The sequence below is a fragment of the Centruroides vittatus genome, unplaced genomic scaffold (assembly GCF_030686945.1).
Source record: "Centruroides vittatus isolate TY-2023 unplaced genomic scaffold, ASM3068694v2 contig_1787, whole genome shotgun sequence".
Taxonomy (NCBI): domain Eukaryota; kingdom Metazoa; phylum Arthropoda; class Arachnida; order Scorpiones; family Buthidae; genus Centruroides; species Centruroides vittatus.
Window position 1 is genome coordinate 1 of NW_027121094.1, and position 106586 is coordinate 106586.

The 106586-nt window shown below is 31.4% G+C and overlaps 2 protein-coding genes and 1 long non-coding RNA gene across 3 annotated transcripts; 2 read left to right on the plus strand and 1 right to left on the minus strand.

The window, feature by feature from the left end:
* The first annotated feature begins 40238 nt into the window (after window positions 1-40238).
* Window positions 40239-42971, plus strand: LOC136969441 (uncharacterized). The gene is made up of 4 exons (XR_010879825.1): window positions 40239-40362; window positions 40514-40560; window positions 41656-41758; window positions 42772-42971. It is a non-coding gene; the product is annotated as an uncharacterized lncRNA (long non-coding RNA).
* A 2950-nt stretch (window positions 42972-45921) lies between these two features.
* snz (snazarus) lies at window positions 45922-99634 on the plus strand. Its single transcript, XM_067263580.1, has 21 exons — window positions 45922-45962; window positions 46815-46991; window positions 47674-47805; window positions 47890-48062; window positions 51497-51683; window positions 55451-55524; window positions 61302-61378; window positions 68775-68983; window positions 75169-75208; window positions 76147-76266; window positions 76759-76906; window positions 76991-77190; window positions 77310-77441; window positions 77550-77702; window positions 78965-79075; window positions 83509-83645; window positions 86329-86397; window positions 87356-87496; window positions 91951-92126; window positions 92472-92572; window positions 99496-99634. Exons 1-21 carry the CDS (start codon window positions 45922-45924, stop codon window positions 99556-99558), a joined length of 2661 nt encoding a protein of 886 aa, XP_067119681.1. The 3' UTR covers window positions 99559-99634.
* Window positions 99635-102646: 3012 nt separating this feature from the next.
* On the minus strand, window positions 102647-106176 carry awd (nucleoside diphosphate kinase). Its single transcript, XM_067263585.1, has 4 exons — window positions 105945-106176; window positions 103857-103958; window positions 103057-103169; window positions 102647-102972 (listed from the first exon to the last, which is right to left on the minus strand). Exons 1-4 carry the CDS (start codon window positions 106119-106121, stop codon window positions 102849-102851), a joined length of 516 nt encoding a protein of 171 aa, XP_067119686.1. The 5' UTR covers window positions 106122-106176; the 3' UTR covers window positions 102647-102848.
* Window positions 106177-106586: the final 410 nt, after the last annotated feature.

The following is a 106586-nucleotide window of genomic DNA, read 5'->3' on the forward strand; positions in this document are numbered from 1 at the left end:
AACAAGGCGTAATTTTCTCGGCTTTTATGAGATTTTATTTTAAAATTAACATTTGTATTATTAATCAAAATAAATAACTAGAATTGTGTGTGATCCATTTTTTATGAGATTTTGTTATAAAAGTTTTATACGAAGGGCAGTCAAAAAGTTCCCGGAATTGTGATCCTGCACTTTAGCGGCACGTGATATGGCCACGAAAACCTAATCACCTTCAAAGTAGGTCCTTCCCGCACAGACACACTTGTTCCATCGATCCTGTTACTGTTGAAAGCAGGCGTGGAATGCTCGCTTTGAATTCTTCCGGAGTTGGACCGTCGTATCCGACACGATCTCCTCCCTGCTTTTGTTTGCAAAACGCATTTGTTTGAGGCCCATTCTGATAGTAGAGAACATTCAAAAGTCACTGGGAGCAAGATTTGGAGAGGGGGATGACAGAAATACTTTTGTCAACGAGGAATTGCTGCGCAACAAGCGATGTGTTGTTGAATTGCGTGAATGGATTCGTGAGAGATACTAACTTCCTGCTCCAACTCAGCGATGGTTATTTTTCGATCATTTTTAATCAGTTCTCGAACTTTTTCAATGTTTTCTTCACTTCCGGATGTTGAAGGTCTCCTGCTGCGTTCGTCATCCTCCAACGTCTGTCTGTTTTTAAACCGGCCAAAAACCAATCGTAAACTGAGGATTTCTTTAGTGCTTATCGCCATAAACTTGCTGCAGGACCGACAGCGTCTCTGCAGCAGTTTCCCCCAATTTGCACATGAACTTGATGTTTGTACGCTGCTCGACTGGGGCATTGCACCGAATAATAAGCAGTCACGCCCAAAAAAGACGCTATTGTAACGAATCACACTGCGAATAGACATGCTGAGCTTCCAGTCACAGCAATGCATAACCTTATCTTATATCGCATTGGAAGTTTGTGTGTTTAATATTGTATGATAAGCATTCGTATTGTTTGGTGGATATTAAAAATAATCGTAGGAATTGAATGGCGAATTGTGTGAAGAAGCGCGAGTAAAGAGCAGGATAAAAAAAATACAAGATAGTTAAATCCTGTATCAATAATACATCTAATGCAAAAGATATATAAAGAATACAATAAATATAAATTAATTATATTAAATAATGTTATTCGGTTATTTATAAATTAAACAGTAGCAACTGTCGTCACATGGACAGAAATTGAAGGAATTCATTGTCTTTAGAAAAGTCTATTTATCATGTCAAAATGTATGTTGCTGATATATTTACATATAAACACGTTATCGATATATATATATATATAATATTAATAGATCCGTCCTGATTCTGAAGTATAACTCATCGAATTGATTCTGAAACACAAGCAATGTGATTACCAATTATCCGATTTATGTAATTTTCTTCTTCAATCTGGCATTTATAACCAGATGCATAACAACGACACGACTATTTCAAAGTTAATATTGATTTTTAAAATGATTTTGCTGTTGGCCAAGTATCTAAAATACGATCGAAATTAATTTACTTTGTGAGAATCAGATTCTATGTCCATCAATTTAATCTCTCATTCGACATTCTAGATCGAAGAGTATTTTTCCTTCATTCTTTTGAATGCAGAGGAAAAAGCGTTTTCAATAAATTAACGAGCAATTATTTATTGTGACATTGTCACAATGCCGGGCTGCAATTTTTAAACGTATTTTTAATTTACTTCATTAAAATATATGCTCTTCACCTCAAATTACTAGTTGCTTGCCCCTGTACGTCATACGAATAGGGAATTTACATACTATAAGGTTACTGACCAGTACAAAATATGATTTAAGTTGTTTTCGAAGGTGCCGAATTTAAATATTTGGTCCACTTTTTGCTGAAATTCGATTCGTTGGAGGTTACCGTTTGATATTCGGATGTGAATGGTACAGTTTCTTAGAGTTAACATTGGAAAATATTACGATATATGAAAAATTTGACGTACATTTTCAATTCCTGTCTACTTCGATGGTCAAGTGACCATTGAATTTGCGCCGTTTCGAACCATCCGAGTATCGCGATAAGCGTGACAATGGTAGGCTGAAATAACCAAACTCTTTATATGCTTTTCGTTTTAGTGTTTGCTGTATTACAGTATTTGATTTATATAACTACAGAGACTATTTTACGTAAGAGTTTATCACACCGAGTGATCAATCTAACACATTCTAAAAATTCTTTATTCTTCCACAGTACACAATTTATAGAATTTTTAAAATGTGTTAGATTGATCACTCGGTATGATAAACTCTTACGTAAGTTAACCTTTGTAATTATAAATCAAATACTATAATATAAAGGATAGAAGAACGATATAACCTTAACGTTTGTTTTTATTTTTTCCCGGGCAACGCCAGGCTTACTTACTAGTAGCTTTATATTTCTAGCCTTTGTATCGATACAAATTCGTAAGTTTTTAATATTACTTTTACTTCTTTTATCTTTATATTTTTCTTTCGTTATGAATCGTGTACATTTTCTTCTGCTTTGACTTTCGGTTTAATTGTTAGAAAGATTACTTTCAACTTTAATTACAAATTAGTCCAAAAATAAAATGTGCGGATATAATATTTAAACTGATACACGTAATCAACTAATATCAAGTTAAAAAGATTTATTAAGTAAAAGTTTATATACACATTTAAGTGTTTTACATAATTATAATTGTGGCTTAGACATATGCTAACTGCGATATTTCCCTTTTCTTTTTATTCGGGTGTCCAGTGTTGACACGCACGTTGCTGGCGAAAATCCATTATTTTTCGGTCAGAATTTTACCAATCGAACATCCTCGGTTGAGATATTTGGAACGACCGAAGACGGTGCTAAGTTGTCGCCGTCGACTTTAATTAACTGAAGTGGAAGAACACGTACTTCGTTAGCAATAACGAAGGACACGTATCATTCCAAGTACCGTCAGCAGGAAAGGGAAGACGCCAAACCGCCACAAAAAGTCACATCCATGAATGAAGTCGAGTCCGGTTCATTAGGTCACAGCCAGGTAAAAGTCCAAATCCGGGTAAAAACAGTCACAATCAGGAGAAAAGTCACATCCGGTGAGAAGACCTCGATGATTTACTTCTTCCAGAAGAAGAAGAGCTTCTTCCACCAAGGCTTCTTCTTACGCTTCTTTAGAATCGATTTACACTCCTCTTCCGGTCCTTCCTCGCGTGCCTGTCTCTGCACCGACCATTCCGGAACATCCGGATACCTCTTTTCCAGGTAGTCGATGACAGACGAGGTGCTTTCATTGGGAGAGATGACAATGACCCGTTTCTTGTCGGGTTGACCGGATTTCTCCTTCGCACCCTCCAGCACTTCTTTCGGTCGCACGCGAATCACTCGAATTGAAGAGGAAGACGATTCCCACGTCGAAGTGCTCTCCTCTGGACTGTCTTCTCCAGAGGTATTCCATTTCTTCAACGCCTTGAAATTTTCCATTCTGCAAGCAAAAAAGAAACCAGCTCTAAATTAAGACAATATTAACAAGTGAAACGAAAATGTAACAATATATATATAGGATAGAAAATTATAGAAAAAGTTCGTTTTAATTCTAATCACAAATGAATATAAAGTTGTAATGGAACCATAAACATCGTCGACAACATTAAAATTATTCATTCAATTATTATGTATAATAATTAAATATCTATGGTTTACAAAAAGTTATGCTATTCTGTTGATTTTCATTAGAACTAATGAAAATATTCTAGAAATTAAGAGAAAACAAAATGACGAATAAACTCATTTATTCTAATTCGTTAATGTTTAGATAAATTATAGCAGTGCGAATGTCATACGGGATATAATGTGTATGCATATGTAACATACACACACAAAATTATGGCGGGAAACGACAGAATTTATTATTCGAGTTTGCTTTAACACTTCGATTCGATTGACGAAAATGAACAATGAAAAGATCAAATGCACTTCCCCAGAATAAGTCAAAGGCTGGATTTTTTACTTTGAAGAAACCGCACAACGATTGTTATCGAAATATTCGTTCTGGGAAAATTATCGCCGCTAATTGTGATTTAGCGCCTAACGATGTTAAAAAATACCTAAATCTAGAAAGATCAGGGACTAAACTTACCGAAAATAATCTCTTTTACTACTGCAAAACTCAGAAAACGCTCGAAACAATCGCATTCGAACAAACAGCAATTCAATTGTCGAAATTCTATTGTTGCGTCGCGACTCAGTTTAATGCTAAAAATTTCGATTTTTTGACAGAATTTCGGGGTTTTCGCGTCTGTCTTTCTATAGAGACAGATCGTTCTTCTTTTTGTCTGTAGTCTTTCACTCATCCTCACAGACGAGGTAGAATCAATTTTGTTAGAGTTAAGATGTTCGAAGACTCTCATAAACTAAGTAGATTTGAGTAGATGAAAACAACTGCTTATATCTCCAAAACAATACCTGTCAGATTAACTGCCGTCAAGCATGCGTATATCAATTGTTTCCAAATTATTACCGTTTATCTTAGATGTACACAAAACACAATAAAGTATGAAACCTTCATTCAATGACTACGTTTTACAGTCGTAATTATTTCAGTACGGAACGTCGTGATATCGGGGACGTCAAGTAACGGTTCCGACGTTAAAAGCTGTAATAGCGGTGTCTAGAATTTTCATTATATGCAGTTTTTCTTTTGGTGTCAATGTCATTTTTAATAAATCAACATTTCGGTTTTCAAACGCGCACTTGGCGGTGCGTTCATTACAAACCATATGCGGAAAATAAGGGAAATGCCGCTTATCGAGTTTTTCACCTACGTCTCGAAATATCTTTATACCGTATTTACGCGGAATGACCGGAACATCAGATATTTTTGTATGGTAAAAGCCGACATGCAGGTTTATGTGAGGTTATACCTCACTTTTCTAGATGGCGCATTAAAAAAACCAACTCGCTGACACCAACCCCTTTTTACTTTACTTAAAATTTATTAAGATATTGTGAGATATAATAACCACACCATTACACTCATGGGAAACCTAATAAACAATTCTCACAAAGAACCTTAACTTGCCGACACTATTTATTTTGATACAAACTAACGTTTTCAATTTATTTCATAGACCATTCTCAAGTTTACTTAACTTTTGGAACAACAGTTACAATATGTACCAAAGTAGAACACCGAAGATTTTAAATTAAAAATTATCATGGAAAAATAACGGAAAAGATCATTTTTCCATGCTAATTTCTCATTGTTACTATCAAATCATATATGATTTGGTAGTAGCAAGAGCACACAAAAGCAAGCATTTAGTTATTACGAGAAGACAGACTTACTACAAAGCTTTAGACGGTTACATTAAGAAATGTCGGAACCCAAGGCCTGGAATGCCAAGGTTATTTGGGTACTCTAAAACCCATAAAGAAGGTAAAGAAATGAGACCGGTAGTAGAGAAATATGTGGCTCTGATTTATGTTCTAGAAAAGCGTTTGCATAAATTGGTCTCTTCCGAATTAGAAAATAGTATATTGGTGGCACAAGATCCTGGAAAGGTGGTTAATGAGACACAAGACTTATCGTTGATGGATGAAGAAGTTGGGACAATAATGGATTTATATCCTTCGATAAAAATAGAGTCTTGCTTTGAAACACTCTTAGAATTTATGCTCAGCGACAACCTCGAATTAGTCAATTACTCTAGCGAGGTAATAGAGCTAGCCAAATTGGTGTGCCACGAGTCTTGCTTTAGTTTTAACAACCGGGTATAAATGCAGAAAAGAGGAATCCGCATGGCGAGTCCAATACAGGGTTATTACGTGAGCTTGTGTTAAGGAAAAAACTGATATTGTGTATTTTAAAAGGTATATGGACGATGTTTTCATATTGTAAATAAATAACCGAAAAATTAGTGAATTCATTTATAAGGAGGATGGAACAATAAAAGTTCGTTAAAAGTTACAGTTTTTTTATTGAACATTAACATTGAATTTAAACAAATTTGGCAACAAGGCGTAATTTTCTCGGCTTTTATGAGATTTTATTTTAAAATTAACATTTGTATTATTAATCAAAATAAATAACTAGAATTGTGTGTGATCCATTTTTTATGAGATTTTGTTATAAAAGTTTTATACGAAGGGCAGTCAAAAAGTTCCCGGAATTGTGATCCTGCACTTTAGCGGCACGTGATATGGCCACGAAAACCTAATCACCTTCAAAGTAGGTCCTTCCCGCACAGACACACTTGTTCCATCGATCCTGTTACTGTTGAAAGCAGGCGTGGAATGCTCGCTTTGAATTCTTCCGGAGTTGGACCGTCGTATCCGACACGATCTCCTCCCTGCTTTTGTTTGCAAAACGCATTTGTTTGAGGCCCATTCTGATAGTAGAGAACATTCAAAAGTCACTGGGAGCAAGATTTGGAGAGGGGGATGACAGAAATACTTTTGTCAACGAGGAATTGCTGCGCAACAAGCGATGTGTTGTTGAATTGCGTGAATGGATTCGTGAGAGATACTAACTTCCTGCTCCAACTCAGCGATGGTTATTTTTCGATCATTTTTAATCAGTTCTCGAACTTTTTCAATGTTTTCTTCACTTCCGGATGTTGAAGGTCTCCTGCTGCGTTCGTCATCCTCCAACGTCTGTCTGTTTTTAAACCGGCCAAAAACCAATCGTAAACTGAGGATTTCTTTAGTGCTTATCGCCATAAACTTGCTGCAGGACCGACAGCGTCTCTGCAGCAGTTTCCCCCAATTTGCACATGAACTTGATGTTTGTACGCTGCTCGACTGGGGCATTGCACCGAATAATAAGCAGTCACGCCCAAAAAAGACGCTATTGTAACGAATCACACTGCGAATAGACATGCTGAGCTTCCAGTCACAGCAATGCATAACCTTATCTTATATCGCATTGGAAGTTTGTGTGTTTAATATTGTATGATAAGCATTCGTATTGTTTGGTGGATATTAAAAATAATCGTAGGAATTGAATGGCGAATTGTGTGAAGAAGCGCGAGTAAAGAGCAGGATAAAAAAAATACAAGATAGTTAAATCCTGTATCAATAATACATCTAATGCAAAAGATATATAAAGAATACAATAAATATAAATTAATTATATTAAATAATGTTATTCGGTTATTTATAAATTAAACAGTAGCAACTGTCGTCACATGGACAGAAATTGAAGGAATTCATTGTCTTTAGAAAAGTCTATTTATCATGTCAAAATGTATGTTGCTGATATATTTACATATAAACACGTTATCGATATATATATATATATAATATTAATAGATCCGTCCTGATTCTGAAGTATAACTCATCGAATTGATTCTGAAACACAAGCAATGTGATTACCAATTATCCGATTTATGTAATTTTCTTCTTCAATCTGGCATTTATAACCAGATGCATAACAACGACACGACTATTTCAAAGTTAATATTGATTTTTAAAATGATTTTGCTGTTGGCCAAGTATCTAAAATACGATCGAAATTAATTTACTTTGTGAGAATCAGATTCTATGTCCATCAATTTAATCTCTCATTCGACATTCTAGATCGAAGAGTATTTTTCCTTCATTCTTTTGAATGCAGAGGAAAAAGCGTTTTCAATAAATTAACGAGCAATTATTTATTGTGACATTGTCACAATGCCGGGCTGCAATTTTTAAACGTATTTTTAATTTACTTCATTAAAATATATGCTCTTCACCTCAAATTACTAGTTGCTTGCCCCTGTACGTCATACGAATAGGGAATTTACATACTATAAGGTTACTGACCAGTACAAAATATGATTTAAGTTGTTTTCGAAGGTGCCGAATTTAAATATTTGGTCCACTTTTTGCTGAAATTCGATTCGTTGGAGGTTACCGTTTGATATTCGGATGTGAATGGTACAGTTTCTTAGAGTTAACATTGGAAAATATTACGATATATGAAAAATTTGACGTACATTTTCAATTCCTGTCTACTTCGATGGTCAAGTGACCATTGAATTTGCGCCGTTTCGAACCATCCGAGTATCGCGATAAGCGTGACAATGGTAGGCTGAAATAACCAAACTCTTTATATGCTTTTCGTTTTAGTGTTTGCTGTATTACAGTATTTGATTTATATAACTACAGAGACTATTTTACGTAAGAGTTTATCACACCGAGTGATCAATCTAACACATTCTAAAAATTCTTTATTCTTCCACAGTACACAATTTATAGAATTTTTAAAATGTGTTAGATTGATCACTCGGTATGATAAACTCTTACGTAAGTTAACCTTTGTAATTATAAATCAAATACTATAATATAAAGGATAGAAGAACGATATAACCTTAACGTTTGTTTTTATTTTTTCCCGGGCAACGCCAGGCTTACTTACTAGTAGCTTTATATTTCTAGCCTTTGTATCGATACAAATTCGTAAGTTTTTAATATTACTTTTACTTCTTTTATCTTTATATTTTTCTTTCGTTATGAATCGTGTACATTTTCTTCTGCTTTGACTTTCGGTTTAATTGTTAGAAAGATTACTTTCAACTTTAATTACAAATTAGTCCAAAAATAAAATGTGCGGATATAATATTTAAACTGATACACGTAATCAACTAATATCAAGTTAAAAAGATTTATTAAGTAAAAGTTTATATACACATTTAAGTGTTTTACATAATTATAATTGTGGCTTAGACATATGCTAACTGCGATATTTCCCTTTTCTTTTTATTCGGGTGTCCAGTGTTGACACGCACGTTGCTGGCGAAAATCCATTATTTTTCGGTCAGAATTTTACCAATCGAACATCCTCGGTTGAGATATTTGGAACGACCGAAGACGGTGCTAAGTTGTCGCCGTCGACTTTAATTAACTGAAGTGGAAGAACACGTACTTCGTTAGCAATAACGAAGGACACGTATCATTCCAAGTACCGTCAGCAGGAAAGGGAAGACGCCAAACCGCCACAAAAAGTCACATCCATGAATGAAGTCGAGTCCGGTTCATTAGGTCACAGCCAGGTAAAAGTCCAAATCCGGGTAAAAACAGTCACAATCAGGAGAAAAGTCACATCCGGTGAGAAGACCTCGATGATTTACTTCTTCCAGAAGAAGAAGAGCTTCTTCCACCAAGGCTTCTTCTTACGCTTCTTTAGAATCGATTTACACTCCTCTTCCGGTCCTTCCTCGCGTGCCTGTCTCTGCACCGACCATTCCGGAACATCCGGATACCTCTTTTCCAGGTAGTCGATGACAGACGAGGTGCTTTCATTGGGAGAGATGACAATGACCCGTTTCTTGTCGGGTTGACCGGATTTCTCCTTCGCACCCTCCAGCACTTCTTTCGGTCGCACGCGAATCACTCGAATTGAAGAGGAAGACGATTCCCACGTCGAAGTGCTCTCCTCTGGACTGTCTTCTCCAGAGGTATTCCATTTCTTCAACGCCTTGAAATTTTCCATTCTGCAAGCAAAAAAGAAACCAGCTCTAAATTAAGACAATATTAACAAGTGAAACGAAAATGTAACAATATATATATAGGATAGAAAATTATAGAAAAAGTTCGTTTTAATTCTAATCACAAATGAATATAAAGTTGTAATGGAACCATAAACATCGTCGACAACATTAAAATTATTCATTCAATTATTATGTATAATAATTAAATATCTATGGTTTACAAAAAGTTATGCTATTCTGTTGATTTTCATTAGAACTAATGAAAATATTCTAGAAATTAAGAGAAAACAAAATGACGAATAAACTCATTTATTCTAATTCGTTAATGTTTAGATAAATTATAGCAGTGCGAATGTCATACGGGATATAATGTGTATGCATATGTAACATACACACACAAAATTATGGCGGGAAACGACAGAATTTATTATTCGAGTTTGCTTTAACACTTCGATTCGATTGACGAAAATGAACAATGAAAAGATCAAATGCACTTCCCCAGAATAAGTCAAAGGCTGGATTTTTTACTTTGAAGAAACCGCACAACGATTGTTATCGAAATATTCGTTCTGGGAAAATTATCGCCGCTAATTGTGATTTAGCGCCTAACGATGTTAAAAAATACCTAAATCTAGAAAGATCAGGGACTAAACTTACCGAAAATAATCTCTTTTACTACTGCAAAACTCAGAAAACGCTCGAAACAATCGCATTCGAACAAACAGCAATTCAATTGTCGAAATTCTATTGTTGCGTCGCGACTCAGTTTAATGCTAAAAATTTCGATTTTTTGACAGAATTTCGGGGTTTTCGCGTCTGTCTTTCTATAGAGACAGATCGTTCTTCTTTTTGTCTGTAGTCTTTCACTCATCCTCACAGACGAGGTAGAATCAATTTTGTTAGAGTTAAGATGTTCGAAGACTCTCATAAACTAAGTAGATTTGAGTAGATGAAAACAACTGCTTATATCTCCAAAACAATACCTGTCAGATTAACTGCCGTCAAGCATGCGTATATCAATTGTTTCCAAATTATTACCGTTTATCTTAGATGTACACAAAACACAATAAAGTATGAAACCTTCATTCAATGACTACGTTTTACAGTCGTAATTATTTCAGTACGGAACGTCGTGATATCGGGGACGTCAAGTAACGGTTCCGACGTTAAAAGCTGTAATAGCGGTGTCTAGAATTTTCATTATATGCAGTTTTTCTTTTGGTGTCAATGTCATTTTTAATAAATCAACATTTCGGTTTTCAAACGCGCACTTGGCGGTGCGTTCATTACAAACCATATGCGGAAAATAAGGGAAATGCCGCTTATCGAGTTTTTCACCTACGTCTCGAAATATCTTTATACCGTATTTACGCGGAATGACCGGAACATCAGATATTTTTGTATGGTAAAAGCCGACATGCAGGTTTATGTGAGGTTATACCTCACTTTTCTAGATGGCGCATTAAAAAAACCAACTCGCTGACACCAACCCCTTTTTACTTTACTTAAAATTTATTAAGATATTGTGAGATATAATAACCACACCATTACACTCATGGGAAACCTAATAAACAATTCTCACAAAGAACCTTAACTTGCCGACACTATTTATTTTGATACAAACTAACGTTTTCAATTTATTTCATAGACCATTCTCAAGTTTACTTAACTTTTGGAACAACAGTTACAATATGTACCAAAGTAGAACACCGAAGATTTTAAATTAAAAATTATCATGGAAAAATAACGGAAAAGATCATTTTTCCATGCTAATTTCTCATTGTTACTATCAAATCATATATGATTTGGTAGTAGCAAGAGCACACAAAAGCAAGCATTTAGTTATTACGAGAAGACAGACTTACTACAAAGCTTTAGACGGTTACATTAAGAAATGTCGGAACCCAAGGCCTGGAATGCCAAGGTTATTTGGGTACTCTAAAACCCATAAAGAAGGTAAAGAAATGAGACCGGTAGTAGAGAAATATGTGGCTCTGATTTATGTTCTAGAAAAGCGTTTGCATAAATTGGTCTCTTCCGAATTAGAAAATAGTATATTGGTGGCACAAGATCCTGGAAAGGTGGTTAATGAGACACAAGACTTATCGTTGATGGATGAAGAAGTTGGGACAATAATGGATTTATATCCTTCGATAAAAATAGAGTCTTGCTTTGAAACACTCTTAGAATTTATGCTCAGCGACAACCTCGAATTAGTCAATTACTCTAGCGAGGTAATAGAGCTAGCCAAATTGGTGTGCCACGAGTCTTGCTTTAGTTTTAACAACCGGGTATAAATGCAGAAAAGAGGAATCCGCATGGCGAGTCCAATACAGGGTTATTACGTGAGCTTGTGTTAAGGAAAAAACTGATATTGTGTATTTTAAAAGGTATATGGACGATGTTTTCATATTGTAAATAAATAACCGAAAAATTAGTGAATTCATTTATAAGGAGGATGGAACAATAAAAGTTCGTTAAAAGTTACAGTTTTTTTATTGAACATTAACATTGAATTTAAACAAATTTGGCAACAAGGCGTAATTTTCTCGGCTTTTATGAGATTTTATTTTAAAATTAACATTTGTATTATTAATCAAAATAAATAACTAGAATTGTGTGTGATCCATTTTTTATGAGATTTTGTTATAAAAGTTTTATACGAAGGGCAGTCAAAAAGTTCCCGGAATTGTGATCCTGCACTTTAGCGGCACGTGATATGGCCACGAAAACCTAATCACCTTCAAAGTAGGTCCTTCCCGCACAGACACACTTGTTCCATCGATCCTGTTACTGTTGAAAGCAGGCGTGGAATGCTCGCTTTGAATTCTTCCGGAGTTGGACCGTCGTATCCGACACGATCTCCTCCCTGCTTTTGTTTGCAAAACGCATTTGTTTGAGGCCCATTCTGATAGTAGAGAACATTCAAAAGTCACTGGGAGCAAGATTTGGAGAGGGGGATGACAGAAATACTTTTGTCAACGAGGAATTGCTGCGCAACAAGCGATGTGTTGTTGAATTGCGTGAATGGATTCGTGAGAGATACTAACTTCCTGCTCCAACTCAGCGATGGTTATTTTTCGATCATTTTTAATCAGTTCTCGAACTTTTTCAATGTTTTCTTCACTTCCGGATGTTGAAGGTCTCCTGCTGCGTTCGTCATCCTCCAACGTCTGTCTGTTTTTAAACCGGCCAAAAACCAATCGTAAACTGAGGATTTCTTTAGTGCTTATCGCCATAAACTTGCTGCAGGACCGACAGCGTCTCTGCAGCAGTTTCCCCCAATTTGCACATGAACTTGATGTTTGTACGCTGCTCGACTGGGGCATTGCACCGAATAATAAGCAGTCACGCCCAAAAAAGACGCTATTGTAACGAATCACACTGCGAATAGACATGCTGAGCTTCCAGTCACAGCAATGCATAACCTTATCTTATATCGCATTGGAAGTTTGTGTGTTTAATATTGTATGATAAGCATTCGTATTGTTTGGTGGATATTAAAAATAATCGTAGGAATTGAATGGCGAATTGTGTGAAGAAGCGCGAGTAAAGAGCAGGATAAAAAAAATACAAGATAGTTAAATCCTGTATCAATAATACATCTAATGCAAAAGATATATAAAGAATACAATAAATATAAATTAATTATATTAAATAATGTTATTCGGTTATTTATAAATTAAACAGTAGCAACTGTCGTCACATGGACAGAAATTGAAGGAATTCATTGTCTTTAGAAAAGTCTATTTATCATGTCAAAATGTATGTTGCTGATATATTTACATATAAACACGTTATCGATATATATATATATATAATATTAATAGATCCGTCCTGATTCTGAAGTATAACTCATCGAATTGATTCTGAAACACAAGCAATGTGATTACCAATTATCCGATTTATGTAATTTTCTTCTTCAATCTGGCATTTATAACCAGATGCATAACAACGACACGACTATTTCAAAGTTAATATTGATTTTTAAAATGATTTTGCTGTTGGCCAAGTATCTAAAATACGATCGAAATTAATTTACTTTGTGAGAATCAGATTCTATGTCCATCAATTTAATCTCTCATTCGACATTCTAGATCGAAGAGTATTTTTCCTTCATTCTTTTGAATGCAGAGGAAAAAGCGTTTTCAATAAATTAACGAGCAATTATTTATTGTGACATTGTCACAATGCCGGGCTGCAATTTTTAAACGTATTTTTAATTTACTTCATTAAAATATATGCTCTTCACCTCAAATTACTAGTTGCTTGCCCCTGTACGTCATACGAATAGGGAATTTACATACTATAAGGTTACTGACCAGTACAAAATATGATTTAAGTTGTTTTCGAAGGTGCCGAATTTAAATATTTGGTCCACTTTTTGCTGAAATTCGATTCGTTGGAGGTTACCGTTTGATATTCGGATGTGAATGGTACAGTTTCTTAGAGTTAACATTGGAAAATATTACGATATATGAAAAATTTGACGTACATTTTCAATTCCTGTCTACTTCGATGGTCAAGTGACCATTGAATTTGCGCCGTTTCGAACCATCCGAGTATCGCGATAAGCGTGACAATGGTAGGCTGAAATAACCAAACTCTTTATATGCTTTTCGTTTTAGTGTTTGCTGTATTACAGTATTTGATTTATATAACTACAGAGACTATTTTACGTAAGAGTTTATCACACCGAGTGATCAATCTAACACATTCTAAAAATTCTTTATTCTTCCACAGTACACAATTTATAGAATTTTTAAAATGTGTTAGATTGATCACTCGGTATGATAAACTCTTACGTAAGTTAACCTTTGTAATTATAAATCAAATACTATAATATAAAGGATAGAAGAACGATATAACCTTAACGTTTGTTTTTATTTTTTCCCGGGCAACGCCAGGCTTACTTACTAGTAGCTTTATATTTCTAGCCTTTGTATCGATACAAATTCGTAAGTTTTTAATATTACTTTTACTTCTTTTATCTTTATATTTTTCTTTCGTTATGAATCGTGTACATTTTCTTCTGCTTTGACTTTCGGTTTAATTGTTAGAAAGATTACTTTCAACTTTAATTACAAATTAGTCCAAAAATAAAATGTGCGGATATAATATTTAAACTGATACACGTAATCAACTAATATCAAGTTAAAAAGATTTATTAAGTAAAAGTTTATATACACATTTAAGTGTTTTACATAATTATAATTGTGGCTTAGACATATGCTAACTGCGATATTTCCCTTTTCTTTTTATTCGGGTGTCCAGTGTTGACACGCACGTTGCTGGCGAAAATCCATTATTTTTCGGTCAGAATTTTACCAATCGAACATCCTCGGTTGAGATATTTGGAACGACCGAAGACGGTGCTAAGTTGTCGCCGTCGACTTTAATTAACTGAAGTGGAAGAACACGTACTTCGTTAGCAATAACGAAGGACACGTATCATTCCAAGTACCGTCAGCAGGAAAGGGAAGACGCCAAACCGCCACAAAAAGTCACATCCATGAATGAAGTCGAGTCCGGTTCATTAGGTCACAGCCAGGTAAAAGTCCAAATCCGGGTAAAAACAGTCACAATCAGGAGAAAAGTCACATCCGGTGAGAAGACCTCGATGATTTACTTCTTCCAGAAGAAGAAGAGCTTCTTCCACCAAGGCTTCTTCTTACGCTTCTTTAGAATCGATTTACACTCCTCTTCCGGTCCTTCCTCGCGTGCCTGTCTCTGCACCGACCATTCCGGAACATCCGGATACCTCTTTTCCAGGTAGTCGATGACAGACGAGGTGCTTTCATTGGGAGAGATGACAATGACCCGTTTCTTGTCGGGTTGACCGGATTTCTCCTTCGCACCCTCCAGCACTTCTTTCGGTCGCACGCGAATCACTCGAATTGAAGAGGAAGACGATTCCCACGTCGAAGTGCTCTCCTCTGGACTGTCTTCTCCAGAGGTATTCCATTTCTTCAACGCCTTGAAATTTTCCATTCTGCAAGCAAAAAAGAAACCAGCTCTAAATTAAGACAATATTAACAAGTGAAACGAAAATGTAACAATATATATATAGGATAGAAAATTATAGAAAAAGTTCGTTTTAATTCTAATCACAAATGAATATAAAGTTGTAATGGAACCATAAACATCGTCGACAACATTAAAATTATTCATTCAATTATTATGTATAATAATTAAATATCTATGGTTTACAAAAAGTTATGCTATTCTGTTGATTTTCATTAGAACTAATGAAAATATTCTAGAAATTAAGAGAAAACAAAATGACGAATAAACTCATTTATTCTAATTCGTTAATGTTTAGATAAATTATAGCAGTGCGAATGTCATACGGGATATAATGTGTATGCATATGTAACATACACACACAAAATTATGGCGGGAAACGACAGAATTTATTATTCGAGTTTGCTTTAACACTTCGATTCGATTGACGAAAATGAACAATGAAAAGATCAAATGCACTTCCCCAGAATAAGTCAAAGGCTGGATTTTTTACTTTGAAGAAACCGCACAACGATTGTTATCGAAATATTCGTTCTGGGAAAATTATCGCCGCTAATTGTGATTTAGCGCCTAACGATGTTAAAAAATACCTAAATCTAGAAAGATCAGGGACTAAACTTACCGAAAATAATCTCTTTTACTACTGCAAAACTCAGAAAACGCTCGAAACAATCGCATTCGAACAAACAGCAATTCAATTGTCGAAATTCTATTGTTGCGTCGCGACTCAGTTTAATGCTAAAAATTTCGATTTTTTGACAGAATTTCGGGGTTTTCGCGTCTGTCTTTCTATAGAGACAGATCGTTCTTCTTTTTGTCTGTAGTCTTTCACTCATCCTCACAGACGAGGTAGAATCAATTTTGTTAGAGTTAAGATGTTCGAAGACTCTCATAAACTAAGTAGATTTGAGTAGATGAAAACAACTGCTTATATCTCCAAAACAATACCTGTCAGATTAACTGCCGTCAAGCATGCGTATATCAATTGTTTCCAAATTATTACCGTTTATCTTAGATGTACACAAAACACAATAAAGTATGAAACCTTCATTCAATGACTACGTTTTACAGTCGTAATTATTTCAGTACGGAACGTCGTGATATCGGGGACGTCAAGTAACGGTTCCGACGTTAAAAGCTGTAATAGCGGTGTCTAGAATTTTCATTATATGCAGTTTTTCTTTTGGTGTCAATGTCATTTTTAATAAATCAACATTTCGGTTTTCAAACGCGCACTTGGCGGTGCGTTCATTACAAACCATATGCGGAAAATAAGGGAAATGCCGCTTATCGAGTTTTTCACCTACGTCTCGAAATATCTTTATACCGTATTTACGCGGAATGACCGGAACATCAGATATTTTTGTATGGTAAAAGCCGACATGCAGGTTTATGTGAGGTTATACCTCACTTTTCTAGATGGCGCATTAAAAAAACCAACTCGCTGACACCAACCCCTTTTTACTTTACTTAAAATTTATTAAGATATTGTGAGATATAATAACCACACCATTACACTCATGGGAAACCTAATAAACAATTCTCACAAAGAACCTTAACTTGCCGACACTATTTATTTTGATACAAACTAACGTTTTCAATTTATTTCATAGACCATTCTCAAGTTTACTTAACTTTTGGAACAACAGTTACAATATGTACCAAAGTAGAACACCGAAGATTTTAAATTAAAAATTATCATGGAAAAATAACGGAAAAGATCATTTTTCCATGCTAATTTCTCATTGTTACTATCAAATCATATATGATTTGGTAGTAGCAAGAGCACACAAAAGCAAGCATTTAGTTATTACGAGAAGACAGACTTACTACAAAGCTTTAGACGGTTACATTAAGAAATGTCGGAACCCAAGGCCTGGAATGCCAAGGTTATTTGGGTACTCTAAAACCCATAAAGAAGGTAAAGAAATGAGACCGGTAGTAGAGAAATATGTGGCTCTGATTTATGTTCTAGAAAAGCGTTTGCATAAATTGGTCTCTTCCGAATTAGAAAATAGTATATTGGTGGCACAAGATCCTGGAAAGGTGGTTAATGAGACACAAGACTTATCGTTGATGGATGAAGAAGTTGGGACAATAATGGATTTATATCCTTCGATAAAAATAGAGTCTTGCTTTGAAACACTCTTAGAATTTATGCTCAGCGACAACCTCGAATTAGTCAATTACTCTAGCGAGGTAATAGAGCTAGCCAAATTGGTGTGCCACGAGTCTTGCTTTAGTTTTAACAACCGGGTATAAATGCAGAAAAGAGGAATCCGCATGGCGAGTCCAATACAGGGTTATTACGTGAGCTTGTGTTAAGGAAAAAACTGATATTGTGTATTTTAAAAGGTATATGGACGATGTTTTCATATTGTAAATAAATAACCGAAAAATTAGTGAATTCATTTATAAGGAGGATGGAACAATAAAAGTTCGTTAAAAGTTACAGTTTTTTTATTGAACATTAACATTGAATTTAAACAAATTTGGCAACAAGGCGTAATTTTCTCGGCTTTTATGAGATTTTATTTTAAAATTAACATTTGTATTATTAATCAAAATAAATAACTAGAATTGTGTGTGATCCATTTTTTATGAGATTTTGTTATAAAAGTTTTATACGAAGGGCAGTCAAAAAGTTCCCGGAATTGTGATCCTGCACTTTAGCGGCACGTGATATGGCCACGAAAACCTAATCACCTTCAAAGTAGGTCCTTCCCGCACAGACACACTTGTTCCATCGATCCTGTTACTGTTGAAAGCAGGCGTGGAATGCTCGCTTTGAATTCTTCCGGAGTTGGACCGTCGTATCCGACACGATCTCCTCCCTGCTTTTGTTTGCAAAACGCATTTGTTTGAGGCCCATTCTGATAGTAGAGAACATTCAAAAGTCACTGGGAGCAAGATTTGGAGAGGGGGATGACAGAAATACTTTTGTCAACGAGGAATTGCTGCGCAACAAGCGATGTGTTGTTGAATTGCGTGAATGGATTCGTGAGAGATACTAACTTCCTGCTCCAACTCAGCGATGGTTATTTTTCGATCATTTTTAATCAGTTCTCGAACTTTTTCAATGTTTTCTTCACTTCCGGATGTTGAAGGTCTCCTGCTGCGTTCGTCATCCTCCAACGTCTGTCTGTTTTTAAACCGGCCAAAAACCAATCGTAAACTGAGGATTTCTTTAGTGCTTATCGCCATAAACTTGCTGCAGGACCGACAGCGTCTCTGCAGCAGTTTCCCCCAATTTGCACATGAACTTGATGTTTGTACGCTGCTCGACTGGGGCATTGCACCGAATAATAAGCAGTCACGCCCAAAAAAGACGCTATTGTAACGAATCACACTGCGAATAGACATGCTGAGCTTCCAGTCACAGCAATGCATAACCTTATCTTATATCGCATTGGAAGTTTGTGTGTTTAATATTGTATGATAAGCATTCGTATTGTTTGGTGGATATTAAAAATAATCGTAGGAATTGAATGGCGAATTGTGTGAAGAAGCGCGAGTAAAGAGCAGGATAAAAAAAATACAAGATAGTTAAATCCTGTATCAATAATACATCTAATGCAAAAGATATATAAAGAATACAATAAATATAAATTAATTATATTAAATAATGTTATTCGGTTATTTATAAATTAAACAGTAGCAACTGTCGTCACATGGACAGAAATTGAAGGAATTCATTGTCTTTAGAAAAGTCTATTTATCATGTCAAAATGTATGTTGCTGATATATTTACATATAAACACGTTATCGATATATATATATATATAATATTAATAGATCCGTCCTGATTCTGAAGTATAACTCATCGAATTGATTCTGAAACACAAGCAATGTGATTACCAATTATCCGATTTATGTAATTTTCTTCTTCAATCTGGCATTTATAACCAGATGCATAACAACGACACGACTATTTCAAAGTTAATATTGATTTTTAAAATGATTTTGCTGTTGGCCAAGTATCTAAAATACGATCGAAATTAATTTACTTTGTGAGAATCAGATTCTATGTCCATCAATTTAATCTCTCATTCGACATTCTAGATCGAAGAGTATTTTTCCTTCATTCTTTTGAATGCAGAGGAAAAAGCGTTTTCAATAAATTAACGAGCAATTATTTATTGTGACATTGTCACAATGCCGGGCTGCAATTTTTAAACGTATTTTTAATTTACTTCATTAAAATATATGCTCTTCACCTCAAATTACTAGTTGCTTGCCCCTGTACGTCATACGAATAGGGAATTTACATACTATAAGGTTACTGACCAGTACAAAATATGATTTAAGTTGTTTTCGAAGGTGCCGAATTTAAATATTTGGTCCACTTTTTGCTGAAATTCGATTCGTTGGAGGTTACCGTTTGATATTCGGATGTGAATGGTACAGTTTCTTAGAGTTAACATTGGAAAATATTACGATATATGAAAAATTTGACGTACATTTTCAATTCCTGTCTACTTCGATGGTCAAGTGACCATTGAATTTGCGCCGTTTCGAACCATCCGAGTATCGCGATAAGCGTGACAATGGTAGGCTGAAATAACCAAACTCTTTATATGCTTTTCGTTTTAGTGTTTGCTGTATTACAGTATTTGATTTATATAACTACAGAGACTATTTTACGTAAGAGTTTATCACACCGAGTGATCAATCTAACACATTCTAAAAATTCTTTATTCTTCCACAGTACACAATTTATAGAATTTTTAAAATGTGTTAGATTGATCACTCGGTATGATAAACTCTTACGTAAGTTAACCTTTGTAATTATAAATCAAATACTATAATATAAAGGATAGAAGAACGATATAACCTTAACGTTTGTTTTTATTTTTTCCCGGGCAACGCCAGGCTTACTTACTAGTAGCTTTATATTTCTAGCCTTTGTATCGATACAAATTCGTAAGTTTTTAATATTACTTTTACTTCTTTTATCTTTATATTTTTCTTTCGTTATGAATCGTGTACATTTTCTTCTGCTTTGACTTTCGGTTTAATTGTTAGAAAGATTACTTTCAACTTTAATTACAAATTAGTCCAAAAATAAAATGTGCGGATATAATATTTAAACTGATACACGTAATCAACTAATATCAAGTTAAAAAGATTTATTAAGTAAAAGTTTATATACACATTTAAGTGTTTTACATAATTATAATTGTGGCTTAGACATATGCTAACTGCGATATTTCCCTTTTCTTTTTATTCGGGTGTCCAGTGTTGACACGCACGTTGCTGGCGAAAATCCATTATTTTTCGGTCAGAATTTTACCAATCGAACATCCTCGGTTGAGATATTTGGAACGACCGAAGACGGTGCTAAGTTGTCGCCGTCGACTTTAATTAACTGAAGTGGAAGAACACGTACTTCGTTAGCAATAACGAAGGACACGTATCATTCCAAGTACCGTCAGCAGGAAAGGGAAGACGCCAAACCGCCACAAAAAGTCACATCCATGAATGAAGTCGAGTCCGGTTCATTAGGTCACAGCCAGGTAAAAGTCCAAATCCGGGTAAAAACAGTCACAATCAGGAGAAAAGTCACATCCGGTGAGAAGACCTCGATGATTTACTTCTTCCAGAAGAAGAAGAGCTTCTTCCACCAAGGCTTCTTCTTACGCTTCTTTAGAATCGATTTACACTCCTCTTCCGGTCCTTCCTCGCGTGCCTGTCTCTGCACCGACCATTCCGGAACATCCGGATACCTCTTTTCCAGGTAGTCGATGACAGACGAGGTGCTTTCATTGGGAGAGATGACAATGACCCGTTTCTTGTCGGGTTGACCGGATTTCTCCTTCGCACCCTCCAGCACTTCTTTCGGTCGCACGCGAATCACTCGAATTGAAGAGGAAGACGATTCCCACGTCGAAGTGCTCTCCTCTGGACTGTCTTCTCCAGAGGTATTCCATTTCTTCAACGCCTTGAAATTTTCCATTCTGCAAGCAAAAAAGAAACCAGCTCTAAATTAAGACAATATTAACAAGTGAAACGAAAATGTAACAATATATATATAGGATAGAAAATTATAGAAAAAGTTCGTTTTAATTCTAATCACAAATGAATATAAAGTTGTAATGGAACCATAAACATCGTCGACAACATTAAAATTATTCATTCAATTATTATGTATAATAATTAAATATCTATGGTTTACAAAAAGTTATGCTATTCTGTTGATTTTCATTAGAACTAATGAAAATATTCTAGAAATTAAGAGAAAACAAAATGACGAATAAACTCATTTATTCTAATTCGTTAATGTTTAGATAAATTATAGCAGTGCGAATGTCATACGGGATATAATGTGTATGCATATGTAACATACACACACAAAATTATGGCGGGAAACGACAGAATTTATTATTCGAGTTTGCTTTAACACTTCGATTCGATTGACGAAAATGAACAATGAAAAGATCAAATGCACTTCCCCAGAATAAGTCAAAGGCTGGATTTTTTACTTTGAAGAAACCGCACAACGATTGTTATCGAAATATTCGTTCTGGGAAAATTATCGCCGCTAATTGTGATTTAGCGCCTAACGATGTTAAAAAATACCTAAATCTAGAAAGATCAGGGACTAAACTTACCGAAAATAATCTCTTTTACTACTGCAAAACTCAGAAAACGCTCGAAACAATCGCATTCGAACAAACAGCAATTCAATTGTCGAAATTCTATTGTTGCGTCGCGACTCAGTTTAATGCTAAAAATTTCGATTTTTTGACAGAATTTCGGGGTTTTCGCGTCTGTCTTTCTATAGAGACAGATCGTTCTTCTTTTTGTCTGTAGTCTTTCACTCATCCTCACAGACGAGGTAGAATCAATTTTGTTAGAGTTAAGATGTTCGAAGACTCTCATAAACTAAGTAGATTTGAGTAGATGAAAACAACTGCTTATATCTCCAAAACAATACCTGTCAGATTAACTGCCGTCAAGCATGCGTATATCAATTGTTTCCAAATTATTACCGTTTATCTTAGATGTACACAAAACACAATAAAGTATGAAACCTTCATTCAATGACTACGTTTTACAGTCGTAATTATTTCAGTACGGAACGTCGTGATATCGGGGACGTCAAGTAACGGTTCCGACGTTAAAAGCTGTAATAGCGGTGTCTAGAATTTTCATTATATGCAGTTTTTCTTTTGGTGTCAATGTCATTTTTAATAAATCAACATTTCGGTTTTCAAACGCGCACTTGGCGGTGCGTTCATTACAAACCATATGCGGAAAATAAGGGAAATGCCGCTTATCGAGTTTTTCACCTACGTCTCGAAATATCTTTATACCGTATTTACGCGGAATGACCGGAACATCAGATATTTTTGTATGGTAAAAGCCGACATGCAGGTTTATGTGAGGTTATACCTCACTTTTCTAGATGGCGCATTAAAAAAACCAACTCGCTGACACCAACCCCTTTTTACTTTACTTAAAATTTATTAAGATATTGTGAGATATAATAACCACACCATTACACTCATGGGAAACCTAATAAACAATTCTCACAAAGAACCTTAACTTGCCGACACTATTTATTTTGATACAAACTAACGTTTTCAATTTATTTCATAGACCATTCTCAAGTTTACTTAACTTTTGGAACAACAGTTACAATATGTACCAAAGTAGAACACCGAAGATTTTAAATTAAAAATTATCATGGAAAAATAACGGAAAAGATCATTTTTCCATGCTAATTTCTCATTGTTACTATCAAATCATATATGATTTGGTAGTAGCAAGAGCACACAAAAGCAAGCATTTAGTTATTACGAGAAGACAGACTTACTACAAAGCTTTAGACGGTTACATTAAGAAATGTCGGAACCCAAGGCCTGGAATGCCAAGGTTATTTGGGTACTCTAAAACCCATAAAGAAGGTAAAGAAATGAGACCGGTAGTAGAGAAATATGTGGCTCTGATTTATGTTCTAGAAAAGCGTTTGCATAAATTGGTCTCTTCCGAATTAGAAAATAGTATATTGGTGGCACAAGATCCTGGAAAGGTGGTTAATGAGACACAAGACTTATCGTTGATGGATGAAGAAGTTGGGACAATAATGGATTTATATCCTTCGATAAAAATAGAGTCTTGCTTTGAAACACTCTTAGAATTTATGCTCAGCGACAACCTCGAATTAGTCAATTACTCTAGCGAGGTAATAGAGCTAGCCAAATTGGTGTGCCACGAGTCTTGCTTTAGTTTTAACAACCGGGTATAAATGCAGAAAAGAGGAATCCGCATGGCGAGTCCAATACAGGGTTATTACGTGAGCTTGTGTTAAGGAAAAAACTGATATTGTGTATTTTAAAAGGTATATGGACGATGTTTTCATATTGTAAATAAATAACCGAAAAATTAGTGAATTCATTTATAAGGAGGATGGAACAATAAAAGTTCGTTAAAAGTTACAGTTTTTTTATTGAACATTAACATTGAATTTAAACAAATTTGGCAACAAGGCGTAATTTTCTCGGCTTTTATGAGATTTTATTTTAAAATTAACATTTGTATTATTAATCAAAATAAATAACTAGAATTGTGTGTGATCCATTTTTTATGAGATTTTGTTATAAAAGTTTTATACGAAGGGCAGTCAAAAAGTTCCCGGAATTGTGATCCTGCACTTTAGCGGCACGTGATATGGCCACGAAAACCTAATCACCTTCAAAGTAGGTCCTTCCCGCACAGACACACTTGTTCCATCGATCCTGTTACTGTTGAAAGCAGGCGTGGAATGCTCGCTTTGAATTCTTCCGGAGTTGGACCGTCGTATCCGACACGATCTCCTCCCTGCTTTTGTTTGCAAAACGCATTTGTTTGAGGCCCATTCTGATAGTAGAGAACATTCAAAAGTCACTGGGAGCAAGATTTGGAGAGGGGGATGACAGAAATACTTTTGTCAACGAGGAATTGCTGCGCAACAAGCGATGTGTTGTTGAATTGCGTGAATGGATTCGTGAGAGATACTAACTTCCTGCTCCAACTCAGCGATGGTTATTTTTCGATCATTTTTAATCAGTTCTCGAACTTTTTCAATGTTTTCTTCACTTCCGGATGTTGAAGGTCTCCTGCTGCGTTCGTCATCCTCCAACGTCTGTCTGTTTTTAAACCGGCCAAAAACCAATCGTAAACTGAGGATTTCTTTAGTGCTTATCGCCATAAACTTGCTGCAGGACCGACAGCGTCTCTGCAGCAGTTTCCCCCAATTTGCACATGAACTTGATGTTTGTACGCTGCTCGACTGGGGCATTGCACCGAATAATAAGCAGTCACGCCCAAAAAAGACGCTATTGTAACGAATCACACTGCGAATAGACATGCTGAGCTTCCAGTCACAGCAATGCATAACCTTATCTTATATCGCATTGGAAGTTTGTGTGTTTAATATTGTATGATAAGCATTCGTATTGTTTGGTGGATATTAAAAATAATCGTAGGAATTGAATGGCGAATTGTGTGAAGAAGCGCGAGTAAAGAGCAGGATAAAAAAAATACAAGATAGTTAAATCCTGTATCAATAATACATCTAATGCAAAAGATATATAAAGAATACAATAAATATAAATTAATTATATTAAATAATGTTATTCGGTTATTTATAAATTAAACAGTAGCAACTGTCGTCACATGGACAGAAATTGAAGGAATTCATTGTCTTTAGAAAAGTCTATTTATCATGTCAAAATGTATGTTGCTGATATATTTACATATAAACACGTTATCGATATATATATATATATAATATTAATAGATCCGTCCTGATTCTGAAGTATAACTCATCGAATTGATTCTGAAACACAAGCAATGTGATTACCAATTATCCGATTTATGTAATTTTCTTCTTCAATCTGGCATTTATAACCAGATGCATAACAACGACACGACTATTTCAAAGTTAATATTGATTTTTAAAATGATTTTGCTGTTGGCCAAGTATCTAAAATACGATCGAAATTAATTTACTTTGTGAGAATCAGATTCTATGTCCATCAATTTAATCTCTCATTCGACATTCTAGATCGAAGAGTATTTTTCCTTCATTCTTTTGAATGCAGAGGAAAAAGCGTTTTCAATAAATTAACGAGCAATTATTTATTGTGACATTGTCACAATGCCGGGCTGCAATTTTTAAACGTATTTTTAATTTACTTCATTAAAATATATGCTCTTCACCTCAAATTACTAGTTGCTTGCCCCTGTACGTCATACGAATAGGGAATTTACATACTATAAGGTTACTGACCAGTACAAAATATGATTTAAGTTGTTTTCGAAGGTGCCGAATTTAAATATTTGGTCCACTTTTTGCTGAAATTCGATTCGTTGGAGGTTACCGTTTGATATTCGGATGTGAATGGTACAGTTTCTTAGAGTTAACATTGGAAAATATTACGATATATGAAAAATTTGACGTACATTTTCAATTCCTGTCTACTTCGATGGTCAAGTGACCATTGAATTTGCGCCGTTTCGAACCATCCGAGTATCGCGATAAGCGTGACAATGGTAGGCTGAAATAACCAAACTCTTTATATGCTTTTCGTTTTAGTGTTTGCTGTATTACAGTATTTGATTTATATAACTACAGAGACTATTTTACGTAAGAGTTTATCACACCGAGTGATCAATCTAACACATTCTAAAAATTCTTTATTCTTCCACAGTACACAATTTATAGAATTTTTAAAATGTGTTAGATTGATCACTCGGTATGATAAACTCTTACGTAAGTTAACCTTTGTAATTATAAATCAAATACTATAATATAAAGGATAGAAGAACGATATAACCTTAACGTTTGTTTTTATTTTTTCCCGGGCAACGCCAGGCTTACTTACTAGTAGCTTTATATTTCTAGCCTTTGTATCGATACAAATTCGTAAGTTTTTAATATTACTTTTACTTCTTTTATCTTTATATTTTTCTTTCGTTATGAATCGTGTACATTTTCTTCTGCTTTGACTTTCGGTTTAATTGTTAGAAAGATTACTTTCAACTTTAATTACAAATTAGTCCAAAAATAAAATGTGCGGATATAATATTTAAACTGATACACGTAATCAACTAATATCAAGTTAAAAAGATTTATTAAGTAAAAGTTTATATACACATTTAAGTGTTTTACATAATTATAATTGTGGCTTAGACATATGCTAACTGCGATATTTCCCTTTTCTTTTTATTCGGGTGTCCAGTGTTGACACGCACGTTGCTGGCGAAAATCCATTATTTTTCGGTCAGAATTTTACCAATCGAACATCCTCGGTTGAGATATTTGGAACGACCGAAGACGGTGCTAAGTTGTCGCCGTCGACTTTAATTAACTGAAGTGGAAGAACACGTACTTCGTTAGCAATAACGAAGGACACGTATCATTCCAAGTACCGTCAGCAGGAAAGGGAAGACGCCAAACCGCCACAAAAAGTCACATCCATGAATGAAGTCGAGTCCGGTTCATTAGGTCACAGCCAGGTAAAAGTCCAAATCCGGGTAAAAACAGTCACAATCAGGAGAAAAGTCACATCCGGTGAGAAGACCTCGATGATTTACTTCTTCCAGAAGAAGAAGAGCTTCTTCCACCAAGGCTTCTTCTTACGCTTCTTTAGAATCGATTTACACTCCTCTTCCGGTCCTTCCTCGCGTGCCTGTCTCTGCACCGACCATTCCGGAACATCCGGATACCTCTTTTCCAGGTAGTCGATGACAGACGAGGTGCTTTCATTGGGAGAGATGACAATGACCCGTTTCTTGTCGGGTTGACCGGATTTCTCCTTCGCACCCTCCAGCACTTCTTTCGGTCGCACGCGAATCACTCGAATTGAAGAGGAAGACGATTCCCACGTCGAAGTGCTCTCCTCTGGACTGTCTTCTCCAGAGGTATTCCATTTCTTCAACGCCTTGAAATTTTCCATTCTGCAAGCAAAAAAGAAACCAGCTCTAAATTAAGACAATATTAACAAGTGAAACGAAAATGTAACAATATATATATAGGATAGAAAATTATAGAAAAAGTTCGTTTTAATTCTAATCACAAATGAATATAAAGTTGTAATGGAACCATAAACATCGTCGACAACATTAAAATTATTCATTCAATTATTATGTATAATAATTAAATATCTATGGTTTACAAAAAGTTATGCTATTCTGTTGATTTTCATTAGAACTAATGAAAATATTCTAGAAATTAAGAGAAAACAAAATGACGAATAAACTCATTTATTCTAATTCGTTAATGTTTAGATAAATTATAGCAGTGCGAATGTCATACGGGATATAATGTGTATGCATATGTAACATACACACACAAAATTATGGCGGGAAACGACAGAATTTATTATTCGAGTTTGCTTTAACACTTCGATTCGATTGACGAAAATGAACAATGAAAAGATCAAATGCACTTCCCCAGAATAAGTCAAAGGCTGGATTTTTTACTTTGAAGAAACCGCACAACGATTGTTATCGAAATATTCGTTCTGGGAAAATTATCGCCGCTAATTGTGATTTAGCGCCTAACGATGTTAAAAAATACCTAAATCTAGAAAGATCAGGGACTAAACTTACCGAAAATAATCTCTTTTACTACTGCAAAACTCAGAAAACGCTCGAAACAATCGCATTCGAACAAACAGCAATTCAATTGTCGAAATTCTATTGTTGCGTCGCGACTCAGTTTAATGCTAAAAATTTCGATTTTTTGACAGAATTTCGGGGTTTTCGCGTCTGTCTTTCTATAGAGACAGATCGTTCTTCTTTTTGTCTGTAGTCTTTCACTCATCCTCACAGACGAGGTAGAATCAATTTTGTTAGAGTTAAGATGTTCGAAGACTCTCATAAACTAAGTAGATTTGAGTAGATGAAAACAACTGCTTATATCTCCAAAACAATACCTGTCAGATTAACTGCCGTCAAGCATGCGTATATCAATTGTTTCCAAATTATTACCGTTTATCTTAGATGTACACAAAACACAATAAAGTATGAAACCTTCATTCAATGACTACGTTTTACAGTCGTAATTATTTCAGTACGGAACGTCGTGATATCGGGGACGTCAAGTAACGGTTCCGACGTTAAAAGCTGTAATAGCGGTGTCTAGAATTTTCATTATATGCAGTTTTTCTTTTGGTGTCAATGTCATTTTTAATAAATCAACATTTCGGTTTTCAAACGCGCACTTGGCGGTGCGTTCATTACAAACCATATGCGGAAAATAAGGGAAATGCCGCTTATCGAGTTTTTCACCTACGTCTCGAAATATCTTTATACCGTATTTACGCGGAATGACCGGAACATCAGATATTTTTGTATGGTAAAAGCCGACATGCAGGTTTATGTGAGGTTATACCTCACTTTTCTAGATGGCGCATTAAAAAAACCAACTCGCTGACACCAACCCCTTTTTACTTTACTTAAAATTTATTAAGATATTGTGAGATATAATAACCACACCATTACACTCATGGGAAACCTAATAAACAATTCTCACAAAGAACCTTAACTTGCCGACACTATTTATTTTGATACAAACTAACGTTTTCAATTTATTTCATAGACCATTCTCAAGTTTACTTAACTTTTGGAACAACAGTTACAATATGTACCAAAGTAGAACACCGAAGATTTTAAATTAAAAATTATCATGGAAAAATAACGGAAAAGATCATTTTTCCATGCTAATTTCTCATTGTTACTATCAAATCATATATGATTTGGTAGTAGCAAGAGCACACAAAAGCAAGCATTTAGTTATTACGAGAAGACAGACTTACTACAAAGCTTTAGACGGTTACATTAAGAAATGTCGGAACCCAAGGCCTGGAATGCCAAGGTTATTTGGGTACTCTAAAACCCATAAAGAAGGTAAAGAAATGAGACCGGTAGTAGAGAAATATGTGGCTCTGATTTATGTTCTAGAAAAGCGTTTGCATAAATTGGTCTCTTCCGAATTAGAAAATAGTATATTGGTGGCACAAGATCCTGGAAAGGTGGTTAATGAGACACAAGACTTATCGTTGATGGATGAAGAAGTTGGGACAATAATGGATTTATATCCTTCGATAAAAATAGAGTCTTGCTTTGAAACACTCTTAGAATTTATGCTCAGCGACAACCTCGAATTAGTCAATTACTCTAGCGAGGTAATAGAGCTAGCCAAATTGGTGTGCCACGAGTCTTGCTTTAGTTTTAACAACCGGGTATAAATGCAGAAAAGAGGAATCCGCATGGCGAGTCCAATACAGGGTTATTACGTGAGCTTGTGTTAAGGAAAAAACTGATATTGTGTATTTTAAAAGGTATATGGACGATGTTTTCATATTGTAAATAAATAACCGAAAAATTAGTGAATTCATTTATAAGGAGGATGGAACAATAAAAGTTCGTTAAAAGTTACAGTTTTTTTATTGAACATTAACATTGAATTTAAACAAATTTGGCAACAAGGCGTAATTTTCTCGGCTTTTATGAGATTTTATTTTAAAATTAACATTTGTATTATTAATCAAAATAAATAACTAGAATTGTGTGTGATCCATTTTTTATGAGATTTTGTTATAAAAGTTTTATACGAAGGGCAGTCAAAAAGTTCCCGGAATTGTGATCCTGCACTTTAGCGGCACGTGATATGGCCACGAAAACCTAATCACCTTCAAAGTAGGTCCTTCCCGCACAGACACACTTGTTCCATCGATCCTGTTACTGTTGAAAGCAGGCGTGGAATGCTCGCTTTGAATTCTTCCGGAGTTGGACCGTCGTATCCGACACGATCTCCTCCCTGCTTTTGTTTGCAAAACGCATTTGTTTGAGGCCCATTCTGATAGTAGAGAACATTCAAAAGTCACTGGGAGCAAGATTTGGAGAGGGGGATGACAGAAATACTTTTGTCAACGAGGAATTGCTGCGCAACAAGCGATGTGTTGTTGAATTGCGTGAATGGATTCGTGAGAGATACTAACTTCCTGCTCCAACTCAGCGATGGTTATTTTTCGATCATTTTTAATCAGTTCTCGAACTTTTTCAATGTTTTCTTCACTTCCGGATGTTGAAGGTCTCCTGCTGCGTTCGTCATCCTCCAACGTCTGTCTGTTTTTAAACCGGCCAAAAACCAATCGTAAACTGAGGATTTCTTTAGTGCTTATCGCCATAAACTTGCTGCAGGACCGACAGCGTCTCTGCAGCAGTTTCCCCCAATTTGCACATGAACTTGATGTTTGTACGCTGCTCGACTGGGGCATTGCACCGAATAATAAGCAGTCACGCCCAAAAAAGACGCTATTGTAACGAATCACACTGCGAATAGACATGCTGAGCTTCCAGTCACAGCAATGCATAACCTTATCTTATATCGCATTGGAAGTTTGTGTGTTTAATATTGTATGATAAGCATTCGTATTGTTTGGTGGATATTAAAAATAATCGTAGGAATTGAATGGCGAATTGTGTGAAGAAGCGCGAGTAAAGAGCAGGATAAAAAAAATACAAGATAGTTAAATCCTGTATCAATAATACATCTAATGCAAAAGATATATAAAGAATACAATAAATATAAATTAATTATATTAAATAATGTTATTCGGTTATTTATAAATTAAACAGTAGCAACTGTCGTCACATGGACAGAAATTGAAGGAATTCATTGTCTTTAGAAAAGTCTATTTATCATGTCAAAATGTATGTTGCTGATATATTTACATATAAACACGTTATCGATATATATATATATATAATATTAATAGATCCGTCCTGATTCTGAAGTATAACTCATCGAATTGATTCTGAAACACAAGCAATGTGATTACCAATTATCCGATTTATGTAATTTTCTTCTTCAATCTGGCATTTATAACCAGATGCATAACAACGACACGACTATTTCAAAGTTAATATTGATTTTTAAAATGATTTTGCTGTTGGCCAAGTATCTAAAATACGATCGAAATTAATTTACTTTGTGAGAATCAGATTCTATGTCCATCAATTTAATCTCTCATTCGACATTCTAGATCGAAGAGTATTTTTCCTTCATTCTTTTGAATGCAGAGGAAAAAGCGTTTTCAATAAATTAACGAGCAATTATTTATTGTGACATTGTCACAATGCCGGGCTGCAATTTTTAAACGTATTTTTAATTTACTTCATTAAAATATATGCTCTTCACCTCAAATTACTAGTTGCTTGCCCCTGTACGTCATACGAATAGGGAATTTACATACTATAAGGTTACTGACCAGTACAAAATATGATTTAAGTTGTTTTCGAAGGTGCCGAATTTAAATATTTGGTCCACTTTTTGCTGAAATTCGATTCGTTGGAGGTTACCGTTTGATATTCGGATGTGAATGGTACAGTTTCTTAGAGTTAACATTGGAAAATATTACGATATATGAAAAATTTGACGTACATTTTCAATTCCTGTCTACTTCGATGGTCAAGTGACCATTGAATTTGCGCCGTTTCGAACCATCCGAGTATCGCGATAAGCGTGACAATGGTAGGCTGAAATAACCAAACTCTTTATATGCTTTTCGTTTTAGTGTTTGCTGTATTACAGTATTTGATTTATATAACTACAGAGACTATTTTACGTAAGAGTTTATCACACCGAGTGATCAATCTAACACATTCTAAAAATTCTTTATTCTTCCACAGTACACAATTTATAGAATTTTTAAAATGTGTTAGATTGATCACTCGGTATGATAAACTCTTACGTAAGTTAACCTTTGTAATTATAAATCAAATACTATAATATAAAGGATAGAAGAACGATATAACCTTAACGTTTGTTTTTATTTTTTCCCGGGCAACGCCAGGCTTACTTACTAGTAGCTTTATATTTCTAGCCTTTGTATCGATACAAATTCGTAAGTTTTTAATATTACTTTTACTTCTTTTATCTTTATATTTTTCTTTCGTTATGAATCGTGTACATTTTCTTCTGCTTTGACTTTCGGTTTAATTGTTAGAAAGATTACTTTCAACTTTAATTACAAATTAGTCCAAAAATAAAATGTGCGGATATAATATTTAAACTGATACACGTAATCAACTAATATCAAGTTAAAAAGATTTATTAAGTAAAAGTTTATATACACATTTAAGTGTTTTACATAATTATAATTGTGGCTTAGACATATGCTAACTGCGATATTTCCCTTTTCTTTTTATTCGGGTGTCCAGTGTTGACACGCACGTTGCTGGCGAAAATCCATTATTTTTCGGTCAGAATTTTACCAATCGAACATCCTCGGTTGAGATATTTGGAACGACCGAAGACGGTGCTAAGTTGTCGCCGTCGACTTTAATTAACTGAAGTGGAAGAACACGTACTTCGTTAGCAATAACGAAGGACACGTATCATTCCAAGTACCGTCAGCAGGAAAGGGAAGACGCCAAACCGCCACAAAAAGTCACATCCATGAATGAAGTCGAGTCCGGTTCATTAGGTCACAGCCAGGTAAAAGTCCAAATCCGGGTAAAAACAGTCACAATCAGGAGAAAAGTCACATCCGGTGAGAAGACCTCGATGATTTACTTCTTCCAGAAGAAGAAGAGCTTCTTCCACCAAGGCTTCTTCTTACGCTTCTTTAGAATCGATTTACACTCCTCTTCCGGTCCTTCCTCGCGTGCCTGTCTCTGCACCGACCATTCCGGAACATCCGGATACCTCTTTTCCAGGTAGTCGATGACAGACGAGGTGCTTTCATTGGGAGAGATGACAATGACCCGTTTCTTGTCGGGTTGACCGGATTTCTCCTTCGCACCCTCCAGCACTTCTTTCGGTCGCACGCGAATCACTCGAATTGAAGAGGAAGACGATTCCCACGTCGAAGTGCTCTCCTCTGGACTGTCTTCTCCAGAGGTATTCCATTTCTTCAACGCCTTGAAATTTTCCATTCTGCAAGCAAAAAAGAAACCAGCTCTAAATTAAGACAATATTAACAAGTGATTATTAAGTAGAATAGAATAAACTCATTTATTCTATTCTATTTAATGTTTAGATAAATTATAGTAGTGCGAATGTCATACGGGATATAATGTGTTGTATGCATATGTAACATACACACACACAAAATTATGGCGGGGAACGACAGAATTTATTATTTGAGTTTTTTTAACACTTCGATTCGATTGACGAAAATGAACAATGAAAAGATCAAATGCACTTCTCCAGAATTTTTTACTTTGAAGAAACCGCACAACGATTGTTATCGAAATATTCGTTCTGGGAAAATTATCGCCGCTAATTGTGATTTAGCGCCTAACGATGTTAAAAAATACCTAAATCTAGAAAGATCAGGGACTAAACTTACCGAAAATAATCTCTTTTACTACTGCAAAACTCAGAAAACGCTCGAAACAATCGCATTCGAACAAACAGCAATTCAATTGTCGAAATTCTATTGTTGCGTCGCGACTCAGTTTAATGCTAAAAATTTCGATTTTTTGACAGAATTTCGGGGTTTTCGCGTCTGTCTTTCTATAGAGACAGATCGTTCTTCTTTTTGTCTGTAGTCTTTCACTCATCCTCACAGACGAGGTAGAATCAATTTTGTTAGAGTTAAGATGTTCGAAGATTCTCATAAATTAAGACGATTTGACATTAAAGTAAACTCAATCAGCAAAATGCAAATCACAACACAACATTTTATTTTGCTGAAAAATTTATTAAAAAACTAACGTTTTCAGCTAACTCTACTGGCCATCGTCGGGTTAAACTAAATTCGAATATAAATATAATGGAACATATTTAAATAAAAAAAATTAACGAAAGAAAATACGCATATATATGTATAAAAAATAAAAATAAAAAAATTATAATAACAAATGATACGTATATATGAGATAAATGCATAAGATAAATAAAATAAAATATCATATCATTATATACTAATAAGGTACACAAAATAAATGTACAAAAAATCAAGGCTTATACTATGAGCGCTTTAACTTTTTTATTAGGTATTTCTGATGATAATCTTTCAGCATTCTTAGCATTAATGCACGTATCATGCAATCTGCTTTTATAGATTCCAATCTTCTCTACGTTGATAACCAAAGTGGAAAATGCATCTTGCATGAGCTCATGAGCTTCCGATGTCAATTTATAGGATCAGTGTTCCAAAAAAATGTGTTTTTCTTAAAATCAATTTTTTTTTTATATATAACCTCTATACCATGCTATATACAATATACCATGCATAATTCAATTATATACCTCTATATAATTGAATTATTCATGGTAGCACTTTTAGAGTTTATGCATAACAAGAACCCAGATTTGGCAAGTTACAATAATCTGTTGATTGAACTGGCTAGCCTTATTTGTTATGAATCGTTTTTCACCAACAATGGCGAACAGTACAGACAAAAGAGAGGATTCTCAATGGGAAGTCCCATATCAGGAGTGTTATGTGAACTTGTGTTGAGAAAACTATAAAAAATGTTCTTTGTGATTTCAAAAAAAAATGTATTGTATTTCAAAAGATACGTGGACGATGTCTTTGTACTATGGAAGAATGGCCAAAAAAACCGATGAATTTATTAGCAAGATTAACAACAACAACGACGACGACCACGGAGCGTCTACGAATTGTGGGCCTAGCCGAACCCATAATGGGCTTGCTATAAGAGGCCCTCTTAGTGCCCACAGAGCGGAAAAAGTTACAAAAAAAAAAAAAAAAAAAAAAAAACAACGATGACATCCTCAAGTTGAAAATTGAACAGATAAGTTCCTCATATTTTTTAGACATAGATATTAAATTCAAGGAAGGACATTTGATTACCATAGGTCAAACCGACATATAGCCCACTGTACTGTACATTCCATCACACTCAAATGATCCTTACCAGTATAAAATGGCTGCTTCCGAGCTCTAATTGGAAGAGCCTTTCTCTACTGTAGTAGCGTATCTGATAGGCTGAAGGAAATTAACAGGATATTACAAATCGCCAGAACGCTAGGATACAGAGCGGACACGATAACAGCACTGATCAGAAGCTACAATGTAAGCAAAGGCTCCACGCGGCAATTTCGATAAAATCACGAAGTTCACTTACGATAAAAGTAAAAAAGCCATCATGAAGGAAATTTCAGACCGCAAGAAATCCAAATTATTCTTCAAGAGAGCTCCCAACCTGTATAAGTTATTAAGAAATGACAAAGACAACATTGACAAATAAAAAACAAAAAGCGGGAGTGTACGAGATTCCATATAAAAACAAGGAACTATACATCAAGGAAAACTATATAGGTGTCACTACTAGAAATTTAGGAGTCAAATTAAGAAAGCGCAAATGCAATATCAGCAAAGGATCCAACGCTACGATACTGTCGCAAGTGGCCCAACCTGAGCTCATGCAAGATACGTTTCCCACTTTGGCTATCAACGCGAAGATTGAAATCTATAAAAGCAGATTGCATGATACGTGCATTAATGCTAAGAATGCTGAGGGATTACCATCCGAAATACCTAATTAAAAAGTTAAAGCGCTCATAGTATATGCCTTGATTTTTTTGAACATTTATTTTATGTACATTATTAGTATATAACAGGCATGAGCAAATGCGGCTCTTTTTGAGTTACGTGCGGCTCTTGCTGAAAGCGTTCATTTCTGTTTTTTATTAATATTTTTACAATTTTATTTTTATAATTTTGTGAAAATATTTCTTTGTAAAATAGGGCTGGCGGAAATACAGTATTAACACGTAAAAACACGTAAACAGATAATGAAAATCTTCTTTACTCGCCATGTCCAATCACCAGGAACAAACTATTCTCCACAGCAGAGACGACCTTTCTTTAGAGACTACGCCTCTGCCAAGTTATGTAAAACAGTCTAAAATGTCCACAGGTGACAATCCCTTCACAATTAAAAATATAAGATTTCTTTGTAATATAGGGCTGGCGGAAATACAGTATTAAAAGTACTATATTACAGTTTATTAAAAAAAATTCAATATTTGTTTTATATTTATATTCTATAATAAAATCGCGCACCTTACCATACTATCCACTATGACAGTACAGAACTGCGGCTCCTATGCATTTTGCAAAACCTACATTGCAGCTCCCACTGAACTCTTGCTTGCCCACCCTTGGTATATAATAAATATAATATTTTATTTTATTTATCTTATGCATTTATCTTATATATACGTATAATTTGTTATAATAATTTTTTATTTTTATTTTTATACATATATATGCGTATTTTCTTTCGTTAATTTTTTTTTAATTTAAAAATGTTTCATTATATTTATATTCGAATTTGGTTTAACCCGACGATAGCCAATAGAGTTAGCTGAAAACGTTAGTTTTTTAATAAATTTTTCAGCAAATTAAGCTATTGTGTTGTAATTTGCATTTTGCTGATTGAGTTTACTTTAATGTCAAATCGTCTTAGTTTATGAGAATCTTCGAACATCTTAACTCTAACAAAATTGATTCTACTCGTCTGTGAGGATGAGTGAAAGACTACAGACAAAAAGAAGAACGATCTGTCTCTATAGAAAGACAGACGCGAAAACCCCGAAATTCTGTCAAAAAATCGAAATTTTTAGCATTAAACTGAGTCGCGACGCAACAATAGAATTTCGACAATTGAATTGCTGTTTGTTCGAATGCGATTGTTTCGAGCGTTTTCTGAGTTTTGCAGTAGTAAAAGAGATTATTTTCGGTAAGTTTAGTCCCTGATCTTTCTAGATTTAGGTATTTTTTAACATCGTTAGGCGCTAAATCACAATTAGCGGCGATAATTTTCCCAGAACGAATATTTCGATAACAATCGTTGTGCGGTTTCTTCAAAGTAAAAAATCCAGCCTTTGACTTATTCTGGGGAAGTGCATTTGATCTTTTCATTGTTCATTTTCGTCAATCGAATCGAAGTGTTAAAGCAAACTCGAATAATAAATTCTGTCGTTTCCCGCCATAATTTTGTGTGTGTATGTTACATATGCATACACATTATATCCCGTATGACATTCGCACTGCTATAATTTATCTAAACATTAACGAATTAGAATAAATGAGTTTATTCGTCATTTTGTTTTCTCTTAATTTCTAGAATATTTTCATTAGTTCTAATGAAAATCAACAGAATAGCATAACTTTTTGTAAACCATAGATATTTAATTATTATACATAATAATTGAATGAATAATTTTAATGTTGTCGACGATGTTTATGGTTCCATTACAACTTTATATTCATTTGTGATTAGAATTAAAACGAACTTTTTCTATAATTTTCTATCCTATATATATATTGTTACATTTTCGTTTCACTTGTTAATATTGTCTTAATTTAGAGCTGGTTTCTTTTTTGCTTGCAGAATGGAAAATTTCAAGGCGTTGAAGAAATGGAATACCTCTGGAGAAGACAGTCCAGAGGAGAGCACTTCGACGTGGGAATCGTCTTCCTCTTCAATTCGAGTGATTCGCGTGCGACCGAAAGAAGTGCTGGAGGGTGCGAAGGAGAAATCCGGTCAACCCGACAAGAAACGGGTCATTGTCATCTCTCCCAATGAAAGCACCTCGTCTGTCATCGACTACCTGGAAAAGAGGTATCCGGATGTTCCGGAATGGTCGGTGCAGAGACAGGCACGCGAGGAAGGACCGGAAGAGGAGTGTAAATCGATTCTAAAGAAGCGTAAGAAGAAGCCTTGGTGGAAGAAGCTCTTCTTCTTCTGGAAGAAGTAAATCATCGAGGTCTTCTCACCGGATGTGACTTTTCTCCTGATTGTGACTGTTTTTACCCGGATTTGGACTTTTACCTGGCTGTGACCTAATGAACCGGACTCGACTTCATTCATGGATGTGACTTTTTGTGGCGGTTTGGCGTCTTCCCTTTCCTGCTGACGGTACTTGGAATGATACGTGTCCTTCGTTATTGCTAACGAAGTACGTGTTCTTCCACTTCAGTTAATTAAAGTCGACGGCGACAACTTAGCACCGTCTTCGGTCGTTCCAAATATCTCAACCGAGGATGTTCGATTGGTAAAATTCTGACCGAAAAATAATGGATTTTCGCCAGCAACGTGCGTGTCAACACTGGACACCCGAATAAAAAGAAAAGGGAAATATCGCAGTTAGCACATGTCTAAGCCACAATTATAATTATGTGAAACACTTAAATGTGTATATAAACTTTTACTTAATAAATCTTTTTAACTTGATATTAATTGATTACGTGTATCAGTTTAAATATTATATCCGCACATTTTAATTTTGGACTAATTTGTAATTAAAGTTGAAAGTAATCTTTCTAACAAGTAAACCGAAAGTCAAAGCAGTAGAAAACGCACACGATTCATAACGAAAGAAAAATATAAAGATAAACAAAGTAAAAGTAATTTTAAAAATTTACGAATTTGTATCGATACAAAGGCAAGAAATACGAAGCGATAAAACAAAAATTATTGAACTGAAGTGAAGTCTTTGCGGGTACTTCGTTCAATTTAATATCAGAAAAGTTCTAAATAAATGAAATTACAAAGACAGATGTCTTTGTAATTTGATTTTTGAGGATTTTTCTGATGTACTGCGCGATTTGTGTACTGTACTGTACTGTACAATGTAAAATACAGCCGAATCTGGTTAAAAATCTTAGCAGATTTTCTTACATACGTTTAGATATAGCTTAAATTAAACGCGCGTTTATTAAACGCGCGTTTAATTTAAACTATATCTAAACGTATGTAAGAAACGCGCGTCATCCTATAAAAAGTAAACTCGGGCAATTTGAAGTTTTTACTTGTTAGGACTAGAATCAGAATAAAATAAAACCTTAAGGAATAATGACAAATAAGTGATTAGAAATACTTTGAAAAAGACAAATTTATAAAATATTTGCAGATGAGCCCGGCGTTGTCGGGCAAAAAATAACAGCAAAGATTAAGATTATTAGATTATTTCGTACTTGTAATCCTTTTCTTATATTATAGTATTTGGTTTATATTTGCAAAGGTAAATATTGTGCTTAATCTAACACATTTTTAAAAGTTTTTAAAATTGTGTACAGTAGAGGAGCAAAGAAGTTTTTAAATGTGTTAGATTTGTCATTCGGATGGTAAGAAATGGCACAATTTCTTGAGGGTCAAGTAGACTCCAATCGAAAATATGAAAACTAAAAAAATTTAAAGTGTCATATGTTTTCCTAATGTTAAATTTAAGAAACTGTACCATTCGCAGACGAATATCAAACGGTAATTTGCCAACCCGTCAAATTTCGCAAAATCGGATCAAATATTTAGACTCGACAGCCTGGAAAACCGCTTCAAACATATTTTGTGTTGCCCGGTAACCTTGTATTATGTCATTTTCTTATTCGAATGCCACCATTCTGCCGGTTCGGTAGAAAGAGGGCAGTTGTGCAGGAAGGGTCTAAGTAATTCGAACAAAAGTAAGCGTCGATCTTTTCATGAAAGAGAGAATGGTCAATGACTATTAATTAATACTGGTGTACTAATATTTGAAAAATGATCCGTGTTGGTTGGGTTGTGACGACCTCGCACGTGATCGAAGTTGTTTACCGTAACGTCCGAAAGACTTCATATGATTTGTTTAAATAAAAAAAATTGTTAAATATCTTCATTTCAATTTTCTGTTTTTTTTTCTTCAGATTTTAATTAAATTAAAATAATATAAATTAAATAGAAAAGTTTATAATATATTTTATTTTTCTGAATATTTAAATAAAGATCTAAGCACTTTGTAAAATATTCAGTGGGCGCTGATCGTAGTGTGTTTATTTAACGTAGGAAGTATGGATGTGTTGATAGTGTGTTAAAAGTGAAATAACCCAATTTACATTTACCTGATGCATATTTATTTTAACCGTTACGTTTTCGAGAAGTTAGTAGACTTGACTTCATTCATAGCAAAGTTATTTCGTTAAAGTCTGTGTTATTTGTAAATTAATCAACATCGATGTTAACATTAGAAATAGATTATTAAATTTCACTTGTTTTATTCATTAATATTAAACATTTCACTTGTTTTGTAGTAATGAAAAATATAAAATGGAACAAGCTCTCGAACTGATAATAAAAGGTGTTTAAGATATATTTTTTTGTATATTTCAATAAATTTTAAAAAATTATATATTTATATATATATATTATATTATGTGTTATGTATATGTATATATACAGTACTGGTAACCTAACAACTTCAATAATAAATTTGTATTGAATTATTTTCTAATAAGTCACACATTTTTTTCTTTTACATTAATATAATCTTAACTTCTGGTGTATTATTACTGTTCTACATTAACTTTCTTGCTGTATTACAAAATTCTTCTAATTGTATGATATTATAGAATAAAATTGTCTTATTTCAAAGTTAGAATTCTTGAAAATATGATATCGTTGTCATTTTCTGTTATATTTTTAACATGTAATTGTTTTCGAGCAGTTAAATATTGCAAAATTCCTGACAGATAACATTGGTCTTCGTACAAACATCAATGTCTTTGTATATTATGCAGACGCGATCGAGTGAGAAAGTGGTGAAAAGAGGTGATGACGTTTCACTGTTACTCACTCTTGTTTATTACGACCGCACAGATGTGAGCGTGAAATGTCGTTACCTCTTCTCGCCACATATTCTTTGCTCACTTGCGTCTGCGTCTGCATAGTCGCACCCTAAGATCTGTATGAGAAAGATATAATAAAATATTTTTTGTATGCTTTAATAATAATTGTTTGCTAATAAAGGGGTCGTTAATTTAACTAATTTTTCCAGCATCTTTACTTTGGTTTTCTTGTAGATTGAAGCTTTTATTTTTAATTATTATTTTTTATATAATATGCTAAGTAATAATAAATTTTAGTATAGGTTTTCATCATATATTTAGAATTTTAACCATTTCTTTGTGGAAAAATATAAAATTCAATTGATTCTAGTTTCAATTTTTTACTTTTCCAACTAACATCTGTTTATTCTTAAGTTCAAAGAACGTTTACTTTCTAAGCCATTAATCATTCAGTATACTTCTATCCTATTAATCATAAATAAAACTATAAAATTTGTTCATAAAACATTGTATTGGCATGAAGTATTTTGGAATTTTGTACATTGTTACAGTTTATACAAGTACAAAGTACAATTTTATATTATTTTGATAAATTTTATTATTTACAGAATAATAATGAAATTCCAAAGAAGAATAAATTGATTTAATAAATGAAATGGAGCAATTAATTGGAATATGAAATTACTTCAGGATTACCAAATGTTAATCAAGGTATGTTAAAAATTCACCTTTAGTATAAAATAATCAGAAATTATTAAAATGTAATTTAAATATAATTGATATAAGAATCACAATAATTTATGACTAATTAGAAAGATGTTTTCTTATTACTTTAAGAATTTTTTAATTTAATCGAAACAATAATATTTTAGTCTGATAACACTGAAATGTTTGATTATTATGTGAATATATTAAAATTATTATTAATAGCATTTTGATTGATAGCCAGATGGCTATACAGTTAAGTCTTCTGCTTGGGGAGGACCAGGATTGATTCTAAATGGGCCAAAGAACCTCAGGAATTTTTTGAGGGTGGGTAGTCCATTTGGATATGTTTGGGCATGGCTGAATTCATAATGGACTTGATAAAAATGCTCCTTTTAGTGCCCATAGGCAGAGAGCACCAAAATTAATTTTAAAAAAACCCTAAAAAGACATTTTGATTTATTAAAATATAAAAATCAATATCAAATATCGTCTGTCTCTATATATATAAAACTTTATTTTCTTTATCTTTTTTATATAAAAAGATAACTGATGACAAATATACAGTAATGATAGGTGAACTAGTTTGAATATAATCTATGATATAATATAATGCATGGTATTTCTTTATTTTAAAAACTGACTTAAATATATTGTTAAAATAAAACTGCAGAAGGTGATGATTTATTATTTTCAACTATTAACTATTAATTTGACATCAGAATTAATAGAATTTTTTTTAACATTTATTTCTACATACAGTAAGGTTTCTTGTCTGGAATTTGTTTAATATTTATGCCTACTTGGGCCATGTATCAGAGTCAGGACTTATTATACTTATTGTAAGGAACAAAGAAAATTCAGTGGGTACAAAAAACAGTTTGTACTGTTCTTTTATAATTAATTATATGAAAAAACTAACTATCATTTTATTTTTAAACTTCATATATTTTTATAATTTTGTTTAGAAGATAGGAATGCTTTAATATTTTAATATGTAAAAATATTTATATTTTTAGGGAAGTGTGGTTGCTATTTTAGCTGGTGCTGGTCTTCATTACTGGGGAAAATTAGATATTTTTATAAAAATAGTCATGTGTGCAGGAGCAACTTTTGCTGGAATTGCATTTGCTCTTAAATCTATTTTATCTCAAAAAGAAACAGATCAGTGTCAATTAAAATTAAATGTGGAAAATTCAGTTCTTCAGCAAATGTTAAAGGTAAATAACAATATAATTTAAATAAATTGTGAGAAAACTATTAGTTATTAATATTTAAATTTGAAATCTAAATCTGTATATTCATTCACTGACTTGAATTATAAATCCATATATACAGTACAGTACATTCGCATTCATTCATATTTGTATATGAATAAATGAGAACGTTTGTTCTCTATGCACATCTAGGCCATTCAACCAATTGCTACGAAACTCGGCAGTTATGTTCAAATACTTCTAACTTAAATAATGTTGTACATCACACCCCAAATTATCAATTGGATTTCTAAACATCAATTAAGTTCTGCTTATGTTTTATTGATGACTTTACATGTAGAGCCATCTAATGAAAAAATTTAACAAAATAATTAATTAGATATAATTCTTACAAAAAAGATGTAATTTTAAAAAATATATTTACTGAATTATTGTGATAATGATATAGTGCAAAATAGATGCTCCATTACTGTGAAAGGTAGCACATAGCACTTGCCTGCATGGGATGTAGTAGTGTTTTGCCTCCATACATCATACTTTTCCTGTTAGCAATAGTGTTGTGCCAGTTATCTAACTCTGTTCAGGGAAAAATTTTTGAATTGAAATAATGTGACTTGCAGAACAAATTGAAAATTCATATATACAGGATGTTTCAAAACTATATGTCAGAAATGTAAAGGCAGGTACAGGGGACCTAAATAAGCAGATTTTGAAATGAATGTGGGTGCGGAAATGCAGCATTGAAGTGCTATCATGTAAGGCAGTATTAACAACAGGTAAGTGAAAAGATAAGTGAAGAGAAAGGAAAGCAACAATTTATTTATCAAGAAGTTTACAACAGTTGCTCGAAAGAGTGATCACCAACAGCAATACAAGATCCACAGCAGCAGTGCATAAATTGGTGTACATTAGTAAAAAAATCAGGCATATCATGCACATTTCCAACAACAACACAGAATTGGGCAACCAGATCTTCTTCAGATGTTAAGGGACTATTGTACACCATGCTCTTAATGTGACCCAAAAGAAGAAATCCAAGCACATCAAATCTGGGGATCGTGGTGGCCAAGGAACACGTCCACCCCATCTTATACAATGCTGGCCGTAGACAGCATCCAGGTGATTCCTGACGATCCTGCTGAAGTGAGCAGCTGCTCCATTTCCTCGAGCAGCCCCATACATAAAATGCATATTGGCAAGCTCTGTATTGGTGTAACGATGCTTGTTGCTCAAAATTTGTGTGGGGAATAACAATTTAAGCCAGCAAAGTGCTTTCATCCACCGAACTCAACAGCACCCTCTCGCTGCATTTCTGCACCCACATTCATTTACGAAATCTGCTTATTTAGGTCTCATCTACCTGCCTTTACATTTCTGACATATAGTTTTGAAACACCCTGTAGTTAATCTGGTCCGCTTTCTTTTATGATTTCCATGTCTGGTCTCGACTTTCATCTATCTAACTTCATTCTCAAGATTAAGGAAGGATAGAGACAAATGGATGACGGTTGGAATTTATAGGTTACAATTTTTTCTTATGGCAGCCCAATAAGTACCTATAGTAACCAAATGGATAAAACCACCAAACACCAATAGTAAGTCATGGTTCATGCATGGCCAATGGACTGGCCACATGGAGTTTTCTGGATTTTCTTTGTGTTAGTAACACTTAAATTGGGGCCAGCTTTACATAAAAATCTTTTCAAGATGCATCCTCCTTGGCAAATCACTCACACATTCTGTTACTGTAACCATATAAACCAAACCAATTTTAATAATTTTTCTATAAACGTGATATTTACAAGGACATGCTTAACTACCAGGAAACATGGACATCATAACCATTCCCCTTCTTTCATTTATTAACTCAAATTCATTGTTCAAAACTTCATTCACTGATACTGCTTAAGAAGTTCTAAGTTCAACCAAATCAATGTACAGTATGTGCAACAATTTTAAGGCACAAAGTAGAACTTGAAGTCTCTTTCTGTGCCAATGTTTATTTTTCCTATTTATTATCATGGCGACATTGTTTCAAATTTATCAGGACTTTCAGGAATGTCATCAAATATAAGTGATTGTAGAAATGTGATGGTGATGCTGATGGAAAGGAAGATAGTATACTTGACAACCTGCTGTAACAGTCACATGATACAATGTAATGCATCATGTGATATATAGTGTAAGCAAAAACTGCTGGTGGCAGGGTACTCACTGTCAAATCATTAAAATGGAAGCCAGCAAATACAAAGTACAGTACATTGTATATTTTTTAACAGTGGAAGGTGTTGGAAGCATAAATGGATGAAAGCAGTGTACTTTGATTATTGCATGGACTTGATACTAGTTCACATATGGCGACAATGGTTCCTAGAAGGCTGCACTTTCCTCAGTCATAACAACTGGCTGGGACAACCACAAAAACCTATGGATATTATTGTTATGCATGTGGAATACTTAATTTGAGGTAATGGTGCCCCACTGTGGATGAAATCACTGCCTCACTAGTGTGTCTTATTCACAGTACCATCCATTGCATCATCACTAATGGACTATAGTATCAAGACCAACAACTGCCAAATTATCGGGCTAGCAAATGGCTATAGTAATATTAATAATTTAAGTTAATTTGGTACTAGAGTTAGGCATTAGGTGCCATCAGAAAATATAGTATCAGAAAATCTGTACTTATTGGATTTCCCATAACTGTAATGATGATCAAAAGAGCTATTGCATGGTTATTGTTCTGCAGCATCTGCAGCAATATCAGCTACAGAGTAACCTGTTTATATCATACATAATGATAGGATGAGACATAGTGTCATCATTACCAGTCTTAAACAAAAAAGCAGAGCTGTCAATGGAAACATGCTGACTCCCTGCCACCAAAGAAGTCCAAGGCCATACAGAACAATGTGGATATGATAATGATGACATTATTTATCAATCAACATGGGCCACTCTTCATTGAGTTCCTGGAGAAAGGAGGAACTGTGAATGTTCTTTTCTCCATGTCACTAGGTCAGAATGCTCGTGAAGTTGCGGCAGGTGATAATGTCAAAACATCCTGGGCTGTGCTTGGAAGATATGTGCTCCACAACAATGCCCAATTACACACTGCCAATATTGTTCATGCCACATTGTAGAGAATTCATATGGGAAGTGATCATATAATATAACCCTGTGTAGTCCTGACATGTTGCTATGTTTTTTGTGTATTTAGGGATTTGAAACATGCTCTCAAAGGCCAATGATTCAAATCTGATGACATAAAGCGCACTGTTCAACAATGGTTTAATAGAAATCCAGAAAATTCTTTCAAGCTGGCATTTTTCATCTTGTTTTGCAGTGGGATAAGTGTTTCAATAAGTGCAGCAACTATGTGTAGCTGACTCAAGCTCAGTGTGATATTTCACCATGTGTCACTTTTTAAATAACTGTCCTTTACATATAAATTTTTACCAAAATTTGGCAAATCCTTTGAAATTATGTCGTTTGTTTTATTCAGAAAACATAGTTTAATGTTTTTAAATTTCTCTTATTCTTGTTTTCACGTTTTGTAAATTAAAGCCAAATAATATATTTGAGATTTATATTAGAAGACATTATAATTATTTAAATAATTTGTTATTCATTAAAATGAAATATCATTATACACAGTTTTCTTTATTCTCCACTTATTTGATTTATAACATTTTAAAAATGAATGATTAACAAGCTAGTGCATAATTATTAGAACATTAATATCATAAAGATAAAATATATGGACTAATTATAGCTTTCAGAATACTTAAATTAAAAATTTATTGCATTTTTTTTTTTTTTTTTTTTTTTTTTTTTTTCAGGAAAAGCTTTGAAGAATATAAAAAGTCTCAGAGAAAGAAATCAAATAAATATCCTTTATTAATGTCTCGTAATGTTGATAATGTTATCAGTGAAATTCTTGATTATATTATTCGGGATTTTATTTCTTCTTGGTATAATTTGTTGGTTCCTGAAAGTTACGTTACCATACTTTTAAAGTAAGTAGTATTATTAAAAAGTATTTTTTCAAATATACATAAAGTAATCTTAAGAAAACCTAAAAAAATATTTTTAATGAAGTATTTATTTTGTTATAAAGAATTATAGTACATATTGGGCAATTTGAAAGATGTGAAATCTGTAAAATTAATTATATTTGCAAATATTGCAAAATATTTGTCTGTAAATGTAGTCCTTTTAAGAACTGTTTTGATATTCAGAAGCTAGATTTTGAAGTTATGCATTGCAGACAAGAAAATATTTATAACAAAATTTTTCCATTAGTTTTGTACAATAAGAGTCGTAATCTTGCATTTCTTTATAGTCTATGTATATAAATATTTTTCATTTATTGTCAGCATTAATGGTAATATTAGTGTTTAACATTGCAATGTATAAGTAATAAATAATGCCTAACTGTTGTATTCATTTTACTTGATGAAGTTACAGTAATGATCAAAGAAATTGGGCATCAAAGATTCATATTGTGACAAATATTTTAATGCTCAATTTTTTTGATTGTTACTGTAATGTCCATCAATTAAAATGAATACAACAGCCAATCATTACTTATATACTGTTACATTAATAAAATAATATATATCGTACATAATAAAATATAATAAAAATATGTACTGTTACATTTAAATTTATTAATGATTCTTGAATTTTTTTACCTAGAGAAGAAATGTGGTTAGTGTTAGTTAATGTCAGAGACAGATTAAGTAAAATAGATTATGTTAAATTTTTCACTACTGATATTGTTATGAAACTTCTCCAACACTTCCAAAAACTAAGATATGCTACAAGTCCGTAAGTATTTCTTAGTTAATAAAATAAATATTTTATATAATTTAAATTTATAAATTTACATTACATTATTAAAATTTGTTTTAGACCAACTCCAGAAAGAGTCTCATTTTTCCTCACTTCGTATCTTGCTACTAAAAAGAATGAACAAGAATATATACGAAAAATAGTAGAGTTTCTTCTTATTTTGCTACTTCCTTCAAGATACTCTCGATGTCAACCCGTTCGGCATTTACTGAGAGAAGTAATATCAAATTTAGGTATGTTTAAAAGTTAGAATTTTAAAAAATTTATAAATAAATCTACTTCCAAGTCTATCACCAGAATAAACATATTTTCAAAGAAATTATTTTATTTAATGAAGAAGAACCAGTACTACATTGAAAACATTCTCCTGTAATTTTTAATTTTAAATATTAAAATGATAATAAAATGAAATAGTAAATTTTTACAAATTGAAATGAAATATCTTATTAAATAAGTATTTTAGAGTGCAAAGTTTAGAATATTATTTTATTCAAATTAGAATTATATAGTAATTTCTCAAATATATTCTATGTAAAAAGCTAAGGAAGTTTTTAAGTTAATAGAATAGACTTATTAAAAATTAATGGAAAAATCTTTATTTAAATTGAAATATTTAATTGTAATTTTTTTGTTATGAATAATCATGGTAATTAATATTTATTTAATCCTTTCTGTAGCTGCACTATCAAAACAACAAACACGGAACCATTATTAATGCAGTAAAATATTTACTCATTGAACATTTTCAGGTCAATGGCCTTTTTGTTGTTCCTTAACATCCCATATAATGTGGGGTTTCTTTTAAACATAAATAATTTAAATCATGAATTTTCTGTAGATATTATATAGAGTTGCCATGTATTCAACGACAGCAAACTCATTCTGTACATCATGTCTTCTCATCTCTGTGTCTTCTGTTCTCTGTTTGTTTATCATTCTCTTTATCGTTTTTCTCTTGACCCCAACCATGTCATGTTGGGGTCAAGAGAACATGCATTCCTGGTGCATACAGAATACCAATAAAAGACAGTAAAAGATCAACGACTTATGCTATGTAGGAGCCACTACTAGATTACTAAATAGACCAGTGGTTCTTAACCTTTTTAGACTTGCGGCCCACCAAATATTTCATAATTTTTTTGTGACCCCCATTTTTTTAATAATTTATATTTGTTAAATTATCTATAATAAATTGATTTTTTTATTATTGCTCTATTTTTTTATATAATAAATGTAAATCATAACTTTATTATTTCATTATCTATTTAAATAACATTCAAACTTCACAATTAAACATGAAAACTCATTGATTTTTAACAAAAAATAAAATGAAAAACATGTCGATAAATCGATCCAAAGTCGATGCTAAAACTGAACTAAAACTAAAACACCCACAACTTGTCATAAAGATTTTGCATATCTTTTGCAAAAATATTTAAATTTTTAAAGCTTACTATTTTTCCTAATTATTTTTAAAATTCCAAGCATTAATAGTTTCTTAGAATTGCTTTGGAATAAAAGAAGTAAATACTGCGGTGTAAGTACATATTTGCATTTATTTCTTCTGTACTAACAAAGTTGTATGTAGGAAGAAATAAAAAATAAATAAATAAAACTAAATAGGAAAACTTCATCTTTCTTATTTCACTTTTCAATACAATATTCGGTTATACATCAATTTTCTTTTTATTATATTCTGAAGGAAATTTTGCATAATTTGGAAATTAATGTGGCCCCCTGTTAAGAATCACTGAAATAGACGATCAAAGAACATAAAGGTAACATCCAAAAGGAGCAGCCAGTTATAGCCTTAGCAACCTATGCCACAGCAGAACCAGATTCTGTAACAATAAAATGGAACTGAGCAGAAATGATCCAAAATATTCAGGATAAGTGACAGATTAAATATGCAGAAGCTTAGTACATCTGTAAGGCTACAGAAAGCAGTAAATTATAAAGAAAACACCAAGGTTTCACCAGCCTGGAAAGTATTAATAAATAAAATTTAAAGGTGAACGATACAAAGGGATGCTAAAGGATGGACAGAAGTTAGATTGCAAATGGCAGGTGCAAGAGTATAAATATGAAAAGTATAACTTAGAGTGTTTCTAGGCTTGGGTTATTTTACTATGAGTAATAGACATTTTATTGGTTTGTTGGAAAGTTCATAGCAATTTTTAAGAGAAATAAAAGAAACTGTTTTGAAACTAAAAATATACTTTTATTCCATTATGTATGCACTATTATTTTTAATGATGTGTGCAAAAAACTGATTTACGTAGTTTTTGCAAGCTTCCAAAGTATCAAAGTTTTTATTGTAAAGGGAATTTTGCGGAGAACGGAACAAATGGTAGTCCGACGAGGCAAGGTCGGGTGAGTATGGGGGTGGGATAAAACATCCCAGCCTAGTTCCAATAATTTTTGATGTGTTCGTAAAGATGTGTGCGGTCTGACATTATCTTGGTGAAACACAATGCCTTTTCTATTAGCTAGTTCCGGACATTTTTCTTTAATTGCTATGTTCAGTTTATCCAATTGGGAACAATAAATACTTATCAGAATCAATTGTTTGATTCTGTGAAAGCAGCTTGTAGTACAGGATTCCTTTCTAATCTCATCAGATGGTGAGCATGACCTTCTTTGGATGAAGACAGGCCTTTGGAGTTTTAATGGTGGTTCATTTTTCTTACTTTATGATTATTTTTGGCTGATGATGATATAAACAATCCACTTTTCATCACCTGTCACTAAACACTTCAGAAAAGGGTCATTTTCATTTTGTCTTTCAAGAGAATCACAAATGGAGATGCGATCCAGTAAGTTCTTTTCTATTAAGTCGTGAGGTATCCAAATGTCAAAATGATTCAAGTATTGAGCTTCTTTGGATGTTGAAATACAGTACTGTTTGATGACTTCACTGTCTGCAATCTCTCGAGTTGTGTAATAAGGGTTTTCATCCAATAATGCTTTGATCTGATCTTCTTCAATAATTGGAGGTTTTCCTGAGTGGGGATCATCTTCAAGGCTGAAATTACCTACTTTAAACTTTGCAAACCACTTTTGAACAGTTGATTCTGCTACAGCACTCCCCTAAACATCACATATTTTTTTTGCTGTTTGTACAGCACTTTTGCTTTTACAATAAAAAAAAAAAAAAAAACAGAAACAAGTGTCGATAATGCACATTGTTTGCATCCATTTTTGTAATGAGACAAATTAAACTTCATTTGAATAATCTTAATGGTTTTTTGTAACAGACGCATCTCAAGGACACTTATCATAATATTCATTGGTTTCTAATCATTTTCATGTCAATCAGTGTCTCAACTGTCAGCTATCAAAAATTGCTATGAACTTTCCGAACAACCCAGTATATATTTTTGATTTTTTCACATATTGTATGATATTTTGTAATATGTAAAAATAACTGATATGCCCATTTTTAAAAATTAGTATTATTCCATAAGTGGAATGTTGTAAAAACAGTTTTTAGAATACAAGTGGCTTTGTTCTTTCTTGTTAAATTTTAGAATGTATTTCCTGATGAAGGTCAATGAAAAAGACCGAAAACACTCAATGAGTAAATATCTTACCACATAAATAATGGTTTCATATTTGTTGTTAATATTTATTTATTTTAACACACAATTATATTAATTACATTTAGTTGTCTATAATCTGATTGACACCATATGTGATCCTGATTATATTAATCGTAAACTCATTGGATACTTACAATGGCAACAAAAAGAAATGGAACATCATAATAGGACATATTCTTATGCCGAAACATTTGAAGATTTTATTCGTATAATACAAGACTGTGGGAATGTAGAAGACATTAAACGGATAAGGTAAAATTTATTGGATATTTTAGAATATACTAATTTATTCAAATGATTTATAAACGTGTTTGCTGTGATGTAGAGTTTTTCTTCAAAATATTTAGTTATTTTAAATCAAAATATTCGGTTATTTTAAATCAAATTAATTAGGTTTTATATAGAACTAGCAGATGAGCTCAGCATTGCTCAGGAAAAAAATAACAACGGCAAAGATAAAGATTATTTGATTATTTCATACTTCTAACTCTTATATTATATTATAGTATTTGATTTATATTTACAAAGGTTATCTTACATAAGGTTTTATTACACGACATGACCAATCTAACACTTTTTTTAAATTGTGTACATAAATAATTTTTAAAATGTGTTAGATTGGTTATTTGGTGTGATAAACCCTCAAGTAAGATAACCTTTATAGTTATATAAATCAAATATTATGATATAACAAACATTAAAACAAAAACCATATAAAAAGTTTTTTTTTGTTATTTCAGCCTACCATTGTCATGTTTATTATGATACTCGGATGGTACAAAATGACAATTTTATTGGTCAAGTAGACACCAATTGAAAATATGATATCTTAAAAAATTTAAGATAACATATTTTTTCCTAATGTTAACTCTAAGAAACTGAGCCATTTACAGCCCTAATATCAAATGGTAATTTGCGAACAAATCAAATTTTGCAAAAAACAAACCAAATATTTAAACCTGAAACCCTCGAAAACCACTTAAATCATATTTTATGCTTACTGGTAACTTGTATTATGTAATTTACCCATTCAAATGCCATCATACCACTGATCCGATAGAAAGAAGAGACTGTTATGGAAGAGGATTAACCCGGGAAGGGGTCGCATGACCCATTCTGACCCGCACCCCCTATTTCATGATCGACTGAATCGCTAATAATTAAGTTTTACCGATGTGACTCACAGTAGCTTCCTAAATTTATTGTTATTATCTGAACGTATCGCCGTTACTCAGTTTCTCTGAACACATTAAGAGATATTGGCTCTTTTGGGTCATGGTGACCCGCAGCGACCCTTGACGTCTGCGTAAATTTGTATTATTAATGTAATGTAAATAAAATAAATATAATTTTTTAAAATCATAAAGTGACATATCTTTTCTATATAAAAATAACTTCTATCATCACTAATTATTTCATGTTTTTTTAAATAGTTAAAATTTTTCAGATACTTATAAAAATTTTCCCCAAAATTTAATATGTAAATTCGAATGTTAATAAATAATTAACTAAGGCTTACAAACTAAACATATATATTTATTAAATTACTAAACAGAATGAAAAATAATATTTAAAAGAAAAAAGTAAAAAAAGTTGAACTGTTAAGAAGAAAATTAATATCTAAAATGCGGGTCGAGGTGACCCGCAGCGACCTCTATAAGTTGTTGAACTTTGCGACCTCACCCGGGTTAAAGTAATTTGACATAATTTGACCAAAAGTAGTAGAACCATTGTGGAAAAGAGGATGCTCAATGACTACTAATTAATACTGGTCTACTATTGATACTTAAAAAATGATTCATATTGGGTTGTGATGGCCTCGCATGTGATCGAAGTTGCTAACCTTAACGTTCAGAAGATTTCATATAAGACTTGTTTAAATGAAAAATCTTGTAAAAATTGAGAATAATTGCTTTTATGTGATGATAATGTATTTAAATTTTGGCAACAGATTGTATAAACTACAAGGAAAGTACGTTCTTGTAAATATTGCATTTATAGAAAAATTATTGGGCTGCAATTTGAAAAAATTGTAGACCTATAAATTTTGACTGTCATCTCACTGTTTGCCCTTCCTTAATCTCATGAAAGGAATTAGATAGATGAAAGTTGAGACCAGGTATGGAAAGCTTAAACCGAAAGTCCAAATTAACTATATATGAACTTCCTGTTTGGAACAGAAGTAGTGTTACTTTGATTCAAAATTTTCTCCCCAATGGAGTTAGATAGATGACCAACACGACACTATTGCTAACAGGAAAAGTATGATGTATGGGGCAAAATACTTACTGCACTCCACATAGGCAAGTGCTATGTACTACCTGTTGCTGTAATGGTGTAATGGTGCATCTATTTCATGCTATATCATTGTTGCATTAATTCAGTGAATTTAATATATATATATAAATAATTAGAATTATTTGAACCTAACTGCTGAGTTTCGTAGCAATTGGTCAAATGGCCTAAGTGTTCATATTGAATAAACAAAAAAATATCCTCATTTATATATGTAGATTTAAAGAAATAAGAGATGAGCTTTTAACAATAATAATCGTATGTGTAATACAAAAAATTTTTGTGGAAAAATTTTGTTTAATTGAGCTTATTTTTTTTTAGAATTCTGAGAATTGGTAGAAACCAAAATGTATACTAAGTATATTTTAAAATACACTTTACAGTCAATTTAAAGACAGAACAAATTAGAATCAGTAAAATGAAAACTGTCCCATTTAAATTTTTAAATAGCTTTTCAAATTATTTTTGATTTGACATTTTGACTTCAGAAAAGATTTCAGAAATAATAGTATATATCTATCTTGAGGAAACCGTGTTTTGTATTTTCTTTCTTTCTTTCTTTCAAAGACACAATGTAGTGACGTAAACTTAAAAAAACACTGGGCGAATTTTTCATCCTTTTTATTCGGTTGGTTTAGTATAATTAGTAAATAGTATAATTTTTGTTTACTTTTTTCCTGTTAAACAGGGAAAAAGTAAGGAAGTAACATTTAATTAAGTAATGATAATATTAAGATTATAGAATAGTTACCATAATTATCTAATTATTAACTATATCCTTAAAACTATTTAATATTTTCTTGAGAAAAAGTAATCAAAATTTGGAATAAATAAATAAACAAGACTTGGTACCATAATGTAGTAAGTAAACAAACTTGCTATTTTTAATATTATCAAAAACTTTGGTACGATCGAAACCATGTTGTTATTTATATTTGGTATACTGACACAATGAAGTGGCGTTTTCTTAATCAACACTGGGCGAGTTTTGAGCGTACACTAAATAAAGAGCGTACTGACTAAGAGCATACTGACAAAAACACTGAGCATACTAACTAAATAAAGATGGAAAACTCGCCCAGTGTTGATTAAGAAAACACCACTTCATTGTGTTAGTATACCAAATTATCAAAAACTGTTTAACATATGAAAACATTTTTGCCTTAAAATTTGTTTACTTAAATGGAATAGAATGTATTTTAAATGACAAGAAGAATTAAATAGAGATTCTGTTTAACTTAAATTTTCTGAAAAAATCTATTGACCTTTGTTTTTAAGCAAATGCTATTTTTCTTTGATGTTTGACCGGCATTGTGACATTTATCAGAAAAATTAACAAAATATAGTACAATATTATTATGTTTTGTTAATGTTTCTGATAAATATGACTAGTTCTGATTCTATATTGACTAATACTGATGAACATTTACATGCTTTCTAATCAGTTCTGTGTCATTTGAAATGTTCTATTCCATTTATGAGGTGTCATTTGCTAAAGATGGCTGACTGAAAACATTTCAAATATTAACTATCATTTTTAGTATTCTTAAAGATAGTAATGTTTTCTATGTTTAGATAATTAATAGTTCTAATTTCTAGTCAAATATATTTCGCTACTAATGTACATATTAAGTTTTGAATTTATCAAAAAAATTAAAATTTGAAAATAAATACTGTATTGATTCTTTAAAATATTTACTGTGGTATTTATTATTTTTATTTAGATACTGCATTGTGAGAGAAATTATCCAGGCTACAGCTATAAATAATTTTAAAAAAGCTAAAGGAATAGAGTTAGGTAAATAAAAATTTTATAGTAATTTCAGAACTTTAATGTTTCTTATATCAGAAGATTTACTCAAGCTTTGTTATTTAAGTTCCCATAATGAAAAGAGTTTTGAGTACAATGTTTCTTTGTTTAAAAAAATATTTGTAATTTTTAAATTTCTAATTTTAATTTAAATTTATTATTTTTATAGCATTTGTGTCAAAAATTTCATAATTTTTAAATTTAATTCAAAATTAAGATTAATATTTAATTTAAATTTGCTACAGTTGACTGTCAATTATCCAAAATAATTGTGGTGGGACACTTTCAGATAACCAGTGACACTTGATTGGGAAAGAATGAAAAGATAAATACCATAAAGTAAAAATATTCATATTAATTCTAGTACAATAGTAAAAACAGATTAATGCATAGAAATTTAATACATGCAAATGATTAAAAGTAATGAAAAAGTTGTCTAATTTATTAAAAATAAACACTAGTATTTTCTTGCAATCTATAATATTATAATAAAACTTTGAATTCAAAATTAAAATAGTAAAATTAATAATAATGGGATACTTATTTAATATTTTAATATTAAATAAATGTATAATGTGGCTATCACAATTCTAGTAAGAGAATACTCCCATAAGAAAAAATGATTCAGTAAAAGTAATTATACATTTTCTGATTTCAGTTCCAGAATATCAAAACGAAAATAGTAATTGAAAGCATAAATTATTAACATAGAAAAGACATCAGAGAATAAAAATAAAATATTTTCAAATAAATAAATGAATATATATATGTATATTTATGTAAATTTTATTTTTGTCTCTCTCAGCCTTGTATGTTCTAAGATGGTTTTTTTTTCATAGTTGTTGTTGGTTTGACTAGGTCCACAATGTGGTAGCCAGATGGTCAGGGGGATAGGGCCCAACATATCTGGAACAAGACTACTTATGAAAAATATCTGGGGAGTTGGTTACTTTCCCAGATTCACTCATAGGTCTCTAGAGCAGAAGGTTGAATCTTTAACTACCTTGTCTATCTGATTGTCCTTGTATTACATACAGTGCCATAACTAGCTCTGTGCAAGAATTTGCATTTAGGCTCCTTAATTAATTAGGTTTGGGAAAATAATCAAACTGATATGCATTTTGGGCCCCCTTCCAAGTAGCCCCTGTGCTGGTGCACCTGTTGCACTTGCCTAGTTATAGCACTGACTACATACATAAGTTTTGGGGAAACATGGCTTCAAAAATATTTTAATGATTTATAAAGACTTTAATCTCATGTAACTTGTTTATAAAATAATGTATATATACATATGTATGTACCAGTATGTATTTCAGTTAAAAATGCATTCGTTTATATGTAAACTAATGCATTCTTAACTGAAATTTTTTATTTTAGTATTCACTAAAATATTTAAACCATTTTTATTGTTTTATTCTTAGATATTTTATTATAAGGTAACAATTTATGCTTTAAAAATTTTTCTTGAGAATGAATTATGAGTATTCTTCAAGCTAAGACTGTTGACATTCTGCAGATAGAATGAACTTTCAAAGTAAAAAGTGACTTTGGTCTCAAATTAATTTTGTCAAAATATATTATAATACTAAATTTAAAAAGTCTTAATAAAATAGTTGTTAAGGCATTTCTGTTGCTAATCAATAAATTATTAAAGTAATTTAATAGAAACAAATTTTTCTAATAAATTTATTCAGTAAAATGAAAAAATTGCTTTTAACAAAATTATGATTCTATTTTCAGTTATCTGAAGGTGAATTTACATGTAAAAACAAAACATCTTTTAGTATGTTTAAAATAATAGTGCAGAAAAATTATTTAATAATAATAAGGAATATAAATAAAATTCCATTAAGATCTCTTTAAACCCAAAATTGGCCAAAATCAGCTCAATCTTTTCAAGACAAAATTGGCCAAAGGGAAAGTTGTTTGACTGGTTTTACTATACAAATTCCCCTCATAGCCTGAGAGATAAAAACAATTTTATCTCCAGATACATAGAAGAAATTTTCAAAGCTTAAGGAATTAAATATTTAACAACACAGGCACCAGTTGTAACACTGTCAGTAGCATTGATATTGGAGCACAAAATGCACTTTGAAATGGTTGAGTAATCATATGTACTGACTTTGATGCTTAGCTTCAGAATGTTGCTATGGAAAGGTATTATCCATTTCTGACTTCCCTTTTTACCAGTAATTTTTGAATATCTTCAATAGTCATTTTATGTACAATTTCCTCTTCTACAGAAGTACCAAGTTTTAGTATCACACTGATTCCATTTTCTGCCAATTTGACCTTATTTTCAAACTGAACATGCATTTAGTGTTGACAGCTTTAGTTTTTTGAATGATTTAGAATCAGTTTATTTCAATATCCATTCTAATGATTTTTTGATGAGTTTTAAAGGTAGATATAATGCCAACTCTTAAGAATAGAAATATTGAAAAAATTATATTCAACATAATAGCATTGATAGCAGCATTCTCTTATCATATTAGAATAAAATTATTGTGTAGAATTAATATATTATATGAGATTTGCTTATATATCCAAAAATACACTCATTTCCATAAAAATTAGTGCACCAAGAAGGAGTCAGAATCAAATGAAATTGTACACATGTGGGTGTAACAGTGATATAAGTAAGTGATTACAAAATGAAAGCAAAAGGATTATTTATTGCAGGAAAAACTACAAATGAAAGGAGGTTGTAATACCCTATTTGGCCACCTTTAGCATGAATTGATACCAGCAGGCATGGAGGCATACAGTGCTGTATGATGTCCTATGGCATCTCGGACAACAGTCGCTGCAAGTAGTCCTATAGTTTGACCAAACTCCTGGGCAGTCCAACTTGGCATACCAGATGATCCCAGACATGTTTGATCTGTGACAAATCAGGCCCAGGCAGCCAGAGATGTGTGGCAATGTGGTGCAGGCAGTCCCATGATACTGTGAGATCACGAGGTCATTATGTTGTTCTAGTAAAGCCTTTTGGTCATCGGGACCTTGAGGCCCACTCATGTGGTCTTAGGATGGCTATTAGGAGCGCTATTGTTTGAGTGGGAGGGACCATAGGTAAGTGATAAGACTTTGATGTGGAGCTGAATTCAGAAACAAGACCATTATTAATTAACAAACAAGATTTAATGAAAACAAACCAATAAAATTCAAATATAGTTGAGTCCGCATAAGTCGACACCCCAAGGGGAAGTGGAAATATGTTGAGTTATTCGATGTGATGACTAAAGCGAAGTTGGAAAAAAAACCACAAAACTACAATTAGGAAAATACAGTAGTGCGTTATACAGTAGTTTAGGCTTACAATACATTGTGTCCTCCATTTACAATTACTCTGTAGATGAAAAACTAAAAAATTCGTTTAGTGTTGTTTGTTTTGAGCACTTAACTGTCTTGACTTTCTTTTTCAACGATCAAGAATGCCTTTAAAACATCATCTTTGCAATTGTCAGTTGTTGGCAAGTAACGTCTAAGGATTCTTAATGCCTCTGGCATGAGAAAATGCAAAATTGGATTCTGATGTGACGTTGATGTAGATTGTATATATTCTTTTTGTTTATCTGTTATTATTTTATACATAAAAATACATAAAATGTTAAGGCATTTTTATTAATATGTATATATATATATATATATATATATATATTAATATTAATATATTATTATATTATTAAATATATTAATTATGTCTTAATAAATAAATCGACTCCCCCTCCTGGAAAAAAAATCAGTTTGCACCACATGTGCGGAATGAATTCATTTTTTCAGGATGGGGTGATGACTTATGCGGCGTTGACTGTATATATCGAAAGAATATTAAACCTTAACTTTTTCGGGAGAGAGAGAGTTTACAAATTCAAATGTATACTACCTTGACTGTTGGTCGGTGCATAGTCTTCTTCTGTAGCTGGGGAGTGCCGGAGGATGATGAATTAGTGGGAATCAAGCTCCTTATTTCTTGGCACACAAAGTTAAAGATTATAGACAAGAGATTCTTATCACAGACAATCGTCTTCTATGACCATATTAACGTTGAGGAACTGCCGAACCTATGGCAGGTCTATTCTTGGCTTAACTGCCTTGAATGGTAGGAAAATTCCTCTTTTTATCTTGAATTCTGACCAATAGCAAATCTCGATTTCGGACTGTTAACGGGATGTACGGTTATTAAACAGATGGATGTCAAAATAGGAGATAACGTCTTGTGGGAAAGGAAGTTAACTTCCCTTTTCTTGAAAAAATGACAAATGTAACTCCCCTTTTTTGTAAACAATATTTAAGAAATAATGTAATTTCACATGCTAATTAATTTAACAAATCCCAATTCTCACAATACTCTTGCTGAGTGTGGTTGAGCATTGTCCTGATAGAAAATGGCTCTTGGGAGCCCTGCCATGAGAGGTAACACATGTGTCTGCAGGATGCTGGGCTGCTGTAGTCTCTTGAATCACTACTCTCTAATAGTGATCCAAGGGACTATGGTGTGCCATCACATATGACAGCCAGTCATATGTGATGGCACACCAGACCATCACGCCAGCTGTGGGGACAGCGTGCTGCTCCAAAGCATAGCAGGATTGAGACATTCACTACGGAGTCTCTAGACATGAACACGGTCATTATCAGTGCTCAAACTGAATCTGGGTTCATTGTTGTAGACAACCCAGTTCCATTTTGTTGCAGTCCAATCCTGTTCAGACCGACACCACTCCAAACAGAGGCGACAGTGGATGGTGTCAATGGCAGTACACATAATGCTGCATTACCAAAGGTTCCTCATCCAAGTGCCTTGAAATGGTATGGACAGACACAGGCCTGTAGTGATGGTGCCATCTATGTATGGATGGCAGACAATGATACAGTTAGCTGAGGAGTGCTTGTCAGAAGACTAGCAAGCCTCTCAGGCTAGTGGTCTGCCAAGGGCATTTTGAGCCTGGGCACCATGTGTGTGAGCTCTCTTTCATCCACTGGTCTCAACACCTGCTCACAGTTTTGTCAGAATGGTTTAGTGGCAGACTATTCAGCAAGATGACCATCCAGCTTCTCTCAACTAGATGATCCTTCTCCTCTCAGTTAGTTGTTCATATGTTCTTCAATTATGATGTAAAAGCATAGTGATACAGTGTCTCTGCAACAGGTAAAATACAGATAGGATGCCTTTTCATGCTTTTTTATAGGCCAAGGGAGATGCACTTTGACATCCTCTGCTGGCATTACACAATGAGCCATCATGCTATATCTCTAATTACTTTCATATCTGTTTGAGATTTATCTGCATGCCAAGTTTTACAGCGATATGACAACTCCTTGGTGTGTGAATTTTTATGGCAATGAGTGTACTTGGTTTAGATCAAAAAGAACATAAAATATTTTAAAAATAGAACTTTTCATATGTAAGTGAACAGTATTTTAATGGTAGAATCACAATAATTCAGTTAATGTTTATAGTGAACTTTATGTAGTTATTTTTCTCATTCTTGTTGCAGAATGAGAAAAATAGATGCTGCATCATTAAAATGATTAAAATGAAACAATACATCATAAAAATAGTACAGTATATTTGTTATAATAATTTTCAGTGAAATTTATATAAATGAAATAGACAATTATTCTAATATGGATTTTACACAGAAAAAGTAACAATTGTCTGAAATAGTAAAATACAGTATTTTGCATTTACTTACGTCAATCATAGTAATCATGTGTATAAAGTAACTTTACTTGAATAATTTTAATCTTTGTAGATAAAGAGTTCAGCCCACAAACAAAAGCAAAAGGGGATTTACTACAAGCAAGAAATCTAAAGCGATATATTAATCAAGTAAGATAATATTTTTAATTATATATTTATTATTTCTTCTTATGATTATAATGGATGATCAAATGAAAGAAGAATTCTATTTTTGTTTGAGTAAATATTATGATTTAAAGGCATCTCTAGTGATACAATGTCTCTCTGCAACATGTCAACTAAAGACAGGATGCCTTTGTGTTCTCTTTTTAGGCCAAGGGACACACTTTGACATCCTCTGCTGGCATTACTCAGTGAGTTATCATGCTATATCTCTAATCGTTTCAAAAGTACAATTCTTAAGAGAATTTCTACTATCATTTAAGTCAATCATTAAGTTTATTAGTTTGATGATAACTTTATTAATATTAATTGAGACAAGAAGCTTTAATATATTGGTATGAGGAATTTGATGATGTATGAGTCAGACTTGGCAATGCCATGAGCCAGTGGTGCCATGAGCCAGTGGTGCAACAACCATAACTGGCTCAGTGTTATGTTGATCTGGTCTATTTAACTTTTTTAATTATTAAATAAAACTAGAACCAATAAAAGATTTTTCTTTATTATAACTATTATAAAAGAATATAATTTTTTTATAAATCTCCAAAGGTAGAGTAAGATTAACGTAATGAAAATAAAAACTATGGAAAATCCAAATTTTAATGATGATAATATGACTTACGATAATAATGTAGATAATTTTCTAAACTATTGCTAATTCTGATATTTAGTGATTAAAAAAATATACTTTGTATGTATCTTGCTTAAAACTTATGTAATAGGCTATTATACAACAGAAATTATTGATTATAGTGTATCATCTACCACATTGATAGAATTTTCATTTTGTCAATCTATTTGCCAATCGTTTTCTGTCTTAATAACTAAAACAAAAGAAATAATTATAAAGTATATTTGACCTACAATGCAAGAGAATTTAGGGAATCTAGATAATATTTATTAATTCAACAGCATTTAATTATGTTTATTCACTATTTAAGTTATGATTATTTAGTGTATATTCAATTCAAATAAAATAATAATTAAAATGCTCTAGAAAGCTTATATGAGTTAGACTTTTTTTTCCGATATTGTAGTTTTAACTTGTTTTCTAGAAAGCAAGAAGGTCTAAAGAATATGGATCCAATAAGTGATATATTTATATGATTATGCAAAGAAAGTCTTGTTTATTTTAATTATTTTTGTAATTTGTAAATAGTTTCTAGAAATTTAATCTGTTTTATTTATAAAAAATTTTAATATTTTATTAAAATTATATTCCAAAGGATTAAATTTTATGTTTAATCATGTTTGTAATTATTTACAAATTTAAAATATAAAATTAAATAGATTATATTTGTGAACTTGGAAAATTTACAAAAATTTTCAATGATAACCTTTAAAGGTGTCCTTTACTTTTAATCTGTTTTCATACATCAGGAAATAACAGTTTAATGGTGGAGGCTTCTCATCTGCCTCAACATGAAAAAAATGTTACAATCTTTCCTCTGGCAGCAGTGCAATTAATTATAAAAATTATACATTTAATAAAAATTATAGCTGAAACATGATTGTAACAAGAACACTCCAAATAAAGGTTGACTTTGCATGAAACTGTTAGTCCCTTTTCATACACCATCAGGAAATAAGAATAAAGAACATTTTTAAACTAAATCAAATGACCGACATAATTAATTGGGCTAGTATTTTTCTATTATTAGTAATTAGATATTAAGTAATTTGATATTAGAGGTAGACATTAGGTGCTATCTCTTATCTAAATTAATAATTATAATTAATAATTTATTATTATTTTTATTTTTTATTTCCAAGGGAGATTCCCCTATTTTGGGAGGTATACATATAGTAATATAATATTACATTTTATTTTATATAATTATATAACAAGAATCACAATAAAAAAATAAATCAGTAAGTCTACATGACTCACCAACATGACATTGGTTGATGTTTTAAGAAATCAGAGATACAAATTGTCTTAATAATTCGTTTTCCAGAATTCAAAGTTGTGTTGGTAGATCAATGATTAAATAACACAGAGAATTTTCTCAGTCAAGTTTACAAAAAAGTTAAAGATTTTATAAGCATCTTTTTTATTGATGTTGTTTAATTTATTTCTGAAGTCAATAGGTGATTTTAAGCAGCATATATTTTTGATATTGTATTTTTCTCGTATATTATTCAAGGATTGACAGTTTTGTAAGAGGTGAAGCACCGAGAAGTCCTCTTGTTGACATAGCAGGCAGTGTGTATTTGAAAGATTTATATAAGTATTGTTAATAAAAAGCGAGTATTTATTTAGGCGTAGTTGAATTATTAGTCGTTTTATACTCAGGTCTACTGGTAGCCATATATAAGGTTGAGACGAAGGGATATTTAAGATGTTGGTGTACCAGGGGTGATAATTGCTTTGGGATAAGGAAAGTTGATCTTTATTGATTGATTGAGCGATAGCAGAATTCATCAAAAGAGAATAACCATATTTCCAGTCATGAATTGAGTCTGTAAATAATAGTTCCGATACTCCAAAAGAATTTAATATTCTTCGAATTTTATATTGCCATAACTGTTTATTATTGTTGTTTTTACTTTGTTTAACCATTTCTTGGTATAATAGTCTAATATTGTCATCACTTTTATATTTAAGTCTGTAGTAAAATTTTATTATTCTTTTTAACAATTGAGGAAAGATCCAGGAGCGTGATGTTTCGTGTCGAATGGCATATCCAGGTATAGTATTTTCTAGTTGTAGCAATTTACGTAAGAAATAAATATGCAAAGATTCAAGGCTGTAAATGTAATCCAAGCCCCAAATTGGACTGGCATAATAAATGATAGGACTTATTGCAGTATTATAAAGTTTAAAATGAATGTTTAAATTTGACGTTTTCATTGTTGAACATAAGAATAAGAGGTTATCAATTGCCTTTTTGACCCTAACATTTAATTTTGATACTTGATGTTTAAAAGATAAGTTCCAGTCAAATTCCACTCCCAGATATTTGACTTCATTGGTTATTTGTAGTAGAGTATTTTCATGATAAATTTTCAAGTCCTTATTAGCTAGTTTTTTATTTTTACGGAAAATGACAATGTTGGTTTTTGTAGGATTTATTTCGAGGTAGATTGAGTTAAGATAATGATTAAGTTGATTGATTTTACGTTGCAGAGATATTTTATTCGGAGCCAAAATTACTAAATCATCGGCGAAAAGGATGTAGTGAAAAGAGGTATTGTTTATTTCAATGCCATCTGAGGAATAATTAAAAAGTTGATCAATGTCCCTTAGATAAAAATTAAACAAATATGGTGACAGAGGATCTCCTTGAAGTACACCACGTGAAAGATTTAGAGGTGGAGATAACGAATTACCTTGTTTAATTCTAATGGTATAATTTCCATATAACTGTTTTATTAAAGAGGTGAATTTAACACTTGCACCGCTAACTTTTAATTTATGTATTAATAACGGTGTGTAGATTGAGTCAAAAGCTTTTCTAATATCGATAAATGCGGCGTAGACTTTCCTGTGTTTTTTTAAAAGATGCAGTTGAATTATCATTAACAAGATAAATATAGCAGATTCTGTTCCTTTGTTTCTTGTGAAGGCGTATTGGAATTTGGCGTCTAGTTCATTAGTTTTAGTCCATTGCTGGAATCTATTTGCTATTATGGAGGTAAAGCATTTTCTTAACGTTGATAACAGTGCAATAGGTCTATAGTTATTTGGAGATGATTTGTCACCCTTTTTATAAATCATGGTTAAATTAACTGTATTCCAGGATTCGGGAAAAGTAGATGTTTTGTACATAGTATTATATAAATGAAGTAATTTTAATCGAGAACTGTTAGACATTAATTTTAAAAATTTCGTGGGAATATTATCATGACCTGGAGCTGTGTGACTTTTGGTTTTTTGAATTGCATCGTTTAATTCTTCGATTGTAAAGTCAGCATCTAGAAGTTCGTCATAAGCTTTTGCGTTATTTATTGTTGGAGGTGTTAAGTAAATACTTGGGTAACGCTGAAAGAAATTTTTCCAGGTATCGAAGTCAATAACTGAAGAGATTTCGTTTATACAAGGTTTTGGCCGGTATTTCCTTACAGTGGACCAGAAAAATTTGTTGTCTTTATTACATTGAATTAGATTTAGTTCAAGCTTTCTAAAATAATTATTCTTTTTTGTCTTAATTAAGTTATTATACATTCGTTTAGCTTCCTTATATTTGTTAAAGTTGATTTCATTTGAATATTTTCTGAACGTTTTTAGTTTTGCTAGTTTTTCCATTTTCATTTTGTAGCAGTCGTAATCGAACCATCCCTGTCCAGGCTCTTTATGAAGTTTCTTTCTGTCGCTATCCACAATTATATAATTTTTCATTATATTTATCATTGAGTTATAAATTTGATCGCTGTTACACTCTATAATTTTCGGGATGTTATCAAATCGGTTTTCGAATTCATTAGCATATCTATTTACTTTATATTGTATACTTATTTTTCTATCCAAGGTATTTTTAGAATTTTTTTCCAAGAAGAATAAAAAAGTTGTTTTTGTAGGAAGATGGTCCGAAATGTCAAAATCAAGAACATCAAATCGCAAGCAATAGTCCAGTAATAACTCCAAACATATCGTGTAGTCAATAGTTGATCTTCCATTGTGAGTTAGGCAGGTATATTCTGCAGGAGTATCGTTCTTAATTCGTCCATTAATTATATACATTTTAAGATTTTTTGTTATTTCAATTAACTTTTGGCCGAGGTTATTTAAATGCTTGTCTTTTGATTGACGGATATTTTGTATTAAAAAATTATTACCGGAATATTTAGAGTCCATTAACTCAGCAATTCTCGCGTTGAAGTCGCCGACTAGTATGTAGTAAGGAGTCATATATTGCCAAAGTTCTATTTGTTTAGACATTTCGTTCAATGTTGATATGTCTTCAGGTGGAATATATATGAGCATCAAACTTATTAGGTTATTCATAGTGTTATGTAGAATTGGTTTCATGAATTGGATAAGAAGCAAAATGAAGTTGTTAGATTTTTTTGTCTGTAGAATTTTACAAAGACCTTTTTTTATTAGTAAACATAGGCCTCCACTTGGTCGGCCTGGGCCCGTTTGTTTTTTTGCTAGAGTTGATACCAATGTATATTTTTCGAAGAAGTTTGAGTTATAGATTGATTCTGAGGTTATCCAGGTTTCAGTAATTGCAGTAATATCCAGATCGTGCTTTGAAGTAAAGATATTTAATTGTGATATTTTATTTTTGAGTCCTTGGCTATTCCAATTTATTATTGTTAAGTGTTGATTATTAGAGCATGATTTGCGGTATTGAGTTTTCTCTCTCCTGTTGATCTGTCATTTAGATAAAGTTGTTATCCCTGATGATGGGAGAAACGTATCAACATGTACTAATTTTCCCGTTCTTAAACTGTAAGTTAACTTTTCTCGCTCAATTGTTAAAATATCATTCCGTAATTTTACCTGGGGATTTTGTCTTCGTAGATCGTAAAATTTTGATAGTAGATTTTTACGTCTAGTTCTTGAGTTAATAGTTATATCTGGGGAGATCTGAACATTTTGCCAGTCACCAAGAAGATTTTGTTGTTTTCTACGTATAAATGAGGAAAAGATGAGATCTCTCGTTTGGTTATTACTAAAAGTGATTCTAATTATTAGGTTTGAAGTTTTTGATAGTTGAATTATCTCAAATATATCCTTTTGAGTTATTTCTTGTAAATTTAATGTATTAGTAATAAAGTTGAGTATTTCTGCTTTTGAAGTGGTTTTATGAGTTGGATAATTATACATAATTATATTGTTGTAACGATATTCATTTGTTAACGAGTCCATTTTAAATTGTAGAAGCTCTTTATCCGTTTGTAGTTTGTCTATTTCTTGCTTCAAGTTATTAATCTCTACTTCCATTTTTTTCTGAGTTTCTTTCGTTTCACGAATGTTTTCGTGAATAGTATCAAGTTCCTGTTTGATAATTACTATTTGATTAAAGAGTTAAAGAGTTTATCGTTAGTTGTATTTATCAAATCCGAAATTCTGACCCAAAGCATGGAAGTAGTGGAGTCTAAAGAAGTGTCCGGTTTGTTAGTCAAAATCTGTTCAGAAATAGTTGACTCACCTGGAGTATCGTTTACACCAGTTTGCGATGATTTTCGATTATAATTCACCTCTTCAATACATTCTTCCTGAAGGTTTTCTTCGGGGCAAAAATTAAAGTCCTTTATTGTTTTAGAATTTGATGAAGATGACTGGTTCTTCTTTGTTCCCGATTGGATACGATTTAATGGAGGTCTTCCTCGTTTGGGTGGAGAACGTTGCATAGTAATTATTTTTGTTATAGCCAATATAAGTTATAATAAGTAGTTAACAATAACAAATTTAAGTTATTAGTGATAATTAACGTTTAAAAATGATGAAATTCTTGTTCTTGATGTAGAGATAATTAATAATTTATTAAATAATTTGAACAGTCTGGAAGGAAAGAACTAGCCCAGAGCAAGATTTGAACTTGCAACTTCTGCTTACCGTGCAGTGCACTATCAGTTACATTATCCATACTTCCGAGCAACTGTTCATTTCCAGACATATTTATACTTAGATATAACCATTCACGCTTACTCACAGCACAAGCTGGGGTCTACCTAATGTCTATCTCTGATACCAAATTACTTAATATCTAATTAATAATAATAGCAGAATAATAGCCCAATTAATTATGGTGATCATTTAGTTTAGTATCGATGCATAGGGCTTTGGGATGTTTATTATATTTATAGACAGTTTTAAAGTTCATCCATTGAGAACTTTTTATAAATTTCTAAGTTCATACTTATTATCCTGGCTATAATTTTTATTAAGACTATAATTGCTTCTTTTGGCTACCAAATATTATTTATTTTAAAAATAATTTTGGCTCTACTTGTGCCATCGTCAATTTAAACTTACAAATTCAGCTATTCTGTTTTGGAACACATTACAGAACAGATTTTCAAATATAATTTAAAATTGAAAGAAAATATTAAACAAATGTATGAATTTTTAGTTAGAGATATAGCCAAAACTGATATGTTGGCTTATTGAAATGTTCCCGATATATCAGTGTTGGTTTGTTTTACAAATTGATGCTCTACTCTTCTTTTTCCTTCCAGTAGTAAATTTTGAAAAAAGTAAAGAAAAAGAGATTAGATCATCAGTTTGTAAAACCAATCAATTCTGATACTGGGAACATTTCAATATGCCAATGTATCCATATTAGATCAGTATTAGTAATCATCCTTGATTTTGAAATAAACTAATATTCTTTTGACTATTGAAATTAACATTTAATTTAATTTTTAATAAAATTAAAAATATAAAAGAAATCTTTAAAATTTTTATTAGCTTCAATATGCCAAGTCACTTTGCGAAAAAAATATTAAAGCACTCGGTGGGACCAATTATACTTCTTTTAGAGATAGCTGCCTATTGCCAACAGACGTATCTCCTATCACTGGAAAAGTGTTATCTCATTCAGTTATTATGGAAACACCGTATTGCAGAGAATATTTAACCAAGTATCTTGAAAAAGAAGAAAGTTATTCTTTGATAGGGTAAGATTTAAATTCATTATCATTGAATGCAGTAACATTTGAAACTTCAAATAACATGCAAGAACTGAAGAACTGCTTTATTGAAGTCAAACATAAAACAAATACAGTGGGTGATCGGTTAACGAACATAATCCGTTCCAAGACTTTGTTCGTTATCCGAATTGTTCGTTGATTGATTATCGATTTACCATAGGTTTTTATGGGAATTTGATTAATTTCTTCTGGAGACTCCAAAAAATAAAAAATATGTATGTTCTTACTACGTTTATTTACTAGGTTGTTCTATAAGTTTTGTCTTTCGATAAGAGATGGCTCTATTAGGTTCGTCACTTTATTTCTCTAAAAATAATGCTACTTTTTTATGAACACGTGTGAAAGTTTCGTGGAGATCGGTCAACTCATTTGTATATTTACAGCTGTTCAAAGTTGACGTGTCACTGTATTTTTTTTTACAATAGAAAAAATTGAATATCATGCAGTGATAAAATTCTTATTTTTAGAAGGTGTAGCACCAAAACAAATTTGTGAACGATTGTTAAAAGTATACAAGACTCTTCACCTTCAATTAGAACAGTAGAAAAATGGGTTGCTGAATTTAAATGTGGTCGTACAGGTCTTGAAGACGATCCACGTGAAGGACGTCCAAAAAGTGCATCAACACCAGAAATTGTAGCAAAAATACAGCATATGATTTTGGAAGATTGTCAATTAACCGAGAGAGATTTAGTAGAAGTTCTAGGACTCTTATTAGGCAGTGTGAGCAATATTTTGGCTGAAGTTTTGGGTTACAGAAAGCTGTGTGCACAATGGGTGCGGCATTTGCTAACAATGGAACAAAAACACATTCAAATGTGACTTTCTCAGCAACATTTGGAGCGTTTAGAAAGGATAAAAAGGATTGTGCATTGTTTCATCACTATGGATAAGATTTGGGTCTACCACCATGATCCTGAATCAAAACAAGAGGCTAAGGAGTGGTGTGTACCCGGTACTTTGGCTCTGAAGCAAGTTAGAAATTGGCCAAGAAGGTGTTAGCATCAGTTTTTTGGGATGCAAAAGGAATTTTGTTTGTGGATTACTTCCAAACTGGTAAAACAATAAACTCAGATTATTATTGTCACCTTTTGGACCAGCTGGATGTAAAAATTCGTGAGAAAAGATCTTTGATTTACAGAAGAAGAAAAATCATTACTTTGGTTTACAGAAGAAAAATCATTTTTCATCAAGACAATGCACCCTCTCACACAGTTCAAAAAACCATCACGAAAATCAGTGAATTAAAGTACAAATTGTTGCAACATCCACCCTATTCACCAGATTTAGCTTCCTCTGACTTCTGGTGTTCTCACATCTTAAAAAATTCATGTGTAGGAAACGATTTTCATCAAATGAAGAGGTAATAGCAGCCGTGGAAGCGTATTTCGACAGTCTTCCGGATTCTCACTTCAGGGATGGGAATCCATAAATTAGAAGATCACTGGAACAAGTGTATTGAAGTTCTGGGAGATTATATTGAATAATAAAATGTATTTCAAACCATAAAATTGTGTTTTTCTTATTGAACGACAAAACTTATTGAACAACCTGGTATTTCTAATAGTAAAAGTACATACATACACAGTCTTGCATTTTTATTAGTCTTGTTTTTCTGTTTCTGGGGGTTAAAGAATCTGTCCAGTGTCGATTGCTCTTCTCTCTTCTTCAAGATTTTTCGGAAGTAATTAATAGCATTATAATTGTAGAGATCCCCAAGCCTATTAACCTCATTCTGGTTTGGATGCCATTTGGATGACCGTTGTTCTGACATCTTTCCACTTCTTCAAAAGATCTTTAATAGCAGATGTTGGCATTGGTCCTCTTTTGTCTTCCTTTTTTTTAAAAAAACACATCTCGCTGAGTTTCTTGGTGTTCTTCATTTAAGAGTTCTTCGAGTTATGAGCTCTTCAATGCTCTTTATTTCTCAGATGTAATTTTCATTACTCTTTTAGCTGCTTGAGATTTCTTAATATATCTTTCATAGCTAAGATTGCATCTACTGTAGACCTGTTTCAAGCGATACTGCCCAGCAACGTCAGACATCTACCCACTCTCTACCTTTGCTCTTATACTCTCACTTTTCAAAAATAAAAACCGACGCAAAACATAACGAATGCCCGCCTGACAGCCTCGCAAATACTATTAAAAAAATTGTCTGTCAGAAAAATAAAAGGCTGGAATTACAAGGGAGAGTTTCAAAGTTCAGAGGAATACTATCCGATCAGTATATACCGGATTGAGTGTCAATGTCAACATCTCCTGCACTCTGAAAACCAATTGGTATTCACTATTTTATGTCGCTTCTTTTTCTGTTTGTTCTATGAAGTGTTCATTATCCGAACTTGTGTTTGTTGTCCAAACATAAAAATCTTTTATGAAAGTGTTTGTTATCTGATTTGTTCGTTGTCCGAACTGTTCGTTAATGGATCACCCACTGTATTTATTTCCAAGCGTTTTTGGACTTATTCAGTTCATCATCATTTTGTTTGTTACAGGCGTATCTTTTGATGATTGATTAAAGTCCAAAGGTGTTCGGAAACTACTACTATTTTATGTTTTATTTGAATAAAGTGCAAGTTTTTTCTGTCCATTATTTTAGTTTTAAGAATATTGATCTTTATTTTATTATCAATTATAATATGTAATTTGAAATAATCACTATTAAGAAGTATAAAGCTTATTATAATTTGACAACTTATAATAGAAAAAAGGAAATCTAAAAGTATATTATATATTTCTGATAGATTATATATTCGTCAACCACAGGAATGGACATCAATGGCCTTTTTTGATAGGATGAAATTATACTATATATTTTCTGATTTTATGTAAATGTATAAAAATTGAAACTGCCATGAAAGTTAACAAAACATTGCATCATAATAATAATAATAAAACAAACTACTAAATTTTTGGTTACCAAAATGATATTTAATCAGAAACATTTTTGATCTTCACTTAGGTCATCCTCACTGACTGAATATAATATCAGCATTTAAAAAAAATAAACCAGATCATAATGGCATCTTTTCATGAGAATAATAAGCACTTTTCAGTAATTTTTTTGTTTTTTGATAACTAGAACTTTAGCAGTTTGTTTTATTATTATTATTGAAACTATTCTATGATATCTAAGTTTAGTTATTTGTCATATGGTCAATTCCATATTCTGGAATTAGTATAGATGATAATGGTTCAACTGTTAATTGATTACAGATTGCTTACAGTGACAATGATTGTTAAATTAATATATATATATATATATATACAGGGTTTTCTAATAAGAGTGATAGAACTTTAAATTGAAATAAAATGAAAACTATAAAAGATAATGTACTAATTGTTTTATTTTATAGCAGACATGGACAAATGTTACATGTGGCTCTTGCTGAAAGTGTTAATTTCTGCTTTTTATTATTATTTTTACAGTTTTATTTCCACAATTTTGTGAAAATATGTTTATTAAAAAAATTCAATATTTGTGTTATATTATATTTATATTATATAATAAAATTGCGGCACAGAACTACAGTACAGAATAAAAAAGTACAGACCTGCGGCTCCCATGCATTTTGCAAAACCTACATTTCGGCTCCCACTGAACTTTTGCTTGCCTATCCCTGTTTTATAGTATATTTAGTAGCATTACATATGAAAATAATTTTATTTAAATGGCTCCCATGATTGTGTTTGACAATGTGAATACAATTAGCCCAATTTTTGATGACACTGCTACAAAAATCAGTTCAGCTGAATTTTTCAAAATAATTCTGCCACTGAACTTTTTGTTGGAGTGGAGTACATGCATCAATAACTGATCCAGTTTCTTTGAATTTCTTTACTAAACAATGTATTGAGAGTTATGTTGATCATAAATCAAATAAAATGCACGAAACATTGACTGAATCGAACAAGACTTCTGATGATAAGTATTAATAATTTCAACACATTGAGGAACTGTAAATATTGCCATGATTTGCCAAACATTACAGAACAGATATGTAAATTACCATTACAATTGAATAAAAACTAAGGCATCCATGACAATTTAAAGTTCTATCACTCTTAATGAAAAATCCTGTATATAATTAACATTTTTACTAGATAACTTTGTGTTCTTAGTTTTCTGTTGTTGTACATCTATAATGGCACATACTAACTTTTCTCTTTTTAATACTTGGGACAGTATGGGACATAGAAATTTTATGTCCCATACTTCTTTTTTATTATTATTAAGCAAATTGTTCTTTATTAACTTTGTTATACATCTATCAGTTATTGAGCTTTAGTCTAGTAACTGCAGTTGCCAATATTCAAAATTTTCGCATTTAAATCATGCTTTAAACTACATTTTTGCTAAATATTTCTAAATTATAATATCAAATTATTCTAATTATGAATAATTTTTTAATTATGCAACAGAAACCTAATATAATTTAGCAACTCTGACTTTTGGAGTATAGTAACCAATTGTTTTGATCCAAATTGATTATAAACAAATTTATTTTGTATATTTGAAAGCTTAAATATAATCTTAACCTTGAAAATCATGATGGACCAATTGATTTTTATATCACATTTAGATTTAAAAACGAGTAATAACAATTTATACACATTAAGGATTAAACAAAATAATTGTTAAAATGAATTTATATTGAATACTTTCTCTGCTTTGATGATGAGAATTAACACATGGTAATGATGAGTTTTAATATTAGATTCAATGATTATTATTTTATTTGTAATGAATATAATTAAATAATTATAATAATCAGTTATATGTATTATTTGGGTTGAGTCATAAATAAGTTCTGTTTTCCAAACAGAAATTTATTTGCCAATAAAATGTACAACAATAGACTTTAAACTAATACATATTCACCATCATTATTAATGACTTCTTGCCATTTTTCGGGCAACTTGTCAATTCCCCTTGCATAAAATTCTGGTGGTTTCGAATCAAAAAACTCCTGGATGAACTCCTGAACCTGGTCATCATTTTGGAAGCATTGCTCCTGTAAAGCATTCTGCAGTGTCCGGAAAAGATGGAAATCTGTTGGTGCCAGGTCCGGTGAATATGGTGGATGAGGCAAAACAGACCAGCCAAACACCAAAATTTTTTCTTGTGTAATCTTTGCTGTTTGTAGCCTTGCATTGTCATGCAATAAGGTGATCTTTTTCCTGTTAACAAGTGCAGGACACTTTTCTTGGAGTTTTAGCCAAAGTTGTTCTAACTGTTGTACATATACGTTTGCAGTAACAGTTTCATTGCATGGCAACAACTCAAAATGGATAATTCCTCAGTGATTCCACCATATACATAACAAAATTTTTTTTTCCATGAACACTGGGCTTAGGGTCCAGTTGTGGCTGATCATCTTTGTCAACCCATTGTCTTTTTCGAATGACATTTTCGTGTGTGATCCACTTTTAATCTCCCATAACAATTTTAGCCAAAAAAGTTTCCTCTTTTTGCCAAGAAAGCAAGGTAGCAGTTATCGACCTTCTGTCAGCCTTATTCTGTTCACTGAGGTTATGCGGAACCTAAACTCCCAGCTTGCTCACTTTTCCTAGTTTTTGGAGGTGATGATTGATGGTTGATTGGGATGTGTGCAGCTTCTCTGCTAACTCCTTCATCATTTGCCGTGGATTCTGCTCAATCGGGACCTTTAAAACGTCGTCATCAAAGTCTGAGGAGTGGCTTGGTCTTTCTTCATCTTTTAAGGACAAATCACCAGAATGAAATTTTGTAACCCACTTTCGAACTGCTCTGCCTGAAATTACACCACTGCCGTAGACATTGCAAATCTTTTTTGCCATTTCTGTAGCATTATTGCCGAGTTTAAACTCCCACAACATGATATGGCATACATGCACTTTCAAATGTTCCATTTTAAATGAATTCAAAAACAATTTTTTATTACATTATTGACACTTCAGTATTAAAATTTACATTTACAGACTATTTGCTATTAGCCACTAATAAAACTCAGTTGAAGCAACACAACATCTGACAAGTATTTGAGTTATTTACACCTAACTACTAACGGAACTTATTTATGACTCAACCCATATTTGGAAGTACTTAAGAGTTTTACAAATTTATTAATTTCTCCAAGTTTATTTTAAAAATTTGTTTTAATAATTAGGTTCTGGGAAGCTGTAGAAGAGATGAAACATTCTGATAAGGTAAATTAAAGTATTTTGATTAGTTTATAATAATTTATTGATGTCAACATTATATATTATAACTTATTAAAAGTTGTATTTATTAATAATATAAATAAAAAAAATCAAACAAAACAAAAAGATTCATGAAATGTTTTAAATATTTTGTATTGAAATAAATTACAGTAGAGAGTCGTTAATCCAAATCAATTGGAGACTGGGGTTGTTCGGATAACCGATTATATACGAAAAAATATATTAATCTGTCCAATGTTCAAATGTTTCTCCGTTGCGTGTCGCTTCGTGTTGAATTTTCGTTGATTTTAAGCCTAACGAAAATTTTTATAATAATAATCGAGTCTATTGTATCGTTAAAAATTATTTCTTTATTTTGTACAAACGAAATAAATATATTGAAGAATATAAAAACATGAAAATTATACTTTAGAAGTAAATCTAGTATCAAAAACGTTTGATTTAGCACGACACAGTCCGACTGAAAATTGTTCAGATAACCGGGGTTCGGATTACGACTCTCTACTGTATATATGTATGAAAGAAAAGTTTTTTACTATAGAAACTATTATTTTCACTGCTTTTTATTTTTTAAATAATACAATTAAAACTTTTTCTTTTATGTCATTTTTATAATGCTTATTAATCTATTATATTAATATGCTACTAAATTAAATATAAATATTGATAACTATGTAGTTGAATTAATTAGAAGTATTATCTACAGAATCAAATAACAGTTTAAATTTAAACTGCTACTTGCTGTTCCATTATAACTGAAACTGACCTAATAAGATGAAAATGTTTTTATATATAATAAAATATTTGTCTGTCTGAAAAAGCAGTGTGATTTCTATTTTTAATGATGTATACATTTCATTAAAATTAGAATAAATCATTTGATTCTGGACTTTAAAAATTGAATAAAATGATTTATTTTATAGAATAAATGGCATCAGCTTGGAAATGAAATAGTTCAGTTATATATTCATAATCCAAATACCAGTGTAAAGTTGTCAAAAAATATTTTAAAGGGAATAGAATCATTTATGATGGCTAATAAGGTAAGTATTTAGTATTTATTTAATGTTATTCTGTTTATATATTTTATACACAAGTTAAATCGATGGAAAATTTTAAAAATATGGAGTGAGGTTTACTACAGTATCTGAATTTTTTATTAATTGTAAATTTATTTTCAATGTATAATGTTTTCCCTTTTGTGTTTCTGTTATATCTAAGTAGTTAAATCAGATAGAAAAGAAACCTAAAAGCAGTGGATAGTCCTTCTGTTTCTTTTATGCTTTTTTTAAAATAAAATCTAAAAAATAAAATAAAAACATTATTCTTTGATAGGAAGACTTTATTTGATCCTATGACGAATACCTGGGGTCCATTTGGAGCTCACATCATGTCTTATAATTTATTAATTAAATATTAATTAATATTTATTATGTAGTTAAAAAATTATTATAGATGTATGTAATATATAAATTATTTTACATTTATATTAATTAAATATATATTTTATGTGTATACATAATTTATACATTTAGGGACCAGAAGCATTTTTTCAAGCTCAAGATGATGTTTATAAGTTATTAGAAGAACGTTTCTATCCGTCTTTCATTGTTAGTGAAATTTATGATCAAATGATTTCTAATGCTGAAAAGGCTGGTATTGATTTTGCACATATGGCTGAATGTAAGATTTATCATAAAATTTTTATCATTAAGTTTAATTTGTATATTAAACTATAATTTAATGTACAAATAAAACTTTTTATAGCAAGCAATGAATCAGAAGTTTATGAATCAGAACTGCCAGATAGTTCTCAGCATGATGACTTATTAGAAGAAACTTCTCCAATGTCACTTAGTGAACATTCCCATTTTTTAAAACTACAATTAGTACAATTAGATGAAAAATTATCAATTAAAAAACAAGCCTTACAAGCTATTCACAACACACAAAAATCTGATATAAAGGTATGTAAAATGCATTAAATATTTAAATTGTCATAAATATTATACAGATGTATCTATGTTTAGTTAATTTTTTATTTTAGTAAAAATAATTAAAGAAAGCTACTCTAATTTGCTTTTAGATGATTTCTGTATTAGAAAAAGAGATAGAGGATATGAAGAGAGAAAGATATCATTTGGAATCTCATTTTATAATGACATCAATTTGGATGGAACATTTAGGATATTGGAGAGCCAGTGTTGAAAAAGTTGAAGTAAATAGGATTTTTTTTTTGTAATTTTTTCATATATATTAATAAGATTTTAATACTATATTTTATTTTACTTTTGTATTAAAAATTGATTGTTTAAAAAAATTTTAGATAAAAAAAGAAACTGAAAAAGCAATTACTCAGTGCACAGTTGTTGTTCATTTGGGAAGTGATCCTGTAATTATTAATAATGATATCTCTGAAGGTTGGAGAGTAGTCAAATCCATAAATGATTTTCGTGTACTAAGACAAAAGTTGAGTTTAGTAAGTATTATAATTTTTCATCAATAATAAAATAAATTGTTATAAAACTATGCTACAAATTGTAAATTTAATAGAGAACAAATGATATAATTTTTTTACATTTTTCTTTTGTATGTGTTCATGTCAGACAAATTAGCAGGGCCATCTATGATGCACACATTAAACTATCAAACAAAATATCAAATACTGCACTTGCAATATGAATTTTGTGTAGGTAGATTGTATATTTAAACTGAAAATTTGATGGTGATCGTGTAAAATTGTCGTCTTTCATTTTTGACGAGACTATATCTTGTCTCTAAAATCACACTGCTGTCAGCAGCTGCACTCCTTTGAGGTACTGTACAGTACATGTCAGGAGTTGCAATTTGGAACAGAGTATTTGGTGCCAAATCATGCGCACATAAAATAAACCAGACTTGTAGGTAGTCGGGACTGAGAACCAGGTCAAAATAAAATATAAAATGCTGAAACTGTTTCTACCAACAGGTGCGAGTCCAAAAATTGTGCATGCATTGCTTGCACTCTCCGAGACATAGACTTGTCCCAAGAATGGCTTCGCCATTTTACTTGTTTACACTAAATACAAACATATGCAAAGTCTCACATATATAATATATATGCACTTTGATATGTTGAATGTGGTCTGACCCAAGCAGTTGTCCTATGCAAACCTCAACACACAATGACTTGTCTTGATTAAAGATTAATGTTACATAGAAATAGCACACACTTAATCTCTAGATTTATTATATGATGATATGGTGAATATGAGGTCTTCTCAAATCAATTGTTTTATACTATAATTGACACTATAATTTATTTATTAATAAAAATTATAATGCCAGTTTTTAATTGGACTATGATATGACTAATTAATTATAAAGATATTATGTAATTTGACTAAGCTTCCATTTTGTATTCAATTTAATAATTAGGAAGAAATAAATAAATTTAAAATAAGAAAGAAAAGATTGGTTTGGAGCAGGACTCAAATTTCAGCTCCTCCTTACTGTACAGATGTGTTGTTAATTACACTACTTGATATCTGTCCAATTTTTGCTTTCAGACCAATTAATTAAAAATGTATAACTATACAAGTCATTTAGTCACCAGATACTATAAGATTTTTATTGAGTAGTATCATTTATTACTTGTTATGTTTGCTCTATATGTGATTATAATACTTAATAAAATTTGATGTACATATAATTGTCAAATGGTTAAAGTTAGAAAATGGTAATTATTATCTATTTGAATAGATTGTTCCTTCTCTGAAGAAAATAGAATTGCCAAATAATAAGCCACATTTCAAATCTCAGGAACAACAATATCTTGATAGAGCCAAAGTTCTTCTGCAAAATTTTTTAACGGTAAGAAATTAAGCTTTATGTGGAAAAGATACTGTATTTACATTAAGAAAATCATAACAGGAAATATTTTTTTAAATTACTTTTTTTTTGTAATATCTGAAATATTTATACTTTGTTAAATTTTATATTTATAATGTTTTTATCACATTTTTATCTGTTATAAATAAATCATAATCCTATAGGATGGTGTTCATTCTTATAACTAAACTTTTTTTTTCCTTTGCTTTTTGGTTTTTTCTTTATGAAGAATGATCTGTAATCATTATTAACCTTGCAATGAATGGCCCTCACAAACTTATGTGACTTTTGCAGTATATATTCATTATGTTTGTATATAGGTAGGCAATTCATATTACATATACCTTCCTACTCAGAGTGGTACTACAAATTTATGTAAAATTCAAATTGAGTAATTTTACTCTGCTGTGGCTAGCAGACAATTTGGGTCTGATAGGCCCAGGCCATTCATTCATGCACATCTTATTTTGTGCTTTGTAAACATATGTATTTTTTAAATTTGAGTTGGTTTTTATGTAATTTATAGGTTTTAATGCTAAGTATCTAGTGAACAATTACATTATTATCATACGTGCTTTTGATTTCTGTATGAAGCATTTATATTTTTCTTGCAGTGAACATGCTGTATTACAATACAATGATTTTTTGATATATCTTACAAAAAAGTTGAGATTATCGGAAAAAAAAGGCTTTTGCATGTATTAAAACATATTCTGTAAGTATAATTGATATGTTTTGGTAACCTAAAAGACGTTGTGGAAAAATATGCACAAGTTTCCTCGTGTGGATCTGTCAGACCCAGGGCATTCATTCCTGAGATTTTTTCAAGGCCATTTGCTGCTAGGTTAATTTTGTTAAACATTGTTCTTTTTCATGAATTATCTAGTTTTAAAATTTATATTGTTTCTAATAAAAATGGCATTTAAAATAGATAAATATGTTTTATATATACAGGGCATTCATGGAAAGTTGTGCAACTGATTTATTTGACTACTGTATATTGCATGTAAATTTCAACCTAGCTGTTATTATAAACCAACAAGAGTTTTTTATTTTGCCAATGCCAATAGTTGTGTCTCCAGGAACCCTAGAAAATGTTAGAAAAATTTTTTATTTCCAGAACCTAGACAGACAGAGTGAAAATTTCAATTGCAAAGTTGTTCTCATCCTCCAAATAGTAAAAAATCACCTCTATCTTAATTCGCTTTCATTAAGAAAAAAAAAAATGTTGAAAAGTACAGATTCTTGACGTGGTGTTGCCAATACATTAAAATTCTGGGTTTTAGGATAAACCTTTAAACAAAACAGCAAAAATAATAATTACAAATTTCTTAAAAATTGTAAAAACAGGACTTCATCGCATTTTAAATTCAAAGAACAACAAAAAATGTTCACTTTATGATGAAAAGTTCCACATTTGATGAAGTCACTTCTTGACTGAAAATTAACTAGAGAGAAAAGATAATAAAGCTCCAGCCCCAACAGTAGCCTACAGAGAAGGGTCTGTTGTGAGAAGTGATTTTGTCAAATGAGGTACTTTTCATCATGAAGTGAACATTTTTTTTATTGTTTTTTGAAATTTTTTAGGAATTTATCAAAAATAAACTTAACTTTAAATGGAATGCAACTTAAACAGAGAAAGTTAGTTAAATTAATTTTCTTTGGCATTTTTGTTTATGTACCAAAACATGGAATTTTTTAATGCATTGGAAACACTGTCAAGAAGCTGCATTTTTTTACACCTTTTTTTCACAAAAATTTATAAGGAAAGGTGATTTTGGTGCAGAAGAAATGATGAAGGTAATTTTTTTTTTTTGAGGAGGAATAATTTTGTATTTAAAATTTTCACTCTATCTATCAGGGTTCTGAAGATAATTTTTTTTTACTAAGATTCTTGGGATTGCAACCATTGGGACCAAATTATAAACACTTTGTTGCCTTATAATAACTGTTAGGTCAAAATTTGCATGAAACATATTGTATTCAAATAAATAAGATGTGCAACTTTCCACGAACACCTGTATATATAAATCAGCATTTAGATTTAGATGTTTTTTGAAATTTTTGTATGTATGTATGTAAATTTTTGTATGTATGTATTTTTGTATTATGTATGTTTTTATTCTTTTTTTTTATAATTGTAATTTATTTTTATCACTATGTAATTTTGAGGCATGCTGTTTTTGATAACAATATCCATGAGTAATAGATGGATTCTACTATATATTTAATATTAAATCATTTATATACATTCTGTTGCAAAAATTGATGCACTTCTAAAAATAGAGTGAGAGTCATGAAACTTAGTATGCAAATGCCATTTGGCTATAGAGTCAATTATTAACAGTTTTTTGCCAATGAATGCACCAGAGCACAAGAGAAAAGCACATTCTGGGGTTCATAAAAAGAGCACCATTCATACTAATGAACAGATTTGACAGAGTTTGCTGTTTGATTATGTTAAATAGTCTGTAAAGATGTCTCAACAGCTCCTCCATTGGTAGTATGTGCAACTAAGCAAGTTTGAGAGAGGTTGCATCATAAAACCAAGTGATAATGTGACCATTGTTAACTGCCATCTAGGTTGAAGCAATGCATCAGTAATATGATGATAGCAGCAGTGGGTCAGGATGGCACACACAACCAGCATAAAGTATCTGGGTGTTCTAGAGTAACAAGTGTTCAAATGGATTATACAATTAGAAGAGCAGCCATTACAACACCAATAATGTCCCTATCCTTCATCCAAAGGAACATCTTCCTCTACTTAGTCTGTAGTATCAAAGGCTACCATTCAGCTACACTTGAAAGAGATGATATTTCATTCTTGTCTGAGGAATATTTACTAGTGATTGCCAAACATAAGTAATACCTGGAAGATGTCTGATTAGAATCATCTAGCATTCAGTGATAAATTCTACTTCTCTTGGTGCAGATGATCATCATATCCATACAGAGGAGGCATGGTAATCACTTCAATTCAGTGCAGTAGTTGAGCAATAGACTGTTAGTTGGGTTAATTGAGTAACCATCTCTTCAACAGCAGATCTCCATAGCTTCTAGCAGATCTTCCAGCTATTAAAAATACTAAAGTATTTTTAAAAGCTGTGGAGATTAACGTAGATCACCAGTATGCATCAAACCAAAGCTCTGATACCTCACCGGTATGTTGACAACATTCTGTAGCCATTTTTTACTATCTATAATAGCAGTTGGCAATCTTTTTAAATGTGCTTACTGAGATTACCAAATCTATGATGCAAAATTTTCTCATGTGCCAACTGAAATTTTTTGGGAGCATACTATTATTTGGTCTAGTGGCTAGAAAATGCTGCAGGAAAGCTAGATTTAGAAAATTTACTACTAAATTACTTATTATTACTAAAACGGTTGATAGTATTTGTGTCTTTATTGCATTTTTATTTAGTACTACTCTACTCCGTAAAACTGTATTCTATTAAGTTAAAATATACAACATAGCAAAGATGTTGGATATTTACTTTTTAAGATGAGTCCTTGGTTGCATGTCAGGAAAAAATTGTTTGCATGCTACGTTTGGCATACATGCCAAGAACATTGCCAAACCCTACCCTATAATGTCACTCCTTCCAGTGCTATTTAACAGCATGATAATGCCACCTCATATGGTAAGAATCTCTGAATAATGTCTCTCTCAAGTTTATACTCTTTCATGGTTAGCTGTGTCTCCAGACCTCTCACCATTGAGCATCTGTACGATAAGCTAGGAAGTCAGTTGCAGTCATCACAAAATGTGAACAAACTAGCCCAACAATTGCAGAACATCATTGTCAAACAACGATCTAATGTTGTCATATTTCATGCTTAGCCTTGTAAAACCTACTTAAAGCCTGTTACCGGTGAGCTTCGCTGAAAATCGTTACAAACGTTTTCGAACTATAAAGTTCTTCTTCAGGTAACTGACGACCGTTAATCGAATGCAATTCGAATAAAATCCTAATGGAATACGATTCGATCTATTCCATTAGGATTTTATTCGAATTGCATTCGATTAACGGTCGTCAGTTACCTGAAGAAGAACTTTATAGTTCGAAAACGTTTGTAACGATTTTCAGCGAAGCTCACCGGTAACAGGCTTTAAGTAGGTTTTATTAGTTTAATCCGGTGTAGTAGCGGTTGTCCCGTATTGCTTAGCCTTGTCTTGGTTTGTCACCAGCAGAGGCAATTCTAATATATACTAACATGACTTATCACTTTTGCAATTAAAATGTAATCATTTTCTTTAGCTTTACATATCCATTGTATGTGCCATAGCAATAAAATAATTTCTTCAAGATGCATCATTTTTTAAACAGAGCATATACATTGAATTTCTTAAATCTCATTGTTCTTTATATTCAGTTATGACTATATTATAACATGCATCTCTCTTTTAGGTAATTATGAAAAATGATAATATGAATAAAAGTGAGACTTTATATATTTTTTTAAGTCCGAGTCCAGATCATTTAAAGTATCCATTAGAACCACGGAAAAAATCTATTAAAGGTGTACTTATGCAATTCTTCAAAAGGTATTTTTAAGTTTATTAATACAGTATTAGTAACATTTATTCTATAATTAAATTAAATCGGAAACTACTGACTACTAATTTTACACATTTTTTTGGTCTATATCAGATTTACTATAGATTTTGGGATGATATATTTACTAATGTGCTGATTATGAGAGAAATTCATTCAAAAATGAATGAATGTAATAACATGCAATATATATGTAAAAAACATGTATACATTAGCTAGAAAAACAATAAAAATTACAATGTAATTTTTTATGATTTGACCTTCAAATTTTGATTCCAATTCCTAAGAATGCATTTTCATTACATCAATTATGTATTAATTAATTCTTCTCTGTGAGTGAAGTAAGACATAATAATAATAATCAAAAATTAATCAATTACTTGTCACAATTACTTCATTATTTTTTTGTTCTGTTTTTATTGACTAGCTTTAAGTCATAAAGCTATCTTATTATTTTTGTATTTCTCGGATTGATTATATTTTTTATATTTCTATAGACATAAAATTTATTTCTGGTTTAAAGTCATGATAATTTTAAAAATATAATTATTTGAACAGACTATTTGATTATAAACAGATTAATAATTGAAATTAAATCCATCAAAATATAATGGTTATATTTTTGATGGATTTAATTGCATTTTTCAATCAAAATAGTTCTTTTTTTCCTACTCAGAAGTTTGATAAAGACTTATTGAAAAGAAGTTTTTATAATTCCTTAATTTAAATTAATAAATTAAAAACAGTTTTATTATGTAAATTAACCAATTGAAAATTATACACTAAGTTTCTGTTACTCGTTTTTTATTTTGTAAATAAGTAACTTGTAATTTATCATAGTAAAATACAAATGTTATTTTTTAATGAATAAAAGTTTTAGCTTAAAATAAATGTTAGGATCTAATTACAATAACTTAATCAGATTTAAATATAATTAACATGTAAACCACAGTACTACTACTAAAACTGTTAAGATGCAGTACAGTTTTAATTTTCAAACATTTTTAGTCATCTTAAATGACTTTCTTCAGGACAGATATAAACAAATTTTAATTTAGAAAGGAGAGTGAAAGCTGGAATGTCCTGTGGAACAACTTGATTTCAAATATTAATGAAATAAACACCCACAATTGCCATAAATAATCGGACTATAATTTGGAAATATTTATTATGAATTACAAATAAATTTGGCAGTGGAGGGAGGCGTTAGGTGCCATCTCGTATTAAATTTAATAATTATAATATTTAATTATGGCAATTGTGGATGTCTATTTGCCAAGCATTGGGTTTCGGTAGATGTTTATATTTGTACAAATATTAATGTTTTAGAACAATGAAAGTTTAAATGCATGTGTCTGACTTTTACGTAGATTAAAGTATAAATAAACAAATCATAGACTGTGACACTGTTGGTATCATGGAAGGCACTATTAGATTTGGGCTTAAGATGACAAACTGATAATAAAGAACCTACAGAGAAAGTAGTGGTCATAATATATACATCGTGTCCAGTACTTTCTCTGTAGGTTTTTTATTGTGTTTCTGTACATAAAAGTTAGATACATGCAGGTATTATTACGGTATAACTGTAAATAATACACACAGACCATTACTGATGCCCCATGAGTGTGTATTATTTATAGTTATACTGGTCCAGCAGTTAATAGGCTTACATGGGACACCATATGTATTTATACATAGATGGCATGCTCTTGCAACTGATAAATATGGTTAATAACCACGTTCCAATTTTATTTTAAAATTTAACATTTGAAATTGTACGATATAAGGCATTCTAAGTTTGGAATTCCTTCTCAATTTAATTTGAAGCAAACCTCGATTGAGGCCAAAAACATTCATTTCACGAACTTTAAACGTTACTAGACAAAGGTTCGTCAAGTGTGTTAAAATTGTAATGCATTTTAAACGCTTGAGTAGTAATTCTGTGGTTTAAGATAAGTGCAGTTTTTAGAGAAGTATAATTAACATGTAATTATATAAAAAATTATACAGTATATTTAATATATAATTGAAGCTAATTTCGTACTTAAGTTAAGTTAGTAATTTAGTTTGTATAATAATGATTTTTAATAGTGCTTAATTTTTATTTTATCGTAAATCCATCATGTTTGTTTGATATAAAATTAAATTTTAACAGAAAAGTTCTTATTTCTTTTACTGTCATTTTCAGATATTAATAATTATTTTATTACATCTCAATTTTTTAATTCTTTAAAATTAAAATTTGAGTTTAAGAACAAAAGAAAACTTTTAAATAAAATATTTTTGTTGAAATTTTATTTAAATCTATATTTTATAATAAACATAATTAATCCAAATCAATTAAAAGAAAAAGTATTGAAAATTAATACTGTATAAATTACATATAATTTGTATTATCGAGAGAATTTTTTTAAGTTCTATAATTTTAGAAAAATTTCAAAACGTTTACAGAAGTGTTGGTCTTTTCCAATTGTAGTCATGATTCCTTTCATGACTATGATGATGGTAGTTGATTCAAATTATATGGAATCCAGTCTATTTATATTTGAATTAATTAAGTTTTTACTACAGAATTCTTTAATAAATAAAAAATTTAATAAGATCTATATATAATTAAGATAATCTTCTTTTTCAGTTTTGAATTAAATTATGTTTTTAATATATTTCTAGTGCTCAATCTAGTGCACAATCTGAAGGAAGTGATGAAGATGAATTATTATTTCTTGATGATATTGACAGGTAATTTATAAAAGTTTTTTGGATATATTTAATAAGATTTGTTTTATTTGAATAGTATTTATATTGGCTTTTATTTGTATTAAAAAGAATTTTCTTTTAATTCATAAAACAGTTAAAAGAGATGAAATTTTAAAAACTTATCATTAAGTGTTTTTTGCTATTTTAATTGATTTTTAAATTTTAACAAATGAATCTTAAACTGATTTCAAAATGAGAAAATTCAAGGAAAATGAAGAGGACTTAATATTTATATGGGTAAATTGGATAAATAAACTTTAAAAGATCAAAGGATAAGATAGTATTTTGATCATTTCTTAGCACAGAAAACTTTAGTATAGGTACAAATTATAGATAGTTTTCATTAAATAACTGCAGCATACTGAAAAGTTGAAGTTATATATCCTTACTTGCCTCTAAAAGTCACTTTTGGAAGAGGTTGTTTCTCAAAAAATTTTATTTCTTACATTGTGTAAAAATAAATTTTATTGAACATGGAAAGAGCTAATAATTTTTAAAATTTATTGATTTTAATCACTTCCTGTTTCTAAGATATTTAGTTCAAAATTAATATTATAATGGTTTATTTGAAAAAGAAATAAAATTATAATAATGTTTTTTTCTTGTTTTTATACCAATAAATTGAATATTTTTAGGTTTTCTTTGTTTTATATATTACTAGCAAAGTTAATTTCAGGTTTATAGAGAGAAAAAAGCTTGAATTTTTAACATAACAATAAAAATCAATTTTATCTTTGTTAAAAATTAGCAAAACATTATTTGTCATAATTTTAAAAAAAAATTCACTTTTATGCCTTTAAATCAAAATGAAATAAGTAAATATACATTATAATAGATAATAAATGACCACATTTCTCTAAGAAGCATTATTTTAAAATGAATTTATAAAATTTATTTGCATTTGTTTATTTATATAATGAATGAACATTTTGTTTTGTAGTAAAGAAGATAGAAAAGATTCAATTGCAGAAAATCTTTACACATTGATTGGAGAAATATTTGAAGTTAAAGGAATTTTTGGTTGGGTTCGGAAAACTCTTATCACCATTGTACAGATCACATTTGGAAAAACAATTAACAGGTCAGGTGATAACATTTTTGATGATTGTTAAATATTTTTTAATAGTAAGTTTTATGTTTCTCTGTATTTTTGTTTTTTTTTTTTTAATGGCGATTCAAATTACAGTATTATTATTTGTTTTTGATAGCTTATTTATAATATGAAATCATTAGAAATCAATGTTTATATTATTTGTATGAAATATTACTTAATGTCTGTAATGTGTTGACTTTCAATGTTAGTCCATCAGATTTGATTTGTTTATCATCACAGAATTCTATTAGACTTTAAAATCAAAAATTTATGTTTACTTTTGAGAGTTCCTACAAATTTGATTTGATGGCAGAAGATTAATGCAAACATTGTTTAATCATTTATATTAGTGATTTTGTCTAAAATTAAGTAATTAAATAAATTTCATAAAAATATTAATTGTGTTACGCATGTAAATGAATTGCCCAAAACTTAGCATCCATTGCAGGGGAAATAATCAATAGTAAGTAAGAGATTTCTGGGCAAAATTGTCTTTAACTTATAAGTGCTTGAAATATATTTTCAGAAAAATTAATCTGATGATTAATATTGTTATAATTAGAAATTGAAGAGATATTAAATTATGCAGAACTGGCAATTGTTAAGAAACGGCGATACTTAGAAGTTCAAAATTTAATAAATTCTTATGTAATTCAAAAGATCTTTAATTATTCTTTCATTCATGAAAAGTGCAATAATAAAAATAATATGTAGTTAATTGATACCTTAGATAGTTCAACTATTAAAGAATTAAATTACAAAACTAATATAAACTTTGTTAACATTATCCTAAATTGGCATTTAAATCAGAGCTTGTACTTTCACTAATATTAATTTTTCTAAGCTTTACATAATTTGTTCTTTGAGTGTAGTTATTTGCTAATGTTTCTTGACCTTTGCTATAACAATAACATTTAATAGAAGTTGTTAGATATTTTACATAATATTTCCAATAAATTTTAAATTTGTTGGATCTGACCTGTAAAGCAGTTTTTTAAACAGAAATTAATATTACTTCAAACAATTCAAGTACATAATTATTTTTTTAAAGTATTATATCAGGAATAATATTTTGCATTCCTAATTCTCTGCTTATCTTTTAGTTTTAACAAGATCTTGTATTTTTCAAGCTTTGACTTCTGATAGTAATATATCAAGTCAACTGACTCATGACTATATAAGAGGAGAAAAACCAATACAGGAAATCTTCATTAGTTTGAAATTTAAGGGAGAAAATAATCATGACTTCATATAATCTGAGATTTACATATTTCTGTAGAATATGCCAAATGCCATGTAACCAATGTAATATATTAAGCAAATGGAATACGATTATATTATTATGGTTATATACAGTAATTAACGAAAATACAGTACTGTATTTTCGTTAATTAATAATAATATAAACAAACTGCAGGTAAACAGCACCTATCCACAAAAGTCTCACAGGTTGCCTCATAGGTTTTATAAAAAGTAAAACAGAATTCCCAAAATATAGTACAAATTATTTTTAAAGTTTCCCAAATCTAGTAGTGTAGTCCTACAAATATCTCAATCTGCTATTTGTAGCCTGGCCCAATCTTAGAATCTTGTGTGGAGGACTCCCATGGTGTTTTATCATGGACCTGATATTTCCTAGCATTGAGATTGACACACTCTTTTTGGAGGAAGTGTCATCCAGGATGGTGAGAGGGTGTGAACAATGTATGTGGGTGGTGGCATTAGACACAGAGGCACAAACTGCTTACAATTAACACCCATTTATTAATATATGAAAGGCATCTTACAAAAATCAGGAGATCTCCTTTGTTCCTTAAATTAATCCAGACAGGATGTGATGTTTGCGACGAGGTTTCCAAGTTGGTCGCTTTTCCTTGGTGGATCGGTCTTCTAAACATATTGTCCCTGATGGAGAGTGCAAAGAACCCAGTTCGTTGTTTTTTGTATCCAGGATAAAAGTTCTCTGTCCCTGCTGGAGAGCTCCTGGACGTAAGAAATCCCTTTCTGCTCCCTGTGGGAAGATCTCTACTGGCCTGGGGAGGCAAAGATGATTTGGTTATCCTTGTGAAGAAAAAACACCAAAGAAAAGTACTCTTTGTCCTTGAATTCTAACCTCTTAAAGGTTTTGCAACTGTTTTGCTCTGGTTGGTCATGATTTCCATCCTCTATTCTTCCAATTGGTCCCTAGTTTGTTGCCAGGGCCAATTAAGACAGAATTCATAGATCAGACACCTGCTGTAATTGTTTATTGAATTTTGTCATGAATCTGCCCGTAATTCACAGTCAAGCATTTTTACCTTGACCTTAAATATTCCCAGCTGCACCTGCATGACAATTTGTTTTACTATACATACTATCTTTTGTTTTCACGATCATTGGAGAAATTGGTCAAATTTCCAATCTGTTCTCTCATGATATTTTATTTATCAAACCCATTTTAATTGAAACAACTTTTCTTTTAACACAGATTTTATATGAGGTTCCAGCCTCTGGTTGAGACCTCACACTCAAAACCCAGTTATATTTTATGAGATAAGAGAAAAAGCGTAGTCAATAGGTAAAGTGATACCTGAAAATGTGTTACTGTAAAATAAAAACCAGTTGACCAGATTAGAGTTGTACATGATCTATTGTTCTATTACAGTATAGAAATATAGAGGCAAGTAAACATATGATCTAAATATACGAGTTAACATATGCATATCATAAGTTAGTTCAGACAAAATTTCCAGTTCAAATTTTAAGTTAGTAGTATTTTGAACTAACCATTTCTTAACATGTAAATTTCCATATGCCTGGCTGGAACAAATAGTATTGTTATGAACTAATAATGTTCAAGTTTGAATTAACAAGGATTTGCTGTATTGTTTAACATATTAATAGATATATAATTTAAACTAATGAACTCAGGAATGTTTGACTGGCCAAACATTCCTGAGACTTTTGATATTTAAATAAATTTACAACAAAGATATGTTTTACCAATATTTCCCTGATATAATACAATACAAATACAGTTTTTACAACTTAAGTGGGGACTGAATGATTGAGAATAAATAATGTTTTATAAAACATTGTCTATATTCTTTCCAATTCACTGATCTGATCCAAGCCCCAGATAGTGAAACCATAAATAAAAACAGATTCAATTAATCCATGAATTATACTGTGGATATGAAAAGTACATTCAAAATTACAAATTAACCAAGAAGTTGCTGATGTATTTATTAATTATTTTTTACAAAAGAAGGTCTAAAAGAGCATTCAAGAATATAATTGAACAGTGAAAATTTGATTAATCCTTATTTGCTATTTTGTTTTTTAAAAATATAAAGATGTTTGTATGACTCTCTGCACGGTGTATTCAAAGGGGAGCCAAGGGGTCCTGTAAAAGTAAAAGGAAAAAACACTAATAAATTTTCCAAAAATCTTTCCATAATTAAAATTCATTTTTTTTTATTTATATTGTATTGTGTCTTCTATTTCTATACTACTTATGAATTATGGATCACATAAGGTTGGAATTTTATTAAATTTGCATTAAAAACCACGCGTACAGGAACCACTTACCAGTAAGTGTTGGAAACGAAAAAAATGTCATTAACGTTTTCGAACTTTGGAAGTTCTTCTTCAGACGATAAAAGCGACAGAACGCAGATCCAAAAATAGAACGATTATTTTTAAACAAAATCAAACACTTTACGTTAAAGTCGTTTGATCAGACATGTGCATTTGGTGCGGGTAGATGACGATTAAAGGTCCATGTCGACGAGGGCCTACCAGGCAATGGACAAATTGAGCTCTTCTTTATAATTTATGCAGGTGGTGGCACAGCTAGATTTGTAAATGGAGATAGCCTCCAACCACTTCAGGTGTTCAGGGTGAGGTGAAGTGATGATGAGCCTTGCTTGGTTGAGGGCCGCCTCGATGTCATGATCGGCTGCATAAATTGCAAGAGCCGTAGAGTTCCTCCCATGTAGAATATCTGCATTGTGCTCACATATTCTGATTTACATCCCCGGTGTTCCATGAATGTGGAAGCTTGCATTAAAAAATTGTTTATTTGTTCAACTCAGCTCCCTCTAAGATTAAATTTTGAGTGCGCCACTGAATCTTTGTTTTAAGATTTTGCAATTCCTGTTTTAATGTTTTGTTCAATAGATAGAAGAAAAATTTAAAAAGAATATTTTTCCCTTTTTTCTGGTTTTTTATGATCAATATATTACTTTTTCCTCTCATTTAGTCATGTTTAGTGTTTTGTGAATGATTACAAAATGAACATAATTATCTGTTTTGAAGTGATAGCATTTTAAGATTTAAAATAATAATTTATGTATTATATATGCTGTGAATGAGAAATTGGATTGTTTTAGTTCATATCATTAGAAAAGTTTTTTATAGTTCGTATATCAAAAGTAACAAATTTATAACAAATTTTATAGACAACTGCGAGAGACGGTGGCATGGATTACGTCGGAATCGATTGTCTTGTACTATCTTCAGATGTTCAGAGATACCATGTGGCCAGATAAAGAAATTCCCACTTCTACTAGGACAGATAAAGAAAAATTGGAGACACGAGAAATGGCAAAACAACAGTTATTAAATAATATTCCGGGTAAGTGGCAAAACACAGATTTATATAATGCAACCTTTTTATGTAAATATATTGAAAATATATTATTTAATATCAGAAAATGCTAATAATTATAACAAATATTTATTGGTAATTTAAAATTCTTAGTTAATTAATAATTATAAAATAATTAGAGAAATATATCAATAAAAAGTTTTGCAAATGCAATTATTATGTTTATGCAGAATTAAGCATTGTCAGTCTCTGCTATGAATTAAAGAAGTTACTCAATTTCATTATAATGTAATAATAATAATTTACAGATTTAGTGATAATTATGGCTTATTGCCATACCTTATAAAAACATGCTGTTATTCATTTTCTTAGATGTACTAGGTAATCTACTGGGTCAGCAAAATGCCAAAAAGGGGATGACGAAAGTTTTCGAAGCTCTTCAAGACAAAAGATTGAATAAACAGATATTTTATGTAAGAAATAAATTATACTTTGAAACTTTCCATTTTACTTTATATATATTTTTTTTAAAGTTAATTGTCATAATTTTAGGGCTGCAGTTTTCAAATGACAGTGGGAAACCACAATCTCTCTGTCGTTTGTCCTTCCTTAATCTTGAGAACAGAGTTAGATGAAAACCAAAACCAGGGCTGTATTCAGTAATGCAGAATTCTAACTTAGTCAGACTGTGCCACTTTAATACTGGACAATATTCTTAGTAATTCTAACTTCACCCATTGTAAGAATTCTTACTCATTTACTCAGACTACTTTAGTAGAGTTACTATGCTTAGTGACATCACTCTGTCTCTCTTCTTTTGCTTTGAAGAATTTTACACTTATGTCAGTAATAGCTGCATGTGCTGGATTAAATAGCTTCATTTTAAAGATAAAGAAATTATTATTTTAATTTATTATATTTATTTTTATTTAATTTTAACTTCATCTGCCAGTTTTCCTCGTTGTCTGGCAATGAATAATCATTCAATAATGCCCAGAATATTCTTAGCTCTGCCCAGTAAGCTGCTCAGAATTCTGACTTAGTGTTCTGTGTTACTGAACCCCCTTGATATGGAAAACTTAGGACTGATTAACTATATGCAAACTTCTAATCTGGATCAGAAGTTGCATGGTTTTTTAAATTAAAATTTGACTGAAAATTGCAGCTTGGCATTGTGACAAAGTATAATTGATCATTATGGAGTATGTAGATAATATTGTGTTCTTATACACACTTAAAATATTTAACACTTGAAATTCCCTGTCAAGTATAACAGAATACTTTTTATGAGAAAGTAGAGATTGAAGAATTGAGAAGAGTAGAGATTCAAGAAGAGCTGCTAATATCTCTACAAATTAAGTAGTTTATACCATCTGTTGTAACATAAAGAGCAACAAAACAAAATTTCGCCTGGAGTGGACAAAAATAGTAGGAGTTACAGAGAATTCACTTACACACACACAAACAGATGATGACCTGTATATTAAAAAAATATTAAAATCTTTCTTTATAAAATTTCTTTATACACTACATTCTGAGTAAACACACTATTGTCTTTTAAAAGATTTTCTTGAGTGGGATAAAGTAACATAGAGGTCACCAATTTACTCTTATGCTTTCCCCTAGGCATTATGTTTTGACAAAATAGTGAGTCTCTTTAATTCTGTGTTGCTAAAACAAAGATGAATATTAGTTAGTTGAGTGATAATGCTTTGTAAATAATGGACTCATTAGATCATTACTTTTGATTGGATAATAAAACATCACATGGTCTTAATGGAAAGATTTAAAAAAAAATTTGTTATAGAAATGACACGATGAGGCTATCTTTTTTTAAAGTTTAAATTTTAAAATTTAACAAAGTAAATTTAAAACACATTGGGTGATTGATTAATGAACAGAATCCATTCCAAGACCATGTTTGCTCCCCAAATTGTTTGTTAACCAATTGTCGATTTACCATAGATTTTTATGGAAATTTGATTAATTTGTTCTGGAGACCCAAAAAATCAAATACTTTTTTACTATGTTCATTTATATGTACAGTAGAGAGTCGTTAATCGGAACATTGGTAATCGGAATTGCCGGTAATCAGAACGATTTTCAGTCGGACTGTGTCGTGCTGAATCGAACGTTTTTGATACTAGATTTACTTTTAAAGTATAATTTTCATGTTTTTATATTCTTCAATATATTTATTTTGTTTGTACAAAATGAAGAAATAATTTTTAACGATACGATAGCCTCGATTATTATTATAAAAATTTTCGTTAGGCTTAAAATCGACGAAAATTCAACACGAAGCGGCACGCAACGGAGAAAAATTCAACACGAAGCAACACGCAATGAAGAAAAATTTGAACATCGGACAGGTTAATGTATTTTTTCGTACATAATAGGTAATCGGAACAACCCCAGTCCCCAATTGATTCCGATTTTCGACTCTCTACTGTATTAATAAAAATACATGTATACACAGTCTTCCATTTTTATCAGTCATGATTTTTTCTGTTTGTGGGGCATTAAAGAATCTGTCCAATGTTGATTGCTTTTCTCTCTTCTTCAGGATTTTTCGGAAGTAATTAATAGCATTGTAATTGTAGAGATCCCTAAGCCTATTAACCTCAATCTGGTTTGGATGCCATTATAAGACTGTTGTTCTAACATCCTCCCACTTCTTCAAAAGATCTTTAATAGCAGATATTGGCATTATTCCTCTTTTTCAGAAGAAAACATCTCACCGAGTTTCTCGGTGTTCTTCATTCAAGAGTTCCTGACCGTCTGTCGTCAGATCAGTTTCAGGTTCCATTATGAGCTCTTCAATGTTCTTTATTTCTCAGATGTGATTTTTGTTACCCCTGAAGCTGATTGAGTCTTCTTGATTATACTGTATCTTTCTTAGATAAGATTGAACTGTGGTCTACTGTAGATCTGTTCAAGCCATACTGCTTAGCAACATTAGACATTTTCTGCCCACTATCAGACACCTACCTTTGCTATTATACTCTCACCTGTCAAAAATAAAAACCGACCCACCTGACAGTCTCACGAAGACTAAAAAAATTCTTTCTGTTAGAAAAATTAACAAAAGGCTGGAATTACAAGGAAGAGTTTGAAAGTTCAGAGAAATACTATTTGATCAGTATATACCAGGACGAGCTTTGATGTCAACGTCTCCCATGTTCCAAAAAGTTTCAAATTGTTACCTGGAGACAAGGGAAGACCAATTGGTATTTATTATTTTAAGTTGCTTCTTCTTGTATTTGTTCTGTGAGGTGTTTGTTATCCAAACATAAAAACCTTTCACAAAAGTGTTCGTGTCCAATTTGTTTGCAGTCCAAACTGTTCGTTAACTGATCACCCACTGTATATCATTTAAGTCTCTCAAGTCATCTTAAGGGAAATTCCCTCGTGAAGCAAGAACTAAATGATGCAATGCCAATGAGAAAGATAGGACTGGGCACAGTCACAACATCAGTGAATCATGTGATCAACTTACTGCTACTAGTCTATCTATCTATCTAAGCCAGGGATGGCCAACCTGTGGCACGGCGGAGTTTTAACAGTGGCAAGCAAAGACTTATTGAAAAATTTAAAAATTTGAAAAAAAGATAATGTTGTCTTCAGGAACTTTGTCAAAATCCATAAAAACCCTACTCATACGCTACTGAATACCAGTGCCGTAACTAGGCAGGTGCAACAGGTGCATAAGCACAGGGACCACTTGGAAGGGGGCCCAAAATGCATGTATTTTGTTTTATTATTTTCCCAAATCTAATTAATTAAGGGGCCTAAATGCAAATTCTTGCACAGGGCACAAAAATGGCTAGTTACAGCACTGCTGAATACAACAGCGCTGGAAAACAGCACTGCTTGACACCAGTACAACAATACAGTAAGACAGCATGGTCATGGGACAAGCCCAATGGTTTGAGTTGCCTTGCTTTGGCACCGTTGTGTCTTGCTATGGTTGTCCATTCTGGAACAAGAGCGAGTGCAACACTCTGGCTGTCTGGCTCAGTTGATTTTAGTGTTGTCACCTTTTCGAAATTGCTGACCTGGACGGCAGGTCAGGTTTGTTCAAACAGAAGTCCCTGACACATCTGCAATGTTATTTTACTAGGCAAAGAATAATGTGCACTCCAGTTCTAAGAAATTTGGCTGTCAGATATTGTTGTATGTTTGGATCAACAAATGTTTTCTATTATAAACATAATAAAATCAAAATATCGTTCAAGAATAACTGATATGCACCTAAAACACCTAATTTTGTTAGCATCTTCATGAACTAATCCTAATATAGACAACTTGGTAAAAAAACTACAAATTCAAAAAGCCACATTAATTAAGTACTGACTGTTTAATAATTATTTAGAATTAAATGTTTCAAGTTATTCATTTTTATTTTATACATAACCTAACTGACTGAACCTTTAAAATGTTTATTAACAATGAAACCTAAGTTTGTACTTTTGTTTTATTTATTATATTATTTTTTAAATCTCCACTAATAAGACTTACATGAAAAAAAATGTGCTATTTGCGTAAAAATCCCATAATCAGCCTATAAATAACATTTTTCACCTTTTTATATATTTCAGTATGTTGGAAAAGTTGTAAGTGGCACGCACAATTTTTTCAGATAGTGGCACTCTTCCAAAAATAGTTGGCCACCCCTGATCTAAGCAGTATAATATGGTGTTACAATAAATATTCTAGAAAAATTAGATATACAAGAATATCTCATATTATATTTATATTACAAACATATTTTGCATTTTGCTTAAACTTCACACATTAATATAGAGTAAAATTTTACTTTTTATCGAGTTTATAACAACACAAGCAAAGTTAAGTATTTGTATTTCTTTAATATACAGTTGTAAAAAAAGGTAAAATAAAATGTAATACTCCACATTTGAAATAAACACATTTATTAATATTAAAAATTACAATTTATTAACAAAACAATATCCTAATATGTTAAATATATTAGTATATACAATGAGTTATATATGCTAAGATACATATCATTTCAAAATCAAGAAAATTTAGAACTCAATGTAACATGAAAATAAACATGGTTTTTTAATATTGCATTAATATTTAAATACATGCATTACATAAAATAACTATATTTAATTACATTGTATAATTAACAAAACATCTAATGCACTATGCTTTTAAGATAAAATTAATGTTAACTTTAATAATTACAAATATAAATTCAGTTAATTTGATTATAATTTTACAGCTTGAGGATGTTTTCTGAGATTGGTAATCAGTTATCATTTTAACAAGATTATTCAATGTAATTTTACAACCTAAATAGTTTGTTTTTTAGTCAAATTTGCAAAGACATTCATAAAAAGATTATGTGGTGATAGAGATAAATATTGATTAAATTGAATATTACTAATCTTATGCACAATTGATAACTGATGTTTTGTACTTAAAAATGTGTCCTAAAATTTATTAATTATTGTTTGCAATGTGAACCACAAAGCATATTGCAATAGTAGTACATTCGGTAAGCAAAGTTGATTTTCCTCCATTTGGATGAAAAATTAATTCATTAGGTATTGAACTGTTGCTAATTCTGACAAATGATACATTTCATTTTCATTAATTCTTTTTTCACTGTACAGCTTACAATATAGGTTAAAATTGGTAACATAGATTCAGGTACATTTTGGAAGGAAAATACATTCTAAAATACTGTATAAAATGGATCTATTAACAGAACTTTTAAAGCTTTCTTTGCAAGGTAATACTGTTTTGAACTGAATATCATGAACATTATATGATAAAATTACGAAGCTTTTAAATCTTAATTTTTTTTCACTTTATAACAACTATGTGCAACTGATATAATAAGTAGACCCACTTAACTGCCTGTAACATCCAAATCATTCTTATATTTTATCATTCTGAAACTTTGATAACAGAAGATTGCATGTATGTTTGATAATTACAATTTAGACCATCAGTTTTACAAAGGCCTCATTTGTGATAATTAATGCCTGAAATGTTTGAGATGTTAATGTGTCCGATACAGGCAATGTTAATTTCCACTTTTTCAGCCATAAAATCATCTGACTAAGAAAAACAATTTGTAAAGTATTTGTTTTTTCTATTCTTTATCATTAAATCTACTTTCAGTATTACTATCTGTAACACTTAACTTACACATCAGTTTTCTTATATTCCTTGGATGGGAACATTCACTTTGATACAAAGCATTATATGCAGAAGATGAATGAATGTAACTTATAGCAGCAAGTGTAAGTGTGTTTCCATAATATCTCCTATTATTACGTTTTTCAACTAATTCGAGCAATTTCGACTGAAAAACAAACTTTATATGTTGTAAAATTATCTCGAATAATCTTATTAAAATGATAAGTGATTTCCAATCTCAGAAAACATCCTCAAGCTGTAAAATTATAATCAAATTAACCGAATTTATATTTGTAATTATTAAAGTTAACATTAATTTTATCTTAAAAGCATAGTGCATTAGATGTTTCATTAATTGTACAATGTAATTAAATATAGTTACTTTATGTAATGTATGTATTTAAATATTAATGCAATATTAAAAAACCATGTTTATTTTTATGTTACATTGAGTTCTAAATTTTCTTGATTTTGAAATGATATGTATCTTAGCCTAGGTATATATATCTTGTAATCGTAATAACTCATTGTTAATGCTGAAACATTACAATTTATTAGAAAAACAATTGTGTAAAGTATATGATATGAGATATTCTCGTGTAAGTAATTTTTCTAGAATATTTACTGTAACACCACATTATACTGCTAGATAGACTAGTAGCACTAAGTTGGTCACGTGATTTACCAATGTTTCGACCGCGCCCAGACCTATCTTTCTTCTTGGCCTCGTAAATGATGTCACTGTAACGTAAGTGCAATCACCGATCTGAAACCGATAAAACATTTATTCTATAGCTAATATTTCCACAAAATAAGTAGCCTATACTTTCCATCAAAACATAAAGAAATATAACCAAAATTTCATCTGGATTGGACAAAAATTGCAGGAGTTATAAGGAATTCACACACACACACACACACAGACAATAGCTTTTATATTATTAAAATATTTTTTCAATAAACAATTATGCATTGCTTAAGTAAAAAAATTTATTTTCAAGTACAGTAAAACCTGTGTAACCAGAAGCGCACGGTGCCAAGTTATTTCCATTTTAGGCAGGTTTTACTATTAAAATCTTTTTAAAATTTTTGTTTTGTAAACTGAATATTGTTCTTGAGATTTTTTTTCCCTCTAACTTTCCAATTGTGAGTTTATTCAAAACTTCTTCCAGAAAATCGAATTTTCTAATGAAAAATGTTTTTATTTTTCAAACAGAACGTTCTAGAAGCTTTTCTATACGAGTTTGCTCCAGAATTACAGATGAATAATAAAGTTTGAATATAAAATATATTTTGTAAGAATATGTATATCATTGTAATAATATAAATTATTGCTGGATGATTTTCTCAAAGAATTATTTTGTATTTAGTGTATTGTATGTACTGTATATTTTTCATTGTATAAATGTGATCGATTATACGACGTACCGGTAAATCGAGGTGCTTCCACAAATTTCCGTACTTAAAAAATATCGATATGGGTGCCAATGTTTTTTAAACCTGTTGTCACGTATCGTGTCATTTTAATATATAAATTAATTATAAATATTTATGATTTTCTAAATAAATATTAAGATTTTTGAAAGGTAATAAATTTATAATTTTTTTCATTTATAAATGCAGTAGTAATGCTGTAAGAAACAAGAGATTACTGCCCCGTAACAACAAAACATCCGACAAACGTAAAATAAACAATTAAACATTATATAACATGTTAGAGAAAATAGTAAAAAAAAAACATGGCCGACGTTATTTAACATTTAATAAATATAAAATGTAAAAATACAGCACATTCACAAAGAATAAAATCCTTTGTCTTTGCTTTTCCTTAATCTTGTTTTCATTTTTTGCATGTTTTATTGTGGAGGCAGTAGCCTACAAAAGAAGGTCACCTCCATACTTTTTGTAAATTTTAATGGACTACTGTTGGTGTGCAATGACGGAAAGGGAAAGCAAAGGTTTTTATTTTTTGCTGAATGCACTGTGTTTTTACATTTTATATTTATTATATAACATGTTTTTACATGTATAAAAAGATAGATTTTGTGTGTGTAAACTGGTCAGGGTGGCAGCATACCGCTCTGGAGGACTCAGGATCGAATCCGGATGGGTCGAAAAAGCATAGGAATTTTTCAGGTTGTGGTCCCTCCAGATATGTTGAGGCCCATTTCTCATCATCTGGCTACCCAATTATGGGCTTGGCCGAACCCATAACGCACCTGCTAAGAGACCCTCTAAAAGCAGTGCCCACAGGACAGTTTAAAAAAAATATGTAAAGATGCCAAAAAATTAAAAAAACCTTAGAAAATGGGAAAAAAGAAAGTAGAGGAATTATGAAGAGAATTCTCGAGAAGATGGACAATAAAATCAAGTACACGACATTCCTTTGAAGATACCGATAAGTCAGTGATATCTTTGAATATGCCCCATATTCAAAACCAACTACCACCAGTGATAGTTTGTGGTTGCTTTGCACCTCGCCAATGGACAAGCCACATGGAGTTTGGGTTTTCTTCACATTAGTAGCATCTAAATGGAGCCCATAGAAAGTCCACCTCGGCAGATCTCCCACATCACATTGCCATAACTAAATAAACCAAACGATACAATTCATGTCTGATGGAAGGATAATGGATCAGAATTTAATATCTTAAACATAGCTACATCCAAATTAAAATGTAGAATAGTCAGCTGTTTGTAAATAAGCACTAAAAAGCAAATGACTTGATGACAGCCTTGAAAAATTCAACTGCCAGAAAAAATGGGGCACGTAGGGCACGCCGATTTTATTCTGGCAACATTAGGGAAAGATGGAGTGGAAAAGATTACTTTTATCACTAAACCAATGAGCATTTTGTAAAATATATCAAGAAAATTTTAGACTTAAAATTACATTAAATTTCTTAAATATTAACTAATATAAAAAGCAAGCAAAAATTAATGCCTAGTTTTCTAAATTAATATCGCTAATTAAGAAATAACAATAACTGAAGCACACAATCACTTTAACTTGTAAATGAACACATACTTCAAAAAATCTATTTCCTGATTCGCTAACCAGGAAAAGGAAGTACTGTATTAACCATAATAATACCTATTAATTCTTTTATCTATCCTATTCAAACAATATTCATTTTCGTCCTTCACTTTGATGGTATGTCATAAATTGAGATTACGTTTAAGGAATAGTTTTAGTTAGAGATGTTAACCAAAACGAGCGATCATTAATTGTGAGATTAAAAATTGCAGCCCGGCATTGTGACAATCTTAAATAGTATCCTTTCCATCTCAAATTAGTAGTGTCTTGTCCCTGTACATCACACTTTTTCTTTAACAATCATCTATTAACTACTTTCAGAAGAAAACTTTTGAATTGAAATAATGTGACTTCTGGTGCAAACTGAAAGTTCACATACAGTTGATCGGGGCCTGTCCCTAAGGTTTCCATATCTGGTCTCGGATTTCATTATCTAATTCCATTCTTGAGATTAAGGAATGACAGACGGATGGACAACAGTGGGAATTTATAAGTCTACAATTTTTTTCAAATTGCAGCCCATTGACATAAATCAATCGTGCCATACAATTAATTTTGAAAACAGACAAACCTTAAATTAGGGGTCATGCAACGTTCTAAATTGTCGCGGTATCTCCATATAAAGCAAAAAGATGAGAACAAAACACATGGAATGATTTGTTTCATGACAAGCAGTCAACCAAGGTGTCTTACATTGTTATTCAATTGTGACCTTGCAATCATCAGCTATTGAACAGTGTTTGATACCGATTGAATCACAATGTACGAGATTTGATTTTCAGGAAAATAAGTATATGAAAAAATGCATTAAAGCTTAAAATGTTGGCTAGTCAAATTACTTCCATTGCTTTCCTCCACATATACATTTGTGCATTGCCATTCAAATGCAATTTTCTTAAAAATTTTATTTTATATAAAATTTCTATTTAAAAGTTTTTACGTTATGGATGAAAATTTGAATCTGTTTCAACCACTATAACTTAAAATTGGATGGAAGCATATTCTGTACACATCAATTTTATCTTAAATGATATTGATACTCTCTTGTAACAAAATTTGAGAAAATCAACTTGTCAGGTATCAAATATTGAAAAGATGAAAAATTCAAACTTGTATCATTTGTTTGGCTAAATGACTCAAATGAAAGTGTAAGTGTACTGTACATTCAATTGTCGATTAAAGCCGAAAAAAAAGTGATTTTAGTTTAATACACAAAATCAGTAGATTTAACATTAAATAAAAATACTGTATATAAGCACTAAATGTTTTATAATTAATATATGTTCAGTGCATTTTTAGGAATTATATATTTTAAACTAAAACAGTAAAATTTTAACATCATTCACATTTTATTAACAGCAGTATCATTGTTTTATTACAGTATATACTTTTTGAAACTCTTAAGTATAAAAGTGTAACCAGAAATTTCATTGCATGTAAAGTGAAAATCAGAATAAGTTTTGATTGAGAATTTTTATGATTGAACACCTGATTAAATACTGTTTAATAAAATGAAAAATTTCCATCAGTAACTAATTTTCTTCATATATCCAATTATCGATGGCAGGTTGCCAATTATTAAGTTCCTTATTGGTGAACCATAGACTGATTTCTTTTTCTGCACTCGGAACAGAATCGCTTCCATGAATGATGTTTCTATTAAATACAAGATGATTTTAGTATAGAATGTATTAATAACACGTAAATTTATTTTAAAAAATTAAGAATACTATTCAATACCTTCCGACTTGAATGCAGAGATCACCACGAATTGTTCCTGGATTAGATTCCATTGGATTAGTTGCACCGATCATATCTCTTGCTGTCTTAACAACATTTAATCCTTCCCAAACCTATAATACAAATTGAATTGATTGATTTACAGAATTTATAAATTTTTTTTTTTGGTACTTTAAATTTCAATCTTTCTGTAATCTAGGATTTCAATAATCTAGCTTGCTAGTATTCTGTAAATTAGGAATTTGGACTCGTGGGATTTCTACCGGCAACCTTTAGTCAGTGTACTAAAGGTTAGAAATACCATCTTTACCTCGGAGAGCAGTCATGCATGTCAGTAAGTGTTGAAAGATTGACTGTAAGATCAAGAAAAATGATTAATTTTGTTAGTGTTTGTGGGTACACCTACAGCAAATGTCTGCACTGTTCAGATCGCATATAACTTATCAAATCTAGCAAAAGTACAAAAATGTCTGATAATCCGGTATTTCTGATAATTTGGTATGATTATGGTCCCATAGGTGCCGGATTAACAAACTTCTGTTGTACAGCATAACACCAAACAAATGTCTATTGTAATTCTTTTATTGACAATTTAAAAAATTATCAATAAAAGAGAAGGGTAAATGTTTACATAGGTAGTCCCTGTGGCGGCACTTACGGTCGCCATTTTGTTTGTGAACACATCCACAAACAAGATGGTGACCGGCACGGCTAACTACACCTGCATTCAAACAAAACAAATTTTTATAAATATTAAAGTTTTCTACATTTTTTTTTATATTTTAAAAATTAAATCTTACCATTGGAACCACTGGACCCATTTGCATATACTTTACTAACCCATTAAAAAATGGACGACCAGCAAGATCCGAATAGTGCTTCCTAAGCAAATCATCGTCGGCCTGGAAAAACATATTTAATAATTTACAAATTATTATTTTTAAAAATTTAATGTATAATGATAATAATTGTTTTATTGTATTAAAGGCAACCTTGTTACAGGGGAGAAGCCTAATTTATTTTTATAGCTAGTTAGTTTTTAGTTACAAGGTTTAACTTCCTTACCAATGAAAAATTATTTTGATCATAAGTTCAGTCTTTAAAAATGTTCTTCATGCATTATTTTCTCTTTTGTTAGAAAGTTTAAGATCTCACAATAAACTTCACCTGACAAACTTAGAATATGTAATTTAGTAAAGATTCTGTAAGAGATGTAAATTGAATTCCTTATCAAATTTTATAAATTTAAACTCTCCCAATTGACTATTTGAAACCTAATAATTTTAGTGATTTTTAAATTTAGGAAATTTTTCTTTTACTTGCACTATTTTGAACAGCTGTGTTAAAAAATTTGATACTTGGACATTATTTTACCCAAAAATTTAATAAGAGAATAGCCTATTAATAAAGAAGAAAATAATACATTAAGATCTATGTCATTATCATCAATCAATTGGGTATTGTTCTATTGTTCCATTCTCTCTCCTACTACAAAATGTTTATAGTTTTTGTTCAGATGCTTTCATTTCTATTGAGTTGAATGAAAACCGTTAGAGTATACTTGTGCATTCTTGTATTCAATCTACTTGTTTTGTTTCCATTTTTCTTTTGTTAAGGACAAATGAAAGAGGTCTCTAGTCATGATGCTCCATTGGCCTACAAGATCATTAATCAAAAAACTGTTTACTTGTAATATATTATGTAGAAAAAAAAAGTAAAATACAGTTCCGAACAAGGGATTTGGACCCTCCCAAACTCAAAACCCCTAGATGCTGAAAAAAGTCAAACCACATCTCCGATCGTGGCCCTCGGCGAGATATTTGCTTCAAGTTTTTGTCCCAGCCGCCCGTTGAAAATGTAATAGTCTTACTGGAGCGTGCAGCACGACTCGGATCACACTTCGGTGCAGTGACGTTTCTCGCGTTTTATGAGCTTTAGCCATTTCTAGTAAAGTGAAAAAACAGTTGATTTTTAACATTGTTTTAAGAAATAGTTCTGGATTTTTTTCACCTTTAAACTAAATTAAAATTTTATTCCATTTTTTGTGTCTTCAAAATTCCAGATAGACTGATTTTACGGGTTATATCTCGCAAAGGGTGACACGAAGAGGTACGGTTCCTTTGACTTTTTTCTCCTATGGGTATGCTCTACAGATCTCTGATAAGATCCCAACCGTCTTGTTCGGCACTCGAATCGAGCCATTTTCACACAGTAAGAAGTGGAAGGGATTGGTAGACGGCCAGCTATAACTCAATTTAAGCAGTCTGCGAGTCACATAACCAAGAACTGCTTTAAATAAGTTACAAATTCAATTGAATTCAGCCTTCCATAAATAATACATTAAACAAAAAGAATGAACTATTTTGATACTTTTCCAGTTTGGTAGACTTCAGGACTTGCATAATGCAATTTACAAATGCAATTTACAAATTCACTTTTAATTGAAAATTAAAAGTTTAAGAAAATCATTTTACTTTTATAAATATATAAAATTGATGGATTCAGAAATTTCATATAATTAAAATAATTATAAAGTTTTAAATTTGTTAGAAACTACCAGAAGGGGACGCTAGTGCGCTTCCGACGTACCACGCCGGCCACCATTAATTTAATGAATCAATTTCCTGCTTATTTTTTTGTCACGTTACAATTTCAATTATCTTCGCTCCGAATGAATTTACTCGACTCAAATCGCAGAATGATAAATAATTATGTAAATTAAGATTCAATTCACTGTCGTTTCTATTAAAATGTTCTTATTTGAGTACATTAAAAGTCGATTTTATATTTAATTCATTCTCTTCATCCATAACAATAAATCATTAGCAAAATTCAGGAAGAAATTTAACAAAATGGAAAGAATTTCCGACGATGAATCACCGGCTTACCTGCATAAATTTCATTGCCACCAATTTAAATCCTTTTTGTTCAAATCTTTGAATGATCTGACCTATTAATCCTCTTTGAACGCCATCGGGCTTCACCATAACGAAAGTTCTTTCTCTATTTGCGGCCATAATCGGAGAAAACCAAGAAAACAAGGCAAGGATCGTACCAACCACCATACACTCACACGTCCCAAAATGGCGACAAGGTGCCAAGAGAAAGACGTGAATTCCGCATTATTGAGCATGCGCAAACAACGTGTACACGTCGACAACAGCTAGAGGACGTTTCGCTTCAATAATCTCATTAATAAAAATTATAATACATATAAAGCGGCAATTGTCATCAATTTTTGAAACTAATTAATATTACTATATTAATTTTAATGTGATAAATATAACTATTTACGATATATACCAGTTATGTGTGTGTATATTATTTATAAAGTTGTGTTTTGTAATTATTTTAATTAATTTCCTACAAAGCATATTTATTTATTTACTTGTTTTATTAATATAACAAATGTCAATTAAAATGTTAATAATAGTCCATTAACCACATTTTATAATAATTTGTGTTTATACTTTTTTCATTCTTCCTGTATTGAAGGCATTACTAGTCTTTTCGTCATCGCATGAATTCGG

Coding starts and splice junctions, on each gene's coding strand:
- snz (XM_067263580.1), top strand. CDS start 45,922: ATGGGCCACTCTTCATTGAGTTCCTGGAGAAAGGAGGAACT. Junction 75,209..76,146: donor AGATGAAACATTCTGATAAG/GTAAATTAAAGT, acceptor TTTATTTTATAG/AATAAATGGCATCAGCTTGG. Junction 77,442..77,549: donor CCAGTGTTGAAAAAGTTGAA/GTAAATAGGATT, acceptor AAAAAATTTTAG/ATAAAAAAAGAAACTGAAAA.
- awd (XM_067263585.1), bottom strand. CDS start 106,121: ATGGTGGTTGGTACGATCCTTGCCTTGTTTTCTTGGTTTTCTCCGATT. Junction 103,959..105,944: donor TGGCAATGAAATTTATGCAG/GTAAGCCGGTGA, acceptor ATGTTTTTCCAG/GCCGACGATGATTTGCTTAG. Junction 102,973..103,056: donor CTCTGCATTCAAGTCGGAAG/GTATTGAATAGT, acceptor TGTATTTAATAG/AAACATCATTCATGGAAGCG.